General features: G+C 42.2%; 2 protein-coding genes across 2 annotated transcripts; both read left to right on the top strand.

Moving 5' to 3' along the window:
* The first annotated feature begins 27,784 nt into the window (after nt 1-27,784).
* On the top strand, nt 27,785-93,372 carry LOC135873845 (collagen alpha-2(I) chain-like). Its single transcript, XM_065398457.1, has 15 exons — nt 27,785-27,889; nt 78,552-78,587; nt 80,444-80,527; nt 82,180-82,236; nt 84,902-84,946; nt 85,056-85,109; nt 85,421-85,474; nt 85,857-85,910; nt 86,524-86,577; nt 86,878-86,931; nt 88,817-88,861; nt 89,174-89,227; nt 89,344-89,388; nt 91,592-91,645; nt 93,259-93,372. The coding sequence occupies exons 1-15, from the start codon at nt 27,785-27,787 to the stop codon at nt 93,370-93,372; spliced, it is 909 nt and encodes a 302-aa protein (XP_065254529.1).
* A 93-nt stretch (nt 93,373-93,465) lies between these two features.
* COL1A2 (collagen type I alpha 2 chain) lies at nt 93,466-123,400 on the top strand. Its single transcript, XM_065398456.1, has 37 exons — nt 93,466-93,533; nt 93,843-93,941; nt 94,044-94,088; nt 94,194-94,292; nt 94,893-94,929; nt 95,045-95,152; nt 96,107-96,160; nt 96,293-96,391; nt 97,810-97,863; nt 98,634-98,732; nt 99,562-99,615; nt 100,331-100,384; nt 100,525-100,578; nt 101,077-101,130; nt 101,875-101,919; nt 103,270-103,368; nt 104,412-104,519; nt 106,307-106,360; nt 108,298-108,351; nt 109,041-109,094; nt 109,205-109,258; nt 109,364-109,471; nt 110,942-110,995; nt 111,107-111,160; nt 112,287-112,448; nt 114,223-114,330; nt 115,470-115,577; nt 117,594-117,647; nt 117,754-117,861; nt 118,032-118,085; nt 118,455-118,562; nt 119,261-119,314; nt 119,461-119,568; nt 120,507-120,753; nt 121,376-121,566; nt 122,217-122,459; nt 123,254-123,400. Exons 1-37 carry the CDS (start codon nt 93,466-93,468, stop codon nt 123,398-123,400), a joined length of 3,354 nt encoding a protein of 1,117 aa, XP_065254528.1.
* Nucleotides 123,401-144,179: the final 20,779 nt, after the last annotated feature.

Here is a 144,179-nt window from a genome sequence, read left to right as displayed (position 1 = left end):
AAGGGGTAGGCTGGGTCTCCAAGAATAACTATTGGCATTTCAACATCCCCAACGGTCATTTTCTGGTCCAGGAAGTAAGTCCCTTGCTGCAGCCCTTTAAACAGAGTAGTGTTCCTGAAGACGCGAGCATCATGAACCCTTCCCGGCCAGCCCGCGTTGATGTTGGTGAAATGTCCCTTGTGATCCACAAGTGCTTGCAGCACCATTGAAAAGTACCCCTTGCGGTTTATGTACTGGGTACCCTGGTGCTCCTGTGCCAAGATAGGGATGTGGGTTCCATCTATCGCCCCACCACAGTTAGGGAATCCCATTGCAGCAAAGCCATCCACTATGACCTGCACATCTCCCAGAGTCACTAGCTTTGGTAGCAGCAGCTCAGTGATTGCTTTGGCTACTTGCATCACAGCAGCCCCCACAGTAGATTTGCCCACTCCAAATTGATTCCCGACTGACCGGTAGCTGTCTGGCGTTGCAAGCTTCCACAGGGCTATTGCCACTCGCTTCTCAACTGTGAGGGCTGCTCTCATCCTGGTATTCTGGCGCTTCAGGGCAGGGGAAAGCAAGTCACAAAGTTCCATGAAAGTGCCCTTATGCATGCGAAAGTTCCGCAGCCACTGGGAATCGTCCCACACCTGCAACACTATGCGGTCCCACCAGTCTGTGCTTGTTTCCCGGGCCCAGAATCAGCGTTCCATGCCTATAACCTGCCCCATTAACAGCATGATCTCCAAAGCACCGGGTCCCGTGGTTCGATAGAATTCCATGTCTATATCCTCATCACTCTCGTCGCCACGCTGCTGTAGCCTGCTCCTCGCCGCCTGGTTTTCCAGGTTCTTGTTCAGCATAAACTGCACGATAAGGCGCGAGGTATTAACAATGTTCATGACTGCTGTCTTGAGCTGAGCGGGCTCCATGCTTGCCATGGTATGGCGTCTGCACTGTTCACCCCGGAAAAAGGCGCGAAACGGTTGTCTGCCATTGCTTCCTGGAGAGGGGGGAGGATATACCCAGAACCACCCGCGACAATGTTTTTGGCCCCATCAGGCATTGGGATCTCAACCCAGAATTCCAATGGGCGGAGGAGACTGCGGGAACTATGGGATAGGTATGGGATAGCTACCCACAGTGCAACGCTCCAGAAATCGACGCTAGCCCCGGTACATGGACGCACACCGCCGAATTAATGTGCTTAGTGTGGCCGCATACAATCGAATTTATACAATCTGTTTCCCAAATTCGAATTATATAAATTCGGATTAATCCCGTAGTGTAGACATACCCTATCACTACATCTATTTACCTGAGGTACTCTGGTTCCTAAAAGGGTTACTTCCCTCACCTTTTTCTAATTTCAGCCCTAAGGGAGTTTAGTGCTTCGAGGTTACTTGGACGATCAGTGATGTCAGTGACAAAAAACAGAAATCCCAAACTACAGAACGTGTGTACACAATGGTAGTAAGGCTCATTTTTTTCAACCTTCATTGTGATCCCATGATCGTTATATCCCAGTGTACTCTTCCATAAATTAATTCCTCCTGTAGATGGTGTGGGTCCTGGTTACTGTAAGCTAGTGCAGCATTGCCTGCAACATTTCGTCCCATCTTGAACCTTTCACAAAGCTCACAGATTCACAACGGCATATAACCCACTTTTTTAATACAATAGTCACACAATGGGGCTTTCTACATATCTAAATTGCCTGAAAATCTGGCCCATGCTTATTCATATTAAACTAAGAATAAGCCACAAGCTCCATTGTGTGACTTTTGTAGCCAAAATGTTCTCCTCATTGGTAGATTAACCTGAGTAAGGACCAACTGCTGTATGCTGTGCTCACATTAATGGTAGGATTCCCTCTGAGTACTTTTCCACTTGGCTTATCCAGAACACCTTGTCCAGTTCTGGGAAAACACTTTATTCAGTTCTCTGGGATCCAAAAGAACTCAGTGTGACTCCAGATTTTGTCACTCAGGTGCCTTTATTTGACATACAGCAAAATTACACTGAGCTGATCAGGCTCAAGCATAGCGGGGTGGGTATAGGGTGTACCACACATCCAAAGTTACACAGAAGACCTCTTCCTTTATATACATTTACACATTACATTGCATTTACTATACGTTGCATCACATGTTTTAGAATTAGCTTGGATAATTTTCAGGAACCAATCCCTGTGCAGTATGTTATGCCCATGCATATGCTTGACCTACTCTTGACCTACTCTTTACCTCATCTCTATATTCCTAATTTATCTTGTCCATTGTTAGTAAATGGTTCCCTGGCTGTTCTCCCTCTTATCTTAGCTGGCTCAGACATTCTGTCTTTTTAGCCTACTGACCTCTTCACTTACCTTATTTAGCACAAGTATTCTGTTTTCTACCTAATGATCTGTTTACCTCCCTAGTTCTATCATCCAAGAGATGAGACCTCCTTCCAGGTGTTAATTATTCATGTCAGGCCAGGCCTCAGCTACATTTAATAGCTCTATTGATTTCAATGAGACTATGCACAGAGTCATAGAAGTGTAGGTCTGGAAGGGACCTTGAGAGGTCATCTAGTCCAGTCCCCTGCACTCAAGGCATATCAGCAGGGAGTACAGTAGTTGGCCATGTGTAAAGACGCCAGGATCTGGCTCAACATTATCTGTGTTAGTTTTCTTACACATGCTTTCAAGATTCTTACCATATTTTTCATGTGTCGCTCTCATTTTGGATCTTTGACCCACTTTGCATTCCACATTAGCACATTCCACATTATGAGCTACGTAGCAGAGGCAGAATCTTGTAAACTTCTTTCCTATTGCTGTCATAGATTTGTGATTATATTTTTATTAATCCTGTTGCTGCACCTGGCCTCAGGCAAACTCTCTCCGGTCCTGGACGGCCAATTTTTAAGGGTGTGTAGGAAGGAAGTAGTGGCTTGACAGCTGATCTAATAACCCTGTCATCATTATAAATGAGTAAAGCTGAGAAATGCCAAACACAGAACTGAGAAAACATCAGGGGAGAAAAGTGAGGCTAAGCAACCCCAAAATTGCATTAAAAGAATAGCGAGTGGACTGTCTAGATCATACAGGTGAAAAGACATTGTGGAGCATCATAGATTTAAAAAAAAGTAATCTCTGAAACAGCCCAGGTTGGGGACCCAAAAGCCAAATTAATATGTGGTCTAAATTCTGGTTAGTGTTACTAGAGTGGCCTGGGTTGGGGAAGAAGTATCGGGATTACTTAGACTGTGAGCTCTTTGGGACAGGGACTGTCTTTTTGTTCTGTGTTTGTACAGCACCTAGCACAATGGGAGCCTGGTCCATGACTGGGGCGCCTAGACACTAAGACAATAAATAATAACAGGAAGTCTCTCTCTCTTCACACAATCAGGGAGGATCACACAGAATCTATTTATATAACTGTCTAATGAGCCCATTACTGTGGTATCAAAGTTACCACTAATGCTCTTCGAGGGGGACCAGCAGAGAGCAGGTGCAACCAGAAGGATGCCAGAGCTCCGGGATCAGCTGAGTTAAGGCATATCTAGCATGGAGAGATTGAAGGAGACCCACATTAGAAATCTCTCCTATTGAAGTTTTTTTCATAGACTCTAGGACTGGAAGGGACCTCGAGAGATCATCGAGTCCAGTCCCCTGCCCTCATGGTTGTTCCACTTTAATTAAGTAATTAAATATTAACTGGGCCAGAGCAAGAGTTAGAATGACCCTATGGTGAGCACACTCTGCTGAGCAGTGGCAGAGCCCTGTTCATATCCCTTCTCCTCATCAGAAAGAGCAGGGAATTGAACGAGGGTCTCCCCCATCCCAGCCCAGTACCCTAACCACTAGGCTAAAGATTATATGAGAAGTCACTCACCTCTTCTCACCCATCCCTGACTGTTTTATGTGGCATTAGGGGGGCCTCTGATTAGGCCCTGCACACAACTTAGGCAACTAAATGCCTATCACCCTCCTGTTTGTGAATCACATGCAGAGATAGGCACTGAACTCCGAGGCCAGGTTTTAGCACAAACCCCTTTCATTGGCATCTCGCCTGGGCTAGCTTAAACGGCTCCCCGCCTAGCATACTGGCATTATGGATCACATTCTAAGGCTCCTGTCTCTCCCCATTCGTCGTAGGGAGTCTAGGTATCTAACTCAGCCTTTGTGGATCCCAAGTGTTGGTTCTGTGATTTTCTAGGCACCTAAAAGTTAAGCATTGTGATGCTCAGCAACACAATGCCTAAATCTCTTTTGTGAATCAGGGCCCAAGTGACTTGCCCAAATCAACATCACAAGTCAGTGATAGTGGCAGGAATAGAACTCAGTTGTTTCTTGCACCACTCTACTAATAAATCATAACAACTTGCATTTATGTAGTGCTTTTCATGTAGTGCTCAAGGTCCTTTGTAATAGTGGGTAAAGAGCATTATCCCTATTTTACAGATGGAAAAACTGAAGCACAGAGGTCTAGCACTGAATTTCTGAACAGTGGAACTGGATGTAAGCATAGGAGTCCGAAGAGAGCCGTTACTGCTGTCTCCCTTCAAACCTTGTGTGTTTTGCAGGTAGGGGAAGAATGGTTGGTGAGTTAGTTAGTTATCAGCCTGTTATGTTAAGCAACTTTAAGAATGCCTAGTGTGTGTGACTGGGATGAGGTGAAGTCGCCTGGGTAACTACATATATCATTTATTAACAATTTCAGTTTGGAAGGCTTGTAATTGTGTTCTGCACTATATCTGATTCTGACCGTGTGGCAGAGTAGATTTTTCTTTGTAGACATTTTGAAAAGGATTTAAATTAGTTTGGTCCTCAGCAGAGTAATAAAGGATCAAGTTTCCAAGTCTCAGCATCATCAGACATGCTATGCAGAAGGAGGACATAGGAGAGGGTTGGAGGTAGTCAGAAAATCAGAGGAAAGTGGGAGTACCCCCGCATCATGTAGCTGGCTATTACCACTGCACTCGAGGCATAAATTGGCAGGCACTATTGGAAGGACACTGCAGCACTCTACCCCTCTACTGTTGGCTGCAGTGGGAAAGCAGTGTATCCACAGGGAAACTAATCTGAAGATTGAATAGAATCCAAAAGATTAGCATTCATTTGTAACCCAACTCTTGTAGTTACTGTCTCTTTTTAATGCTAAATTATAGCACTGTATCTTACTGTACAATGTAATCGCTAGCAAATGTTCTAGCTGTTGCTCTTTGAAGTTAGAGAGGAGCTAGAATTTTCCAGCTGTTACTGTGGAAAAATAACAGAGCAAAATAAAAGAAATTTGAACTCACAAAATATGGGGCAAGAGAGCTGGGGCTTCTTTTCAGATGCGGTGGATGGGGGGCAGGGAAGAGATATTTCAGAAGAGATAGTTGGAATTGCCTTTGGGAGGTAAAGGGGTGGAATTATTTTCTTGCTTGCATATTCATAAGACCAACTCCAGTTTAGAAAAGCAGCATTTGATTGGCTTAGATATTGTAAAAAAAAAATAAAGCAGAAATTCCATCCTGCTTTAATCATTGTCCACTGCAAGTTTCTTTAATGACTTCCAGCTGCATTCTTTTTATGCTATTGTTTCAGCACAGCTTCCAGACAAAATTTGGATCTGTTAACATACAAAAAAGAATCCTTACTCTGCCCTCCACTCTCTTCTAATAGAAAACAGGTTTCACTTTGGTTATATAAATATGTGATGAGCTGGAGAAATAAAATGTCCGCCGCTGACTTTCTTCAGTCTCCATGAAGCCTTTCGTTAGGGAGCAAAGGAAAATAAGAAAAACAAAGAGAGGCACATGAATCTCTATGCTGGAAAAGTGGGGTTTTTTTTCTCTATTTAAATTGAAATGTATTTCTAGGTACAACAGTACAGTAAAATTGAGTTTAAAAAAACCCTCTCACTCTATGTAACTGCAACATGCCTTTGAATAATAAATACATTGATTTATGATGGGAAGCACTGGACTGGGACTCAAGCCTCAGTTCTATTCCTGTCTCTGACACTGGATTTCTAGGTGACCTTGGGCAGGTCACTTCACTGTGCCTCAGTTTCCCCATCTGTCACAATATTTTGAAAAACACTTTTTTCCCACTTAAAAGTCATTTTTCACAGCTGAACTGGTTAGTGGGGCAGCAGGTTATATAAAACTAGTATATAAAATAGCCATGCCAGGCTGCTACATAGTCTAAACCAGGAGTCGGCAACGTTTGGCACGCGGCTCGCCAGGGTAAGCACCCTAGCGGGCCAGGCCAGTTTATTTACCTGCTGACGCGGCAGGTTCGGCCGATCGCGGCCCCCACTGGCCGCAGTTCGCCGTCCCGGGCCAATGGGGGCGGCGGGAAGCCGCGGCCAGCATCCCTCGCCCGTGCCGCTTCCCGCCGCCCCCATTGGCCCGGGACGGCGAACCGCGGCCAGTGGGGGCCGCGATCGGCTGAACCTGCCACGTCAGCAGGTAAATAAACTGGCCCGGCCCGCTAGGGTGCTTACCCTGGCGAGCCGCGTGCCGAACGTTGCCGACCCCTGGTCTAAACCCATGGTATATGTAAGGTACCATGATTCCATTTAAGCATTAACTCTTTAAGAGAAAAAGCAGTTTGTCTTGGGGGGAGGGCTGACTCTGATGCACAATTCCTCCTGGGGCTACTCTTTGCATGATTCAGTTTATGCCCTGCCCCTCTGGGATCCTATTGCTGTGTAAATGTCTTTGTAGTTCACTAAATATCTATTCCATCATTTATCGCTGAACAAAAATATAAGTAATGTTATTGAGCTGTAACATGGGCTCAATCATGTACCCATTCCGAGTTTTGCCATTAACTTCAAGGGGGCACATTAACCTCAATGTAAATTCAAACAGAAAAAGAGGAAAATTCTAATTTTGCGTACTGAAGTGACTTGAAGGGCCTAATTTCTAAAAAGTGAGACCCATTTCAAAGTATGAAAAGCAAAACTGGTTCCAAAGGACAGGATGGCTTAAAAAAATATGTATTGTAAATGTAGGCTACTCTCATATCAAAGGCTGGTTCACTTATAACTGATCTGATTTCTAGGTAAACACAACACATTCCTTCTTGGGGACATATCAGGCCAGGTCTACAGGATAAATTTAAATTGGTATCACTATGTCACTCAGGGGCATGAAAAATCCACACTCCTGAGCGACACAGTTACACCGACCTAACCCTGATGTAGACAGCGCTATGTCGATGGAAGAACTTCTTTGAAAATCTCAAACTAATAAATGGAGTGTTTATAATTATACGCATTTGTTAACTTCATATATACCTGTGACCATCAGAAAATGAGAGTATGTACTTAAATAAACATACAGAAGTAGCTGTATTCAAAGCAGACTCCCATCTTTAAACATTTTATTTTCTGTCAAATTATAATTATGAGTGCTGTATTCACACAGTTCAGTCATATCTGCTAGTGATTGTCCAAATAAATTATAGGTCAGTGCTCTGTAATCATATTCTAGATTAGGGATTAACAATTTTTCTCTATAGAGGGCCCCCTCTTTCCAGTTTTAAATCCTGAAATTAATGTTATATAAAACACAAAGTCAGAATATATATTGGGGCAAGGAGGAAATTCTCTTACAATGATGACGATGAATACATGGAGAGGGAGAGCAGGAAAGGACGCTGCCTCTGAAGATTACAGTGTGCTCCAATAGGGCTGGGCTGAGCTGAGTGGCTCCACAGCCAGCTGCTATACCTGCAGAAGAAGCATTTATTAGAATGAGGCCAAGAGTCTTTTTTCAGTACCTATCCTGGGGATTCCCTTTTGGGTAGCCTCATCTGGGTGATGTACAACATAGAGAATCTACTTTTTGTCTCGATCGTTCATTCATTTTCACCATGTGGCATGATGAGGAAGTACTATGCTAATGAAGCACAGTGAGTGATTGGCAGCAGAGCAATACAATCAGTGATAAGGAAGCTTCTGCTGCTTGGCTTTTCTCCTCAGCCATTTCACTAGCCCATATAGTACTGATGAAGAAATGGTATGCCAGGTCTTATTAATTAAATAAATCCTGTAGTAATAAAAGCAAAACTAACATCACCTGCATATTGCTAATATGAGGGTTTCTAGACTGCTATAGTGAACCTCACAAATTCTAATCAGGAAGAAATAGGGAAGAAAGAAAGGCACCCTTCCCTTTGGTGAAGTTCCTTGTAATTGTCTGGGACTTAAATTTAATTCCAGATGATAGGCATAGATGCTCCCCTAGCCTAGAGCATGGCTTAATGATTACTTGAACCTCAGGTACAAAAAAAATTCATACTCTGAAATTGTATGATCCTGAAGCTATGTAGGACTCTGCTACAATCTTTTCAACTAATCCTATACAGTGAACATGTTCTTTTTGCCATTATTTGAAATAATGGCGCAGAATAGACAGGGATGTTAGAGCCTTGCTTGTGCCCTAAGCAGTGTTTGGGAGTGCAGGATTCAGATGTCTACTGGTTAGAGCAGAGGACTGCATCAGGAGATGTGGATTCTATTCCTAAGATTGTTTTAAAATGGTTAATAATTTTGGATGTCTCAATTTTTTGGGGAGGACCAATTTGAAACACCTTACAGGGATCTGATTTTAATAGGGTAGATGCTCAGCATTCTCTGAAAATCAAGTCACTTTAGGTGTCTCAAGTTGGATACCCAAAATCTGGGGCACCAAAAATCACTGGTTAATTCTTCAGCTAACATTTTCAAAAATGTCCACTAATTTTGGGAGCCTCAGGTGTTAACTTGGTTTGCAATTTCAAAGTTCCTGGGCACCCGTAGCTTTTATTGATGTCAGTTGGAGTGGTGAGTATTCAGCAAAATATCCAAGTTTTCTCAAATTTGGCACACGTTTAGTGGACACTTGAAAAAAGTGGACACATTGCAAAGTGCTTTGATATGCTTGAGTGAATGTGGCTATGTAAGGCTTACCTGTTCCTTTTTGTATCAGAGACAGCCATGTTGCACACAGAGCAGAATCACACGGGTCTTATAAAAATTCTGAGGCAAATAAGCTTTTTAAAGCAAATGTAATTATCCCAGTAATTCCTACAAATGTTCCCTTAGAGTACGAATATCTGAAGTCTCTGGAAGTGAGTGGAGGAGGTATTGATCATGAACATATCATTTATGTTCAACTTCTTAGACTAAGTAGTATAAATAATACTAACAAAGGGGCCCATTTCATTTTAAATGAAAAAGAGACTCGATGGCTCAATAGACTGTTCAAGGTCTATATGGCCTTTTCACCTCAGAGTTGCCAATTTAAATCCAGCACTGGTCTAATTTCTAGAATTTATCACCAACTGGTACCTGTTTAAAATCATGATAATATTAATTGTTTTAAGTCCAATTCCTGCTGAACAGGAGTCTCCCCCCACGTCCCACGAACCTATGAGCACTACTTTCAATGGCAACCCCTGTCCAATGCAGAACTCAGCACCATGTGGATCCCCTGCATAGCATTTACACAGGGGATGAGGCTAAACGATCGAGGGCTAGATTCACAAAGGGACATGGGTGTTGTGATGCCTAACTGCTAGGCACCCAGCTGCCTGCCAGGATCTTCAGCCCTGGGTTAGGTGCCCAGACTCCTCACGCAATGCATGGGGAGAGTTAGCCACCTAAAGAAAGGGACCTTCAGAAGCCAGCAAGTTGACGAGGAACCACCTAAGCTACTCAAGTCAGCCCTTTCTTATGATCCCCGCCCCCACACACCATTATAACCAATTGCCCTAACTACTGAGTTTACTGCAGAAGACCAGTATTCAAATATCTGCACTGCGAATATCTGCACTGCCTGATTTGAGGAGAAACTTGAACCCAGGTTGCCCAAGAAAGCGCCTAACCACTAGGTTACTGGGCATTCTGGTGTGTATCTGGCTCAATCTCTCCTGTTGTAGATGGTCCACTTTGATCCAGTTAATATTTAATCATTATATACGGGGTTTGAACCTGAATCACCCTTATCCTAGCTGAGTGCTCTAACCACTGGCCTATTTGGCATTCTGGATACATAAATGCACACGAGACTGAAAAATTCTCAACCTGCTCACTCCCAGCTGCCTTTTGTGTGAGCCCCAATTTGGTAGGTGTGCTTTGAGAACGCCTACTAGATTGTGTCCTGCTGGGGTGATAAACAGGGGGAACCCCAAATCTGAGAATCCCTCTGGGTCTTATGAATGAGCTAGACCTCTGAGCAGCTTGCTAGCTGTGGGGTGGCATCAGGATTTAAGCGGCTTTGTGCATGCCAACCGGGGGAAACGTAGGGGTCTACAAGATTAGGCAGCAGCTGAGTCATGGTTTTAAGAAAGTCAGTGACACCTAAATGTTGGACTTAGGTGCCTAAATACCTTTGTGGATCTAGCCCGTGTTGCCTCACTGGTTCTTTTCTCCTGTGCCCTCCCCTCACATAAGGGCCCTAGAGAATCTGCTCCAGCCATTGTTTTTCAATACATTCTCCAAAGCGGCTCTTCAGCCACATTGTGGGCTGGATGGAGGATTCCTCTGCACATCCTGACTCCCTGCTCATTTGCTCAGCCCCCAGCCTGGCTACTTGGGAGGGGCATGAGCAATGAGTTTCGATGCAATTGGAAACCTCAACAGAAAGGCCAAGAAAGCAATAGGCTTTCTCTCTCACTCCAGATCAGGACACTTCAGAGGGCAGTGTGAGGAAACTTTATCCATAGCTGCCTGTGCTGTAGGGCATTTCAGTCTCTAGGCCTGCCAGATTTGTACCATTCATTGACACTGGTCAAATTTTTTCACATAAAAAGCTGCTTAATAAAAAAAGGTCTTATTTTGAAAATGGAAATTTTTACAAAAAATTGTCAGTTTTATTGCAACTCTGTGTCTTGCAAAGTTTTCCATTATATTTTTGCAAACATTTTACTAAAATCCTTTAAAATCATTATAAATATGTTTCATTTACCAAAATCACATTTTCTTACTAAAAACCATACTTCTGAGAAATGAAAAATTTCAAAACCCTTTTTGGTTTAAAAAAATCAAGGAAAATTTAGCAAAATAAAATGGAAAATGGGTCTGATCCAAACCTTGCAAACAGAAACAAATTTGAAAATTTGAATTTTTTGGTGACATATCATTTTCCAGGTTTTTGAGCAGCTCTACTGATAGCAAATCCATTTTTTTAATTCCTCTTTTACTTTAAAGACTTCTAATTATTCAAACTGGTACATAACTGTAGCATATCTGAACAGCTCAAGTACAAGGGGATATTTAACAAAGGCTATCTCTGGATTTCATCCAGTCTTGAGCCATAGCAAGACCCCAATATACAGTATGATTTGTATCTTCTTGACACGTCACAAAATAAAACAAGCAGTTTTCTCTTGGCCAAGTTCCTACATGAGATTCCTTTTATCTTAGTCTGCACAGTGCGTCCAAGTCCCTGACTCTATCCTGGCTAAATCTGCATGTGTTTTCCAGATGAAAATTTTAACTGCACAGCAAAGTGAACCAAGCTCAGATTTTAAGTTAAAAAAAAAAAACTGCCACATATAGTGTTTGTATTGTGGCAAAGAGCAGGGAAACTTTTTTTTCCTGCTTTAAAAAAGCCAAACATTTGCTATTCATTAAAACTGCTCTTCCCAATCCTGCTTTAGAGACTATTGCTCATGCTTATGTACCTTTTCTTCTTGGGGAAAAATGCAGTTTTTCTCTAGCTGCAAAGCAGTGGTGCTAAATAAAAGTTTCTTTTTCAACCAAAACCATACAACTGAGCAAATATCCTTTCCTGTAGTTTTGTGTTATTTCCTTGTGAATGTTTAAAAAAACACTATATCAAGTGTAGTTGTAGCCCTGTCAGTCCCAGGATGTTAGAGAGACATGGTGGAAGAAGTAACTGAAACAACACTATAATCCAGGGGCAGTCAATTATTTTTTGTCAAGGTCCAAATTTATTAGTCAAGGTATAGTCAAGATCCAGACTCCAGAGAAAATGATAAAAAAAATGATGATGATAATAATAAGTAAATAAAAATATTTTTCAGTCCATTCAAAAACGTCTGGTGGTGTGGATTTGGCCCACAGTCCGCTTATTGACTTCCCCTGCTATCCTAGGTGCCTTATCTAACTTTGACCCCTGCATATCAATACATTTGCTTTTGTAAAGAGCTGAACACCTTGGAAATATTATAACTGATAAGGAATGAAAACCCTTTTGCAACTTGAGCTAAACTGAACAAATGCATGAAAAGGAATGTACAAATCTCCTGTTCCATTATGAAAAAGAAAAGAGAACTATCTTTGGGCTCCAGACCAAATAATAGGAAAGAGAAATGCACTTGGAAAGAATGTTGGCAAAACATGCCTATGTGCTAAAGTTGCAAACGTTTTAACAGAGTGCAAGAAAACCTGCAGGTTGAAAGGCTAAGGATTTTTCCCCCCCCTCCTGAATCTCCATAACACCATTCCAGGGATTTGAGAGCTGCAGGATGACGTGGAGCAGGGGGCCATAAAATCCTGTTAGAAGAAAAGTGTTCCATAGCCTGGATTTACTCAGAGCAGGTCTAGGCACTTAAAATTAAAAGTCCCAGGGAGTGAGTCATTTTGCCTTGTAGACTTCCACCACTCTCCCTGAAAAAAGGAGCAGGCAGAACCTACGAAAAGGGAGTCAAAGATTTCCCTCCCTTGCAAATTTTGGGCCTGATCTTGCCATCTTTATTCAGGAGCAGCAACAACAATGGATTTGAGGGGGGCGAGGCAATAAATAACATAGTTTGTCAATCCTGAAGTCTAGCAATTCTAAGCATTCATAGGACAGACCTTACCATTTAGCAAAATCTGAAGAAATCTTGGTGATACATATTCTGTCTCTCTTTTTACACTGCTTTTAATTTGAATTGCTGAATCCCTTGGTGTTGTGTTTGTCACAAAAGACTTACAGCATGAATACTGTATAACTGGGAAGTGGTTCAGTCAGTTGCCACGTCTGTAGAGACCCAGGGCACAAAAGGGGAGGCGGAGGTAACAGAAATACCTTCTATTTGACAAACGAAAAAGAACTAACTAGGGCAGCTTGGAATTCCCAGTGCCACATCAGCAAGAGTGGAATCTTTGCAGCCCAGAGTTCTTAAAACAATACAGAATGTGGCATATACAGAATAAAGATTAGTCACAGCATAAAGCTGTCATTTTTGTCTCCAAAATCCTGTGCATTGTGCTTCTCTGCCCACACCTTCCAACCAAAAATGTATAAGTAAAATTTCAAACTTCAAGCCTGAAAGCCTAAAAATAAGTCACCTAAACCCATACATGAATATCTTAGGTACACATATGGTCCCCATTATGAGAGTATCTGAGCACCTCACAATCTTTAATGTATTTTCCTCACAACACTCCTGTAAATTGGGAAGAACTGAGACATAGAGACTGGGTGACCTGTCCAATGTCACACCGTAAGTCTGTGGCAAAGCAGTCAATTGAACCTGGGTTCCAGGTGAGCCCTAACCCTGGATCATCCTTCCTCTCTTTTATTTAGGAACATAAATGAAAGTGGTCTGATTTTCAGCTGTGCTGAGCCTCAACTAAAGTCAGTGGGAGCTGTGGATACTTATCACATCTGTAAATCAGGCCACTTTTATTTAGATACTTACATATGGGTTTACGTGCCTACGTTTTGGCAACCAGATGTGAAAAATGTGGTCATTATATATATGTGAATTTTTTTAGGCTCTGGTTCCTATCTTCAGGCTGCTTCCTGCCCCCCACCCCGCACCCCCTGACTTAGTAAGCAAAATAAAAATTAGAAATGGATATTTCGGAATCATTTTTGATGAGAGAATAGATGTGCATTTCCTTTAAAATATTTGTATATACCTTCTTATGGTAGATGTTATAATACTATATTACTTATAAAATTTTACTATACTTTACCTCTTTTACATTTTACAGTGTTTTGATTTTTTAAAAATATTATTTAGTATTTGTACTGCAGTAGCATCCAAAATGTGCAGGATGCTTTCCAAAGTCCCTGCCGCACAGAGCATACAATCTAAATATACAGAAAGCCTAATTAGGACTTGTCTACACACAGTTTTTGCACCAATTTAACAATAGAGGTTTAGAAACTGTTAATAAATCAATGCAATTCCCTAGTGTGGATGCATTTATGCCTTCATTAAGGTGTTTGTTATAGGGAGCAAAGTTAGCACTGCCTAAAGTTAAGGTTGCCCAGCACTTTCCACTATAAGGCCCTGTGTTTAGTTGTTTATAACTTTGCTAAACTTTAAATACTAGGGCTGAAATTTTCCATGACTCAGGCTTAATTTTTCTGGAACGTTTCAGTTAAAATGGTTGAGTTGTTTCTGAAAAAAAGATTAGGGAAAAATACATTGTTTTGCCCATGTTAACAAACTGGTTGTAAGACTTTTTTTAGATAATATATAATATGTGATCATGTAATTAAAAACTATATCATAATGAATACGCCCAAGGGAGTGAATTAAGGTTACACAGGCAACCTTAAGTCCAGCATTTCCTAACTTTTGAGTGCTTGATTTAGCAACTTAACATTCCTTTAACATTGTTTTTTGGATGTAATATCAGTATTACTTGTTTCAGTAAATTTTCTAAACCAATACAAGTAAATCAGTGCAAAAACTATGTGTAGACGAGGGCAATGGTTTGAGGAAATTATATAGAACAGGTGAGCAAAGTGATCAGGGCAGTGAAGAACACTCATCTTGTTAGTTACATGCTGTTGAGTTTAGGCATGCTAAATTCCCATCCTTGTATCATTCAAACCCTCTTCTTCCCCCCTCATACCACAGTAATCTCCAGCCACAACTGTAGTATCTTTATGCCTCTCCCTCCCAACATTCATCCCTTTCCCTCTACATAAATGAGCAGTACACTCAGAAGATAATTAACTAATTAGATGAATTAGGCAGCTAATTTCTTGTACACATTGCAGAAGCAGTGTGTCACCTGGAATGATGGTAACTGAGGAGAGGGTTTGAGGATCATCTTGTGAAGGACAGTGTGGGAGAATGCACTGAGAAGGCTGTAGGGAAAGCAGATGTCATACATGGAAGAGAGGGAAAGAAGAGTAACTTGATATGAGACAAAGTCAGATTAGTAGGGAGGAGCAAAGTTAAGTAGGCACTTGAAAGCAATCACAAGAAGAAGGGGTGGAGAGATTCAAAGGGAGGAATGACATGGACAAGGACAATTGTTTAGTGGTTACATTTTGTATGGATTGGAGCTGATTAGTTTGGAAGGTCATTGTGCATTGTTGCTTGTTTGGAAGGTCATTGTGCAGGAAGTTAAAATGCTACTGGTTGAATTATTCAAAAATATTGACAAATGTGGTAGTGCTTTCAGTTATTTGATGTTTTCTGGCATAGTCTATGTCTATATGTTGGTTATTTAGGAAACAGAAGTAAATATAAGCAAAATATATACTTCCCCTAGCTAGTAAACGATGATGTCATTCACCATGCTTCCCTCAGTCTTGCTAGTTTGGACAAGAAGATATTACCCGCAAATTAACTGTCCTCTACTGAATCACTCATGGTGTGAGCAAAGGTGGCAAGGATTGGAGTGGTCAAATGGGACAAATCTGCCTCAAAACAGAGAGAGAGCAATAGTTTTCTCGTTATTTATCACCTTGTTGGTTTAATACAATGGTCTTTTTCAGTGTGATGGGGTGCGTTTTCCTCCCCAGCTCTGAAAGGGATAATGTGGGCCTGGCGGGTAGGCCAGCCATAATTAAAGATGAAGCCCAGAGGGGAAAGGAGCTTAGAGATGACTATAAAAGCAGGAAGTCTGGAGCAGCAGAGAGATGCAAAGAGAGAGGAAAGAACTCTGCACCCACCAGCTGGGATTAAAGAGTGGAGAGTCTGGTAGGGTCAAGGAGGAAGCCCAGGGAGAAAATAAACCCTGGGACCCTCTCTGAAGTAGGGAAGTCTGGGAAGAGGCCAGGAGTGACATGCAACAGCTACTGGGGTGGAGTAGGCTCTAGTAGTGATCCCTGATAAAAGGGGCAGGATCTGGACATCGAGGGAGTTCACCTGAGGAAGTGTGTAAAGAAAACTTAAGAAGGATGACAGGTCAAGTCTGAGGAGGGCAGAAGTTGGGTTAAATTACACTTCTAGTCTGAGATTTATTGGGGGCATCTAGGGGAGCGCTCTGTGAGTCCCAGCCCTGTGAGAAGGGTGAACTTGGAGAGGCCAGCTGACAGACTATGGCAGGGAGGCAGCATCAAGGAATCTGAAGGAGCAGACCTTGGCTGCTGGTTATAGGTCCCTGGACTGGAACCCAGTTTGGGAGAGTGGGCCTTCCTTCAGCAAAGAAAGCTTCAGTGTATTTCAGCTCCATCTTTTTTCACTTCTTTAGATCAATGACCAACCTCACTATTCTCATACATATACGGTCAATTTTTTTTCAGTAAATAGCACCTCGGGGTCCTTGGTTAAACACGTGAGTCCCCTTTTGCACGTCATTTCCATGATTGTGTGTGAACTGGAAAATTGTGCATGTGCATGGCCATTTAGATGTTTGAAAGCTGTTTACACACAAAAGTACTGATTTGTGTGTGCAGTTGCATGCTGAACTCTGGCAATTATATTTAAAAATATAGCCCCAATTTCCATTATATTTTATTTTACTTTATTGTAAAAAGAAGCTTGAGGTGGTGTGGTATCCTACTGTATTGTGTCAATACCACTCCTCATTTCTGGATGGGAATTGCAGGACTTAGATGCCATGTTAAAGGACTTTTTTTTTTCTCTTGGGGTATGTCTACACTACGGGATTAATCCGAATTTATATAATTCGAATTTAGGAAACCGATTTTATAAATTCAAATGTATTCGGCCACACTAGGCACCATTAATTCGGTGGTGTGCGTCCAAGCTACCGTAGTAGCATCGATTTCCAGAGCGTTGCATTGTGGGTAGCCAATAACATTGAATTGCCAATAACATCGAATTGCGGCCACACTAACCTTAATTCGGATTAACAATACCGATTTTGACGCTACTCCTCTCGTCGAGGAGGAGTACAGAAATCGAATTAAAGGGCTCTTTAATTCGAATTAAATGGCTTCGTTGTGTGGACGGGTCAAGCGTTAATTCGAATTAAAGCAGCTAAATCCGAATTAAAGTCGTAGTGTAGACCAGGCATCAACAGCTGGCTCCTTGCTGAGCTCTACAGGAGTTAGTTTCAGTGGTTTCTTGAACTCTTATGTGGTTAGAGTTCTGTATGGCTACTTTAAACTGACTCAGTCAGCCTGGCACTGTTTTCTTTGGACTTATTGATGCCATGGGATTTGTGTACCTTCATGATTTTAAGGTCTCACTGAAACCACGCCTGAAGTGTGTACTTAAAGCCAGCTACCATTAAAGAGAAAAAAGTTGATTGATTTATTTTCTTAATCTACATGCTTTTTTTAACATGGGGCGGCCACCATCTGATTAGCTTCAGTTTGTCATTTGTATAGGCATTTTTGTTCTTAATAATCTATACTGCACACAAAAAAACATGCTAAAACAGCATTAAGTTTGTAAAGTCAAGCACTCAAATGTTAGCAAATGCCAGAATTAAGGTTACGTGTGCAACCTTCATTCAGCCTGTTTGCGTATATGCATTATGATACGGTCTTTAATTACGTGATCACATACTTTTTTCCCATAGGACCCCTTCCCCATTCAGTGCACAGATTGAACCTGCTCTGAAGGTGAATCAGGGTTATAGTGAAGCAGACTTTTGTCAGAAGGATCCCTGCCTTTTTTGCAGAAGTTGGAAGGGGTGCAGCGAATGAGGCAAGGGATTGCAGCAAGAGAAAGGACAATCTCTTAGTTAAGGCATTTGAAGGCTGCTCTGGAGAACTGGATTCTATCCCTGCCTATGACACAGAGTTCCTGTGTGATGCTAGACAAGTCCCTTAAACCAAACTTTTCACAGGTGGTCACTAAGGGTATGTCTACGCTGCAGCTGGGAATGTGCCTCCCAGCCCGGGTAAACAGACACATGCTATCTCTGCTCAAGCTATCCTGCTAAACATAGCAGTGTGGACATTGTGGCATGGGTGGCAGCACGGCCTAGCCTCTGGAGTACAAGCCCATCCAACCCCTTGGGTCTGTACTTGGGTGACTAGCCCATGCTGCTATGTCCACCCTGCTATTTTTAGCACATTGGCTGAAGCAGAGCTAATACATGTCTGTCTACCCTTGCTGGAAGGCATGCTCCCAGCTGCAATGTACACATACCCTAATTGTGTGCTCCTCATTTTCGGGGTGCCTGATGTGAACCCTGGGATCTGATTTGCAGAAGCTGCAAACTGAAGTCAATGGGAGCTGTCCTTTGAACATAGGAAGTGTTATACAGTGCTAAGTACTCTAAAAAATCAGGCCCTAGATGTCTCAAATTGGGCATCCAAAATTTGTGATTCCATTGACCATAATCTCTCTCTGTGCCTGAACTCCTCATCTGTAAAATGGGGATAATACCACCCCCTGTCCTCACAGGGGTGTCGTGACGATAAGTGTATTAATGTTTGCAAAGCACTCGGATATTATAGTGCCGAGTGCCAGGGAAAAACCCAGAAGGAAACAATTTTCAGAGCCAGGTTTGTGTAGAATGCAGTAACTAAGCCATGGGGCCACGTGTTGAGCAACGAGGATAAAACATGCTGTTGAATAGTTGCTCTTTAATTGAGCACCTTTGAGTCTGTGTACTGAATGAGGCAGGGATCTTCGGGAAAAAATAATATGCTAGTAGTTTATTTGACCAAAAATGCATTTTGAGTCAACCCAAAACTATTTGTGAATTTGAGTCTTTGTGTAACACTGTTGCAAAAAAGCAAACATCATTCTGGGATGTATTAGCAGGCATGTTGTAAGCAAGACACAAGAAGTAATTCTGCTCTACTCCGTGCTGATTAGGCCTCAGCTGGAGTATTGTGTCCAGTTCTGGACACCACATTTTAGGAAAGATGTGCACAAATTGGAGAAAGTCCAGAGAAGAGCAAAAAGGATTAAAGGTCTAGAAAACATGACCTGTGAGGGAAGATTGGAAAAACTGCATTTGTTTAGTCTGGAGAAGAGAAGACTGAAAGGGGACATGATAACAGTTTTCAAGTACATAAAAGGTTGTTACAAGGTAGAGGGGGGAAATTGTTCTTCTTAATCTCTGAGGATAGGACAAGAAGCAATGGGCTTCAATTGCAGTTTAGTTTGGACATTAGGAAAAACTTCCTAATTGTCAGGGTAGTTAAGCACTGGAATAAATTGCCTAGGGAGGTTGTGGAATCTCCATCATTGGAGATTTTTAAGAGCAGGTTAGACAAACACCTGTCAGGGATAGTCTGGATAATACTTAGTCCTGCCATGAAGACAGGAGACTGGACTAGATGACCTCTCGAGGTCCCTCCAGTCCTATGATTCTATGAAAATAAAAATATAAGCTGAGTATGGGTGGTATATGGGCCTATTAGAAGAAGCATGTACTTAAATTCCTCATATTAATGAGGATCACATTTATCTCCTATTTACCTTTTCTCCTTCAGGAGTAATTTGGCATTCAGACCACACAGCAGCACTCCCTCTTATAGAGGGTCAGTTTAATCTGCACTCCCTGCCCTGCTCATCATGTTTTACCTTGCATTTCAGTGTGCCAGGGACCTACTAGATAAACAAGGTAGGATCCTAAACAGGGAATGATTTTTTTTCTTTTAAATGCAGTCTTCAGTAGGCTATGACTGGGCTATGATCTGTGCATATGGACAGAAACTTGGTACAAATTTCAAGTTAAGCAGCAAAATCCCTCTTGGAGGAAGGTGGGCAGGTTCAGGATCATTTAAAGTTTTATTACCTGGAGCAAATGAAAGAACCCAAGCAGCAGAGTTTCTGACTACATTCACTTTAACAATCTGTAAACTACAAACAGTATAAATTCAAAACAATATCAACAGGCCATCTTTTATATCTATAGAGCTCCCTATCTTGAGTTCTGCTGCACAAATGCTTATCAGTCCTTTCCTAAAAGAAACACAGCCCTTGTTAAAGCTCTGAGTTTAACGGGCTCAGAGGTAGCTGAATATCACAGGTGCAGGTAGGAAGCTGGGATTTGATTCCAAATTCTTCACATCAGTGCCTAGTTTGGGAGGAAATTCTACTAGGGGAACTACTGTGACAGGTGCATCATGGCTACAAGTCCTAGTCTGGTAAGCACTACAAGGGTTTATTTTATGCCCTATCATGCTAGTCAATAAGATTTAGCCCTTGTATAATTTTTCCACAAGGGAGGAAGGACTGGCAGTGGTTAGGAAACACAATGATTGGGAAATAATGAGGGAAATACAGGAAATGTTTAGACCTAAGCAGAACTGATGGGGTTTTTTTAACATGTGGAGTTTTTTTGCTCAGATTTACGTATAGCTCTAAACAAAAGGATTACCTCAGACTTGCTGCATTTCTTTGCATCACACCTAAACTCTTTCTTCATTCACACAAACACAAAATACCCCTCAGACTTTTTTTCTTTCATAGCATGTAACAGCCCTTTATTATCAATGTGTCACTTCAGACTTCCTGACTTTTTTGATCTCACACTTGAAAATTGCCAGGTATAAAAAACCTGACCTCATACTTAGTGATTTCTTTCTCTGGATCTGCTTCTTGCCTGCTAGGTGGGAAAATAAGAGGCATCAGTAATTACACTGAGAAGTGGGAAGGGAGAAGAAACAAAGGGCCAGTCCTGGCTCCTTCTCTGGCTCCAGTTTTCAAGGACACCTGCAGCACAAAATGGCTACGAAGTCATCTTAGCCAACTTGTCAAGGATTTTGCTGACATAGGCAAATCCTTGGGAGGCATAAAAGTGAAGCCTCTAGGCTAGGCCTTCTTAGTCTCCCAGGGACAATGTCAATTTGCAACCCAGTCACTTACTAGAAAAAATAAAACATTCAAAATGGCAGTAGGTACTTACTATACCCTGGCAATTTTTGTAATGTTACAAGCAGTTTCCTATTTAAAAAAAATGTTGTTCTCTCCCTTTGCTGCAGCGTAACAAGGCTCACGCAAACAAGAAGGGAAACCACGTGGGCGCAAGGATCAGGGTTTTATTTATTTGAAGTCCCTTTGTAGGATGGGGGGGCCTCACAGACTACACAGAACCCTGTCAAATATACAATGTAAACCAACTGAGGCCTCATTTAAACAACAAGCTACTTACAGGCAGATCCTGGTACCCAGGTAGAGCTCATTGTAGATTGGACCCTGAAAAGGAAAACAATTTTTTTCTCTAATCTCTCTCAAATCTAAGAATCTTGGCTATTACAAATAGCAATAGTAAATTAAATGTTTTCAGAACAATATATAAGTAAGTTGTCTCTGTCCCATAAAGGAAAAATTTTCAGTTTTTGCTAGTTTGTTACAATGTTAATATCTGTAATTTGAATTATTTAGACACTGGGTTCTATGGTATATTCTCCATTTTCCCTCTGCTTGGCCATTATCTGTTTTTGGATCATATCCTTTTAATTAAAAAGCAAGCTGTGCTCTTTGCTTTGTTGCACAATCACCACTCGTTTTTACTGATTATGGTCAAAAAGCAACATTCTAACACTGTAATGGCCTGTCACTTCTTTCACCCCCACCCAAAAAGAGAGATTCACACCTATGATGGGTGAGCTACTGCTGATAAAATAAGAACTAATAATTTTTGCCCGTTTCTCAAGCCCAAGCCAAACACAAGCTGATGTTTTTGAGGGTTCTAGAAAGTTTAATAAAAACAAACAAACAAACAGTGTGAGCATCTAATGACAGCCCCCACAGGATTCAGATCACTCCCATTGAAGTAACAGGATATGATGCCTTTCTGGTAAAACACGAGGGGGCTAAGAGTGATGAAATATTTAAACCTTGGTCACTTCACTGTGTCTCCTCTAGTTCCCCAGCACCCTCTGCAAAATGCTGCTTCTAAAAACCGTCTTCCTGTTCCATCTCTTTGGCCATTTCACTGCCTTTTTCAAATCCCATCACTGAATTTTCTCTCTCCTTTCACTTAAAATTCAAGCTTCTGGATTTCAAAGTTATGCCCCACTTTAGTCCCTCCCCACATCTCTGTTGTAATTTCCTTCTACTCCAAGTCTCACTCCCTTTATTCTAAGCTTTCTTTTCCTTCCACTCAGGGTTTGTACCTTCGGCCCAGGACACTCTCCTTGTCCTTGCCAATAAACTTCCTTCTCTTTATTCAAACGTCTCCTTTATAACATTTCTTCTGTGGAGCCTTTCAATGATAATCTGCCAAATATAGATAAATAAGCTATTCAAACTGCTCCTAAACTGTACTTTCATTCATGTATTATGCATGTGAACTGCATTATCTGTGTCTGATTAAGATTGTAAATTCTTTAGGACAGAAATTATTGTTGCCTTCCATATTTTCATATTATCAAGCACAAAGTGCTTAATAAATTATACATAATAATAAAGGCTCCAATCTGGCCTCAGTCTGTAGTGACTGAGGATGAAATCCCATTGATTTCAATGGGACCAGGACTTCACCCTAAAAGTACTACCATCTGATCATATGGACCATCTGATGGTCTTGTCACTTATAGGCAGACTCAGCAACAAGGCCAGGCTTGACTGAAGACTCATCTCTATGGGGCAGGGTTGAAGGATATTGGTGGGCAGTGCAGGGAAATTCAAACTGTGGCTTCCCATGTTATCCCAGTTCTGAAGGTAGCGAGAAGACTTCAGCATCCTGGTCTCTAACTTGCAGCATATGAATACGGTAATTCCTTTTAAAATACTTTAGTCTCTTTTAATCAATGCTTGCTGCCAAGTCTGCCACCAAGTCGAAAGGCTCAACTTCAAACTGTACTATTTAATATATATCACTTCAGCAACCATCTGGCATTAGCAGGAGCACACTCAGCTGGGGAACTTCTTTTGCACAGTGCTATGAAGCCAGACTGTCTATTATGACATGATGGAAGCTGCTTCTCAGTTCACATTCATGATGTAATGTGTACCTAACAGGCTGGAACATGCACTGCTACCATCTGTGATCAAAAGCAGGTGTTTCCTTAGAGTCTTATCTGAAATAAACTCTGAAGTATGCATTTGGTCAAATTCTTAGTGAACCTACATGGTTATTCACCTGCATACATTTTATTATGAATATGACTGTATGCAAACCACACGCTTGAACAGTTACACTGATCAGTCACTTAGAAATAAAGATACACATGTATAAGTAAAAACAACAAGGAGTCCTTGTGGCACCTTAGAGACTAACATTTATTTGGGCATAAGCTTTCGTGGGCTAGAATGTCAATAGAGTTGTAAGTGTTTTTCCTGGTCTCACATGTATTAAAGAACATGGCTTACCATGTTTCATACAGTTTAATAGATATGCAGTGATGGGGTAGAATTTGGGTCTGTTTCCTGAAAATAAAAGTAATTAAAACATTTTTGGTGAACACCAGGTTCACACACAATATTCTAAAAGTTCACATGGTAAAATATATGTTAACTTAAATATGCATCTATTACACAATACTGAAAGTATCCTTGTGTTGTCAGGATTTTGATATTTTCTGTAACTTTGGTCAAAATTCTCTCTTCTGGTTTGTACTGTACAGCACTATAGGGGTTCTTTTACCACCTTCATCACTATGGTATCTGAGCACTTTCCAATAGTGCATTAAACTATGTGACTAACATCTGTCACATGTTCATGTACAGGTATTGAGGGATAAAATATTCTCTTGCTGCGTTTCTATCTCCAAAAGTCTACTACCCCCTCCTCCCCCTACCTGTTCACATTGAGCATACTCCAGACTGGGGCTGCAGTGGTAGTGCTGAGCTGCTGCAAGCTGTTCCGGGGCCAAACACCAGCACTGAGATCAGGGAGGCTGCTGCTCCTGTGCTCTCAATGACCTCCCTGTTGGCGAAAGCTGCCTGATATAAATGCAAAGGAGACAAGAGCTGGAGCAGAGGATGAGGCGGCAAGGGGAGTAGATTGGGACAAGGAGCCTGGGGGCAACACACAACTGGGACTGGGGGCTGGTGGAGGAATGAGGGAGGGAGGGAGGGAAACTGTGACTGAGTTGGCATGGGTGGGGGAAACTGTGACTGAGAGCTCAATGTGGGGAAGAGGCAAAGAGGAGTGGGTAGGAGCCAGAGGGTGGGTTAAAGGGAGGAGCTGGTAGGGGAGACTGGGGACAGAAAGCTAGAGGGGTCAGGAAGAACTGCGAATAGCTGTGTAAGGACACCAGGAAACACAGTGAGATTGTGGAGGGGAAGGGGCAAGAAGGGGCAAGCTTGAGGGGAATGGGCAGAAGAGTCTATGCCCACTAGAAAAAATTCCTCTCCACTGCCTAGACTAGAACTGATGATTTCTATGTCTCTCCATTCCTCTGTTGTCAGTAAATATCTGTGAAACCCACTGGCAAAGTGTATCATAACCCTCTAGTGCTGGTCCCACGTAGAGGAAGACAACCTACTACTGCTGTCAGTTTGAGCATTAGCTCAAAGTGTCACAGGTCTGTATGGTGGATCTAAAGATTCCAGTGCTGCTGATGACCCACGTTGGTGTCTATATGAATTCACATAATAGAATTTTTGTTTGTTTTTTCAGTTTGCTTTTTTGAAAAACTTAGGAAATTACACACCCAGAAATTAAATTAAAATAACATTATTAAGGTTGCAAAGTCAAGCACTTAACAATTAAAAAATGCCAGAATTAAGTTTTCTGGTGCTTTTGAGTGCTTGACTTTGCAACCTTAAGGTCCTTTTAATGTAATTTTTTGTATGTAATTAATACATATAAAGCCAGTGGAAATGACGGTTCTGAAATAAATACATAGGAATTTAATGCTTTTGTTCCTATTATACACTAGACAGTTGTCTAAACAAAAATGTTTTCACTGACTCTATGACAACAGAAAAATGTATGATCTCAAGACAGACTCCAGCTCAACAGTAGATATGAATTATCAGGCTAGAATTTGCCTCAGCCTTTACAGCTACTTGTCTGAGCGGCCTTTGACTACCCAAAGGTACACCACTTCTAGCCATCATCTCTCTCAAACCATCAAAGAATGTGAGGAAAAACAGAGTTTAGTTTTCACAGCTTTATCAGACTGAAGGACAAAACTGCAGGTTAGAGATAAGGAAGAATTTCTAATTATTTTACAGCTCATTCATATAAAACAAAGTTGCAGTAACACATTTACCATGTAAACTTGCAGAGGCATTTGGAGTCCACCCTGAGAGAGGTATTATAAATGTAGAATATGACAGAGAAGCTTATAGTAGGATATTAGACCGGCCCGTCTAGTGGCAGCACAACTCCCACATCTGAATTTGGATCTCAAGCTTTATTATTAATTATTTATATTGCATAAGTGCCCGAAGGGCCTCACTGTCCTAAGTACTCTACAAACACACAGATAGACGTGGTCTCTTCTCTGAAGATCCTACAGACCAGGGCCCCAATCCTGGAAACCACTCCATAGAGGTGTAGGGTTTTGCCTACACAAAGCAACTTCCAGGGCCGGGGGGTCTAGTTAAAGACAAAACACAACAAACAATAGAGAAGTAGGGAGAGAGGACAAAGAGAACCTATAGCTATACCCCCTTGTCCTCCCTTTGCTGGTCCCCTACCCCCAAAGAAAGTGGCCCTGGGTTTATTGCCTATAAATTTAAACAATACTATTGTTTTGGGATAACGTGATTTTAGTCAATAGGTCAATAACGTGCCATCGCTGGTAATTAGTAACAATAATCAACGATGGGATATTAAAAGTTACTACAGAGAACTTTTTTCCGGAGGGTCTGGCTGGAGAATCTTGCTCGCATGCTCGGGGTTCAGCTGATCGCCATATTTGGGGTCGGGAAGGAATTTTCCTCCAGGGTAGATTGGCAGAGGCCCTGGAGGTTTTTCGCCTTCCTCCGCAGCATGGGGCAGGGGTCGCTTGCTGGAGGATTCTCTGCGACTTGAAGTCTTTAAATCATGATTTGGGGACTTCAACAGCTGAGTCAAGGGAGAGAATTATTCCAAGAGAGGGTGGTTCAGCTTTTGTGGCCTGCATCATGCAGGAGGTCAGACTAGATGATCATAATGGTCTCTTCTGACCTTAAAGTCTATGAGTCTATTGTGTTTCATCTTTCTCTGTAGACTATCCCTCCCAGTGTATATTGTTAAACAGGAATTAGTAATGCTATCTGCACACCTCCTTCAGAAGCTCCCTATGGGAGGATCCTTCTCCATGTGGAGCTGAAGACTTCTGAGCACTCCAAGATTCTCCCATTCTCTGTGCAGCTGTCTATGGGATGGGTGCACAAGAGGAATCATGGTGAGAGAGACCCAGGATAACGGTGGAGAAAGCTTATTGCCAGGCTGTTCTTCATGCTTGAGAGGAGCTCCCTGTAAACAGCACCAAAGCTACCTCATCATTCTCCTTTGAATCCCTTCTCAAATCTATCCTTTGCCATGATGACTACAATTAGGCTGTTGGTACGCTGAGACGACTGTCTCTCATGCTGACCAATATTGTCTCATTTTTTTCCTGGTACTCCCCCTGTCTGTCTGTATTGTTGTGTTGTGTCTTGGTTTATACTTAGATTGCAAACTCTTTGGGGAAGGGGACCATCTTCTTGTTCTGTGTTTGTGCAGTGCCTAGCACAATGGTTCCTGGAGCATGACTTGGGCTGCTGGGCACTATGGTAATACAAATATTAAATAATTCATCTGATAATACCACAAAGACCTTGATGCGCTGCAGAGGGATATAAAACACTGAGAAATACTATGCTAATGCTGAATGCCTCTGCAAGCTTAGAAAGAATCAAAAGGCCAGGGTAGCATTGCAGAATGGAGAGCATCAAGAACAGTAGATAACATTATTATGTATTTGCATTGCAGCAAATTTATTGCAATAGTATCCCTAGGCTCCTATTGGGCTCAGAGCTCTATTGTGCTAGGAATTGTCAAAATGCATAGCTATAAACCAGTGTGATTCCATTGACTTCAGTGTAAAAGTCATTCCTGACTTTCAATGTGGAAAATAAGAGAATCATGCCCAAGATTTTTTTTTCTTAACGCTCCTATAGTATTTGTGAGTGACAAAAGCTGCACACATATATATTCAACAATTCATGAGGTTTCCATGGATGCATGTCATTAGTGAGTCAAAAATAAAAGTTCTCTGAAGGAAAAATAATAGTGTAGATGTGATCTGAAAGGCGCTGATAATCCAGTACATTATGGGCTAAATTGTGCTCAGCCTGCTTTGGTACCTGGAGAGGGAAGAGCAAGGACCCTATTCCCTCCTCCCCTCTTTGTGGTTGCACAGTCCCGGCCCTTGGATTCAGTGAGCATGCATTCTGCTCCTAACTCGCACCTCCTGTTGCACTAGCCTTTCCAAAGGAGGCAAGGAGGAATGAAGAGAGAACAGACCAATGGCCCCCCACAAGATGGTGAGTATCTTGTGCCCTTTCAAAAGGTGTAGCAGCAGCTGTCGTCCCCAGCACTCCACAATGCCTCCACAAGTTGCTGCTGGGGTGGTATGCTTCCACGCCATTCCTTCAAGCCACAGTTTAGTTGTATGCACCAGATTTTCAAGAGATCACTCCAGTGGAATTAACACTTTAAAAAAAAAATCTGTCCCCACATGCATAGTGCTGTTCATGGGTCACTTCTGCAATCCCAAGAGACAAAGTATAAATACCCCTCCTTGTCTGATTTAATCGTATCTGGAAATAGTTGGACCTTTGTCCGGGTAAAGTTTATAATCTCCCTGCAGACTGTAAGGCGTAATGCAGATACCTGAGTCTCGACTGGGATCAAAAATTCAGAACCATTATACTAGAACTAATGAAATCCTACTCTTTGGCTCTAATGGACAAAGGCTAGTATATAAGGTACGTGGACTTTTCTGTGCAATTTGACTTAAGATGGTGGAAAACATCCCACCAAAAAAAACCAAAAAAACCCCAAAGAATCCATAAATACATATTTCCCTTCCATCCAACACACTTGTGCTGCAATTTGCCTTCATGGAAAGAAGGCAGCACATTCCAAAAAAGGACTGGGGTTGGGTTAAAAAGTTCTCTATGCTTAGTCTATTCTTTTTAAAAAGAAAAAAAAAGGCAGATTTAAGTGTGCAACTCAAAGCTGCCTGGAGGTTTTTCTAGCCTGCGTGCTTGCTGTTTTAGTTTAAATGTGGAGATTTGCCATGGAAACAGCTGTGTTACGTCCCACCCATGCAAAGACATATAGCAAAATCTTAAGATATTCACGTAGCAGCAGTCAACCAAACCCTGAGGCCCCCACTTTGCTTTTATTCAGTTCTTACTCAGGCCAAACTCTTTTCTTTGCCTGAGTAAAATCCAAGGATTTGGCTATTTGTAAGTGTAAAATCTGCTTCAGTTGTTGTTATTGGTTGGCTTCTGACCAGCCCCAGTTACAGTGCACAGAGTTGGGAGAACAATCTTCCCCACCATGTGCCCTATGCAGGGGCCAGGTCATAACCTAGCTTTTGTGGGCTCTGAAGAGGAGGACTACTGGAGTCCAGCACCACTGCTGGGGCCAGACTCCCCTGAGGGGTAAAAATAGGGTCACTCATGACCCTGTGCTTCTTGCATCAGCCACTGGAGCTGGCTCCACACTGGGCAGAGCACACACTGCACTAGGATCGGGTGGTGATAGGCTTTTACTGCTGTCCTGGAAGCATTGTGCAGGATCAGGCACATATGCCTGCCTGAAGCACCACGCCTCCAGAAGCTGCTGCCAGATGCTGTCCCTGTCCCTTACCACAAGTTGTGGATTACTTCCATAATTCATCCGGCAGCGTCACTGACATTCCTTTACTGAAAAAAAGCAAAAAAGCAGCAACTTGGGCTTTTTTTTTTTTTTTTTAACAGAGAAAATGGCTGGGTGAAGACTTTCAAAAGGAGAAAATGAAGCAGACCTTTTAGCTGCAAGGGGAAAACTAGCCTAAGACTGACTGTGATGTGGTCATTGTTTCCATACCGTTTTGTTTATAACTTCAGACTTTTCTCTCAGACCACAGCATTCAGCTGGCAGCTATTTCTAGGTTATTGAGAAAGGTCTTACACAAATTCCAATTCTGCCATGTGACCAGAACTTACATGGATAAGAAATGGAGGGGAGGGCGTACTCGTGTTGATATTTACATTTCTCAGCCAGAGACTGTACAAGACAATTAATTATACAGCTGGGCTACAGGTCACTGGAGAACCAGGCACACCATTGTATATCAATTTTTTTTCCTTATGAAGGGAAATTCATCTAGAGTTCGCTTAGAGATGCAGAAAATGTCGTCACTAGGGATTCCTGCTCTTTTAGCTCCAAAGCTGGGGTCTCCTTGAGATTGTTCAGGGTCAGGGTGCCCTCACTTTGGGCCAGATACTTAAATGATGTAGGTCAATGTAGCTACAATGGTTTACACCCCCTCAAGGTCTGGCCCTTTAATACTAATGTTGCCTGATTAATAACTTTGCCCATTTCCTTCTGTCAGCTTGCAGCACTGCTCAGAAGTGCCGTAGGCTGGCAAAGAAAATGAATCTGCCCAATTTCCATTTTCTCAGATTTATTTTTTTATGTCAGGTTTAGGACACACTTTAAGCCATCAAGAATCTAAATAATCACCTCCCCTGCCACAAAAGGAAACTGTTTTAATAATAATAAAAAATCATTCTCTTCATTTTTATGCCTTTTTTTCCCTCCAAGCCTCTCAAAGCACTTTAATAATTAGCAAGTTACTAATTAAGCCTAGCAACACCGCTGTGAAGCATTTAGATACACAGGGCTTTCTGCACATATAACTGAAAGGGAATGTAGAAACTAACGCTACACAACACTTTAGGCCATATACAACTGTGACTTACAGCAGCTGGGGGTGGGGGTGAGGGCGATTGTACAATCAGCTGAAACTACAGAGAAATGTAAGTAGGCAGAATTCAATTAGGTGATTTTGGGATTCCACCAGAAGGCGAAGGGGGGTATCCCTCCAGTTACACAAAGTGCTATGGGATCTTTAATGAACACAAGTGGTCAAAACGTCAGTTTTATATCTCATCCAAAAGGTGGTACCTCAGTAACGCAGATTTCCCCTCCCCTAAAACTCTACTGGGCATTGAGACCTATTAAACCAATCTTATTCTGGAACTGTCCATTAAATCCAGTTGAGGGATGGAATCCTCCATAGTAACCAACTCAAAAAGTAAAATACTTTAAGAGGTCACCATCTGGGATGGAACCCTCTTTTAATAGTGTATTTGCTCTTAAAGGTGACCTGTAAAGGAAAAGAAAATTTGAGTTTCATCCCTCCTTGCTGCTCTAGGGTTTCCACCTCCTCCCTAGAAATTCCAAACTTGTCTACTCTACTTTTCCTGAAAGACACTATGGGTGACTGGAGAACTTGTAAGTGGATGACATTAGATACCATTAAACCTATATGCAGCTTAATTGGGAAATAAAGTGATGATTTTTAAACACGTATTAAGATCAAAAGACTGGGGAACACGTGGGACAAAAGATATCTTTGTTTAAAAATTGATCCAGACCCTTAACCTGTCTTGTTTTAAAGACTGGGGAAAGTTGCAGGCCATAACTAAGATCTCCATTGATTCCTCCAATAAAACTAGAGCAAACCATACTGATTTTTCTACGGTAAAAGAGAAACTGGAGCTTTTATTTAATCCTGCCAGGCCACTTATGCGCATCATAAAGCAGCCCCCCAAAAAATGACACAACCTTTTTCTTTTCCAGATCACCTTACATACCCCTTCGGGTATATGATATTTTAGAAAGATCCTATCTGAATAGGATCAATTGTTTCAGATAATCAGATAATTGTAATGTATTGGAAGATTTTATTATTGAAGTGCAGGAGGGCTTTTTGTTGATGCTTACCAAGATGAGGTATTCACAAGTAAATAAGCACCACAAACTCCCTAACTTACTGGCCCTTGCTGGCCTTAGTGATGGTGTCTTGTGTGGTCCAACAAGAATCTGAAGGAAAGAAGTAGCCCTGCCTTTCCACAGCAAGTATCTTCATCCCATCTCTGCAGCCTGGTCCAATCTTCAGCTTACTTTCTACTTTCCTGTTCTCACAGCAAACACAGAGGGGCATTTTCTTTTCATTTGCAGTAAAACTTTAGGGTTGAGCTCTCCTTTCTGATACAAAACCAATCTCCCGGGATTCAACAGTTCTGTAAGGGTGAAATTCACCCCTGTGCAGTGAGCCAGCATGAGGCTTTGTACCACATATGTCCCATTTCGGGGGAACAAATGGGGTTTAAGCTGCATATAGGCATAGTTGCTGGAACTAGGAGTGCTGGCTTGCCGTAATAATAACCCAAATACATGGTTTCTGCCTTCAGCACCCCCACTGTAAAAATAGTTCCAGCACCACTGCATATAGGCCTTATGCTGGTCCTCTGCACCAGAGTGAATTTCCTTAAAAAAAAAAAAAAAAAACAATAGGGAACTCTAGCCCAAGAAGGTCCAAAAACAGAGTTTAGACAGCTTGATCTCGGGAAGATCTGTTTAGCAACAGTAAGGAGCAATCCTCCCTAATGTGACTAATGAACAGGTTAATATAAATGTCTCTTGAGGTTTTGGTGTTAAAGTAAGGGTGTGGAGAGTAGACTGTGAAGACTTCACCAAGCTGAGAAACAGTGATGAAAACGTTTGCAGTGGGAATGCTGGGATCTGTTTCTCCACCTTCCTCTCAGATCATGCAAACATATCTCAGTGAACAAGGAGGTTCTTCCAAATTCCCGCAACCACTTTTCTTCTTCCCGTAACTTGAAGGGAAAATGTAATTACTGCTAGAACAAGGTCCATGCTTTTGAAAATACATAAAGACTCTGATACCACCTTGATATACAGGCTGAACACCCAAAAAGACAATAGCTGAGATAAGGGAAAGCACAGAGAATATAGTGATTTAGCCTTAGTTTTTAACTTAAAGGCTTAAGTCCCATACAAAGGCATACAATTACATCTGCTTTGGGATATCCTGTTTTCTGCACAAGCAATGAAACTCCAGCAATCTGTTTATGCCTGTTTTTTTCCCCTTTAATCTCAAAACGAAGTTCCCTCTGTAGGAGGTTAGAAAAGAAAATATGGTCTCTTGCTACAAACTGTTAACAGACTCTCGGTTTGCTTTGCTCACTTTAAGTATTTTGCTTAGTTTGGCCTCTCGCTCTGTTTTTGCTGGAAACCTCATTTTTCTCTTGGTCCGCTTTCCAAAACCACAGTGCACTGAAAATGAATTCCTACTCCAGGGTGTCGCTGCTTTAAGGACTTCTTGCTTTATACATTCATTTTATCATATACCTGCGCTCTAGATTTTAACAGCTATATTTGTACCAATGCAGGATACTTGTACCATTTTGTTCTTAAAATTTTAAATGCATACTGTGAAAGTATTAGCTAGTTACAAAGGAGGATCCAGCTGGCATCTTTAATGGAAATGATTACAGAAACATTTGCAATCACTTAAGAGTGGGCTCCCATAATGCTTAGCAGAAAAGGCTGAAAACAATTCAAAGTCAATGCACTGTAATCTAAACGGGGAAGACGAAAATGAAAGACAATTTGTGGCAAGCAAAGGAGAAGACTTCCTCAACATTTAGGGCCTGCTAGATGCAAGATTCTTAAATATGTTTCATCTGCCCTACTACATATGCATAAGACATAAACATGTATGAAACACAAATATTTTGCAGCTTGGCTACAGACATTGACATCTGTTTCTGCTTTAAGTTATACCTCACTTTGGCATGCATTCAAAGCTCAGCAGTACTCTGCAATGCAGTGGAAGTTTAAAAATGAGTATATGGGCCATATACTCAAGTGGTGTAAATTTGTGTAGCTCCCTTGAAGACAATGCAATCTTTCCACATACTCTCTGTCTGTTTTTGCTTTTGCTCTACAGAAAGGTATGATGGACAAAGTCCACACTAGAGCTCCAGTCTTAAGAACATAACATAAGAACATAAGAGCGATCATACTGGGTCAGACCAATGGTCCATCCAGCCCAGTATCCTGTCTTCCGACAGTGGCCAATGCCAGGTACCCCAGAGGGAATGAACAGAACAGGTAATCAACAAGTGATCCATCCCCTGTTGTCCATTCTCATTTTCTGGCAGACAGAGGCTAAGGACACTTTAGACTAGAGCATGGTTTTGTATTCCTGCCCATCCTGGCTAATAACCATTGATGGACCTATCCTCCATGAACTTACCTAGTTCTTTTTTTGAACCCTGTTATACTCTTGGCCTTCACAACATCCTCTAACAGAAAGTTCCACAGATTGACTGTGCATTGTGAAGAAATACTTCCTTTTGTTTGTTTTAAACCTGCTGCCTATTAATTTAATTTCATGATCCCTATTAGAAGGAGTAAATAACACTTCCTTATTTACTTTCTCCACACCAGTCATGATTTTATAGACCTCCATCATATCCCCCTTAGTTGTTTCTTTTCCAAGCTGAAAAGTCCCAGTTTTATTAATCGCTCCTCATATGGAAGCTGTTCTATACCCCTAATCATTTTTGTTTCCCTTTTCTGTATCTTTTCCAATTCCAATATATCTTTTTTGAGATGGGGCAACCAGATCTGCACACAATATTCAAGATGTGGGGGTACCATGGATTTATATAGAGGCAATATACTATTTTCTGTCTTATTATCTATCCCTTTCCTAATGATTCCCAACATTCTGTTAGCTTTTTTGACTGCCACTGCACATTGAGTGGATGTTTTTAGAGAACTATCCACAATGACTCCAAGATCTCTTTCTTGAGTGGTAACAACTAATTTAGACCCCATTGTTTTATATGTACAGTTGGGATTATGTTTTCCAATGTGCATTATACCTCTACCTCGATATAACGCTGTCCTCGGGAGCCAAAAAATCTTATCGCATTATAGGTGAAACTGCGTTATATCGAACTTGCTTTGATCCACCGGAGTGCGCAGCCCTGCCCCCCCAGAGCACTGCTTTACTGCGTTATATCCTAATGCGTGTTATATCGGGTCACGTTATATCAGGGTAGAGGTGTACTTTGTATTTATCAACACTGAATTTCATCTGCCATTTTGTTGCCCAGTCACCCAGTTTTGTGAGATCCCTTTGTAACTCTTTGCAGTCTGCTTTGGACTTCACTAATTTGAGTAGTTTTGTATCATCTGCAAATTTTGCCACCTCACTGTTTACCCCTTTTTCCAGATCATTTATGAATATGTTGAACAGCACTAGTCCCAGTACGGACCCCTGTGGGACACCACAATTTACCTCTCTCCATTCTGAAAACTGACCATTTATTCCTACCCTTTCTTTCCTATCTTTTGACCTTTCCTCTTATCCCATGACAGCTTACTTTGCTTAAGAGCCTTTGGTGAGGGACCTTGTCAAAGGCTTTCTGAAAATCTAAGTACACTATATCCACTGGATCCCCCTTGTCCACATGGTTGTTGACCCCCCTGAAAGAATTCTAGTCTTGTTACAGTTGTATGCAAACTACTGTGTAATGTTTTGCTGGGAATCATTGGAGTTAAGATTGTTGTGCCCCAAAAAATACCAGATAGTCCTAGCCATCAGAATCATTCTTGTGTTGGCCTTTAGAATGAAGAGTTTATCTATATTAGAGGTATAAATGGCTGAAAAGCATCAATGCTAAAATAATGACTCAGTGTGCAAAGAACATTCCTCTCTCTCTCTCTCCCCCGCCCCCATTAAATGGGTCATTTCACATGCTAGGGAATTAAGAAATTAAAATTGGGGGAAATCCTGGATTATATCTATCCAGGGCTCTAAGGTTCATGTAATGAACTTGCTGCTCGTTCTCACCCCCCTCCTTGCATTTCAGGGTGTGTTCTCCCTCTGTTGTGTACATAGAGCAGTGTTGCCAACTCCCATGATTTTAACGTGAGTGTTACCATATATACTGTTTTACTTAAATCCCCAGCTCTTGGAGACAAGTGATTTATGTAAGAATCTTACCTTTCGTTTAAAAAAAATTGTGAAGAAAAGCCTGGAAATGTGATCAAAGTGCACCCTGAAGTTTCAAAAACCAGAAGACAAATGAAAAAGCCCAGTTTTTAAAAATTATCTTATGATTTGGAGGGGGTGGACTTATGATTTCTGAACATTTTGGGGTTACCAATTACAACATGGAGTGTAATATAGCTTTGGAGTCATTAGGCCAGAGAGAGTGATAAGGACTCTATAGCTTGGTGATTGTAGCACACAGCAGGGAGGTGGGAGATCCAGGGTCTAGTGTTCCTGTTCCAATGACTCTTTAATTACTTATACACAGTGGAATAGGTTCAACGGGAGTGAATGAGGGGTCCCCACATCAGATTATCCCATAGCTCAGTGCAGAGGCAGATTAAGATTTATTGGGACCCTGGGCACAAAGAACTTTTGGGCCGCCCACACCACCCACCTGCCATGGGGCACTGCCCCCTGCTCCTCTCCTTCCCCCCCATAGCCCCGCCTTCTCACCTGGCCTAGGGTGACCAGACAGCAAGTCTGAAAAATCAGGACGGGGGGGAGGGGTAATAGGCGCCTATATAAGACAAAGCCCCAAATATCAGGTCTGTCCCTATAAAATTGGGACATCTGGTCACCCTAACCTGGCCAGAAGCTGGGCCGTGGTAAGAGCTGTCCAGGGAGCCCAGGCCGCTGTGGGGAGCCCTGGGCCCTCCACCTGCCCTGGGACGTGTGCCCTGGGGGGCAGGGACACAGGTCAGGGGCTGCTTTTGGGCACCCTGGCTCCCCACCCAGGGCAGGTGAAGGGTCTGCGGCTTCCCACAGCTACATGTGCTCCCTGTGCAGCTCTTACTACAGCCTAGGGTGACCATACATCCCATTTTGGCTAGGACTGTCCCCTTATTAAGCCCTGCCACAGACATCCTGACTTTTTGGCAAAACTGGGCAATTGTCAGTTGGCAAGAGCAAATAGGATAAATGCCCAGTGTGACGGGTTGGATCACAGAAACCCCCCTGGGAGCTGCCAACCGATGTGCCAAGACTACCCCTGTTCCTGTTTTCCCTGCCAGCTCAGGACTCCAGCACCCTGTCTTGCTGAGCCAGACACTCCCGTCTGCTCCAACAAAGACCCAGGGTCTGAATTACTTGCCCCAAAGCTGCAGGTTTACCTGAAAACAGCTCACAGAAGTGTGCTTGTCTTTAGCAGTCAGATGCCCAACTCCCAATGGGGTCTAAACCCAAATAAATCCGTTTTACCCTATATAAAGCTTATGCAGAGTAAACTCATAAATTGTTCGCCCTCTATAACACTGATAGAGAGATATGCACAGTTGCTTGCTCCCCCAGGTATTAATACATACTCTGAGTTAATTAATAAGTAAAAAGTGATTTTATTAAATACAGAAAGTAGGATTTAAGTGGTTCCAAGCAGTAACAGACAGAACAAAGTAAGTTACCAAGCAAAATAAAATAAAATGCGCAAATCTATGTCTAATCAAACTAAATACAGATAATCTCACCCTTAGAGATGCTTCAGTAAGTTTTTTCCTCAGACTGGACACCTTCCAGGCCTGGGCACAATTCTTTCCCCTGGTACAGCTCTTGTTCCAGCTTAGGTGAGAGCTAGGGGATTCTTCATGATGGCTTCTCTCTCTCCACCTTTGTTCTGTTCCACCCCCTTATATATCTTTTGCATAAGGCAGGAACCCTTTGTCCCTCAGGGTTTCCACCCCTCCTCACTGGAAAAGCACCAGGTTAAAGATGGATTCCAGTTCAGGTGACATGATCACATGTCACTTCAAGACTTCATTACCCACTTGCCAGCACACACATATACAGGAAGACTCACAGGTAAAACACAGCCATCTGCAGACAATGGTCCTGGTTAGTGGGAATCATCAAGATTCCAAACCACCATTAATGGCCCACACTTTGCATAATTACAATAGGCCCTCAGAGTTATATTTTATATTTCTAGTTTTAGATACAAGAGTGGTACATTTATACAAATAGGATGATCACACTCAGTAGATTATAAGCTTTGTAATGATACCTTACAAGAGACCTTTTGCATGAAGCATATTCCAGTTACATTATATTCACTTATCATGTTTTTATAAAACCATATAGACTGCACAACGTCACACCCAGTTTTGCCAAAAAGAGGCTCAGGAGGTGGGGGTGTGAGTTGCAGGGCGAGTATGGGGGGAGAGGCTCAGGCCAGGTCTGCATTGGGGGAGGGGGTAGAAGAGAGGGGCTCGGGCTAGGTCCGCATGGGGGGGAGGGAGAGTCTGCACGGGGGGAGAGTGGCAGGGAAGAGGGGCTTGGGCCAGGTCCATGCAGGACTGGGGGGAGCAGGGGAGAGGGGCTTAAGACAGGCCCGCACGGGGGGGGGGAGAGGCTCAGGCAAGGGGCTCAGTCAGCTCTGTGAGGGGGAGCGGGAATATGCTCACCCTATTACTGCTGGGCTCTGGCTTCTGGCCGGGCTAGAGGGTGGGGCCTCAGGGGGAAGAGGAGGAGCAGGAGGCAGGGCCAGAGTTTCAGAGCTCCTCTGGGGGCCTCCGAATTGGCTGGGGCCATGGGCACAGGCCCCATGGGCCTGTGTGGTAATCCACCACTGGCTCAGTGGTTAGAGCACTTTCCTGAGAGATGGGAGACTCCTGTTCAAATCCTTTCTCCCATGGGGGTGGGGAGATTAAACCTGTGTCTCCCATATCCTGAGCAAGTGCCCTAACCTCTGGGATATAAGTTGGTCACCATCACCACTGCTGCCTCCTCCTTCAGACAAATTTTGAATGAGCCCAAACTGGTGGGCAGCCTCTGAGCCCACCTATCAGATCAGACCCTGCAAGCAGGATAGGCATTCACCTGCCTATCTTTCCCCAGGTTGTGGATCGCTCTGGGGCTTAGGGTGATAGGTCCCGGTATCTAGAGTGAGGCCACAGAACATAAGCTCAGAGTCAGAAACTTAGCCACTGAGAGAACTTTTACTCTGAAAACTGTGGCGCAGAGTGAATTTAGAAGTCTATAGGGTTAAGCAGCAGCAGACTGAGGGTTTTGTGGATCACAGTACAGCCTAAAACTGGGGCTTAGATGCGTAAGTCTGGGGTTTAGGTGCCTAGGTACCTTTGTGCATCTGGGCCTAAGTGACGTGCCCAAGGTCACATGGGAAGTCTGTGGTGGAGTAGGCAATTGACTAGTGCCCCAACTACTGGGCCATCCTTTCTCTTGAAACAGGGCCTTGGAGTCTCATAGTAAAAGTCTGATCCTCTACTGACTGAGCTGTCGAGGCTCATAGGTTATCTCATGGACACCTCTGATCCTGTCCTCAGTCATGTGGACTATCTCTCCTTCCATTCGTGATCTTAACGTCCCTGTGTCAACTACAGCAGCATGTTAGGAAGTATTTAATATATTTTAGCTGTCTTTTAATGTGATTTGCATCTGGAAACAAGGGGGAAATCCAGCACCAGCCAGCTCAGTGGACTGCCAATATGTCAGCTCTGCGGACCACAGTTTCAGAATCATTACTATGGCATTTACAAAAGTCAAGAAACAGCAAGGTGTTGCCTGCCTGACATCCATCTATCTATCTATCTATCTATCTATCTATCTATCTATCTATCTATCTATCTATCTATCTATCTATCTATCTATCTATCTATCTAAATGCCCTCTCAAAAGCGTATGGAAGGTTTTAGTCCAAATTTAATTCTAATCAGAGTATAGGAATTGCCCAACCGGTAATCTTTTCTGGTATACCATCTCCAACAGTCATCAATACCAGCTGCTTCAAAGGAGGGTGTAAAACCCCCGGTAACAGGATGGTAAACTCTAAGGCACTGCATATGGATGAATCCTGCTGAGATGTGCTTGAAGCCTGCATAAAGATGAGTGTAATTACTGCTGATTCCTAGTGATTCATCCTGTTATCTCCAACCTAGACATAAGAGGGAAAGGAGTGTGTCTCTTGGCAACAGTAGGAACTGCAGATTGGGCTAAAGGAGGCCCTGCACAGAAATCCTAGGAATGGCTAGTCTTGGGCAGAAAGTTCTTATTCTGAGGTTTATCTATACCTCTATCTTCTATGTTTACATTACGACAGTATCTGAGCACCTCACCATCTGTAATGTACTTATCCTCACAACACCCCTGCAATGGAGGTAAATAATTTAATCCCCATTTTACAGATGGAGACCTGAGGCACTGAGAGACTAGTGACTTGTCTAAGGACACAGTCTGTAGCAAAACAGGGAATTGACCCCTAGGTCTCCCAAGTCCCAGAGTAGTGCCTTAACTGCAGGGCCTCCAGGCTGCTCTTTGTTATTTAAGTCACTAATACAGCCAAACAGAGGAAGGGGGGTTGTTTGGATAACGTACATTCTGTATATTTTCTGTTAAGAACAGAGCGGGATCTCTGCTTGCTTACACTGCTATAATAAACAACTATGCAAAAACATACTTATGAGGGGACTTTCTCAAACCCAGTCAGTTAGTGTGTCTCTTATATCCTGAAGTAAGTAACTGGTATCCTGTATAAAAACAACAAGGAGTCTGGTGGCACCTTAAAGACTAACAGATTTATTTATGCCCAAATAAATCTGTTAGTTTTTAAGGTGCCACCAGATTCCTTGTTGTTTTTGTAGATACAGACTAACACGGCTACCCCCTGATACTTGATATCCTGTATATATTTTTACAAATCCCATCTAGTGTAATTTTGGGTAATATAAATGACTAACTTTTTGTTTCCTATTAAGCTCTTTCCTTCAATAACACCATGTGGCAGTAAATTCAACAGTTCAATTATACACTGTGTTTAAGGGGGGGGAAATCTTTCTTTCATTTTAAAGTCCTTGGATGTTTACTAGTTTTTGAATTATGAGAGAGGGTAAACAAGAGTGCCCGGCTGATTTTCACTGTACTCTTCATTATAGTATATACCTCTGCCGTGTCACTTCCTTACTTGTCTCTTCCCTACATTAAATAGCCCTAGCCTTTTCAATTGCTCACCAAACTGAAGTCTTTCCATGCCTCTAGTAGCTTCCATTTCTCCCTTTTTATTTCTGCTATCTTGTTTCTGAAATTGGGTGACCAGAACTGAACACACAGTGAAAGGTGGTGGTATATTATTTGGGAAAAAATACTCCTAGTAGATGGAAATGAAAATTCCTCCCTATTGTAGCAAGCAGAAAAGAACAGCAAGTGAATACCTGGAATGGGATATTTTGTTCAGAATGTGTAAGGTTCTAAAGTGTTTAATGAAATAACACACCAATAAATTGAAGAGTAATGAAAATATATGGAGCTTTATTTCATCTGCTTAGTCTGAGGACTTTCTGGAACTACCTCCTTGAATCCCTAGTCACAGTGGCACTATGTGTGGTCTCAAGATGTTGTCCAGACTGTACAATGTCTCTATGAGAATGGACTAAGGGAGAGAATGTATGTATTACAGATGAGATGGGTATTGGTTATGTTCCACGCCTGTGATATGGGTGCTGTTCAATATTCACACACTCCGTTATTTTACTATCCTATAACAATGTCCCAGTGAACCAAATAGTGAATGAACGGGCTGCTGTAAACATGAGGCACAATGGGAGAGCAATGTCAAGTCCCTAAGCATTATAGCACAAATCATTATAGGGGCCTCAATTTAACTCTAATTTTGTGTTTGTAATTTTACACTGTCAGTCAACAATAATGACTGTGCAAATGATGGAATTTAGACCAGGAACCACCATGGCATCTCTCATTTTGAGCCCAAATGAGCTGATAGTTTTTTGCTGCTTGATTTTTGAGGGAAGAGGTGGAGGGAAAATCCCCAATAACAAGAATTTCAGATGGACCAGAAAGCAGGATGGGGAGATGTTACAAAAGGGAAAACTAATAGGAAAAGAAAATGTGTTAGTAATATTAGATTTTTTTCTTAGAAGAGATGGCTTATGGGAATTCAGTTATGTTTTACATTTATATAGTGGTATGTCTTTGATAAAAGCAAAATTTGGAGAATGTTAGAGTGATACCACTAGTAAAGGGAGAAGAAGATGACTTTGGCAGCATCATTTTGGACACACTGAAAAAGTGGGGAAAGCCAGTGAGGAGATTACAGCAGTTAAGGTGAGAAATCACCAGAATATGATCTAGCATTTTGGCAATAGGATTTATGCAAGTACAAATTAGGCAACCTATTAAATATGCAGCTTCTGGTCCTCAAGATATTAATCTCACATTAAAATTAACCACATTTCAACTACTCATCCCTCCTAAAATGTGCACTATAGGATATCATTGGTCTGAAACATGACTAAACTCACATAAAAAGTAACTAGCCACACCAGGATGTGCAGAAGCATAAAGGTAGAGTGGAGGGGAGGAAGGGTTCTTGTTTTATCTCAGAGGTTTTTGATTTATCAGAGCTAGTTCACACATCACCAGATCAGTGATACCCAAGAGAAGATCGGATGTTTCATTAAGAGCAGTAAATTACTTATTGACACTTAACCAGATTATGGGCATTCAGAGGTGAAAGTATTAGCACAATAGGTTAAGTAATACTGTTGTTCATTTGTAAACCAAAATCAGCATCGTGGAAAGACCACAAGATTTTTTTTAGCTGAACTGAGCAAGCTCTAAAACTTTGTTTGGAACTCTGTTTAAATAACTGGGGCACTGCTGTCTGGCAAGAGTGGTGTTTTTAGATTACTTTAGAAAGGTTACTGGCATGTAAGAGTGGATAAATACAGACTATCTGTCACTCCACTTAAAAGCTATCTGGTTATTAATCAATTAACTTTGAAGTATGCATTGAGGGGAACAAGCAGGTTTGGTTTTTAAGGCAGCCTTACTAATAGCAGGAATTCCAGGAAATATATTTGTCTTCTGTTGTTGTTTTTCAAACAAAACTCTTAGGAGTGGATGATTAGGAATCTGAATGTGTCATTGCTATACGCCAAAGAAGCTCCTACTCAATGTTACTCTTTTTTTTCAAAATGTGATAACTCAAAGGTTAGTTATTTAAATATTTGAATGTTTTTCAAGCTCCCCATAGATAAACAATAAACCTTTGTATGTTTATTTCTTATTCTAACATTTCTGATGTTAATTTTGTCTCGCATTTTACAAACTTTCAAAAGATGGCTCTATTTGTGTTCATGAAATTCTGCAGGCTATTGGCTACCCTGAGGTGGGTCTCTCTCAATATCTCTTGCTGGAGCTATTCTACTTTGTATGAATAATTAAATATTCATTGGACTAGAGCAGTGGTCTCCAAATTTTTTTGATCACGCACCCCTATGGGTAAAAAATGTTTGAGCATGCACCCCCTGCCGCGCCGGCTCTACCATTTTTGCTGAAGAAAAAAAAAAAAAGTCGCTCGGACACCCGCCCGAACTGACGAAGCAAAAAAAAAAAAGAAGCGCTCCTCCTGCTGCGCACTCCCAAGGATCCTCTTGCGCACCCCACTTTGGAGACCACTGGACTAGAGAGTGATACTGACTGCATAGGCTGGTAGTTATGGCACTCACTGTGGCTGTGGGAGACACAGGTTCAAGTTCCTACTCTGAATGGGGCAAGAAGGGGAGTTGAATCTGGGTCTTCCACATCCTATGGGAGTGCCATAATCACTGGGCTATTGGTTATCTTGAGGTGGGACTTTCTTCCTTGCGCTGAGCAGAAATTCCATCCTGGACCTGAGAAAGTTTTTTGTCAAAACTTTGATATGGTACTGAGACTTTCCATAAAAAGTGTATTGGTTTCAACTAATAGCATTTCCCATTGAAAAGCCGTTTCATCACAAAATTCCTGACTGGCTCTACTAGACTGTGTGATTTATACACAGCGCCATGTAGGGGAAGGTATGGAGCAGAAGGTGTCTTAGAGGCACTGGAGTTCCCGGGGAATTGTTCGTTCTCTCTCTCTCTGGAGCTGATCCTGACAGATGCAGGGGTGCTGGATCTAGGGGTACAGAGGATGGGGCAGCATCCCCTGGCTTGAAGTGCTTTCCATCATATACAGGGTTTCAGTTTTGTTCAATGGCTTTCCACACCACCACTATAAAAAATGTTGCAGTGCCACTGGACAGATGTTGACTTCAGTGGGAGTGGAGTCATTCACAACACCTCATGGGATCGGACCAGGGGGTGAGGAGGGAGGGGTTGTACATTGCTCGACTGAACCTTAAATTTTAAAGTCACAGCTATGAAAGTTAAACGATGCTTAATTGCAGCAGAATTAATAGATGAGCTCATCTTGTATTTGAAAGGGCCAATCCTGTCTTCATTGGAAGATTGGACCAAAAGTATATCATTGTTTCTTTCTCTCATAATCATAATCTTCATAAGTTAATTGGTGAGTTACATACCTCCTGCTTAGGAAATCCACCCAGCATGTGCGAGAGAAATGTATTTCTATGGAGGCACTTGGATTGCTCTTTGTTTAATTAATTTGCCAGCCTCCCACCTGCTTCATTGGGACCATGCGCCTGCTGCAAATATTCATATTCAAACCTTGAGGGGGAGAGAATCCCTTTCATTTTTTTTTCTTTTCTTTTGAGCTCATGAATATGAATAGCATATCCTGAGAGCTGAGCACTCCTGGGAGCTTAAGGGGATGGATGTAACAATAGAAGAAGCCTATTGCAGTGATAGGAGCCATGCCACATAGCTGACTAGCTGGCACGAAGCCAAGCCATAGCTCTTCAGACCTCTCCATAAACTACAAGCAAACGTGGCTCAGCAGTAAATTCTCCAAACCCGAGCGCATGCTCCCAAATGAAGGAATTTCAAGGAGACTTTGCCACGCTCTCCTTAGGTCTGGCATACTTGCTTTTGAACTCATTTCCTATCCTCCATTTCTCCCGCTTCTGTATCCTTCCAAATCCACTTTTTAGCACCTCTTGCCAAAACAGACTGATCATGTTGGTGAGAGCCAGTTCAGTCTTTTCCAGACTTGTCTCTCTTAAAACCCTGCACAGCGAGCTACACAGTCTCTAAACAGGTATTTTTGAGCATTAGCAAGCACAGTGTCAGGTTTAGTCATTAGAAAGAGAAAAAGTAGAATGTTGCATGGTATTCAGGGTGTCCAATGGCAATTACAGCTTAATTGTATTTTTGCATAGCCTCCTCCAGACAGGAAATGCCAGCAGACACTTCAATCTGAAGCATATGCAGCCACCATAGTTACAGTGAGTAATGAAGAGTAAGACAGCAATTCCACTTTTGACACAAAATACAGCAAAGGGGCTAATAAGAGGTCTCCCTGAGTCAGGTGATGACATGAGCATCTCAGCTTTCATTTAAGAAAACAAATCTCGCCTTCATGGTTGAAGAGAGAACTTTGAAAATGTAACCCAAGTGTGCCCTTAAACACTCAGATCCGAGGAGAAACAAGAACCCCAAATGTGTTTCTCTTTTGTAATATATCATGAGTTTGGGGGGGTCTGACTCATGATTTTTGCACTTTTGGAGATGGCAATACTGACATCTAGACCACACCCCCTGATCACATCACCAGGCCCTTGTCCACCCACCTCAGGGAGAATCCTGTCATCAGGGGGTCTGTGGACTGTCTTTTTCCACATATTTTAAGAGAGCAGGAATTGGGGTAGCAAACATCAGCCCTATGCTCCCTCTCCAGTTGTGGGTTTTCTGGCATGTGCCTGTACCTACATGGCACTGTGATTTTGACCTTCAGTGGCATGTTTTCACTTAGCTTAGAAATGGATAGATCATATTGTCCAAGACATACAGTGAATACAATGCAATTACTGTGAATGAATCACCATTAAACTCTAAAATGGGAGCTTTGTTGATCATTCTTCTTTAAATAAAAGAGTACTGCTAAATGCCCTTGCCAGATGGAGACCATAGTTCCAACCTACCCTTCCCAATTGCCATTCGTATCTTAGAGTAATGTATATATTTAGTTCTTTAATGTGTCTGGTTTAAAAAACCATGAGTCATGTGGATTTGGTTGCAAGCTAAATAGCTATTATACTGACCAAAGGGTGTGCCCTTCCATGGGCTTTTCATTTTTGGGGACCATATTTATATGCAGCAAGCTCAGTGTCTGTGAAACACGGCACAGCACTGATTAGGGGGAATCAGGACAATAGAAAGTTTTATTATCTAAAACAGGTTCTAACAAAGCAGCTAAGTAGTGGTTGTATATTTTGAACTCCTATGGATATGCCACAATTTTTGTATACATATATAACAACCCCTCTTTCCCCCTAAAAAACATAGCTCAGCTGTTTTCTGGGTCTAACACTCCTCCTTTTCCCCGAAACACTATATTAAAGAAATAACACTCTAATTTAGAGAATTTGCAGCCATCCAGCTTTCTCTTTAAACATTGCTGTAACTACCAGGTTTTTTTCTTACTGATCTTTTTTCCCGCTTTCTATACTTTAAAGTCAGAAGCATAATCTAAATGAACTTTCTTTGTTTAAACAGTGAAATCAAAAAGGAATTGAAAACGTTTTTTAAAAACTGGAAGAGGGGGGGAAATGGCTGCATCTCTAAAGTGAATTTGGAGTTTTAGAGAGATACTGTACTTCCCAGCCAGCTGCAATGCATCAAGGCAGACCACGAAATGGCTTTGTAGCAGTTCCCCAGAGCACACTGGAAAGCAAGCCAGACGAGACTGTTTTGACTTTTTTGTTCAATGGTAGTGGAGGCAGAGAAAAACAATTGTGCTGTTCGCCCCTGCAACAGGCTGATTTAAATATATATTTAATAACAAATAATATCGAAAACATTACATCTTTGGTTTTACTTATATATTCAATATATCTTAGATTCAATGCTACCAGGATGCTATACTGTTAATAAATAAGAATGCCTAAAAATATGACTAGTTTTGGTCAGATACTGCTCTTATATATATTGGTGTAAGTCTGGAATCATTTCATTGAGTTAACTTCAGATTTACATTAATGTAACCAACAGCAGCTATTTTTTTTCTCAGAAAACAAAAGCCATTCCTCTGATGTTGACTAGGCTGTGTTTTTACTTTCTTTCTCTTATATGTAGAGAAAATGCAGCCCTCGTTGCTGTAGAAGGGGAGGTGAATTGCCTGGCTGCAGTACTGTCAGTGTCTATCCGACATAAAAGTTGCAATAATCACAGGGCTAAGGAAAGACAGTTTCCTCCCCAGGATTTGAAAAAGTTAAGCTGAAATCGCAAGAATGTCTGAGCTGAGTCCTGTCTAACTCCCTGCCCCCATCCTCCAGACTGCATTTAATTTCAATAAACTATTTGGGATGGAAACCATTCCAGAGGTCTAGTGTGACTCATGCTATCCTCTCTGCTTTACAATCTTTAAAACACAAGTCAGGCTTTATAAAAAGTTCTATCTTATCTGATGAAAAATAATATATGCAAGCAACTTCTCAGTCCCTTAAACATATTGAGCTTGATCCAGCCATCCTTTACTTCAGTGCCACTTCTCACGTGAGTAAGGATTACAGGCTCCTGCCTCTTTTTCCTAAAAGAAAGTATCAGATTTTTTGGGAGTTTTACTTGCACAAGATGATGATGTGGATATTTTTCATTCCCAACTCCCATGCTATGGGTGAAATCATAGCCCCACTGAAGTCAAAGAAAAAACTCCCATTGATGTCAGTGGAGCCAGGATTTCACACTATAACTTATTCATTCCAAACTTAATTTAGGGACCAGTTCAACAAAATAGGAAACTTTCTCTATACCAGAGACATCTGCCCAGAAGTGCCCAGAACTAATAGCTATTGATACTTCAATAAGGCCCCAGTCCTACTAATACTTACCCTAATACTTACTACTAATACATGGGAGTAGTCTCACTGAAGTCAGATTTAGATTCTCCCCCTCATCTGCACACAAAAACTCAATGCACCTATCCAGTTATGCAATTTTATACAAAACTGTGATGAAAAACTTGTGAATAACTGCAGCTGGTGACCAATTTATATTGTGAAATGTGATGCCTGATAGCCCTGTGTAATTGTGATCCAAGTTAGCATAACCGTATCTGCTATTCAAAGTAATATTTCTGAATCTTGCTAAGATTTATATAGACCATTTCATCCTGGAGCATTTTACAAACAAGAAACTAATACACATTTAGGGCTTCTGGGGTTTTGGAGCTTATTAATTTCTTTTTTCAGGCTTTATTTTGAACAATTTTTGAATTTTATGTAGATGTCCAAAATCAGGGTTTTCTCTTTGTGTATACTGTAATGAGTAATGTATGTTATTATGTGTTATATATTATAATGAGTAATCTCTTTGTAATGTTGCCTAGTGAACTTTAACATACTACTGTTTCAAACAGCACTATGGTAAAGCTCACTAAGGAACCTGGGTGCTAACCAGTAGGGTCTACACAGACCAATTAATGTGCAACACGTTAGTGCACTTCAGCAATCACACACACCCTGTAGTGCATATTACCACTCCCTGTAGACAAGCCCTTAAATACAAGTAACCATTTCTGATGGTTTTCCAATGTTTATCCAACTGATTTCTTTCTTTTGTTTGTGTGTCTATTGGGGGTGTTTTATCAATGTTAATCGGTGAAAATCAGAAGCCCTATACACATTTCATGCTGTACACGGCACACTTCCTCCACCACTGAAATGCAATTACCTCTGGGCTGAAACAAATCTACTGTTTAACAATACACAGTAACATTACACAAGAGTTTTTAGGAAAGAAAGTGAAAACTATTATGTAAAGAGAGGACCAGATCAGTCCAATGAACACCCAGAAACCCTAAAATATTGGGTAGCTTTAAATTAGTCACCATTTGGACCCAACATCGCTAGAGTGGTTCAACAAGAATATCTCAGAAACCAAAGCACTGGTGAGTGCCACCTCGCTGCAGTGTTAAGTCAGCTCCCCTTTTCTGCCTCTGCAGAAATCCCAGATCCCCTGCTTTGCTCTTTCTTCTCTCCTCCCTGCCATTCTTACCAGTGAGCCTGCTGCTCTGTGCACAGTGAGCAGTCAGCACGGCTGCAGCTGTTAAGTGCCAGCTAGACAGCCAGCTACTTCTCAAAGACCTCTGCCCACCGGGCTTCCTATTCAGCCGGTGTTCCCCTCCCTACCCACATGTCTGAAAACCTCTCCAAAATGGCACTGCCAATATCACTGCATCCACACAGCACAGCCATTCTGGGCTCATGCGCTATTACAGGCCTGAGTTCAGGTAGGAAGAATGTAAGTATCCAAAATGAAATTTGACTAGGATGCCTGGGTTATCAACTTAAGAATTACCACCCCCTTCCCCCACCCCCCCCCACCCCAAAAATTGTTTTGGGATATTTAATCTCTACGGACCACAGGACCACAGCTGGTTAGATCCTCAGTTTCATGTCAAAGATGGCAATTCTAGCAGTACAGTGCCCCTTAGAGCCCTAAGGACAAGTAGATGCATATTTAGAATTCTATGGTGGGGGAAAGGTGTTGAAATAAGCCAGCTGTTGTCACTCACCTCCTCTAACTTCCCCCTCTGCTCCAGGCCCATCCCTGTCTCTACTTTGTCTCCCTCGCCGTACTTGAAATCCACAATGTACGGTAACACAGTGACATACATGTCTATTTTGTGAACAAACTACCTGACCCGCCTGCAAGAATCCCTGATTTGCAAGGCTATTCAGCTACAGCTACATAGTTGCCTATTAAGCCCTCTGTGAGTGCACATCAGAGATTTGCATGTGTATATCTTGTTTAAAGTAGGCCTAGAGGACCAGATTCCCTCGTCTGTTCTGGCCCCTTCATGTCACTTTAGTAGCTCACAGGGTCAGCTGAGGAGCCCACAAGTGTGTACAGCCAGCATAGCAGGCTCTGGGCCACCCTCCCTAACAGCCCCCCCGGTGTAGCAAGTAGAGGTGGTTGGGAATTTTTTGACAAAACATATTTTTGTGACTCACTTTGGATGTAGGGTGACAAGAGGTCCCTATTTTATAGGGACAGTCCCGATATTTGGGGCTTTTTCTTCTATAGGCGCCTATTACCCCCCTCCCCCTGTCCCGATTTTTCACACTTGCTGTCTGGTCACCCTACTTTGGATGTGAGAGACCTAAGTTCAAATTCCTGCTCTCAGTCAGTCTCTCTGGTGCAAAGATGACTTATTTATACAAAGTGGAATAGCTGCAACAGGAGAGCGTGAGGCAGGATGAGAGACTGCTCTGTGTCTTGGTGTTTAGGGCCCTTGCCCGCTCCCTGGCAGAACCAAGTTCAAGTCCCTGCCTGGAATCAGGTGGAGAAGGCACTTGAAATTGGGTTCCCACATCCTGTGTGAATGCCCTGGAGCACTGGGCTATTGCCTACTCTAGAGTGGGGTATGCATGCTCGCTCTCTCTTTTACTTTCGTGAAAAATCTCCAGCACTCTCAATTTCATTCCAATGCAAAATGAAAACAAATTCTTATGTGTGGCTGTTGGACCACATCTTGAAATCCCCTCCCGCCCACATCACGGATGTAGTGCAAGCTAGGGTGTGGGGGTAGTCAAGCTGGGTAGGGATCAATGGGAGCGTCTAGTCCTAACTTCAGAGATCCTCGCTCACTCTCACACAGCCACGGCAATGCTGTTAGCTTTCTGCCACGCTGCTGTTGGCTGGCAGACAATGCCTGCACTGCAGCCACTCGGGTGCAAATCTTAGAGTGCATGTACCACCGACAGATGCTGGTTATCAGGATTGAACCTGGGACCTCTGGAGCTTAGGGCATGAGTTTCTATTGCATGAGATAAAAGCCCTATGGCTCTTAGTTAAGGCTGTAGAGCAGACTCATAATCTCTCTCTCTCTTTCTCTCTCTCTCGGTGCCACTAGATGGGACAAAACACCACACTCAGGAGGTGCGTGGGTTACATGCACAAGATTAATGCTGATTTAGGAAGCATTAACTGATCTGAACTTTAGTATAATATGAAAGGGAACATGCAGTTTAGAGGGGCTGGTTTCTCGGCCAACATGTCTGTCTGCGGACTGCTCAGAGAGGATACCAAGGGCTATGTGCTGGAAGGGAAACATTCTGCATAGCCCTCATTCCCATCCATATAACTTGTCTGTGGTTAAGCTTCCCTCCACATCATGCTGATAGGGAGATAATGAAGGCCTATGATCCTATATCTTATGATGCTGGTTCTTGCTTAGCAATTATACCATGAAAGAGTCAATTCTACCTACTTCTATAATGTGTTTCTGGGATAAGATAGTGTTTATAGATTACTCACTGCTAATCTCTTTGCAGATGTACCTCACTTAAGTTTTTGCTCAGGCTTCGTGTTGTGACAGATCTGATATGTGTCAGTGAATACATGCCTGCTTTCCTTTCTACAGACAGGCAGCGAGTCCTAGAAGACATTTGACTCCGTGTTTATTCTGATCTTTTTAAAAATTTGAAGTGTGATTTCAGCTATTTATAAAATAGCATCAAAAGCACAATAGTTAAAAAATATTCCGGATAAATGTTCTGTTCTATTTTAAAATTACATGGGTTTAGGAGTGGTGCTTAAAATCATTTCAACCAGCGATAGAAGAAAATTAATTAGGTTAATTTTGCCCATCCTGACTTCCATGCAGGATTATTCTCTATGGTATAGTCTCAAGTACTTTGTCTGGTCCAGTCTTGGATGAGGCAAACAATGGGATTTCCACCATTGTTAAGAATTTTTTCTGATATTCACCCTGAACATTTTTATTGAGTTCCATCCTATCACTCCTAATTAAAATGTATCCCCTTGGACCACCCTCAACAGTTCCTGTCCCTCCTGGGGCTCAATTATAGCCTTGGCTAGAAGACTCCCCTTGAATTACATGAGAGATTCAGACTCCCAGGAGGGAGAGGAATCCAATAATTTTTTTCCACCCTTAATTTCTATGTGTGCTTCAAGCAGTGCTGCTCTGTACTCTAGACAAAACTTAGCATTGCAGAAAATTCCACAGTCTAGTCCTATGATTCTAACCACCTCACTTTTACCCCATGACATGAAAAGTGCAATAGAACATTTATTCTAAATATCTTTAACTACTGTGCCTTTGACAGTGTTTTATAAACAGCTGAAAACCTATTGCATATTTTACAAAAGAGCAGAACAAACAGTGACTCAAATGTTTACTAGAAATTCTACAGCCTTCAGATACTTGCCATTTTTAATAATCTCACCCTACTATAAATTCTCAGTAGTAGCTGGAGGCAGAATATACTCCTAAAGGAGAAAACAATCAAATAGCTCCTACAGTAGATGAGCAGGATGATGTTTCAGACACCAGAAAATAGATTAAAAATCTATTTCCCAGTCCAAACCTTACATACATAATTCACTACATAAATATGAAGAAATAGCCTAAAATTTGTGGTTTTTTAATTGTAAATTACTTCTTATTCAATTCAGCTGCTGAATTCTGCATTCCCTCAGCCAAAGAGTGAGGGAATGAAACTTTACACCATTTACTAGCTGATTCACAAATCTGAATCAGAAGAACCTCACTGAGGACAAATTAGCCTTTGTTACCAGCCAGCAACTACATTAAAAATTGCCCCGTCAAGAGTTCTTCTACAGTAGTTATGCCAGAATGGGGGAACAGGGGAGTACTGCTTTTCTATATCAGTTTTATTCATTATTCATTATCAATGAAATCCACATTAGCAAGTCAGAAAATGTCTTTAATCTGACAGGCAAGATTACATGTACAAACTTGCATCTTCCAGAAGGAGACTACTACTGCTAGTCAGTCAATCAGGCATTGATCCTGTCTCCACTGAATACAATGAGAAAACTCTCATTGATTTCAATGGGACCAAGCTCAGGCCTTCACTGTTACCATTTAACAAAATCCCACAGTGCTAGATACATCTTGACAAAACTCAGAGTTCACAAATATAATCTCAACAGTTGGAGTTGCATAAGCATCAAGAGGTGTAATTCCTTTAATCTCTAACTCATTTTACTACATGCATAGCCCACCATGATGGTGTGTTTCATTACACCTAGTGCTCTTTCTTGCATTTGGGGTAGCAGTCTGATTTTTGCTTCCAGCAACTTGGAAGGAACCGAGAAATCTGAGAGTCTGGAAACTTTGCCAACAAAAGTTCAGCTGGGCCAATGCAGTCTAAAAATCATCTGGAATGTGACACCCTCAAGTGCTTTCCAGAGTAAGTTAAGGATTTGGAAGCAGCTGCGGAAAATGTAATTTACCCTTACTCAGAGCAAAGAAAAAAGTGAACTTCCTTACAAGCTAAGACATGCATGCCCTCCTCTAGTTCACTTTTCTCTTCACTACATCCCAGACTCTTCTGACATCCTGCATATCAAGTGTTTGTGTACTATAGCTGGAGTTCAGAAATGCTGTGTGATTAATCTTGCCCTAAATTTTTCAAGTTTAAACAAACAGTAAAGCCCAAATTTTTAGATGTGAGTTTGTCTAAAGTGAGTATGCAAAATGCACACATGCAAATTGAGGCTGCATGTTTTCTTGCACAAATCCTTGAGTTACATGAGCACATCAGGTATTTCAGGTACACAACTAGGGTGTGTGCAAAAAATATGGACATACTTCTGTGTAGTCACTTTTAAAAAATTTAGACCTGGCTGTTTACTGCAAAAATATTAACTAAGGATATGACTGTCTCATATATTCCACCAAGTGCAAAATAATAGCTTCAAGTAATATTTCACAAGAAAGCTTAAATTTTGAGTTGAATTTTATAAACTTGTGTTTAAAAGAGCACTCACAAAAATTAGAATATGACCAGGTACCCCCTAAACTATAGAGCAATGCGTAGCAGAGCTGAAAGTCTTTTATATTTGGCTTCTCTCCAGTTTCATGGAAAGGGTAAAAGGAGGGAGCCAACTTTCATTTGCAGCCAGTGTATTTTTTTTTAGATGTAAGCAGTGCATCATCATGATGAATTCAGTGAGGGAGTTCAACTCCAGTTGGCTGCATCACCCAACGTCCATTTCCCATTAACTTAGAGGGCAGAAAACACGGGCAGTCACACTCGCCTTCATGAATGGTGAGCTTTTCACAGGAAAGTGATAGAGAGAAATTGAAAAGAAAAAAAAAACCTAAATCCCCCAAAGTCACTGTAATGATGTTGCTTTAACCAATGGTCATGGTGCTAGCCATTAGATTATTAATCCATTTCAGACCTAGTCCTGCAACCTTGATTCTCATAAATATGAATTGCAGGATCAGATCATTTAGTTCAGCCTAGTTTAATACTTCACTGAAGTTCACTTTACTTTCAGTTATGACTAAAAGAAGCACAAATAAAATAAATAAAAGCTTCATTTTTATAGGGAGTCCAATAACTGGCATTTTTAAAGGTCTAGAACTGGCATGATTAAAGATCTAGAAAACATGACCTATGAGGGAAGACTGAAAAAATTGGGTTGTTTAGTCTGGAGAAGAGAAGACTGAGAGGGGACATGATAACAGTTTTCAAGTACATAAAAGGTTGTTACAAGGAGGAGGGAGAAAAATTGTTCTTCTTAACCTCTGAGGATAGGACAAGAAGCAATAGGCTTAAATTGCAGCAAGGGCAGTTTAGGTTGGACATTAAGAAAAACTTCCTAACTGTCAGAGTGGTTAAGCACTGGAATAAATTGCCTAGGGAGGTTGTGGAATCTCCATCATTGGGGATTTTTAAGAGCAGGTTGGACAAACACCTGTCAGGAATGGGCTACATAATACTTAGTCCTGCCTTGAGTGCAGGGGACTGAACTAGGTGACCTCTCAAGATCCCTTCCAGTTCTATGATTCTATGATTTCACAACACCTAAAGTGACAGCTACCAACAGTGGGCCAGATCCTAGTCCAGTCTAGTCCCCGTTATGCCATCATAGCAATACAAATAAGACCTAAATGTGCCCTACATAAGAACCCTAAGATTCCCTTGGCTTGGGAGGGTGGGTGACCAGCAATTCCTGCTTGTATATTGGCCCCTAGGAGGCCGTAACAAGTTAGCACAATTTAGAACAGGCCACTAGTTATGGCCCCAGGATCTGGGTGTGGAAAGCTGTCTTTGATGCCTTGGTACCGCTCAGATGTTCCAAGCACCGGCTTGGGACACATGCATAGAGCTGACTGAAATGTTTTGAATTCTGAAAATTCAAATTAAAAAAACAGGCGAAATATGAATAATTTTCCCTTTTCTGCTAGCTCGACTAATGAGGATTCAGCCCATGGTTGTTAGTTACACCTTAGGGAGGGGGATAAGCTTCACTTCTTGTTAGAGATGTTCTAAAACAAGAATCTTATCCTAAACTACCTCTGTCCCCTTCCAAAAATGGATAGTTTAGATAAAATGGTACCTGGGCTGAATCACCCTTGATTTTGAGTTTGCTTTTGGAAAACTAAAACCTAATCAATTAGATCAGTGGTGGGCAACCTGTGGCCCCCTTCCCGCAGCTCCCCTTGGCCGGGAACGGCGAACCGCGGCCACTGGGAGCTGCAGGCGGCCATGCAAATGTAAACAAACGGTCTGATGGCCTGCCAGCAGATTACCCTGACAGGCCGCTTGCAGCCCATGGGCCACAGGTTGCCCACCACTGAATTAGATGTTGCAAAGCAACAATGCGGCCTCCTCAGCACATCTTTACTAATGACGTGTATTTTACTTTTTCTCAGAAAACTTAATTTTAGCTTTTATGGCTGGCACACTAGGACACTACTAAAAAGTAGTTTAGACCTAATCATATATATTTTGTAAATAAACAACATTCTGTTCAAAACCTAATATGATTAGAAATATTTTCATGAAATTCTTTGGTGTTTCAATATTCCCCAGAAGTGTTGGGAACCCAAACCCAAATATTATAATAATATATGAGAACCAGAAAGTGAAACAGATCATTATATGATGTGCAGATAGACACAATTAGAGTAAACGTTGCAATGCATTTGCATTTGTATCCTGAATGTTCAGATGTTCATAACTTCTTGGAAAAAATATTGCCTGTTCAGCTGGAATTTTCTATTCTTAGCCTCAGGTCATTGATGGATTTTTCTGACAACTTCAACTACATTTAAGTTAGGGAACTGAAGAAAAAAACTGTACTTTTCTCACTGAGCTAACATAAAGATGGACAAGGTATATATATTCTGTGTGCAACTCATGCATTCTATCACATACAATTTAAAATGTTACAGAAAACAAATAAATAGTGGAAGTTAGTAGCCAGGTATACATCCCACTTAACTGTCAAATTCTTTGGATGGGGAGTGTGATCTTTTTTACGAGATTCTATCTAATACATGTACCTAATAATCAACTGCTCAGCCACTCTAGTGTGCTATTCAAGATCACTCTTATGCTAGTCACTCATTTTTAAATTTTTATTTTTCATAGCCTTTAGGCAGAGAGGGTCAGCTACTTAAATATCTCTAAACCTGTTATTGAAAAAACCTCTCAGCCCTATCACAGCGCATCAATGGCCACAACGTTTCTTGGCATAGAATAGCCAGTAGTTTGCCCTGCACAAAACTTGAATAATTACATTGCTAATGAAAAACCTGTTATGAGAACACTAACGTCTAATACCGGGGTGCACAAACTGGGGGGGTACAAGAGATTCTCTCAGGTGGAGGGAGCTAAGAAACTCCAGCCTTTCACCCTTTTAAAAAACAAACATACAAAGAAAAGCACAGGCTGGCTTATTTTCAACAATTTGATAAGTTTCATCATTACAGAAGGCTTACTTAGTTTTGATTCTCATTAATTTTAAAACTCATTTAATGATTAATAAGTGATATTAAGACATAAACTGGCAACATATATAATAATAGATGAGAGCCTAGGACCTCTTGAGTGAGTCAGATGCTCTAACACTAAACCGAATGAATGAATAGTCTCATCTCAGTGTTTCCCCTCCACCTTCCAGCCTGAAAAACAGTTTCAGATTACAAGTAATGCACAAAACCCCAGTTTCACATTACAAGTAAGGGAGGGAGGGGCACAACAAATCCTGTGAATGGTAAGGGGGAGCACAATTGGAAAAGTTCTAATAGAAACTGCTTATTATTTCACACACTTGCCTGCCTTCTAAAGGACAGTTTGGGCCAGAATCTTATATGGATATTCAGTGCAGGGGAGAGTGGAAAGAGCCTTCACTTTGTGAGTGAAAGGGCCAGGCTAGCAGGAACAATTACAGTTCCTGTGTGCAAGGGCACATAAGCACTAGTTTTACGGTACTCCTACAGGCCCCCAGGGGCCCAAAGGGGTGGAGAGGAGATGTGTTCATGGCCCACACCAGTGCATAGAGCAGGATCAGTGCATAGGGAGAGTCTGCTGTATGCTGCAAAGGGACTCTCCCAGTGAATGCTGGAGTCTACATCCTGCTTTTGAGCTGGATTAATTCCTGGCGCTCCTCTGCGGGTAGGGTAGCTCTGCACCAACCACATCACAAAAGGCACATCTGCGCCTTAAATGGGAGTGATCTCCATTTCAGTAATCTGCTTATTGAAAGTGTTCACCAAGCAGACTGCACCAAAACAGACTGTAATATTAGAGACTTGTCAGTGCATTTAGCATTCAGCACTCATCATTACTGTGTGTCTTCTCACTATCTTCATAAGTATAAAAGCGAGTACGCTCATCAGGATTGTTTGTGAGATGCAGTACACTACCTTCTTTCCTTCATAAAAGCACCTATATAAAACTTCAGTAGTAAAGGTGTAAAGCATTTTAAAAGAGCCATTGCCAACCTACTAAATGAAATCTGAAGAAGCATATTCTTCCCTGGTGTAACTCTGTTGGCGTCTGACTTGCTATCATTTAACCTGGTTTTTCGACCAATTGTTTTTATTGTGGTTGTTTTGTTTTGTTTTGTTTTTTGAAGTTGAGGATCCTTTTAAAAGTATCAGAGGGGTAGCCGTGTTAGTCTGAATCTGTAAAAAGCAACAGAGGGTCCTGTGGCACCTTTAAGACTAACAGAAGTATTGGGAGCATAAGCTTTCGTGGGTAAGAACCTCACTTCTTCAGATGCAAGTAATGGAAATCTCCAGAGGCAGGTATAAATCAGTATGGAGATAACGAGGTTAGTTCAATCAGGGAGGGTGAGGTGCTCTGCTAGCAGTTGAGGTGTGAACACCAAGGGAGGAGAAACTGCTTCTGTAGTTGGATAGCCATTCACAGTCTTTGTTTAATCCTGATCTGATGGTGTCAAATTTGCAAATGAACTGGAGCTCAGCAGTTTCTCTTTGGAGTCTGGTCCTGAAGTTTTTTTGCTGTAATATGGCTACCTTTACATCTGCTATTGTGTGGCCAGGGAGGTTGAAGTGTTCTCCTACAGGTTTTTGTATATTGCCATTCCTGATATCTGACTTGTGTCCATTGATCCTCTTGCGTAGTGACTGTCCAGTTTGGCCAATGTACATAGCAGAGGGGCATTGCTGGCATATGATGGCATATATAACATTGGTGGACATGCAGGTGAATGAGCCGGTGATGTTGTAGCTGATCTGGTTAGGTCCTGTGATGGTGTTGCTGGTGTAGATATGTGGGCAGAGTTGGCATCGAGGTTTGTTGCATGGGTTGGTTCCTGAGTTAGAGTTGTTATGGTGCGGTGCGTGGTTGCTGGTGAGAATATGCTTAAGGTTGGCGGGTTGTCTGTGGGCGAGGACTGGCCTGCCTCCCAAGGTCTGTGAAAGTGAGGGATCATTGTCCAGGATGGGTTGTAGATCACTGATGATGCGTTGGAGAGGTTTAAGCTGAGGACTGTAGGTGATGGCCAGTGGAGTTCTGTTGGTTTCTTTTTGGGGCCTGTCTTGTAGCAGGAGGCTTCTGGGTACACGTCTGGCTCTGTTGATTTGTTTCTTTATTTCCTTGTGTGGGTATCGTAGTTTTGAGAATGCTTGGTGAAGATCTTGTAGGTGTTGGTCTCTGTCTGAGGGGTTGGAGCAGATGCGATTGTACCTCAGTGCTTGGCTGTAGACGATGGATCGTGTGGTGTGTCTGGGGTGGAAGCTGGAGGCATGAAGGTAGGCATAGCAGTCGGTGGGTTTTCGGTATAGGGTGGTGTTAACATGGCCATCGCTTATTTGTACGGTGGTGTCTAGGAAGTGGACCTCCCATGTAGATTGGTCCAGGCTGAGGTTGATGGTGGGGTGGAAGCTGTTGAAATCATGGTGGAATTCTTCCAGGGTCTCCTTCCCATGGGTCCAGATGATGAAGATGTCATCAATGTAGCGTAGGTAGAGAAGGGGCGTGAGTGGACGAGAGCTGAGGAAGCGTTGTTCCAGGTCAGCCATAAAAATGTTGGCATATTGTGGGGCCATGCGGGTGCCCATAGTGGTGCCACTGGTCTGGAGGTATATATTGTCACCAAATTTGAAATAATTGTGCGTGAGGATAAAGTCACAGAGCTCAGCAATAAGTTGTGCTGTGTCATCATCAGCGATACTGTTCCTGACAGCTTGTATTCCATCTGTGTGTGGGATGTTTGTGTAGAGAGCCTCTACATCCATGGTGGCTAGGATGGTGTTTTCTGGGAGGTCACCAATGCATTGTAGTTTTCTCAGGAAATCTGTGGTGTCACGGAGATAGCTGGGAGTGCTGGTGGCGTAGGGTCTGAGTAGGGAGTCCACATATCCAGACAGTCCTTCAGTGAGAGTGCCAATGCCCGAGATGATGGGGCGTCCAGGATTTCCAGGTTTGTGGATCTTGGGTAGTAGATAGAATAACCCCGGTCGGGGCTCTAAGGGTGTGTTGATTTGTTCCTGTGTTAGTGTAGGGAGTGTCCTGAGTAGATGGTGCAGTTTCTTAGTGTATTCCTCAGTGGGATCTGAGGAAAGTGGCCTGTAGAATTTGGTATTGGAGAGTTGTCTGGCAGCCTCCTTCTGGTAGTCAGACCTGTTCATGATGACAACAGCACCTCCTTTATCAGCCTCTTTGATGATAATGTCAGGGTGGTTTCTGAGGCTGTGGATGGCATTGCGTTCTGCACGACTTAGGTTATGAGGCAAGCGATGTTGTTTTTCCACAATTTCTGCCTGTGCACGTCGGCGGAAGCATTCTATGTATAGGTCCAGACTGTCATTTCGACCCTCAGGAGGAGTCCATGTGGAGTTCTTCTTCCTGTGTTATTGGTGGGAGGGTATCTGTGTATCAGTGCGCTGTTCAGTGTTATCTTGAAAGTATTCTTTGAGTCGGAGGCGGCGAAAGTAGGCTTCCAGATCACCGCAGAACTGTATCATGTTCGTGGGGGTGCTGGGGCAAAAAGAGAGTCCCCGAGATAGGACAGACTCTTCTGCTGGGTTGAGTGTGTAGCTGGATAAATTGACGATATTGCTGGGTGGATTAGGGGTACCCCTGTTGTGGCCCCATGTGGCAGGTAGGATTTTAGACAGCTTACGGTCCTTTTTCCTTTGTAGAGAGGTGAAGTGTGTAATGTAGATCTCCTGTCTTATTATAGTAAAGTCCATTTGTGTGGAGGGTTGGTTATTTATGAAAGTCTCCAGGTTGGAGAGCTCTTTCTTGATGTTTTTCTGTTTGCTGTATAGGATGCTGATCAGGTGGTTCCTCAGTTTCTTTGATAGTGTATGGCATAATCTCTCACTGTGGTCTGTGCAGTATGTAGATAGCAATGGATTTTTCACCTTCAGTCCATTTGGTATGATGTCCATCCATTTGCATTTGGAAAGGAAGATGATATCTGTCTGTATTTGTGCAAGTTTCTTCATGAGGTTGATAGATTTCCATTCCATACGGCTAAATGCAGTGCCTTGCATGGTGTCAAGTATCAGAGGGGTAGCCGTGTTAGTCTGAATCTGTAAAAAGCAACAGAGGGTCCTGTGGCACCTTTAAGACTAACAGAAGTATTGGGAGCATAAGCTTTCGTGGGTAAGAACCTCACTTCTTCAGATGCAAGTAATGGAAATCTCCAGAGGCAGGTATAAATCAGTATGGAGATAACGAGGTTAGTTCAATCAGGGAGGGTGAGGTGCTCTGCTAGCAGTTGAGGTGTGAACACCAAGGGAGGAGAAACTGCTTCTGTAGTTGGATAGCCATTCACAGGGTATGTCTACACTACGAAATTAGGTCGAATTAATAGAAGCCGGTTTTATAGAAATCGGTTGTATACAGCCGATTGTGTGTGTCCCCACATAAAATGCTCTAAGTGCTCTAGTCGGCGGACCGCATCCACAGTACCGAGGCTAGCGTCGACTTCCGGAGCATTGCACTATGGGTAGCTATCCCACAGTTCCTGCAGTCTCCGCCGCCCATTGGAATTCTGGGTTGAGATCCCAATGCCCGAATGATGCAAAACAGTGTCGCGGGGGGTTCTGGGTACATGTCGTCAGGCCCCTCCCCCTCCGTCAGAGCAACGGCAGACAATAGATTCACGCCTTTTTACCTGGGTTACCTGTGCAGACAACATACCACGGCAAGCATGGAGCCCGCTCAGATCAGCTCACCGTCACCATATGTCATCTGGGTGCTGGCAGACGTGGGACTGCATTGCTACACAGCAGCAGCAGCTAACTGCCTTTTGGCGGTAGACGGTGCAGCATGACTGGTAGCCTTCATCGGCGATCTGGGTGCTGGCAGCCGTGGGGCTGGCAGCCGTAGGGCTGCATTGCACCAGCCCTTGCCTTTTGCCTTTTGGCAGTAGATGGTTTATTACGACTGGTAACCGTCCTCGTCGTACAGCAGTGGCTGTCGATCATGGGCACCTGGGCAGACATGTTCAGTCCAGCAGTGGCTGGAACTCCGTATGTCCCCCAGTCCCCCATCCCCCCAGTCATATTCTGCTGCCTTCACAATGATGATGATGGCTATCAGTCGTAGTATGCCATTTTCTGCCAAGCGCCCTGTTGGATCATCGCACATTAGCAGAGTCTTCCCTGAGCAGCAGATCGTGCAATAGGCCTGAAGGCTACTGCCAAGCGCCCAGTATTTGCTGCCAAGCACCCAGAAGATGCCGAGGGCTATCAGTCATGCTGCACCGTCGTCTTAAGATGTAAAAAATAGATTTGTTCTGTATTCATTTGCTTCCCCCCTCCCTCCGTCAAATCAACGGCCTGCTAAACCCAGGCTTTTGAGTTCAATCTTTGGGGGGGGCCATTCTGTGTGACAGTTGTTTGTGTTTCTCCCTGATGCACAGCCACCTTTGTTGATTTTAATTCCCTGTACCTGTACGCCATGTCGTCACTCGCCCCTCCCTCCCTCCCTCCCTCCCCTGGTCCGTCAGATACTAGTTTCGCGCCTTTTTTCAGACCAAACGCCATAGCTAGCACTGGGATCATGGAGCCCGCTCAGATCACCGCGGCAATTATGAGCACTATGAACACCACGCGCATTGTCCTGGAGTATATGCAGAGCCAGGACATGCCAAAGCAAAACCAGGACCAGCCGAGGAGGCGATTGCAGCGCGGCGATGAGAGTGATGAGGAAATTGACATGGACATAGACCTCTCACAAGGCACAGGCCCCAGCAATGTGGAAATCATGGTGTTACTGGGGCAGGTTCATGCCGTGGAACGCTGATTCTGGGCCCGGGAAACAAGCACAGACTGGTGGGACCGCATCGTGCTGCAGGTGTGGGACGATTCCCAGTGGCTGCGAAACTTTCGCATGCGTAAGGGCACTTTCATGGAACTTTGTGACTTGCTTTCCCCTGCCCTGAAGCACCAGAATACCAGGATGAGAGCAGCCCTCACAGTTGAGAAGCGAGTGGCGATAGCCCTGTGGAAGCTTGCAACGCCAGACAGCTACCGGTCAGTCGGGAATCAATTTGGAGTGGGCAAATCTACTGTGGGGGCTGCTGTGATCCAAGTTGCCAGGGCAATTAAAGACCTGGTGATATCAATGGTAGTGACTCTGGGAAACATGCAGGCCATAGTGGATGGCTTTGCTGCAATGGGATTCCCAAATTGTGGTGGGGCCATAGACGGAACCCATATCCCTATCTTGGCACCGGAGCACCAAGCCACCAAGTACATAAACCGCAAGGGGTACTTTTCAATGCTGCTGCAAGCCCTGGTGGATCACAAGGGACGTTTCACCAACATCAACGTGGGCTGGCCGGGAAGGGTACATGATGCTCGCGTCTTCAGGCACTCTGCTCTGTTTCGAAAGCTGGAGGAAGGGACTTTCTTCCCGGACCAGAAAATAACCGTTGGGGATGTTGAAATGCCTATCGTGATCCTTGGGGACCCAGCCTACCCCTTAATGCCATGGCTCATGAAGCCGTACACAGGCAGCCTGGACAGTAGTCAGGACCTGTTCAACTACAGGCTGAGCAAGTGCCGAATGGTGGTGGAATGTGCATTTGGGCGTTTAAAAGCGCGCTGGCGCAGCTTACTGACTCACTCAGACCTTAGCGAAAAGAATATCCCCATTGTTATTGCTGCTTGCTGTGCGCTCCACAATATCTGTGAGAGTAAGGGGGAGACATTTATGGTGGGGTGGGAGGTTGAGGCAAATCGCCTGGCTGCTGATTACGCGCAGCCAGATACCAGGGCGGTTAGAGGAGCACAGCATGGTGCGGTGCACATCAGAGAAGCTTTGAAAACAAGTTTTGTGACTGGCCAGGCTACGGTGTGAAACTTCTGTTTGTTTCTCCTTGATGAACCCTCCGCCCCTCCCCCCCCCCACCCGGTTAACTCTACTTCCCTGTAAACCAACCACCCCACCCTCCCCTACCCTCCCCCCTTCGAGCACCACTTGCAGAGGCAATAAAGTCATTGTTACTTCACATTCATGCATTCTTTATTAATTCATCACACAACTAGGGGGATAATTGCAAAGGTAGCCCGGGATGGGTGCGGGAGGAGGGAAGGAAAAGGACACACTGCAGTTTAAAACTTTAACTCTTATTGAAGGCCAGCCTTCTGATGCTAGGGCAATCATCTGGGGTGGAGTGACTGGGTGGCCGGAGGCCCCCCCACCGTGTTCTTGGGCGTCTGGGTGAGGAGGCTATGGAACTTGGGGAGGAGGGCTGTTGGTTACACAGGGGCTGTAGCGGCGGTCTCTGCTCCTGCTGCCTTTCCTGCAGCTCAACCATACGCTGGAGCATATCAGTTTGATGCTCCAGCAGCCGGAGCATCGACTCTTGCCTTCTGTCTGCAAGCTGACGCCACCTATCATCTTCAGCCCGCAACTTGCTCTGTTCATCCCGCGATTCAGCACGCCACCTCTCCTCTCGTTCATATTGGGCTTTTCTATAATCAGTCATTGACTGCCTCCACGCATTCTGCTGTGCTCTGTCAGTGTGGGAGGACATCTGTAGTTCTGTAAACATGTCATCACGTGTCCTTCGCTTTCTCTTTCTAATCTTCACTAGCCTCTGTGAAGGAGAAACATTTGCAGCTGGTGGAGGAGAAGGGAGAGGTGGTTAAAAAAGACACATTTTAGAGAACAATGGGTACACTCTTTCACGTTAAATTTTGCTGTTCACATTACACAGCACATGTGCTTTCGTTACAAGGTCGCATTTTCCCTCTTATACTGAGGGCCTGCCGGTTTGGTGTGAGAGATCACTCACGCAGTGCCAGGCCACAGATTTCAGCTTGCAGGCAGCCATGGTAAGACACAGTCTTTTGGCTTTTTTAACCTTCTTAACATGTGGGAATGGTTTAAAACAGTAGTGCTCTCATTTCCCATACCAAGCACCCATTGGGTTGGCCATTTAAAATGGGTTTGCAATGTAAAAGGAGGGGCTGCGGTTTCAGGGTTAACATGCAGCACAAACCCAACTAATTCCCCTCCCCCACACCCAAATTGTGTGCAAAATGGACACAAATCAGATATCCCAAGTAATCTGGGATGATCACTTCACCCCTCCCCCCACCGCGTGGCTAACAGCGGGGAATATTTCTGTTCAGCAGAGCAGGAACGGGCACCTCTGAATGTCCCCTTAATAAAATTGCCCCATTTCAACCAGGTGAACGTGAATGATATCACTCTCCTGAGGATAACAAAGAGCGATCAGGAATGGATGTTGTCTGCATGCCAGCAAACACCGGGACCATACGCTGCCATGCTTTGTTATGCAATGATTCCAGACTACGTGCTACTGGCCTGGCGTGGTAAAGTGTCCTACCATGGCGGACGGGATAAGGCAGCCCTCCCCAGAAACCTTTTGCAAAGGCTTTGGGAGTACATGAAGGAGAGCTTTCTGGAGATGTCCCTGGAGGATTTCCGCTCCATCCCCATACACGTTAACAGACTTTTCCAGTAGCTGTACTGGCCGCGATTGCCAGGGCAAATTAATCATTATTCATTAAACACGCTTGCTTTTAAACCACATGTAATATTTACAAAGGTACACTCACCAGAGGTCCCCTGTGTGCCCTCAGGGTCTTCGGTGAGTTCGGGGGTTACTGGTTCCAGGTCCAGGGTGACAAACATATCCTGGCTGTTGGGGAAACCGGTTTCTCCGCTTCCTTGCGGCTGTGAGCTATCTACATTTCCTCCATCCTCCTCTTCCGAACCCTCTTCCCTGTGTGTTTCTCCAGTGAGGGAGTCATAGCACACGGTTGGGGTAGTGGTGGCTGCACCCCCTAGAATGGCATGCAGCTCCGCATAGAAGCGGCATGTTTGCGGCTCAGCCCCGGACCTTCCGTTTGCTTCTCTGGCTTTGTGGTAGGCTTGCCTTAGCTCCTTAATTTTCACGCGGCACTGCTGTGCGTCCCTGTTATGGCCTCTTTCCTTCATGGCCTTGGAGACCTTTTCTAATATTTTGCCATTTCGTTTACTGCTTCGGAGTTCGGCCAGCACTGATTCATCTCCCCATATGGCGAGCAGATCCCGTACCTCCCGTTCTGTCCATGCTGGAGCTCTTTTGCGATCCTGGGACTCCATCACGGTTACCTGTGCTGATGAGCTCTGCGTGGTCACCTGTGCTCTCCACGCTGAGCAAACAGGAAATGAAATTCAAACGTTCGCGGGGCTTTTCCTGTCTACCTGGCCAGTGCATCTGAGTTGAGAGTGCTGTCCAGAGCGGTCACAATGAAGCACTGTGGGATAGCTCCCAGAGGCCAATAATGTCGAATTCCGTCCACACTACCCCAATTCCGACCCCCTAAGGCCGATTTTATCGCTAATCCCCTCGTCGGAGGTGGAGTAAAGAAACCGGTTTAAAGGGCCCTTTAAGTCGAAAGAAAGGGCTTCGTCGTGTGAACGTGTCCAGGCTTAATTCGATTTAACGCGGCTAAAGTCAACCTAAACTCGTAGTGTAGACCAGGCCACAGTCTTTGTTTAATCCTGATCTGATGGTGTCAAATTTGCAAATGAACTGGAGCTCAGCAGTTTCTCTTTGGAGTCTGGTCCTGATGTTTTTTTGCTGTAATATGGCTACCTTTACATCTGCTATTGTGTGGCCAGGGAGGTTGAAGTGTTCTCCTACAGGTTTTTGTATATTGCCATTCCTGATATCTGATTTGTGTCCATTTATCCTCTTGCGTAGTGACTGTCCAGTTTGGCCAATGTACATAGCAGAGGGGCATTGCTGGCATATGATGGCATACATAACATTGGTGGACATGCAGGTGAATGAGCCGGTGATGTTGTAGCTGATCTGGTTAGGTCCTGTGATGGTGTTGCTGGTGTAGATATGTGGGCAGAGTTGGCATCGAGGTTTGTTGCATGGGTTGGTTCCTGAGTTAGAGTTGTTATGGTGCGGTGCGTGGTTGCTGGTGAGAATACGCTTAAGGTTGGCGGGTTGTCTGTGGGCGAGGACTGGCCTGCCTCCCAAGGTCTGTGAAAGTGAGGGATCATTGTCCAGGATGGGTTGTAGATCACTGATGATGCGTTGGAGAGGTTTAAGCTGAGGACTGTAGGTGATGGCTAGTGGAGTTCTGTTGGTTTCTTTTTGGGGCCTGTCTTGTAGCAGGAGGCTTCTGGGTACACGTCTGGCTCTGTTAATTTGGTTCTTTATTTCCTTGTGTGGGTATCGTAGTTTTGAGAATGCTTGGTGAAGATCTTGTAGGTGTTGGTCTCTGTCTGTGGGGTTGGAGCAGATGCGATTGTACCTCAGTGCTTGGCTGTAGACGATGGATCGTGTGGTGTGTCTCGGGTGGAAGCTGGAGGCATGAAGGTAGGCGTAGCGGTCGGTGGGTTTTCGGTATAGGGTGGTGTTAACGTGGCCATCGCTTATTTGTACGGTGGTGTCTAGGAAGTGGACCTCCCGTGTCCACCAATGTTATATATGCCATCATTTGCCAGCAATGCCCCTCTGCTATGTACATTGGCCAAACTGGACAGTCACTACGCAAGAGGATAAATGGACACAAATCAGATATCAGGAATGGCAATATACAATAACCTGTAGGAGAACACTTCAACCTCCCTGGCCACACAATAGCAGATGTAAAGGTAGCCATATTACAGCAAAAAAACTTCAGGACCAGACTCCAAAGAGAAACTGCTGAGCTCCAGTTCATTTGCAAATTTGACACCATCAGATCAGGATTAAACAAAGACTGTGAATGGCTATCCAACTACAGAAGCAGTTTCTCCTCCCTTGGTGTTCACACCTCAACTGCTAGCAGAGCACCTCACCCTCCCTGATTGAACTAACCTCGTTATCTCCATACTGATTTATACCTGCCTCTGGAGATTTCCATTACCTTTTAAAAGTACTTTCTTAGGTTTTATGTCCTTTTTGCTTCTACTATAGATCATAATCCTGTCAATACTAAATTTGTCAGCCTGGTAAATAGAAAGGGCGAACAAAACTAACTTTATGTGGTGCTTAAAGTAGACAGAGAAGTAACTCTAAAATTCTGCCATGTGGCTTTTTCAAAAGAACTCTACATCAGCCTGTCTCCGCTACTGTTGAAGTCAATGGGATTTCCCATTCAATTACTTCATTGGGAACCGAGTCAGACCAATGGTGAGAGGTCTTTTTAAAATCCAGTTGATGGTTTACAGCTAGAAAATGGTCTAGAGGTGAGGTGCATAGGGTTCCAAAAACCAGCTTGCTTCCTAATTTGCTGTTAGAAAAGTGAACCTTCAAAAATTGCCACATAAAAATTATCTGTCTCTGTATTAAAGTATGACTGTTGACCTAAACTAGAAACATTGGTTGATAGGGATCTTAAAAGTAGACAGCAGATGCTAGGACTGATGCATCTAGCAAAGGAATGACAAAATGGTTTAGTTAAAATAAGAACCAATCAGAGCCTTCAGTCAGGATTTGAACCAAACCTTGATTTTATTGGCATTCCAGGAAGCCTCTTGGCCCCTACACAATGTATAGCATTTGAAGGATTAAGAGAAGATGGGAAATACTGTACGTACGTTGATTGACTGTCATTGCTAGAATTTGTGTCACATTTGAGTAGGATGGCCAGTTTTAGTGGGGCAGTCCTGAACTATTCCATTGAAACTAAGATTTTGTCCTCGCTTCAGTATAATAATGGGAAGTTCTCCTTTTCGTCTGGTCCTTTTGTCCATACAATAGTCCTTTTCCCTGGGCTATCAGGTTGCAGCTGTCACCAACCTCCCCACTTTGTCATCTGTTCTCACTGGAACCAGCGGTGATACTTGCTCCTCCTGAGTACAAATGAATTCAGCACAATTATTATTTATTTATTTTTAAGTGCCAACAGCCCATGATATTGGAGGGATGGAAGCCTTAAGACAGCAGTGACTGTAGCTCTGTTCTTTGTGCTAGTGGAGAACCTGTTAAGAAGGACCTCATTGGGCAACTTCTCCAAAGAAATTTGGGAGGAGAGAGACTAAGCTCAAAGCAACAACTTCCTAATAAAGGAACATATATATCCATTGTTGTTTCTTATCAAGAACATCAGACTGATTGGCCTTGTGTCCTCTTTTACCACTACCAGTTTTTTTAGAGTTCTCCACAGATTATCTTCCAGGAAGTGAAATAGGATCCAGCAATAAGAGGTGCAAGAAACAGTGCACACAGTTGAGGTGGGAAAAGGAAATAAAGATCACTGAATTCTTTCAATTAAAAAAAAATTCTCACCCTCCTGCACTGCACTTAGTTTTAGTAGCATATGTGCTTTAGTTGAGAAAGGCATAAAACATAGTATAATTTAGGCATTGCCATCCATATTGTGGCAGGAAACAATAAATATAGCAATCCACATTTATACTGGCTAAATTCTGAGGGTTTACTAAACTGTACTTTGCCTTAAAATTAACTATCGAAAAATTTGGCTGCACAGTGAAAAATAACTGCTGATTACTGATAAAGAACCAGCCAGTAATTTCTAAAGTAAAATGGATACTGCCATCTAAATCCTAAATTATTAAAATATTAACAATTGCAGTTTTCCATATCTCTGTACAAAATCCTCTTTGCAAACACAAAACAATTTCTAGTCATAATAAAGAGAAAATAACTGGCTATTTAGAAAAAAATCTGCCCTATGTCATCTAGTGAGCACCTTCCCTTGGATGTGGAGCCTTCATATTTGGATCCTGTTTGGTATGCACATCTACAGTCTAACATAGCCATCTGTACAGGTAAAGACATGTTGCATACTGCACATGTCATCTAAAACAAGACAGAGATTTTTTTTATAGAAAGCAAATTAAAGTGAATTGAGCTTCTGAAGTGACTGAATTCCTGCAGGCAATGGGTAAAATTTTCAGAAGTGCTTAAGTCTCATGTTTAAAAGAGACGTAGGCACTCAAATCTCACCAGTGAGAATTAGGCTCCTACATTACTTTGACACTTCTGAAAATTTTACCCAATGAGAAAGTTCTTTCCTTCTGGGGCTGCTTTAATAAAAATTCCATGGCTACTGAATGAATAAGGCCTTTTCTTGCTCCTCTCTTCACTGTGAAACTAATGGAGGGAGATGTCTCTGTTATTAATATCTTCACTGTTTCAAAGCAGGAGAAATAGAAAGAATTGAGGAAATTAAATTACAAAGTAAAATACATAAAATGATGTAGGGAAGCTGAAATATAGCACCTAGATGAATTGTCAGTGACAATCTCATCATGTAGTGGGCCACGTTGATCTCTGATGTAACTTCATTGAAGTTATACTAAGAATGAATTTGACCTGATCTCCCTTGAGAAATATGCAATGTTTATAAAGGATAAAGTTGTTCATGGATGCCCTTGCATGGATGCACAGTGAGGAGGAAAGACCCTTCATTTTGCATGCCCCATACAAGATCTAGGCAATTGCAGTCCTCACTACTCTCCCCGGGGCAGGGAGGGAGGGACCGGGAAAAGACCAGGCCTTGGCTCTTGCAGCACAATTATTTACAGAATGAGACCAGTGAAGCACAGGAAGTCAGTTGCACCCCACCAAAAGGCTGCAATAGTGGTCCTGCCAACTGTTTCTCCCCCCCAACTCAAGTGCTGGAGATCACGTCCCTACTACTTCCGACACTCTGATATTAAATCCACTGCTGATTAATTAAGCTAGCAACCAATAGCAATCAGTCCCCAGCTAGCTCAGGAAATAAACGTGTTTTTGTATTGATCCTAAAGGACCAATTTTGACTTTTCCATTGCGAATGAGTACTAGAGATGAATTGCCCTCCTCCAAGAAGGTCTTGTTGTCCCCAAATAGCTCAATCCTGGCGACAGACAGCAAGGACCTCCTATTGACTTCAGTGAGCATTCTCCAAGAGCATTCCAACCAGTCATAAAGTCCATCTCTGTATACAGGGGTTGTGGTTTCAGAGATGTAGACTCTTTCTTCTCAGTATATAATAGCTCTGTAATGGTATATTTTCTAGGAACAAAGGATTTGCCATCCTGGATTAAACTACTGGACTGGACAACTATTTCAGATTGAAGTAGAAATTCAGTAATGGCTTGAGGATTAGCTTATAGTTCTTTGAAGAAATAAGTAGGGAAAAATTACTCTTTCCATGAGTGAATCCTCCCACTGGAACTTATTGCAAAGAACTCTATCTTTCTGACCATTTACATGAGCTTTTTTAATAGATATGCTACAGGATAGAAAATTGTAAGAAATAAATCTCATTTGGCTTCCTCTGGAAGCTCCTATCTTTCTAAGATTGCTTTTGTAGCAGAGTTGTCACAGGATATTTTGTATTATTAGCAATTTCAGTTTGAATTTTGCCTAGGGCATTGCTGGCTACAGTGTGTTTAGACAAGATAATTTCTTCAAATGCTGAATAAGATGTAATGCAAAAATGAATCCCAAGAGTGGAATGGCTGATACTATATTTTTCTCTGTTTTCTCTTTTTTTGGTTAGGGCTGGTTGGTCAAGACATTTCTGTTATACTAAAGGCTGCAAGGGATGTCATGTTACTCTTTCCAATGAATTTCAATGTGCCTGTGCTAGCAAAAGTGTTTACAAAATAAGAACTTTGCTATAGCCATTATTTTCTGCCAGAAATGCATATAATTTTCCACTTCACAGTGTGGTTCCAAAATGAGAGAGAATTCACTGAAGACCCAGTGTTCTTCAGAAACACTTTGATCTTTCCAAGCATCCGAGTTGGTCTTAGCATTCTTAAATAGATTTGCTAAGCGACATTGGCCATCTTCTCCTGAGCATACCCAACTGCTGTATGCCATGATCACACCACTATGAATGAGACCAGCCTGAAGATTTTGGGGGAGGAGGATCAGATTCTCCTTTAAGGAGAATAAGAATGATGATTCTTTTGGACACACCCCAAAATGAATGAATTTTGCTTAACTTAGAATGTGTGTGTGGTGGAAGAGAAGAAGAGATTTCTCTAACCCTTCTCCCCTTTCACCAGCCCAAGAAAGAAAAGAGCTGGAGATTCACTTTAGTAAAAAACAGAAAGCTGAGCTTCTCCCTTACATGTCTACCTCCCCCAAATCAGGATGGCCCAAGGCTTCATGGGCGCCAAAGGCCAGCTCTGAGTCATGAAAAATCCCAAAGTCACCAAAGCAAGGGCAGGCTGGTGTAGATGTTTTTTGAATGGTGGTGGAAATGGACAGGCCAACCTTCTCCCACACCATGGAGGAGCCCTACAAATCAGACAATAATTTATGTAAATATAGATTCTGCTTTTTTTTTTTACTCCACAAGATGCTGGCTGATATGGAATTTGGCATTTTAATCCCAGTCCTGCAAGCTGTTCCATGTGACTGGACTTCTGCACCAGCACAGAACCCCATGTTGGATGTGTTCTCCTAGGCCTTTAATACACTAAACTAGACAGGCCACCTTTATCTGAAATTATTCAGTTGGATTAGAAATTACTTTATTTGAACAGATTCAGCCTACCTGTTCGGTGTATAGTGATTTATGCTCCCACTGAAGTCATTTAGAGTCAAAATTATATTTTTAATGCAGCAAAGAGACACTACCAGGGCACAGAGTCAGATAATTGATTTCAGTGGGACTATCCCAAGCATAAAGTACTATTTATTGTGAATAATAGTGTCAGGAATATCCTTATTATTTTCTTTCTTGACATGAGCCTCACTGAATGAGTTTGATACAGCTTAAGAATTTAAATATAATGGAATGAAATATGTTAGCTAGGTTCTCTTTTTTGTCATATTGTATTTCAGTCACTATCACACATGAAATACACAGACTGCAGATAGTATTTAAGGTTTTATGCTAAGTGTCATTGTTTTATTACTGTATTATATTCTGTTTGTCTGGTATAAGTGCTGGAACTAGGAGTGTTGGGGGCCTGAAGTCTATTCCATCATCTAGGGTTTACACTTAAGTTAAATAGCACTCAGCACTTCCTCTGGACTAATTGTTCCAGCACCCCCGCTGTTGTGTGGTAGGGTGTATTTTGTCAAATGAATACATGATTTAAAGCTATCCTTTAGCCAGAATAGGTATAATTAGATGTTTTAGGTAAGAGTATGAAGGTTTGTTTGTGATGCATATTTTTAGCGTCAGTGTTCTTGTTTGTTAGAGCAAGTCCCATGCCATGACTGAGTATTGGTCTGGATATAAACACACTTCCACAGCGATGAGCGAGGGGTCACTAATTTCTCCTTTGACCGGTTCTGGTAACGCTACTGGCATAGAGCATTTCAAATAAAACAACGTGGCATTAGCTGCTGAGTCAATGTGGCGTTCCGTTTAAACTTCCGATGCTGCTGTATCCAGTACAAGTGGATACAGTGAGGTGCTTTCTGCCAATGTCCAGTGGCTGCAGCAGCTCCCATTTTCCCACTACCCAGCAGCACCTGGCCGAACACAGTGGCACTTCAGTATACACCTAAAATCTGACCGGAAACATTTCAGCAAGGGAAGGAAAACAAGAGCTCAAAGAGCAGAGGTGCATCTCCAGTGCGCAGAGTTAGCATCTCCAAAGAACAGCTGCTTTCCTCTGCCATGGGCTCCTCTGAGCCGCCCTGCCCCATGTACACAGCAGCCTTTTGGAAAAGCGGGGACCTGTTGCTGCTAGTTCGTGTGTCTGAGCAGGAATGTCTCTGCCTTGGAACAACAACAACAACAAAAAAGAGGGGAGGGGGAGTTATGAGCAACTGCAGCCCGCAGGCCCCTTTCTCGCCCCTTCCGCTGCTGAGAGCTGGGGCAGGCTTGGATCCCAGCCCCCGGAGGCTAGTTGCCTTTGCAATTAACCGCGTCTGTTCGGCTCTTGGCTCCTTTTAATGAAGCTTCGGGTTTTGAGGAAGGGAAGCATTTACTAGAGGGGGGTTGGGAACTGCTCCGCGGGAGGCAGATCGGGCTGCACCTGAGCTACCTACAGCTGTCTCGGGCCAGGGCAGAGGGGGCAGGCAGACCTGAGCTGTTGGAAACCCAATCTTGGCACTTGGGAATGACCACGTCAGCTTCCCTTTCAGCCACCGCAGATCACAGTGAGCGAGGCCGCCTGCTGCAGGGGAAGAGGCAAGCGAGCCGTGAGATGCTGATGCTAGAGACAGATTTAACCCCAAGTGCCTCTGGCTGAGGCCATGGCATAGAAAATCTGGCACTGTAAGAGACTGGGAAAAGCTCATCTCCTAGCGTCCCGCGCCCTGCTTGTGTTGCACTGGGAGCCAGCCAGAGCCCGAAAGCTGGCAGAGGTGGAAAGGAACGGGGGGGACTAGGAGGTGAGGGAGCAGGGATGTCCGGAACCCAGACTCAGGGCGCTTAATTGTAACGGGACGTAAATATGTGGCATCTTTGATCAGTTGGATTTCTGTTCCAGATGAAAGGGGGCACACGGGGGTGGGGAGGAAGGGGGAGACCAGGTAGCACAGACAGGGATGATGGAGCACTATATATATATATATAATCTGTTAATATCGTTAGCGTCTATATACCTCACTGCAGAAGACGTTAAAAGAGCTGCATTTTGCTGGCTAGGCGCTGCTAACGAACAGCTGGGACCGTTGCTCAGAGTGTGTTTCTTCTTTGGTAACCGCTCACGCTGTGCACCCACACAAACTCCCACTCCTCTCCGTGCTCTCCGTGGGGCTGAGGGTGGCACAGAGATTGTCAGTGGGGTGGGAATTTGGCAGGACCCGTTACTGAACCCCAGCGCCCCTGCCTGTCCCGCTGCAAAACCCATTGCAAAAACCGAGGGAGGAGAACACACTGGAAGCCCGAGTCCTGGCTGGCGTTACCGCCTGGGACAGAAGCAGGCTCATCTGGAAACGAATTCTGCTTTGAACAGATGCAGGCGAGGTGCTGCTGGGGCTGGTTGCCAGCCTGTGCCAGGCGGCGGGAAGCAGGGCACCTACCCCAGTGGTTTATTGGTGGGGGGGCTGGGCTGGCTCCCGGTGGCGGATCAGGGGTCTGAGGTGCAGTAGTGCGGGCACGCATGGGGATCTGGATCTGATGGGGTCGGTAGGAGCGTCCGGCTTGTGCTGCTACAGTGTGGGATCCTGGGGAGCAAACCCACACCAGGCTCCAGGCCGATCCAGCTCTTCCCTGTCGCACTCGCTGCTTCCCCTTCCCCACCCACCGTGAGCCGGGCAGGGCACGAGGTATCGCAGGACCTGGACAGCTCCTGCTTTGAAAGCAGCTTCCCGGCGGCAGCTCGAAAGCTCCCGAGCAGGTTGGCAGCTCCCAGCCCCCCCGCACCCCCCACCCCAACGTGGAAGCCAAACCAGACAGCGAGTCAGATTTTCCTTTTTAAAGCCTCAAAGTGGCCACGTCCTCACGAAGAATGGAACCAATTTGCCCCCCCGCCTCCCCCAGCCCTCTGCCCCGCCCTCGCTCCAGCCCCCCAGCTGCTGCCAAAGCTGCCGGGGCAGGTCGGAGATAAGGAGCACGTGACGGCCTGGGAGCCTCGCGGGGCCCCCAGGGCTGCTGCTCCGCCATTGGCTGCGAGGCGTTCGGGGACCCGCCAGCCCAGGGAACCTCCTGCCGTATAAATACGGCCGAGCGGGGCTTTATTATTTTAGCATCCCGGGCAGCAGGTTTCTGCTAAGTTTGGAGTTACTCGCCACGACTGTATGCCTGCGTCCCATAGGTAATATCTAACCACCGACCAGGGGCTCTGCAACACAAGGAGTCTGCATGTCTAGCAACTAGACATGCTCAGCTTTGTGGATACACGGATTTTGTTGCTGCTCGCAGTAACTTCATACCTAGCAACATGTCAATGTAAGTGCTTTCAGCTTGTTTGCGGTGTGGGGAGGTCTGTTTGGGGGGGGGGTGTCCTAGACTCCCCACTCGCCCTAGACTTCTTGTCCTTTGAGGGTGAGGAGGGGGTCGGGGGTCTGTCAGTGTGGAGCTATACAGCCAGCATCTAATGTCATTGCCACTGAGCCAGTTCGGATTTTAACTTTTTTTAAAAGCCCCCCCCCCAAAAAAACCCGCTCTTTTTCTGTCTGAGGATGGCAGGAGGCCAAGGAGCTCCCCCTTTCTTCCTAAAGAAGATGGGTTGTTTTCCATGGAGAATTGAAAGTCTTCATTTGTGAGCAGATGCTTCAACTCCTAGCAGGGGGATATTTATAGGAGGCAGAGCTATCTTCCTAGCTGCACTATAATTATACTTGTGTAGCACTTCAGACTAACTTTTTAAAAGGTCCATGAGGGGGAGGGATTGGAAAGTAACAGCTTACCCTCTCCTTGCAAGAACAGTAACGTTAGGGCGTTGTACATCTTTGTCTGGGCTGCTGCTGCTGGCGTCTGCCCAAGTGGCGCCCTCTGGAGGGAGGAAACGAGTAGTGCAGGGCACCCCGTCTCAAAGTCTGTGGAGTGGGGATGGATTTACTCTGGAAAAGAATGGAGAATGTCTCGGTTGATTAGATACAGCCCCAAAAGGAGAAGTTATTAAAGTTCAGATCTCTCGGGGGTTGGCTGGTTGTTTTCTATAAAAGTTAAAATCAAACATTTGGAGAGAGAAAGAAAACACTTGTTTGGAAAAAAAAATCTGACAATGTGAAAAAATGTTTCTTGAGCTCTTGTGTAAAAAGTGAACTAATATTCCTAGTATTGCCTTATGGAGACGCTGAGCTCTTCTCTTGCACACTCACTTAGCTCAGGAATAGTGACCCCTTCCGGTAAACTTTCAAACCAGACGTTAGAGGTCTTCACAAGTCTTGTCTCTTAACTGAATGAGAAATTCAAGAGTCCCTTTGCTTTAATGCAACATTTGAAATTCATTTGCACACCTAACACTTGTTTCTTTAAATGACTTTCTATAAAAATGAGCTGCGCATAGAGCCCATGTGGAAGCATCTCTAGACAAATGATCTAGCTGGCTAAATACATCTGTGCCAGCTGTATTCCTTCAAATGGCACATGGGTGCCATAAGTAAGCTTTTGAACACAATATTCCCATAAATTTCCCCTAAAATATCCAATATGTTACACACAAGCAAACTCTGTTCTACAGATGATGCTTTTACTCAGTGACATCCTTTCTGACAGATGGTTGATCTGTCAAGATCATTAAGTCAGCAATGACTTTGCGATGATGACCAGTGTTGAATAACTGATTGTCCAGAGCACAGAAAAGGATCTAAAGATGTAAAAAGTTATCATTGTAGTATCTTTATGACCATACTGGCTTCCTCTCTTCCACTAGCTACTTATTATCAATTTGACCCTCCCAATTCCCTGGTTGAGGCTAAACATAGACATTTTTCTCCCTCTGGTGGTAAGAAGAAATAGTAACACATTTTGCAAATCCAGTAACATTTTAAGAGAGAAAGAGACCTTCCAAAAACAAAGGGGATTCATGGGGGGATCCCGTTATGTCAGTCAACCCTAAACTTAAGAACATATGACCTTTTCCAAAAGGATAATAAGGAGAGAATTTATCTTGAAATAATTATCATTTAACACCCAAAATTTTACATTTTTAGAATTCAGTTTGGTATTTGGGAGCACACCAAACTGATGTTTTAGTAATATGTTTTACATATCAATATTCTGTATATTGGATTATACCAGTCATCTTTCTGTTAAACTGTACCAACCACTGGCATTGGTCTTGATCCTAATAAATTGCCAAACTGAAAATTTAAGAGATGCAAACCCAATTTTTAAACATATCAATTCAGTGCGGTCAAAATATAGTGTAAAGTACAGATTAACATGCTCAATTTTGAGCCAGAATAGACACTTTTTGACTGAATTGCTTGCAGATTGTAAAAATTAAATAAAATGAGAAAAACATAATTTTCTAGATTTTTTTATTTTGGGGATTTAAAGCACTAAAAAGCAGTGAGAACCCTTTGAACAATTTGTTATGTAGTACTAAATATCAAAAGTGTCCATAAAGAGAGTTATTTATCATTTAATGTCTAATCTAATTACTTTCCTATACAATGTATCTGTAGTCATTGTGCTTAGAATTCTCATATCAGAAATATTGGTGAGTTGAAGTAGCCCCCTCCCCCAACTTCATAAAAATGAGCTTGGAGCCATTTACAAGAAAATGGAAAATTATTCCTTTCAATCAAGATCTTTGCATGCATCAGTGTTGCTGGATTTGTCCCTCTGTCTGTCTCTATGTCTCTCTCACACACACAGAGACTTGCTCTCCTCTCCTTCTCCTCCTCTCCCCCTCACCGCCCTCCCCTAGGCCCAATCGTTATTTTGATGGGAGATTTTCCTGAGAAAGCGCTGCAGGATCAGGTCTACATAGTACATCCAAGTCTTACAATATAAAATATAGCTCTGTATTTAATTTCCTTAGTCAATCTGTTTCTCCACATAAAATCTCAATAATTACTACTGTAAACTAACATTTTAATAATATTAATTAAATGTTGAGGTATTTTACAAGCATTGAAATGTAAGCTTTTTAAAGTTATTGTAACCTACAATCGATTTTTTTCTTCTTTTTCCTTCTTTTTCCAGCAAATGAGGTCAGTATAATTTCATTCAATATACGATATTCACCCTTAACTAACTAGCTAGGCACCTTTTTTCTTCAGAATTGGCATTCACTTACCTTAATTCCCAAGATGATCATGGAAAAGCTAGCAATCATTAAGTGCTATAGGGACTGTCTAGAAATGTGCCCACCCCAATTTCCAAATGGGCAGGGCTTTTTTAAGAGACTGCCTTCATAGGTGAAAATAATATAAAGAGGCAATAACATAGCGGTGACATTTGGATATTATACATGGCCCTTGGGTTGGAGATTATTATACTTTAAAGCTTAAGTATCTCTATAAACGTCATTTCATCAAAAGGATTATGAATGAATTCAGGTGTGCTTTTATTTATACCTTGTTTGCATGCTGTGGTAAATATAAACTAGCCAATTTTATATGTAAGTTTTTAACAGATAGCTGTATGCATTAATAATCTAACATAATGTGTACTATATACATAATTCCTCCTAGACTTTAGAGCAATTTCACAAATATAGTCATATATATATATATATATATATATATATATATATATAACTTGATTTAAGAGGCTGAATCTCTGTGTTTGTACATTATAGTAATTTAATAGGATTTGGGATGGAACTGTTATTAATTTCAGTTTTGTTATAATTCATTCCTTTTAGGCAACTACACGGCGGAGGGTAAGCATTGTTATTATTATTTATTAATGTTTGTTTAAGTATTTTGATAACATGACATTTTCACAGGCAAACTAACATTTTGTTGGATATAGGTTGAAAGGAAACATATTTAAGCTGTTTTTCAGACACTTGACCAATTTAGCACTTAAATTATTAGACAGTAAAAAGAAGAAAACAGCAGTTGGGCTATATTTACACCAGTGTAAACATGGATTCTGGATTTACACTGGTTTACCTGAGAGCAGAACTGTGCACACAGAGAACTAAGTTATATTTAGGAAAGCATTCTTGAGAACATTTCAAAAAGCAATTGATGACAAATACACATTTTACACAACAGTGATGCCTATTCAGGTCTATAATGACAGAGAAAATACATGTTGTTTTTAGAAATAAATAACATATTAGTGTTAATTATTCAGTGTGGAGTAAAACAAAAATCAACTTTATATGGATGTGTTTCCACAGACTAGTCTGTGTTTATCTAACTAAAATATTGTTGTAGTCTACTCCTCCTTCTCAATAAGTTATAGTTACTTTGATAGATATAACTGATCTTTTCCCTACAAGTGACATATATAATATAGTAGTTTTGTCACACTTTCACAAATTGATTATTCTAAGCAATACAATTTTTTATATGTGTTCATATATTTTGCTGGAGGACTGCACAGCAAATTACATTGTTTTCTTTTTCTTCCTGCAGGGTCCCAGAGGAGACAAAGGGCCACCAGGAGAAAGGGTAAGGAACCACAATTGTTGTTCAACTATTTTTGTTATAACAATTGTCTTTGGAGGAACAATAGGAAAGAACCAACCACATTAAAGCACAAGTAATGAAATAAATTCACTTCTGAGAGTTTTGTGTACACACTTTTATAAAAAGATATACTACATGGCAGACCAAATTCTGCCCTGGGTGACACTTGTGCAGCCTGGTTAAGGTGCCTGGGGCTGCCCAGGTGTGAGTTCAGAACTTGGCCTAGTACCTCGTCAATAGTCTGAAGAATAATTTCCAACTGTACACAGTGGAGGCAGGTGACATGAAAATGGAGAAGAAAAGCTGACATGGAAAGGTGCAGACTCAGAGCTGGTTCAAAGCATTGGGTAAAGATAAAACTATGTAAAACACTAAGCAGAATAGACAAAGCCTGCCCTGAGAAGCTTTCACTTATTGTAAATCAAATATATATGGCTTGAAAAAACTTTTGTAGGCAAATGTATGCTGTGTATATTCTACTGGTCTACTGAGAAGGAGGTGTTCATTAGTGGATTTTGTTTATGTAACTGTAAATGAAGATAGTTACATATCTAATTACAACTTTCACATATTCATATTATTTACATTCATTTTCTTTTTCTGGTTTACTTTGGTGTCACACAGCAGTTTTTTTGGGAGGCATATTTTTTATCTTCACAAGGTGCAGTAGTGATGGCTGTGATTTTGCATCATTTTATATCATGGAAATGCCATGATATGGTGTATATTTTGTGTAACGATCACTTACAAGCTTTAAAGCCTACACTGTAAACCATCAAGAAGAATACATATACTTGGGGCTGTATATTTGCTTTTCACTGCTTATTTCTACCTAAATCCATTTAAGAATTATTTTCCCTACTGTAACAATATATAGATTGTATGTGTGTGTATGGTGGTCCCAATCTTGCTCCAGCTGAAGTCAATGGGAGTTTTACCGCTGATTTCATTTGGAGAACGATTTGGGCCCAAAATACAGAGTAAGCTAAATGCTGTCCTCAATCACACCTGTGACTGAAGGCACAGTGTAGCGAGGTTGCATGGGTGTAACTGAGGACAGATTTGGCTCACAGTTTGGTTGTGTATATGCAGTTTCAAGCAATTATAGCAAATGAAGAGTATCATCAATTGCAGTAGAGGGACAGAACAGAAAATCTTTATAGCACTCTGTTTTGCTTCTGTTATCAGATTTGTTACTATATTGGGCCAGATCCACAGCTCATGTAAATTGGCCTCATTGCATTGAGTGTAATGAAGCTATGCTGATTTACACCAGTGGAGGGTTCTGCCCAGCAAGCATCTGCTGACTTCCCCCCAGTTTTCAGGGGCAATTTTGTACACTCAGTCATTTGTGTCCACAGTTGTTGCATTCCCAGTTATTTGTACCTGCAGAAGACTTAATTTGTGACATTTGGGCACAAATGATTATGCCAGTATCTGCTGCCCATACTCACTTTGAATATCCCCTTAGTGCTACTTAGTATGAATAAGGATGGCAGAATCTGGCCTCGTGTGTGCAAATTGTGGGTACAAGATTTGACAGTACTTCAAAATTGAACACCCCAATTTAGCAGCCACTTTTGAGAGCATGGATCTAATAAAATCTCCAAAGAGCCTCAATGCTCTAAAACATAGTAAATGTACTGTTAGGGTGAAATAACATGGCAATGGAAGTTCAGACTGTGCTAACTTTTTAGAAGTTAACAGTCAGCTGAAGTTGCATATATGGGAATGTTGGAGCGTATGTCCTAGCTTCTTTCTTACTTATGATTTCACAAGTTCAGAGTCTTCTTCAACTACTCCTAACATTCACTTCATTTTCATCTTTTTGACTCTAGGGTCTACCAGGTGTACCCGGCATAGATGGTGAAGATGGTCCACCAGGGCCACCAGGCCTCCCTGGTCCTCCAGGTCTTGGCGGAGTAAGACATCCAAATTTTCATTACTGAAACTGATCATCCATGCATTGTAGCATCTGATGATTAAATATACATATATCAGAAAATAAAGGCATTTCACTTTAGAATAGGATAAAACATTCTGTTGGGCTTGGAATGGGATGGGATTCTTCATTCCATTTCACTGAAATGTTCTTCAAGGGGTATATTTGGGATGATGAATTTGGGACCCATATAAATGTCAGTTGGGTGCTTAGCACATGCATGAAGGGGAGAATTAACTCCTTGATTCCCTAATGCTATTTTTTTTTCTTGTCTGAACATCTCAGATCTGTGCACCCATAACATATTTTTGTTATTCAGGAATTAACTAAATGAAATCCATACTGATTAAGCTCATGGGCAAACAAGACAGCACTTTTTGCTGTTGGCTTCAGGTGAGGGGAAGTTAGTATTGAAACCAAGTGTAGAAATAATATAAAATATATAAAATATAAATAAAATAAAAATGTAGTAAACATACTGTTATGGTGAAACAACATGGCAATGGAAGTTCAGACTGTGCTAACTTTTTAGATGTTAACAGTCAGTGTTGAAGTTGCGTATATGGGAATGTTGGAGAGTATGTCCTAGCTTCTTTCTTACTTACTAGCAAATAAACTACATCTTTCTTCCCTCTGAATTTTTCAGTATGAACAATATTACTGTCTCAGAGCTTAAATGGATGGTGTCTCCTCTAGCCTTCTTGCAGAAACAATGTGTGCTTCGCTTGTTCTCAGAAGGCCTTGATATGCCTGTTTAACCTTTTGAGTACCCTACATTAACATCATGAGAGGCATAAGGTCTTAGAGATGACGTGTTAATGGGCAGGCACTGTAAATCCCTGGGGCACCAGGGAGATTAACCCACTTTCATCTTCACTGGGAAAAGAAATGGGTTTTTTTGTTTGTTGTTTTTTGTTTTTTCCCTTTTAGCAGACATAAAACTGAAATAAAAAGATTAAGTTAAAATAATAGGAATTTAAAAGGAATCCAAAGCATGAAAGGAATATTTTCTACTTCATCTTGGGTTAAGAGTTGGACAGAGCATTTTCTCTCTAAAGATTTCAGTAAGGAAAACCTCTCCTATAAAAATCTGCAAGGCTCATGTTGATGGAAATGCATAAAGTCCACTATAGTTTTCTTGAGAATGTAGGCACTTCAGATATTCTGAAAAGCTGCAGAGCCCTAGCTCATTGCAGGCTCAAAGGGGTGGAACATTAAGTCCAGCTGGTTGGTGCAAGGATAAATGTACATAGCGTCTCAAATTGAGACTTGTCCAAAATGATTTAGGTGATTTAAGAATATTTACCTCTTCTAAATGGGCGTAAGTTTTATGTGCTGAATTTTCAACTCACATTATCAGTTTCTCTCAGCTACTGTTGAATAAATGTTGCTGAGAGAGTTGTGTGAAATGGCATAATTATTACTAAGGAAAATTTATTTTTTTGAATAAACACAAATGCACTCAGTAAATGTTGCCATTATTATAGATTTTAAGGAAATTAAAGTAAACCATTATCCAGAAAATATAACAAAAATCAGATAATCTGAGCATATAAAATAAATCTAAAAGCCTGATAGTATTAATGAAGTTCTTATGTGTAATATGAATTTCAAACATTTTCTCTCCTACAGAACTTCGCTGCTCAGTATGATCCATCTAAAGCAGCTGATTACGGCCATGGACCCATGGTAGGCAAACATTCTCCTTCATTCAACAACTTACATAGATATGTTTATTAAATGTTTCATTTGGATCCTTACTACATATCTTACATGTATCATAACTGACAACATAGTTTAAAATGTATGTGATGATCATATCAGAGTCTGAGACAATATAAAGATTTTGCTGCCCTTTTGATGTAGGGCAATTGAAAATGTTTGCAGTACATTCTTAGATCTAGACCCTCTGCTGGTGTATCTCAGTGTAGTTCCTTTGACATCAGTGGAGCTATGCTGATATAGACCAGCTGACGATCCAACCCTTATTTTGTCAGGGAAGCTCATGTTCTGATCTTAGGTAATAATTTCGTTTTATTCACTATCCCTTTCCCCATAATGAGACATAAGAAAATTGTGTTTTGGGAATGAAGAAACTTGACAGTGAAATTAATCTCAGTCATACCAAGATGGACCTGGTAAGAGCTACCTCAGCTAATTCATCTCAGCACCATTGATATGATGAACTTGTGGAAGCAAGTTCTGCCCCCATGACTGTACAACTCCGTTGACTTCATTGGGGTTGCATGGGTTTAATAAGGGCATAATTTGGTCCCTGGATTCCGTGTTGAGTCATTTACTCCCAATGCTTATCACATCTAAGAGTAATTAGGCAAAACAGACATATAAAATACGTCTCCCAATACAGAGTGAGTTGAGTAAAGATCAAATTGTATTTGATAAAAAACATATAGGCAAAGCCCATTCTGAGGGAGAGCCTTTTCTACCTACTGCTGTTAAATCTGTAGAAAGGGACGTTTTAGAAGTATATTTGCTTCTCCATTTGGATCATGTTGCCTGTGTATGTGGATAGCAGAATATGGGCTAAATTCTGCCTTCAGTTACATCTGTGTAACCCTATTGTAGTCAGAGGTGTAAATTAAGGTAGAATTTGTCACTTGTCTCCAGGAACAGTGACTACACACAATATCAGTGTTGCCAATGTACCTAAAATGTAATCAGTGAGTTAAATTCTGCCCTATTTTACAGCTGTGCAAGTTACTAGTACTGTATGAGTAAATTCTGTTAGCATGAATGCGAATAATGCACCCATATGGCAAGAAGAATGGACTCCTTAATCATATCCAAAACTTGTGTGATTTCATAGTGAGAAATCTCTTAGATCTTGACTTTTAGCAAAATCTGCTTGTAGGAAATATTTTATTCTTTATTTCTAAATGCCACAGAAAAAAAACATAGGGAAAAATATGGGTGTGGAATTCACCTTCATGCAGAGAGCCAGTGCAAGGCCTATGTATCACTCCAGTCCTACTTAGACCCTATTTGAGGGTTTAAGTGAGACAAGTAGTCCACAGGCCTTGTGCAGGGAGTCCACATAGCGGGAATTTTACTCCAAATCATTACATATTTTGGTAACCATATCATGTATTGTAAAATACAGGTTGCGCAGTCTCACCACCTACTAAGATTTCTCTTGATCCCATAGGGAAATGTCCTTCTTTCAATAGGCATATGTTGCTTTCATTAGTTTTAATGAGGACTGTTCACATTTTTAAGAGACCCTAATGTTACATAATCTAATGTATGTATTTTAGATTATTATAATCTGTTAATACTTAATTATTTCAGTTATGACATAAAGCACTCTAGATCCCATAAAATATGAATTTGTATGATGGAAGTTTAGATAGATGAGTTTGGGGTGGCTTATTTGTTTGTTTCTGTGTTTGCTCTGTAATATATAAAACAATTGTTAACAGATTGTGTGCTTGTCTATTAACAATCCTCTTTAAGGACATAATTTGGGTTCATAATATCCGTTTAGCAAAATAAACTTGTAACACTTTATGGATTGCTCTATGAAGTTCAAAAAAATGCAAAGTGGAGAATTTAAATGAAAATAATTTCTCTAGATCTGGCAAAGTATTACATATGCAATGTATACACAGAGTCACTTTCCAAAGTAGTACACTGACAGGGATTTTGCAGCATATAGTAATAGTAGCATATATAATCATTCATTATCTAGATTTTTTTTCCTCTTATTGCCCTGCCATGATATCAGTTTTCATTTTTCAATATCTCTTCCTTTCCTTTGAAGAGCCACTGACACAGTCGAGAGACCCTAAAATGTAACATTCTTTAACAATGGCTTTTTTGTTGTTTGTTTATGACTGTGGGGATGTGCATAGTTGTGACATCATCCTTTCACACTGCCTGTTTGCTCACAAGAATAGTGCAGGCAAGCCAAGAGGAGGAATGACCGTGTGCAAGGGCACTTGTATCATATCCTCACCTACAAGCCAAAAAGAAAGTAGGAAGTCTAATGACTTGTCAGCATTGGCAGTGTGCCTTTAATAGTTTCATTATATCCCATATATACTGGGGTGAGTTGGTGGTAAGCTAGTAGGCGAAGCAGAGTCAGGGAACTCCTAGGTTCTATTCCCAGCTCTGCCTTTGACTGGCTGTATGCTTGAGACAGATCACTTTAACCTCCTGTGCTTCAACTATTACACAATGGCAGCTATAATCCCTTCCTACCCCTCGGGAATGTTGTCAGACTTAATGAATTAATGTTTGTAACATATTTTGTGCTCCTCAAATGAAAGGTGCTAGATAATGGCCAAGTATTATTATTATTATGCTAACGGGTTTTTTATATATTTTTTTCTAGGGTATAATGGGACCCAGAGGCCCACCTGGAACAAGTGGACCCCCTGTAAGTGTATTCATATTGCAGTCATTGGGGTGGGGAGAAGGAGTATATGCGTATAGAATATGAATGGTGTATTCTATAAGATGATATTAAGAAAACTTATTTCTTCTAGGGTGCTCAAGGTTTCCAAGGACCTGCTGGTGAGCCTGGTGAACCTGGTCAAACAGTAAGTAGATTTTCCCCCCCTTACTGTTAAATTGAAGTGGATCTGAACTCCGAATGTTTTATTTATGGGCATGTCCAGGGATATTTGAATTTGTTGTTTCTGTTTGCTCCTGTCACAGAGATAGGCCTGAGCAGTGAGGCTCAGACTTCCACAAGTCTAAAGTCAACTGGCTTCCACAAAACTTGGGATGGAAGGACTCAGAACCAGGGTCCCATGTCAGGCCCATCTCTAATTCAAATTGAACATCAAAGCAACTGAGCAGTCTCACTTCAATTGTCCAACTTCACATAATCCTTGTGCTTTTTTTATAGGGTCCCGTTGGTTCCCGTGGTCCAGCTGGTCCTCCTGGAAAGGCTGGTGAAGATGTAAGTAGTTATTAAACACCATTCATCTTCATTAGAGTCAGATGTTCCTGATTAAAATCTCTAAATTAAACTAATATTATTTAAATGGCACCCCTAGGTGCTCTGGTGACAATTACTTGAAAGTGTAAAACACACACCAAAAAATAAACCATAACTCCCCAAACCATTGATTTTATAGAAATCATGTTGCATTTTGCAAACATAATGTAAAACAGACAAATTTTAAATCTTTCCATATGTGACTTCAAGCCTCAAAAATACAGGAAACGTGAAATTAAAGCAAATGTAGCATCCATGTACTTAAGATAACCTCCATCAATTTTTAAAAAGTGGTTCCATTTCCTTAGTTACACAACTAGTTTTCTTTTCTGTCACTTTTTAGGGTCACCCTGGAAAACCTGGAAGATCTGGTGAGAGGGGCGTTTCTGGTCCTCAGGTGAGAAATCACCTATCATATTTTAAACAGAATAATTGTCTTGTAGTTGATAAAACCTGGGGACATTTAGGAAAAGGAACATATTAGCAGACTAGTAATACTGGCCTGAATGGGCTACTCTGCTATTCTGCTGCCATTCCATACCCTAAGGGATTCTTCTGTATGTATATTCTTGTGTATGGAGCTAGAGATTCTGTGTATCAGAAACGTTTAGGGGCTCATATTAATTTTTTTTTTGGTGGGGGGAGGATATTGCACAGGAAAAGGAGAGTAGATCCTTTAGTGTAGAAGACTACACTAGTATAGAACATATTTGATGTCCTAACAACAGCTATGATCTACACCCTATGCATCCCACACAAGAACTTGGCAATTGGCTGCTTATTGTTAATAATTTTGCTTAGTAGTTAAGGGCCTGACCCTGTGAAGGATGGAAATTGACAATGCTGAGTATTTCACAGGTTCAGGCTCCCAGCCTATAGCTAAAAGCTTTTTCCTAATTTATTAATCTGGTCAATACATGAGTATATTTTGTGAAAGTTATCGTTTTTCCCTTTAGTTATAATTGCTAATGTGAGAGACAGTCCTTCACTCTCCCTCTGTTTCCTTTAAGGGTGCTCGTGGTTTCCCTGGAACTCCTGGTCTGCCCGGCTTTAAAGGAATTAGGGTGAGCGTATTTCTTACCTATGTGGTCAAGTCTGAAAATATCTCAGGATATTGAAGTCCCCATAAATCTTTCACAGATTAATGTATGTGAGAGACATTGTAAATATATGGACTAGCAAAATGAGTCTTATTAAACCCTTGAGTGTGTCCGTGATATAACAAAATGGAAGAAAAAACAACCATATGATTAGCATTGAGGGATAGTGGAAAGATGGACCTTCCACATGTGAATGACAGTTTGTAGGCATGAATAAAGATTTGCAACAAGATACATTTTAATGATTATTTTTATCCAATATAGGGACACAACGGTCTGGATGGTCAAAGGGGACAAGCTGGTGCTCCAGGTGTCAAGGTAAAAACTAAATCAGAATAATGGCGTTTAAAACATAGGGCACTTACAACTTCTTCCAGCAAAATACACATGCTATTATCTCCAATTCCTCTCCTACATTGTCACCTAAACATTTCTCAGGATGAAATAATTCCAACATCAGTTGACCCATGTAACAGAAACACATGTCATTTCTTAACAAGAGGGATCATGTCTGGGGCCTTGAGCTGTTACTCATGAGAGTAGTTCTACTGAGTAAGAGCTGCAGGATTGGACCCCTAATGATTAGCTTTCCAGCAGTATTAAAACAATCATGATTCTCCTGCCCCTACATCCTAAGTCCCACACAAGAACTTGGCAATTGGCTGCTGTAAGTCCATTACAATGAAAATCTCTCCCCTTCCTGAAAAATTTTGTTGCTTAGCCAGGTATTGTGGTGCTGCCTTCTGTTAGAACATTGACAGTTAGTGAAGTTGCTTTAGTTGAGATTGAGTTGGCCTTTCTGAGCTTTTTTCTTCACAGTGCCACACTTTAGCAACAGATTTAAAGAGCAGAACTGAATTTAAACATGGCAGAGAAATGCAGAATCACATAAACATAGACATTTTTAACAACGTATTAGGTTCCCCATCTAGTCATTCTTTCTTTCCTTCATACTTTTCCTTCCTTTTCATTTCAGTCCTTCATAGCAATGTTGATAGAAACAACCAATTGGGAGCTGGGATGCTTCTGCTTATTTCATACTAGAGGTTGGATTTTGACAGTTATTAAATCAGCAAACCACAAATTTCACACAAAATTCCTTTCTTCACTTTTTTCTGGGAGCCTGGTAATAAATGCTGTTGATTATAGTACAGAATTCTCATATCTCTATGCAGCATGCTATCTGATTGCTGACTTCTTTAATGGCAAGCTATTAGGCTATCAACATTTCTGTTAAATACTTGTAGGTGAAAATGAGACAAAAATAGTGAAATGAATGAGAGAGCAATTATTAACACATAATGACTGGAAATAGATTAAGCCAAATTCACTAATGGTGTATCTGTGCTGATTACAGGGAAGTTACACCAGGGTTAAATCTGGCCTTTTCACTTCTTTGCAGGACCCATGATTCGGGGAGAACAGATATATTCACAGGGACTAATTTACATGAATCCATGACATATAGAGTGCAAATTATAACACTGATTCATAAGGCTAAATGAGCCACTATTTAGGGAATTTTAGCTCTGCTACACATTATACCTATTTATACCTTTTTATTGTCACAAACCAAATACATCATATGGTATCACTGCATACAAATATATGTTACACTGTCAACCAGCAAAATTTATTTGTTCTCAAATTAGATTGCAACAGTTCTTGCAAAACCATATTGTAGCTTCATAATACTTCTACAGAACAAAATATTAGTCCTCTAGCACAGTGATTTATTCACCTATGGGACAGCATCCAGGGCAACATCTAGTGGTCAAAGGACAGAAAAAGGTGTGTTTAGTTGGATGACTCCCATACATATCTCTGATCACTTGCCTCAAGATACAAAGCACTGGGGGAATGACTTACTTCTGGCTATTAGATGGAGTGGGCTGACCCAACATTTGTAATCATGACCTAAGGCAAAAATAAGGGGGGGGGGGGGGGGGGGCAAAAAAAAACCTACTGAAAAATACTGATCAAATCTGGTCTTTTACTCACTGTATGAGTATGTTCTACATGTTAGATATGTAAAGTTAGGGACTTTAGGGGCAGATATACTCTTACTGAGGACAGTGGTATGATTCCCATTGAGATCAGTAAGAGTAAAATCAGGCCCTTAAAATCTCTGTAGGGGCATTGAGCAGTCCATTAGAAATGTAATGTAGGCCTAACTGATGAACAATTTTTTTATTGTTAATAGGGTGAACCTGGTGCCCATGGTGAAAATGGTAGCCCAGGACAAGCTGTGAGTATTTGTTATTGTTCATAATGTAGAAAATTACTAAATCTGTAGGATATTTCTCAGCTAACTCTTCTAATGCTTGCCAATCACTGTGATCAATTTTGTTAAAGTCAGTCATCCTAATATAACAGTGCATGTTTAACTGGAATGACATTCTTTGCCTGATCAGAATTAAAATCTGAAACCTATTCCTCTGAAGGATGTTAATACAGTGATGGAGGCAAAACTTGCTCAGTCAAAACTTGAAGTCATGTCTTGCTCAGTGAATGTTTTGCCACACATGTACAAAATAACTAATTAAATGTATTCTTCCAGGGTGCTCGTGGCCTCCCCGGTGAAAGAGGAAGAGTAGGTTCTCCTGGACCCACTGTAAGTGACTTCATATCTGTATATTTTACTTGCCATAAGTCATATTTACTGTGCCTTTTCAGTAGATATTCTTTAATCCTGTGTCAGAAGTTAATTCTCATATTTTTCTCCTGTAGGGTGCTCGTGGAAGTGATGGCAGCGCTGGCCCCACCGGTCCTGCTGTAAGTTACAACTTTGGTCATTTGGGGCAGAGGGGTGGTGTTATTTTAGGTCTTGTAGCCATCTCCTGAATTATGCAGAATTTTCTGTTTATGATTGTCTGTGAACCAGCAGGGAGTCAGTAAAATATGAAGTATAATGTCATTTTCAGTCACCACTTGCTGAGATTCTCAGACATTAACATTGGTAGAACATACCTGACATTTGAAAGGATCAAATTGTACTCTCATTTACTCATTTATATACCAAATGGACCAGGCAGCTGGGATTTTATTTTACTTTTCAAGGGCAAAACCAGACCATTTTAATTGTTTCAAAGGCAATTTTCTCACACTGAAACAAATTCAGACGAGTTACTACTGATGTAAAATCCTAATTGGTGGCTGACTTAAGTGAAATCACTCTGGATTTACACTGATGTACAATCCAAATCAGACCTCTGTGTGTGCAGAATTACTAACTTTGGCATACCAAATTTCAACGTGTAGGTGATTTAATGTCTGATCCTCCTCGAGACTTACTTTAAAAAAAACCCAAGTGCTTTTCCGCTTCCATTCTCCATGCTTCTCAGAATTAAAAACATTCCAAACATCAAGATGATGGAAGTTCAGCAAATGGCTACTTTTCATGCATATTACTTCTGATATGGATTTTTAGCATACATTTATTGCATACGTATCGTACAGGGTTTTTTTAATGTTAGCAGATACAACCATTGTGGTTATTACCTCTGGGTTAAAAATCATAGAAAAGCAGGATCACGGTGGTTCCTTCAGTTATATAGTACATTGGATAGAAATAATCTACCAAATTCTCCTCTCAGTTACACTGGGAAACCACATTGACTTCATTTGGATCAATGGGGGTAGTTGCTGTTGATGAATTACCCCAGTGTAATTGAGAGAAGGTCTTAGCCCAATAGAAACAGAATGAGATGATGACAGTACCAATAATCGGTGAATCATAGTTATGCTTTCCCTTAATAATTTAAGAAAAAATAACACTTTTTTGTGTCGTTAAGAAGAGCAAAATAAATGAAGGCTATAAATCCACCAAAACAAAGAGATTTAGTGCTATCCCTAACTCATCCTGTTGTGTCTAGGTTCTGTCTGCCAGAATATTTGTCCCATAATAATTCCAAGCATCAAGTCTCACAGCAGCATCTAGATATGACAGGGCCAGTGGAACGGCAGGTTAATGCTGAAATATCTTTGCTTTTTCCATTTTTAAAAACAGAGCCACTTTAGTTGAATAAAGATGTTTATGTTAATATCATCCTGAGAGTCTACGTCACAAATATAATACAGTTTGCCACCCTATGGCCCTATGGCCAGGTCATACCCCAGTTCTGTATTGTACTTAGTGAAGTAGAGATTGAAACAGTTGAATGGCTAAGGTGCTGCATAACTGTTTAAGTAAGGCAACCCACAGTGACTAGTGCTTACTGTGGATTGCCACAGTTACAGAGCATAAGTTGTCTCCTATTCATCACAATGGAAGTGAAGTCGCCTTTTGTCTCATCCACCCACAAATCCTGGTTTCCTTTTGGAGGTAATCATGGTAACTATTGTACAATCCATTCACATCTTAGGGTCAAATCCTGCCCTTTGCTGCCCTATGGCCAGATCCATCACCTATTGAAGTCAATGGAAGGACTCACATTGACTTCAGTGGGAGTTGCTTCAGGCACTAGAGTGCAAGGTAATGCAAAGAGTTGAGGGAACCTTTCCCTCTCCCGTGCAAGCAGCTGGCCAGTTGCCCTACACAACACACATGCCTAGTGCAGTGGGGTGTACAGTTGATAAGCATCAGCAGCAAGGAGTAGCTGGTGCACTGCTCCTGGCCAGAATAACATGCTCCCCCTTTGTTTGTTGTGGTAGTTTGCTGTGAGTCATCCTGCCTGGCACCAGCAGATGGCTGCCTCTGCCCATCCTGTACTTTCCTGCCCTGGTCATGTGTTTTGGTTCTTAGACAGGAGTCTTCCCTCATTTATAAAGTCTTAACCCACAATGCAAATATTATTCAGCATCAATCCTATTTCTAATTGTTTATAGAAAGCTGATCTTGTCACTTCTGAGATTCAGAAGATGTATTGATAAGTAATTGATCAGATACATTCGTATTTTGCCATATATTTATTTCAGCAACTAAGGTGCCTGTGTTTTCAGTAATCTCTCTAAACACTTTGTCTCTTTCATTTTGTAGGGCCCCATTGGTACTGCTGGTCCTCCAGGTTTTCCAGGTGCTCCTGGTGCCAAGGTATGAATATCTTCTTTTAGAGGAAGGTGAAATGTACCATCTAATTCTTATGCACAGCAAAATGTGCACTCACATCTGACACTGCAGTGCTTTCAAACCAAACATTATTGTTACAGATCAGAATGAGGAAAAACCCTTACAATCTTTTGGAAATATTATTACATATATACATAAGTAACAATATTTTGAAATATGGCAGCTTTTCCGCACAGCTAGACTATTTTAATTTATTTTTTCCTAAATAATCACAGGGAATGTTTGCCCCAAATGATCATAGGGAGCATGTGCCCAAAAGGATTACATAAAACATGTTGATTGCATACAGGATTGTAAAGTCCAGCTGAGGGCTCTTTGGTACAAATCTGTTCCATATTCAGCACTCAAACTGATTGCCGCATTGGCATTGATATAAACTGAACTTCTCGGAGCAGAATGAATGCAGAATAATCTTTAGAAGAAATGCCAGTAAGAGACTCATACTCTGGACCTGAGAGCAAGATTTCCTCTATAGTTAATAATAGATTAGATTAAATCTGAATCTAAGAAATGAACAGATAAAGACACTTATGGAGATATAGAGCCTGGTTCATCACTACTTCACACCTTGTGCAGTTATGTATACCTGTGACAAGTGGAGGTGAAACATGCCAGATCAGCATGGTAGCATTTTACACCCACTTGTCACAGGTATCAAAAACTACACAAGGTGCAGGTTGGTGGAGAATCAGGCTCCTTATTTCCTGAGTTCCAAAAATTACTATGAAGAATCTACAATTAAAAATAATTATAGCTTCACTTTAACCCTCAAGTAAATAACTTGTCCCCATTGCAGATTATAGGTTAGATAATCCATTTGCTGTAGGTCAGATCTTGGAGTTCTTATTGAGTTAAAACTCCCATTAAATAAAATGGGATTTTTTGATGGAGAAAGAATGGCAGGGTTTAGGCCAGTGAGTCAAGTTATGCCCCATTTGGGAGCTGTATTGACAACTTGCCAAGAGGCCAAGGGCTACACTGATTTTGAATTAGCTAGAGTAGTTTGCTGGTGCTACCCTCCTCCTTAATACAGATGTGCTTCCCACAAAGATTACATGTGCCAGCAGACAAATCTATCTTGATTCATATTTAGATCAGAATGATGGAGAATTGTTTGCTGGGATCCTTAGTCTTTACAAACTGAAACTCTGTATTGAAGATGAGGACGCATGCAGGCAATAGCTTTAGAAACCAAAGAAAACCTTACCCAGAGTGCATCCAGTAACACCAGAGAGTTTGTGCAGTCAGTTTATGAATACATAAGTAATCAGAACAATTATGGGTCCAAGGGCTGAGTTTTAAAGATTCTGTCTCAGCTAAGATAGCCTCTAATTCTGATGTACCGTTGAAAAAAAAAAAGGTAAGATCCCATAAAAAGGTGTAATTGATACCCTGCCAGTAGCTTATTATAAGTTCAGATGCAAAAAAATTAAATTGGCCATCCCTTGCTTGGAGGCACTTTGAGACCGATTCACGGTTGCCCTGCACCTTGTGTCATTATTTGCAGCCGTGCAGAATGGTTCCATAATTGACTTGCTGTGTGATCTTGGATAATAATATATGGTCTCATTTTTCAGGGGTGCTGGGGACCCACAGCTCCCATGAAAGCCACTGACTTCCATGGGAACTACATAGGCTTCCAAGGCTCAGTGCCTCTGAAAACAGGTAAAAAGGCTATGTCTACACCGTGACCTCGGAGTGTGATTCCCCGGATCGTGTACGTACACTCATGTTAGTTCTCGTTGAGCTAGCACAAGTATAAATAGCAGTGTAGCTGCGGTAGCATGGGTAGAGGCAATGGAGGCACAGCTGAGCAGTACCAAGTGCACACCCACCCACCTAACCCCAGTGGGTATGTATTTTGCACAGCTCAGCCATGCCTCTGCTGTCACTACTCGTGCTACCATGGCTACAGTGCTAGTTATACTCACGGTAGCTTTCATCGAGTACATGTACACGACTTGGGGAATCACACCGCAGCTCATAGTGTAGACATAGCCTCAGTTTCTTCATATCTCACACAGCAATAACAAATGCTGACATTTATTATTAATCTCAGGTTGCAGTGGTATTAATAGTGTATACTGAAAGATACCATGCTGTGGTATATCTACTGCACTGTTCTTGTAAATGAAAGGTCTGATACCATTTTCTCAAATAGGGGGATATTGGAGCTGCTGGTGCTGTCGGTCCCAGTGGTCCTGCTGGTCCAAGAGGTGAGCCTGGACTTCCTGGTGCTTCTGGCCCCGTTGGCCCTGCAGTAAGTTAGCTTCAATCTTGCTATCAGCAAATGTGAATTCTTGGAGCTCGGGGGAGTAAGCAGAAGATTATATTAACCAATACCTTTTGTCTTTCTTATTAGGGCAACCCTGGTGCTAATGGCATTGCTGGTGCTAAAGGTGCAGCTGTAAGTATCTCTAAATTCAAGCTGAGTTGCTTCAGAAAGCATGTTTCAATTAAAGTGACAAAGAAGATAATGAGATTGTTACGTTCTTTCTTTTTTGCTTAACAGGGTCTTCCTGGTGTTGCTGGTGCTCCTGGTTTGCCTGGTCCTCGTGGTATTCCTGGACCTGCTGGCCCAGCTGGTGCAGCTGGTGCTAGAGGACTTGCTGTAAGTGGCATAGTCTATAGTATATCTCTATTTTATAATGGCCAAAGTATCCACACTTGTAAAACCTGCTGGATATATTTTATCTTTAATGACAAACATTTTAGTTTTTCTTTCCAAGGCATTTCAAGTTACACATAGCAGCTCACTTCCATGTTTTGCCACCTCTTGGCTTGTTGTGACTTAAGAATTCATATGTTGCACATCCTTACGGTGTGATGACCATAAAGCTCAGTAGTTCTTGCACACTAATGCTATCCAAACTTGTGTAAGGCAGAAAGATCCAACAACAGTCTTAGTGCCAGGCCCTCGGCTGGTATAAAGCCAACTGAGCAGCAGGCCCTGAATGCTTTAGGTCAATTGAGGTTATTTTAAATGATCTTTTAACATATTGCTTTCTATGAATTGTTCCATGTGTGTTAAACCAAAAACATCCATCAGACGCATACCAGGAATGGCCCCTGATTGTCTATCAAAATAGAACGATGCAGGATACCCCCATTACATTATTGAATAGTTCTTTGCTGCATAGAAAGCTTGCACAGGTGGAAGAAAGTATTTTTTTAGGGTGTTTAATTCTGTGACCTCTTTGCTTGAATCTAGGGTGAGCCTGGCCCTGCTGGATCCAAGGGAGAAACTGGTAACAAGGGTGAACCTGTGAGTATGGTAGCACGTGAAACGTGTTTCAGTGAATGGATTTTACTGTAGCCTGTCGCGTAAGATTCTGATCTTTTTCTCTATTCACATTAAAACAGGGTGCTGCTGGTGCACCGGGTCCCGCTGGTCCAAATGGTGAGGAAGGCAAGAGAGGCTCTACTGGTGAAGCTGGTGCTACCGGCGCTCCTGGTCCAGCAGGTCTAAGAGTAGGTTCTCCTTGCACATTTCAGCCATAAGCAAAAAAGAAGGGAAATGACACAGCAAAGCTAGAACGACAAATACAAATAAAGAAATGAAGAGTCATTAATGCTGCTATCCTTACTATTCCGGCTAAGTCTAGCCCCCTTGGAATGTGCCCATTGAACAGATATTGTATCCAGTGATCTGAGCCATTTCCGCATAGTACATATTAATGCTGCAAATTATGCTTGTCCTCAAAGTATATGTTTATGGTTGGTTTCAATTATTGTTGTTTGTTAAATATTTATTGTTTTTAGAGGCCCATAAATGCACTTAGCCCTTTAAAAACACATTGATACACATAAATGTAATCGAAAGCAAGAGACTCGATCCTGCCAGGCTGGGAGTATCTCTGACAAGGTGCTGATAGCACCTCCAGCTGAAGGGGAGCAAGACCAGCTTCCTGCAGGAGGCACTCAGCCCCTCATAGGATCTGGTGCTCACCCGGAGAGGAAAGAAAAGGGAATGCTAATCCCACATGTGTTTCAGATGAAGATTAGTGATTGGCTATAGACAGAAAGGCCCCGATATTGCAATCTGAGCTGCATGGGCAGTTCCTTGTACTCATGTGGAACGTGCCAGGAGTCAGTAAGGCTCTGCATGGGTGCAAGGGCCCACCTGCATGGATCAGATTAGAGGATCATCCCCAAAATCTGGCCCCAGATCCAGAGTTGAATTTTACCAAACACTGAGGGTGCTCAGACCAAAAGTCCTGGTTCAACCCATTAGAGCTCTGGGAAAACACAAAGTTTGGATCTCTCTTGGGATCCAGATTTCCCCACAATTGAGGGTGCTCAGATTCAGACTCATCTGAGATACCAGCAGTTCTGGTTTGTATTCTGAGCTTTAGCAAACTCTGCCTTAGCAAGTGACTTAATCTCTTTTCCATTCTTAATCTGTTTTGTGTTTGTTATTCGTAGGGCGTTCCTGGGTCTCGTGGTCTCCCTGGATCTGATGGCAGAGCTGGTGGTATGGTGAGTTTTTATACAATTTACTTCTAGTCAAGCAGTGTAATGCAGGATTTCTTTAGTTATATATATGGATGATGGCTAATTATCTCTGCCTCGGTTTTAATTTTTTTTTTTAATTTTTTTTTTTTTTGGTAGGGACCTGCTGGAAGCCGCGGTGCTCCTGGTCCCGCTGGTGCTAGGGGTCCTAGCGGTGATTCTGGTCGCCCTGGTGAGCCTGGCCTCCTCGGTCCAAGAGTAAGTCTGAACTCAGTAGCTTTGCTGGAGAATTGCAAAAAGGGAAATGACTTACATTTTGTGGGAGAAAACTATTCAAAAATGAGAGGATATTTTTGTCCATTATCACAGAGGATAACTGGCAAATTTCCATCAGCCTGTCATTATACAGATCTCTTGGTATTATGAGTGCTTTCTTCAACAAAATGATTAAACAACATCAAAACATTTAATGAAATTAATTATTATTATATAGTGCTATCTTGGTAGCAACTAAGGGCCCCAATCATGGACCAGGACCCCATTGTGCTAGGCACTGTACAAACACAGAACAAAGAGATGGTCCCTGTCCCAAAGGTGATTCCACTGATTATTACTAAGGCTACGTTTATGTCATGGAATACGGAATCTGTGACTTCCAGAGACCTCAGTGACATTTTCTGCTTCAGCCTCTGAGGCCATGGGACTGGAGCTGGCAGCCAGAGTGGCCCCGGCAGGGTTCCAGCAATGGGTGATAGCCTCCTCAGCGTCCCCGACAACCTCTTCAGGGGGCCTTCCTCAGGGTTCCAGTGACAGACGACAGCCTCATACGCATGGGAGGGAGGGAGGGAAGAGAGGGAACCCTGCAGTTCTCAGCCACCATGGTGGCAGGAGACACTATGGAGCTCCAGCAGCAAAAGTCACAGACAGGTCACGGCTTCCGTGAATTTTTGTTTATTGCCCATGACTTATACTGTATGTGATTTATACTAAAAATAACCATGACAAAATCTTAGCCTTAATTATTACTTATACAATGTGGTAATTATGATCATAGTTCAAATTTGTGTGTCTGTTACAGTTTTCTCTAAGCCACATTGGCCCATGTTGTTAGTCATGTTAACTGAAAGAACAATAAATCTTGTCCATAAATTCACATGAGTTGATAGGTTATCTAGAACTCTATACTGCTCTCATTAAAGTCAGTAGCAAAACTCCCATTGAGTTCAGTGGTGCAGGATCTGGCCCTAGTCTGTCACTGCCTTCATGGCACTGGTTTTATTCTCTCTAATTCACCCTCTGTAAAATTTGTCTCCGTCAGCTTTCTAATGAATGTATAAACCATTAGCCCCCAATTCTTCAAACACTTATGCACATACTTACCTTTAAATTTGTGAATGTTTGCAGGATTAGGGCCTAAATGAGTTTAACCAAGTGGCACACATTATAAAATACAGTATACGGAATTAAAATGACTGTTTTCAATCTGTGTGGGAATATATTATTGAGTTCTGCTTTAATGTGTTTTTGGTGCAAACAATAGAAAATAAAGACTTATTTACTGCAACTTATTTAGATAGTATATAGAAAAAGCTGGGGGGGGTTGTTTTTTTGTTTTTTTGGTGTTTTTTTTTTATGATCTGAATGAATTTCATGACAATAAAACCTTTCTGTTTTAGGGTCTTCCAGGTCAACCTGGTAACCCAGGCCCTGCTGGCAAGGAAGGTCCCGTTGTAAGTATTCTTTTCTTTTCATTATATTTTCCAAATATATATTAAAACACCACTAATAGCTATATTTAGGAAGCTGAAATCACATTGCTCAGCTTTAGCACAACTATGTTTAAAGTCAGTGAGATCTATTTTAAAGTATCCATTACAGTTATGTATTTTATTGCTCAAGAGACTGATCCAAAATCCATGGAGGTCAATGGGAGCCTTTCCATGGGCTTTGGATCAGGCCCATAATCCCGAAAAGTGAAGTAACAATAAAAATATGATTACCATTGTCACAGAAAGGAGAAAACATGTACTGAGAGTGACTGTATATTCAGATATGCTCTCCAATTTTTAAAAGTAAACCATATACACTAGGGCTAGGTCTACACTAACGGGGGGGGGGGGTCAATTTAAGATACGCAAATTCAGCTACGCGAATAGCATCGCTGAATTCGGCATATCCTATTCAACTTACCCCACTGTGAGGACGGCGGCCGTGGCTCTCCCGTCAACAGCGCTTACTCCTCCTGATGAGGTGGGAGTAAGCGCGTTGATTCGGGGATCGATTTATCCATCTAGATGAGACGCGATAAATCGATCCCCGAGAGATCGATTTCTACCCGCCAATCTGGGCGGGTAGTGTAGACTAGCCCTAGTGTAGACTAGCCCTAGGTGTTTGCTGTTTCCCCATACAAGTAACTCTTTTCTTTACATCACAGAAAGAAACTGAACCATGGGCCAGCGATTAAAAAATAGGCATTCAAAAGTCTGATTGATTTTTCTAGGGTTTCCCTGGTGCCGATGGTAGAGTTGGCCCAACTGGTCCAGCTGGTGCAAGAGGCGAGCCTGGCAACATTGGATTCCCTGGACCAAAAGGTCCCAATGTAAGTACAATAGAGCAGAGCTTTATATCACTGTGAGCCTACTTCTTGGTAGAGAGTTATCTTCATAATAATTATAGTTAAGCACTTGAATCTGCTTGCATGCCATTTACATTGTTATTTATTGAGCATATTTATTGAGTATAGTATATTTAATGCTATCAGGACATTTTTGTCTCTCTAGTAATTTGTGCAGTAACCCAAAATAGAAACAATATTTTTTCAACAAACCAGTAGAAAATGTTTAAGACTGTTATCAGATTAAGTGCATATTACAATATATGTTCATTTTAGTGCTGATCTCTATATTTAATTGTTCTACAAACATTGGTCCTCTGTATGCATTTCAACTATAGAGGAACTGCAGGGTCTGGCCCTTCAAAAGCTTTCTGAATATGCCTGAATATATACGGTCTGATCTAAAGCCCATTGAAGCCAGCAGAAATACTCCCATTGACTTTAGTGAGTTTTGGATCAATCCCGTAGGTGTGATAGGTAATTTTTACACTCAAACCCCTGGATTTATGGTGTTGTCTAGTGAAAGCCACCATGTACAGCATCTCAGAGAGCAGAACTGAGCCCTGCCAATATAGATGAATGGGGATTTGAAAAAAAGGACAAGGTAATTATTTCTATTGTATAGATGTTTTCTCCTACCTCTTCAGCTATCCAGTTAAAAGGTTTGAAAATATAGGGATAAAGGAACATGATAATAGCTTTGTGGCATGGAAAATAACAATCTTTGATTGGCATTTTAACTGTTTCCAAAATGATGACTTGTTTAATTTGTTTGTGTTTCTCCCTCCCTCCCCGTCCCCTCCATTTACTATAGGGTGAACCTGGCAAACCTGGTGACAGAGGCAATGTTGGTGTTGCTGGCTCACGGGTATGTGTATATTTTATCTGGTAACATATAGATAGGAGGTAGGAGAGCAATAACATATATTCAAGCCCCCCGCAAAGAGAAGATAGCATTAGTTTGTGCAAGTGAACCAAAGAATAACTGATGAAATAAAACACTCTGTAAACATGTGTCTAACCTTCTATCAGTACACATTGGACTAATGTTAAATGTGAATTACTCTGCTTGGTTTGCCCCATACATCAGATCCCTTCCTATATAAATCAATTCTGAAAAGGAAAGCTTATTCATTTCCAATTTATCCCTCAAATCCTGTTTTCTTCATATTATTTATGAGATTTACTAAATCTCCAGTGGAAGGTATTGCTTATCATCCACATCCTGCCATCAAGAACTCTTTTCTTTTTCTAAGGCTGATGGATCAAATTCATTCATATAACTTCATTGAAGGAAGTTTCACCAGGGATGAATTTGACCCCATGATTTCAAGTTAGTTCTAGAACCATAGCCATCCCACAATGCAATTGTGAGCACTTTTGCTCTCTTCTTACAATGCAGCTATTAAACACAAATGGATAGAAATCTGAGCAGGATAAAGACTCTTATTAACTAGACCAGTTGCAGGTACAAAATAAGCTGTTATGGCCCTATACTTTCAGAACAGGTGTGTAATTCAGAAAGACAGGAAAGCTGGGATTTATAAATGAGTCATCAAATCTTTCTCCAATACTGTGTTTAGGGTGCTCCTGGTCCTGATGGCAACAATGGTGCTCAAGGTCCCCCTGGCATTGCTGTAAGTAACAGCTTCTACATCATAAACCTAGTTGCAGAACGCTCTTGGTTTAATGTTAAATTACAGGGCTTCCAATATGAAAAACCTTCTCTTGTATTTCCAGGTCCTAGTTAAGCATTTTTCTTTTTAATTCCTTCTAGGGCAATCCTGGTGCAAAAGGTGAACAAGGTCCAGCTGGCCCCCCTGGCTTCCAAGTAAGTAAATATTCACTTGCCAAATATTATCCCATATATTTTATCATTCATAGTAGCAAACACTATAGTTAATATTTAACTCTCCCGTTCTTTGTAAGCTCACCTTCGCCCATTCAGAACTTTCTTAGTAGATCTCTATATAGCCAGCTGAAATCTCAAATATTTAGACTTCTTCAGTGTAACTGTGTCAAAACACTCAATGTATGAATAAATGTCAAAAATATTTGGGCCCAGATATTTACTCCCATGCAGTAGGACTACATAATTGTTCTTATAGCTTAGGACCTGATCAAAAGCCCACTGAAATCATCTGAAGTCTTTCAGTGGGCTTTAAGTCAGGCCCTGAAAGCAAAACATGTCCCTTGTTCTTTCACGTTCTAAACTTGGCCTCTTACTGCTGCTTTACTGTAAGATGTGTAGGCTCTTCCGTAACAGTCTGAAATGCATTCAGTATTTCAGGTAATAACTTTATTCATATGTGTATTTCTTTTCATTTAGGGTCTCCCAGGCCCCTCAGGCCCTGCTGGTGAAGCTGGTAAACCAGGCGACAGAGTGAGTAACACAAGCAGTAGTTTGCAAGTAGTGGCGGTTGATGTGCTGTGATTAAACTCATACATAAGGTGAAGAAAAACGAAGTCTAGTTTAGATCCTCCATTTACCAAAATGAAAAATGTTCCATATTGTATGCAAAGTTTCTATCTAATTCATTATTAAAGGCGGCAACAAATCAAGAGGCTCACTTAGCAATTGAGGAGTATTTCTTATTTCAGAGTTCTAGTATGAACAAAGCCAAACCCTGCTATGACGTTTCAAGCCTGATCTGATTTACACTATGTATTCCAGGTTGAATATCTTTAAAAATAGACTGACAATAAATGGAAATTATTTGACAGAAAATTTCCATTCCAAAACTTCAGTGTCTGCTGTTCCTCCGGCATTATTCTAGTTTTATGCCAGTGTAATTCCATTAAAATCTACTGAATTACATGGGCATAAAATTGGGGTAACTCAGTGGTGAAGCAGGCCTCCAGAGTCTGCATAAGTTTGAAAGCTAGACCTGCCAGTGCCATGGGATACTGTTTGGCTGCATGTTTGGGGAGGAAAGGGTCTCTGTGCCCTTTCATCCTCACCCACCTTTGTGCACCAAAGACCAGGTGGTGGTGTGCCATATTTGTCATATGTTGTTGCACTGAAAAGTATTTCTAACTAGTATTTAAAAAAACAAATGTAAGACCACAGCAATCATGACAAGCCTGCTTTAGAAATCAGCTTAACCCATGTTTCTCTTTTGTCTAGGGTATTCCAGGTGAATTTGGCCTCCCCGGTCCTGCTGGTGTAAGAGTAAGTTACTCTTCATAGTACATTTTCAAACTCTGTCTTGATAAAGTTTTCTTTATTTATGTACATTTCTAATAAGACTTGATAAACTCAGGAGGAATGAGAATTCTCAGCCCCAGTGCATGCATCAGGGCCTGCTAATCCTCCCATGTAGTGGGAAAATAATGGGGATGGCCTGCTGCTCCCTCCCATGTCATGTTTGACCTCTGCATATGCATAGAAGGTCTGGTCCAAAGCACAGTGAAAACAATAGATTTCTTTGTGCTATGGATTAGGTATGTTGTGCACTAAACTACAAGCCATGACCCCCCCAACACACCTAGTCACTTCCAAACCTACCTTACCTCCAACCCCAGCATGATAGTGTAAAGAGATGCTGCAGAGGCTTCTCTGCATTGCACAAAGTAATGCAGAATCCCCCTGCTCGTGCTCAGAAGTAGACAAAACACTATACTTCTGTGGTGGGCATAGACGGCTGCTCTGGCTTTGGACATTGGCTCTTTAAACACCTGTTTAACTAGTTGCTTTTCAAAATTTGACCATATGGCTACTAGCAGAAGCAAAGAGTTCATGGCAGTTATGTTCTCCTGCCATGCAGGAAAAGCTCTGATTGGGAGACATAATTTACATTTTATTTATGTTGTCCCTAAACTGCTTATCAGAAAACTATCCAGTTGGCTTCAAAACACTTAGAAACTGGGAGATGCCTTTTTTCCTTTTAAAAACTGTATATATAAACACTTAATGTTCTTAGGGCTGATAATGAGCATTACTGAATTAAAACAGACAATAAAGATGCTTGTTTGATAATTGCGATGGCCCTAATCCTGAGAGCTGCTCCATATGGGTGGACCCCCATTAGAATCCTAATCCTGCCCCCAAATTGCCTGTGGGGCATCAGTTCACAATTGTGCACATGGATATTGTTAAGAGAAGTTGTGTGCACCCTGTCCAAAGGCAGAATTTGGTGCTTAGAAAATATTTGTATTTTAACTGGCAATCTCTCTCGATTAAAAGCTTTTGGGGTTTTATATTGGTAGGTATGTGTCAAAAACTATGGACCAGATTCTCTAGTGCCTAGTGAAGTCATTTATACCTGTACAAAGTGGGTGTAAAACTGACATTCTGGTGTGTTTGCATTTTGCACCCAGTTTGCACAGGTATAAGTGACTGCACAAGGTGCAAGGTCTTGGAAAACCAGGCCCTTTAGAAAGGGCACATGGAATATATTTTACACAATGTGAATACCAATGTAATTTTTTTTCACATCAAATAAAGAGTTTGGTGCAATCAACCAACCCTTTAATGGCTCTGGTTTATAAAGGACAACTCAAACCAACCTGTCTCTTTCAGGGTGAACGTGGCGCTCCAGGTGAAAGCGGCGCTGCTGGTCCTGTAGGTTCCATGGGAAGCCGTGGTGCAACTGGCCCACCAGGCCCTGATGGTAACAAGGTAAGCCTTTGCAAACTGCTACTGCTATGACTACTGAAACCTTGATGATCAAGTGCATAACTCCACTTGATGCTGATGACAATTGCCTACATATATCCCTGAGACAATGGGCCAGATCCTCAGGTGGTGTCAAATGGCAAAGCTCCATTGAGGCCTAGTATGTACTAGTTTGTTATGCACATTTTCTCTTCACAGAGGATGGGAGTGAGATTCCAGCTAGTAATCACTGATACAATTTATGTTAGCTAAGTGTTCCATTCGCCTCTTTTGAACTGGATTTATACTGTGCCTGACTCTTTGTGCCAAACTTTCATCAATGCAAACATTAGCACCTACATTTCTATATCTTAATTACTGATATCTGTGGCAACGTGTGAGCCCAATGATGAGCTGACACAAAACTGCCCCCACAAAAACAAAAGCCTGGTTGAAGCCCGGGTGAATCTGGTGCTTAAGTTTCACTTGACCCACAGATCAAGTTGCAAAAACTGGAAGCAAGAGCATCATTTATTGACTGGGGATCACGGCTAAAGTCACAGAGAAACAAGGAAAGCCAGGCATTGTCTTATCTTTGCAAAATCTCATCAGTAAAGTTGAGTTTGGAATCCAACCTCCATTCTGTCAAGACCTCCAGATTCTAAAGAGTCAGGGAAATGGTTCTGATTTGGGCCTTTTCTCTAGTAGAAAATTGGGGTGACGCGGGAGAGGGGGGCAGGTTCCTGGGCAAAATGGAAGATTACTGTTGTTTTGGAAGATCAGGCTGTTCACCTGAAGCAAAATTCAGCCGTGGAGTGAACAAGCACTACTCCACTGCCTTCAGAGAACTCTATTGAAAGCAATGAAGTTGCACCCATTTACCACAGAGATAAATTTTAAAAAATCTTCTAAAATTTGAGGTGGACTATTTGAAGATAAGAATGATTTATTGAGTCAGTCCTTTCAAAAATTAGAAGAAAGATGGGGAATTCAATGTTAAGATAATTTTGCTGAGACCCTTACAGAACAAATCATTCCTTTCTTACATGTTCCCTTGTTACTGCTAGGGTGAACCTGGCAATGCTGGTGCCCCTGGTGGTCCAGGCTCAGCCGGCTCTGGTGGAATCCCAGGTGAGAGGGGTATTGCTGGTGTCCCAGGAGGCAAAGGTGAAAAGGTAAGTCACCAGTTTCAACCAGTTTCATTGCAACTGAAACACATGTGCACAGGTTGCAGGGGAGAGGGGGGGACTGTTTTAAAACAATTGAACATAGAGGTCACCTGAATATAACTTTCACCAAAGCTGAAAAGTTATGTGAAACTGTATTTCAGAGAAACCCACCACTAGCACATGAGTAAATGGGCTATTTTCTCAACAAAGTCATGATCTTGTGTGGTTCTGAAAGCCTCCTCTCTGATGCCGGCACCCTTGACTACCCTTGGGAATCAGTAGGAGTAGTGGTCACTTATCACTTTTCAGGACTGGGCCCCATGAGTTTACTGAGAGATATATTAAACTTGTCTTCAGTGAGTACTAATTACAGTCAGAATGGAGCTATGTAAAAAGGGCTCCGCCTACTTTGCTACAACTCGTTGAGGGCTGAGCACTAGTTACAGGACCTGTAATATTTATGACATGTAGTTAGCAAATGTAGAACGAATACACGTTGGCAGTTTCATACATACGGCACGGTATTTTCCTTCATCTGTCTGATCCATTCACAATTTTATTCTTGGGAAATGGATTAAGAAACTCTGATTTTAATTTTGGAATTAGGAATGCCCTTCAGTTTGCCTGAGCAACTCACCCCATTCCTATTACTACTGTGTATAAAACTCAACGAAGAATTGCAAAATCTAGTATCATTTTGTCAGATACTCCCAATGTGAAGTGCCTAAGTGTTTGAGTAATCTAGGTATCCAAGGGGAATCAGAGAAATATCTCAGCAACCAAAGCCTTTCTCGGGGTGTGAGAGTATGAAATCTAGTGAATGACCTCTAAGCCTGAGGTTGGCAATATTGCTTCATTTGTTTTGACTAAAGGAATCAAAAGGCATTCAGCTAAAGATGCAGTCAAAAAGGGATGAGGCCTGGAATTGCCTGACACTCTTTATAAGATACAGTATCTAGGTAGCTGCCATGTGGATCCATGCAAAGCAATAGTACATATTTGAGAAGAAAATTAGGGCTGAATCGTATTCTGATTCCTTGAGGCTACAGAGATGGCCAATGACTATCCTTCTTGTGACCCTCGTTCACTATGTAACCATTTATATGCTCCCATTGAGCTCTCACAATTATTTTTCCTGCTCTAAGCATAAAGTATAATGCGGATTCCCAGGAGAATTTGTACATACTGCTTTTATGGGCCAAAGGAAAAGGGGGAGGGAGCAGCCTGATTCATATCTCACATTGGTGCAAGCCAGATTGAGATCAGTAGCAAGCCCCTCAACTTTTTCACAGATTGTAATTTGTAATTGAATCCTTAATCCCATTCAAACACGCTGTGACCTGGGAGGAAGGCCTATGGCTATGGAGCAGGATTTCCACATTGGGAGAAGGGGAACTGAGCTTGCAACTCTTTTAACCTTTCTTTTGTGCTTTTTGGGGTGGCCCTATGTCATTCCTCTTCCTCTGCAACTTCACTCCACAACTCACTGCTTAGCACAAGCAATGGCACACTGAGCAATGCATTTGCTATTAAACTCTCATTCAGGAGAGTCAGATTTCAGTCTGCATGTTAAAAAGAGAATGTGCCACAAAATGAAGATTTCCTTCTGCACTCAAGATACACATACAATAACTGCACATGGAGAAGGAAGGAATTATGTCTCCATGTATGAATAAGAATTGAATGGGCACCATGATGATGCAGTTAGAATAGAGAGTTTAGATCTCTTTTTGTCTCTGGCCTTCATTAACAATATAACGTGGTGGGGTTTGTTTGTTTTTTCCTGTTTCCAGGGTTTACCAGGCCTCAGAGGCGAAGCTGGGGCAACAGGAAGAGATGGCTCTCGGGTGAGTATATCAAGTCATTCTATTGTCACTGAATTTAGCTCCGAACACTTCAGAAATGCTTCTGTTGAAGGGGAATGAACAAGATTTACAGGAGCATGTTCAAGCCTTTCCCGGAGTCTAAGATCTGTTCAGGTCTTTTGCACAGTCAACAACAGGGCCGGCTCCAGGCACCAGCTAAGGAAGCAGGTGCTTGGGGCGGCCAATACAAAGGGGCGGCACTCCGTCCGCTGTTGGGGCAGCCTGTCCGGGTCTTCGGCGGGAATTCGGCGACGGGTCCCTCAGTCCCTCTCTTTCTGTTTGAGCTGCCGCCGAAGTGCCGCCAAAGAGTAAGAGAGGGAGTGAAGGATCCGTCACCGAACTGCCACTGAAGAATGGAGCGGCGCGATTGAGCTACCGCCGAAGTGCTGCCGATCGGCTTTTTTTTTTTTTTTTCCGCCGCTTGGGGCGGCAGAAAACCTGGAGCCAGCCCTGGTCAACTACAAAATGGTGTTTAGAGTTCATCTCTCCATATTTTAAAGAAAAGCTTTAAAATACACCAGCAAAGTAAAATAATAACTTTATTGAGTAGTACTAAGAAGGATTAATCCGGAGTCCCAGCTTTCTCTAGTGGAAGGGAACCAGAGATGTCTCAAGACACTAAATGTTTTGCATTAATGAACTCGAGGATCTCACACTTCATTGCTTCCATAGGCTGAGCTCCTTGAACACCCCAGGGACTCCTTGCATCCCTCCATTCCAAACTCCCACAAGCTCCCTGTGTGCCACCCTCCCATCCCCCTCTATTTCAAGACTCCCTGCAATTCTACCACTCCTTTCCCCCATGCCTGGGATCTGTGTGCCCTCCCATTCTTCCCTTCCCCCCCATACCAGGGTTCCCCATTTCCCCCCCATGCCTGGGCTCTGTGTGCCCCCCATTCCTCCCTTCCCCCATCACCAGCACCATTAGTATTTCTTTTCTTTCTGCCTGGTGATAAGTCATTCAGGGTGTTTAAACTGAAGATGGACAGGGCTGAGACGGTGTTGGAAAGTGTTGATGGCTGCCATCAACTGGTTTTTTGTTGTTGTTTTTTTATTGATCTATAGACAATTACAGACCTGACTGAAGCGGATGGTTCTGTTAACCAGATACCAGGGGCTTTGTGTGCCCCCCCATCCGCTTTTCTGATTTTCACAAAAATCAATAGCGTTCTGCCCACTGATGTCTAGAACACTCCCTAAACTTTCAAAATTGATTGGCTGCTGTGTTTTTGAGTTATCCCGTTGCATACAGACAAATGCCATCGAGCTGAGTATAGGGCCTTGCTTTACTCAGAGTTATGCAATGTGATATTACCCTTTAGTTACAAATATTCACACTATATGGGCCCGAAACTGCAAACCCATGAATCACAGGAGTAAAACTCATGTGAGCCAAGTAAGTCTTTCATTGAAGTCAATGGGTCTACTCAAGTAAGGTTCCAGGATCAGATCCTATATATCTTTTATACATTAGATGAAGTGGGAAAGGGGTATACAAATTAAGGGGCCAGCCCTGCAATTGTTCAGTGTGTGGACTCCAACAAAAGTCAATGAGAGTTATGAGTGTAGATCAATGGCAGAAACAGTGAGGTAACAGTGAGCTCGTTTTTCATTTGTTCTAATTGAAGATCTCTTGTACCGCAAAGGCACATTAGTTTTTTAAAGAAGGCACTCATTTTAATGTGAATGCTCAAAGAGGCTTTGGGAACTTGTACTCTGGGAGGAAGGGAGTAATGAAACATTTTTTTCCTCCCAATTTTGCATCATATAAATTCAAGCTAATAAACTAACATTGTCACACTGCTGTCTCCAGAAGGAAGAACAGAAAGGAAAGGCAGTGGAGCAGAGAGAATGGCCACTCTTGCTTGAGGGAATGTATGTAACCAGAAATCATGCCATGTTTCTGTCTTGCTCTTTAGGGTATTCCTGGTGCTGTTGGATCCCCTGGCCCTGCTGGTGGCCCTGGTGATCGGGTATGTCTCCGTTTGCTTTTTTGTTACCAATGTAACTTTTGCATGAACATTTAAAGGTTGCAGGGGAAAACATAACCAGTCTCTGTTTAGAATAAAAAGAAATTCCATTCTAGCTAGCGTTGTAAATAGACGTTCTAAATCTTTCATATACTGCCCATATTGGGAGAGCTACCAGAGGCTATAAAACCTCCTTGGCAAGTGAAGAAGGATTGCCACAGCACTGCTCTGTCCTAGGCAAACGGGTCGGGGTGGGAAGAGTTGTAGGAGTATAGTGGGCCCAAACATAAAGAAGGTTCTGGATTGGGCCCTGCCTTTCTGATTGCACACTTAGCATTCTGGTGGGGTGGGGAGGGGAGAAGGCAGGGGTGATGGAGGAACACATATCAGCTCATCATTGTTTTGAAATACACCGGCATTTAATCCTTGGTGATAATTTCAGGAAATGTCCAAAAAACATGCGAAAAATGCAACTCAGTAGCATTAAATAGGTGAAAACTGGAGTATTTCTGATGAAGAGTAATATGTAGTGGTGATCTCTTCTCACTTGCAGGCATAGGGGAGATGAGTACATAATTCCCCCATTAATCAAAGAGAAGGCCATATTATCTAAAGTACATCCCCATTCTGATTATAGTCAGTGTGATTGCCAATGGCACATCATAGTGAAAATGTTCTTTGGTATATTTTAGGGTGAATCTGGTCCTGCTGGTTCTGCTGGCCCTGCTGGTGCTCGTGGTGCTCCTGTAAGTAGCAACTTAGAGAACATTTCCAGATGCAAAAATGATACATTCAGAAAACAACTACTCTTGAGTGCTGACAGCTTTATTCCTGGGTATTTCTTATCTCACTCTAGGGTGAACGTGGTGAGAGTGGTCCTGCTGGCCCTAACGGATTTGCTGGACCTCCGGTAAGTACCAAGTGTATGATTCACTGTCAAACGCTGCAACATTCTGTTGTTGTGTTCCTTTAAAATATATTTTAAACATTTTTTTATTCCTCTCTGTGTTTTTAGGGTGCCGCTGGCCAAACTGGTGCTAAAGGCGAGCGGGGTCAGAAAGGACCTAAGGGTGAACTTGGTCCACAGGGTGCTATTGGCCCAGCTGGCAATAGTGGACCAGCAGTAAGTAAACTGAATTTACTATTAAAATACACTGACCCTTGATTAAACTATGCAGCCAGTACAGCTGGCAAGTAGGCTTTGAACTTTAAACAGTTTTGTTTTGTTTGTTTCTCTCCAAGTTTCAAAACTAAAGTTTTAAGCTGTGAGAAAGGTGGCGATTTTGGTTTGCAAGGGTTTGTGAGAACTTTGTCATCAGTTTATTTGGGAAACTCAAATGAATTCCCTTGCCTCCAATGACTCTGATCTTGATTCAAAACACTGAAACTTTGAGTTAAAAGCAAAACCATAAATGTGTCCAGGTTACTAAGAAGACCTGAGATCATCAATACACCTGCAGTCAAGTTTCTTGTTAACAAATTTTAATAATTGTGATAAAGGTTTTTATTCATTTCTCTTAACAAAAACTGTTATAATTTACACAGTCTGTTTATTTCCCGTTTATAAAAATGCACCTAGCCAAGACTGTAGGCTCAAGTGTACAATTTAATTTTTTAGAAGTACATAGAACAAATTCAGGTTCAGACGGGATCAGTATTAAATTCCTCCTAACACAAGAACCAAAAATCCCCTTCACTTTGTTCATGTCCACTCAACTGACTCCTTCAGACAGAGGTTAGGAAAATAAATAAGTTTTGCAACATGCTATGAAGGTCAATATATTGAGGCTGTGTTGAGCCAAACAAAGAGATGTCTGTAGGTAAATTCCAAAGTTGAGGATCCCTCACTAATGGCATCCTATCAAAGATAAATATGTTCCTTAGGGACTGGACTTTCAGACACATACTCCTCTTGTACATGTGCACCTACACATGTGGTTTTGATGGAACTGTCGTCACATCTAAGTGACGTAATGTAAGACGTGGGAACTATGTTGAAAAGATGCTGAAAGTCAGGACCTAGATCTTTAACTATTCCCATTTTGAAAATTTACAAGAGGAAATTTCTTTACGGGATTGTTTAGGGCTTTTACCCTTCTCCATATGCTTCCAGCTAGAGCAGTATCCTGCCTTGCCCTTATTCAATCTATATAGAGTTGTTGTAATATCCATACCACACATATGTAAGTGGTTTCTTCATGCCCTTTGCCAACTAAGCCATTGCTATTTTGTTTTGTTTCTGAGTTTGTGGGTGTGCATGTAACATTTGGAAGCCAGTTTAAATTGAAAAATCTTTCACTTAAAGCCTGAAGCCCTTGCTCAGTTTGTACCAAGTCCTTGGTATGCTGACTTCCATGAGTTCACCTGCATAAGGTTTGAGTGAAAGCTAAGCAAAGGAACTCATGATTTGTTCCCAGTATTCGAATATGTACTCTGATATTGGAGGGGGTGGAGCAATCCTGCTTCCATTAAAGTTGATGGCAAAACTCCCATTAACTTTAGTCAAAGTAGGATTGGGACCTTTTTCTATATCTGGAACTTTGGAAGTTTTTTGTTTGGTTCATCGTTTTCCCTTTCTCCTCCTCGCATGTAGGGTCCCGTTGGTGCTGCAGGTCCCGCTGGTGGTCGCGGTGATGGTGGTCCTCCTGTAAGTCTTTAAGCTTCTTACACATCCATTTTCTCTTGACTTTGAATCATCGTTCAATGATTCACCTTCCAATGATTCAGCCCTCACCTTCCCCTTGATTTTTATTTGTAGGGCATCACTGGTTTCCCTGGAGCAGCTGGCAGAACTGGTCCTCCCGGCCCTGCAGTAAGTAATTGGTGAAAGTAGTTTGTCAGATGACAGACAGGCTGAGCCACATTATGGACAAATCCCAATCTCAGTTCCATCTATATAAATCATTGACGTGAGAGGAGTTAATCCTGAATTACACAGGTGTAACTAAGATCAGAGACAGGCCCTTAATTACTTAGCACCAGGTGTTTAAACGTGCTCACGTTCATAGAGTTGCAGATGGGTGCCTAGTGGGAATTTCAAAACCTCCCCCATTGGGAGTTAGGTGCCTAGGCACTTTTGAAAATCCCACTAGGCATCTGTCTGCATTTCTAGGTGCCTAAATACCTTTGTAAATTGTGTCTTTTGTGCTAGTTTCTGCCACCTGTCTTCACACTGAGTAGCAACTTACTCTGGGAGCAGTTCCATTAACTTCAGTGGGAGTGTTCCTAGGGTAAGGCAGTCCTCAGCTTGGGAAAGAGTGGCAGAAAGTCACTTCTTGCCCACATTTTCAAAACTGAAATTCTGCCCTCTTTAAAGTGCCCTAAATTGAGCACCCAAAATGAAGGGACCCAAAATCACTAGTTCCTTTTGAAAATGTGGACCCTTAAGCTTTGGGTGGGAAAAAAAATTCTTTAAGATCCAGTATGTAATCTAATGACACATGCAAAGGCTGGCACATTCACCATGAAGGTGCTTCCATTCATTTGAAAAAGACCTTTTTTTTCCTTATCTGACATTCCTGTATTTAATTATGTTGGATATCACCGCATGTCTGACAGAGCTAAAAGAGGCCATAAAGGGTCCAGCCAGACTGGAAGAAGAAAATACCCTGTTATAAAATTGATTACAATAATGTTAATAATTACAGCCAGTAGGCACAGAACCAAGACTATAGTTTATTCTGGGCCAAATTGTACCACTCTTATTCACACTGCTCCTTGGGTAGTTCCATTGATTTCAGATATACATGGTGAGTAAGGGAGGGAGAGGTTGGAACTTCTAACTTTCTAATGGAAGTTAGACCCCACTAAATACCTTTGAGGATCTGGGCCTAAATCTCTAATAAACTGTTGCTGAGTGCCTTTTTTGTTTCATTGAGAAATGATGAATAATCTCTGTCTCTGCAGGATAGTGAACTAATGCTTATATTTAATCCTAGGGTATCACTGGTCCCCCTGGTCCTCCTGGCCAATCTGGCAAAGACGGTCCTAGAGGCCCACGTGGTGATACTGGTCCAGTTGGTCGTCCTGGTGAACAAGGTACCGTTGGCCCAGCTGGCTTCACTGGTGAGAAAGGTCCATCTGGAGAGCCTGGTGCAGCTGTAAGTCATACAACATCTCTTCTCATTCCTAAATGTTGCTTTTAATGTAAATATTACAAATTCCAGTACAGGTCTTGTGCTTCGGCAGTTTTCTCTTTTAGCCCCATCTGGCAAAGTATGTAAACTCATGCTTCCCTCTGAGTATGTCCCTAAATCCCACTGAAGTCAATGAGACTTAAGCACATGCTTGAAGTGAAGTACATGCTTAAGTGCTCAGTTGAATTGGGGCTGTGAAGGGCAAAGTGTGTTGTAAGCTCTCTGAGTCACCTTCTGCTGCCTTTACTCCTGCTGAGTAGCATATTAGTCTGAGAACACCCTTCTGAGACCAGTGGGGCTATTTGCAGAGGAACATACTATTCGGTCTGAGTAAGGGTGGCAGAATTTGGCTTTCTGCCATTAAACTGTGGGGCAAGCATGCTGCTTTTCCACACAATAAAAGACCAAATATGATGCTAAGGAAGGAATTTGTAATTGTATGTTTTAGACAATTTCAGGTCACTTTTGCATCAGAATCCCTAATAAGTGGATGGAGGGCTAAGTGATCTAAACTGTAGGTTTAAAATTGTGCAACAACAACAAAATTGATCAGCGCTCTTCAACTTGCACTCTCAGAATTACTAGCCCTGCTAAGGCCAAAATGATATTTTGAGGTCCTAGAGTATAGGCTACCTTGGGTTATCACTGTCTACTTCTCTATCAGTTATTCTTTCCATGATCTATTTTATTTACAGCAAACAGTTAATTCTGTTGTGCCACACATATGATTTGTGCATGCAACTGACAATAATGCTAATGAAAGCTGTGTAGTTAAATCTTTATGCATCACACTTAAAAATTTCCCCCTAATATCCAGTGTAAATCTTTGTAGAACATTTCTGAACAAGAAAATCTAATTCTGTATTGGAAATATTGGATAATGGAGTTAATAGGCCTGATTCCCCACTACTTTACACCCAGCATAGTCATTTGCACCTGACTTAATAACATTTTACACTCACATTGCATAGGCATAAATGAATATGGACCCTAGCTGGCTATTCTTGGACCAAACTAGCTCACTCCTTCACAATTTCAGCAAAATAGAAGAGTACAGCAGAGGACCCTCAACAGCAGAGTGTATGTTCACATTCAGAGGGGTAGCCGTGTTAGTCTGAATCTGTAAAAAGCAACAGAGGGTCCTGTGGCACCTTTAAGACTAACAGAAGTATTGGGAACGAAAGCTTATGCTCCCAATACTTCTGTTAGTCTTAAAGGTGCCACAGGACCCTCTGTTGCTATGTTCACATTGGTATCTTTAAATCCTTCCAAAGATTAGAGGATCTGTACTATAGCATCTCATTAAATAGGATAAAACTATCACTGTACTGAAAAATACCACATTCTTTATGCACAGCCCTCCCTCTATGGCATGCCAAAGGCATGGGATATTACAAGGGCTCAGCAGAACATGGAGAAAAATAAATTTTTCACCAACAAACCTTTTCATTGGAAAATATTTTTGTTGGAAGAGTTTTGAGCAACTATATTTATTAGAGACTTTAACTTTGAAATGTAATGCAAAATACAGAATGTCTAACGTCTCTTGTATGGGAATTATTGCTGAAAACTATGTAGTGAGATTCCTCTGAAAGCACTTGGTGCAATTATGGGATCAAATCAAATTGCAAAAATTTAGTGTTGGTAAAAATCCATTCAGATTTGCAATGCCACTGCAAAGCTCCTTTTTCTATTCACGAGGACCATAACATTCGATGTTCTCTTCCTCCTTCCTCAGGGTCCTCCTGGTACCTCAGGACCTCAGGGTATTCTTGGTGCTCCTGGTATCCTTGGTCTGCCTGGCTCTCGGGGAGAACGTGGTCTTCCTGGCATTTCTGGAGGAAATGTGAGTCCATGACATCCATTATATTACTTTTATCAGCCAACTTCAGAGATAAAATTGACATTTTCTTTAACATTTAATCTAGGATATATAGAACCAGATTCTGATCAGTGGAGTCAGAACAATTTAAAATTGGTGTGAGATCAAAGAGTGGCTCACTATATTTAATGCTTGCTTCAAAGACACAGTAAGACTGCTTCTGAGATTTGGGATTTAAAGTATAGTAGAACCTCACTAATTCTGACTAATATGCTAATCTGTACATCCCATCCCTTAATTTGCACCCCCAAAAAAATCCCTTCTTACATTTTGGTATGCCTTATCCCCTGTTCTTTTTAATTTTGTGTGTTTACTTTCCCACTAATTGCAATGCACAGTAATTGGTAATGGAGCTCTCCGCCATTAATGTCAGTTAATGAGGTTCTCTTTTACTTTGTATCCCATGGGCTAAATCAAGTCAGTTATACACTTATGAATTAAAATGTTCTTTAGATGACACACAGATGCTCATGTCACAAATTTGCCTTCATCGAGATCTTAGAGAGACAAGGTGGGTGAGGTAATATCTTTTATTGGACCAGCTTCTGTTTGGGGGAGAGACAGGTTTTCAAGCATATGCCAAGATTTTCCAAATGGCAGCAGTCTAGGACTGCATGCAAAAATCCAGTTGCAACTTTGTGTCTAACTCGCATGTCAAATTACCACAATCACACACACACACTCACGGATATTGTGCATGTCCTGTTGGACATTTCAACAGCCATTTTCAACTGTAACCACCTTATTTGTGTCTGGAAATGAGGACATCGATTAGGCATGCATTTATAGCTAACCCTCAGCACTTCCCCTTTTGAAAACCTGTTCTAGGATGTGTAATATTAATCTTTCACTATAAAGCTTTTGTTTCCCACATTGGCTGGAGGAGGGAGAAGGCACAAAGCACCAAGTAAAGAAGATTGCTTTTTTGTAATCAGATGCATATGTTAGTTTCTCCAAATTCTGTTTTACTTCTGGAACTCCTTAAAGAGATATTTCTTCTATGGGTGCAGTTCATGGGCAGAAATAAATATTCAGAAAAGTGTTGCTCGATAAAGCCAGTATGTGAAATGCAATACGATGTCCTACTCTTTTTCCCTTGCTAGGGTGAGACAGGACCTGCTGGTATTGCTGGTCCTCCCGGTTCACGTGGTCCCTCTGGACCCTCGGGTGCTCCTGGTATGAACGGTTCCCCTGGTGAAGCTGGCCGTGATGTAAGCTACATTTTATATCGTTTTGGGGAAGGGAGGTAGTTGAGAATAATGGGAAACATATGTGAAAAAACAGGACATTGCTGGAGAAAGTTCTGCTAGCAAAATTACATCCTACAGAGTTTTAGGGGAAGATTAAAGCAGGATCCTTGGGAATCCAGGCCCCACATCAGTGGGGTGCTAGATGGAGCAGTGAGTCCAAGTCATAGTGGGAAGGCAGTCAGCTTCCCTCACTTCCTATGCTGCAAGCTCTTCCGGGCAGGAATGGTGTCAGAATAGGGCCTCGAACGTGATTGGGGCTTCTGGGCACTATGGCAATATAAGTCAAATCAAGGACTCAGGAGTGGGAGGAAGATAAGAGTTCATTAGAGGAGCTGAGAAAGATAATCTATCCTGGGGGTAGAGGACTGGGCTAGAAGGAAGAATTTATCTGGGAGGCTGGTTATCCCATAATTTTTAAAGTACTCAAAGCCAAACATCATTTAGACATAATTCACCTCTGCAGCGTTTGTATCTCTTGTAGTGAGTTAGTGAAATGTAAAAATAACATTGAATGAGGAATGCAATACACATAATCCTAAAAACAAAGTCTTACCTTTGAATTCAAAGCCAATGTTAAGGGACAGAAATTAAGCACATACCTCGAGCCTTCAGAATGTAAGCTGTTAATGATCGCACAACACCTAGCATATTTTAAGCACTACCAGAGAAACAATGGGAGTTAACTGCATAATATCTCCCTGTGTGCTTGAATTGATGTGAAAGAGCCCAGAAAAGGTAAGGGTTTCAAAATCTGAAAAGACATATGCAGTCTAAAAACATTAAGGAGCAGATTATGGCTTTTAAGCCACACTTCTATGCAGTGGATAACATGAAGCCATCTGTCCAGGAGGAGCACCAGAGAGGCACAATCAGTGCTGAAGCTGCTTCTTGTGCACTAGAAAGAGTGCGGGGGAGCCATCTGCTCCCCCTGATGTACTGGCCTTGCTCTGCAAGCTGGAAGGGAGGGCTATTGTTCCACCTCCTCTCTGCCCTCTTCCCCTTCCCTGGGGGGGAAACGAATACTTGAGAGAGGAAACCCTTTGCCCAACCATGCTGTGAGGAAGGCATCTTGCCCGGCCATACAGCAGCCATGCATAATCTAATCCTCTGGGGAGTAAAAATAAAGTATAAATAAGTTATTCTTCCCCCTATAACTGTAGAATAATCCCCTCGATTGGTACACATTGGTTAAACTTAATTGATAAATTTAAGCGATGCCTCAGATTATTAGATGCTCACAGGATCACAGTATGATCAGAGAACATTCACTTTATTTCATGAATTTCTTAAAACATAAATAACTTCCATGCTCTGTGATGTTCACATCAAGAGAACACTAGTTAAACGTCCATAACATCAGGGAAGCAGCTGAAATCAACCAAATGGTCACAGAGGAAGAAATTTATGCTTTCTAACATGAGTTGGCACTAATGAAGTACCACAAATAGAGTAATTGGGCCATGAATCTACTGTTTGAAGTCTGTGTAATGCATTACATTGATTTCACCACTCCCTTGCCAGCCCCCACCATTGGCACTTTTTTCAAGTAAGCAGAGTGCCCTTTGCTAGGATGCCTGTTAAGTGAAGGCTACTGCTGTATTGATATAAAGATCATTTTAAAGGATGGAGGTGAAAAACAATTTTCTTCTTCTACTGAATCTGGCCCCTGCCTTCTAAAATATTTGAATTCCATCCGGTCTTCTATACGACTTGAACAGATTTGAAATGTTTGAGGATGGCCTTTATACGGCACATAAAATTGTACAACCTGTCAGTATCCATCCAGAAAGTAGGTAGCAAATATAATATGTGAAGTTTGGCTTTGGTTGGTTGATTGGTTGTTTTTGTTTGTCAAGATTTGTGCTGTCTTTTTTTTTTTTAAATGTCTGATAAGTTTCATATTCACAAGGAACTGCAATGGGATGCACAGCTCTCTGTTGATATTAGGGTGACTGGTTTCTTATGCTGTTTTAACAGGGCAATCCCGGTAATGATGGTCCTCCAGGCCGTGATGGCGCTCCTGGTTTCAAGGTAAGCTTTCTCCTTTGTTTCATACTTGTGACAGATATGTGTCGATCCTTATAAGAAGCCAGTCTTGATACACTGTCTGCTTCCTCTCACCTTCCCTTGTCTTTAGGGTGAGCGTGGTTATCCTGGCAGCAATGGTCCTGCTGGTGCCGCTGGTGCTCCTGGTCCTCATGGTTCAGTTGGTCCTTCTGGAAAGCCTGGAAATCGTGGTGAACATGTAAGATAAGACTTTAATTTCTCATATTACTTAAAAAACTTGCTAGTCCATAAAACAGATCTTAACCATGGAACACTTACTGCTCACATGTCCTTGTAGATACACAGGGCACTGAGCTTTTCCATTAATATGATGTTATAGCTTACATGTATTTTATGTGCGTGTTTCAGGGTCCCGTTGGTGTTACTGGTCCTGTTGGTCCTGCTGGTGCAAGAGGTCTTGCTGTATGTAATTTTTTTTTAATCTCTCAGCAAAAATGTTTAAGTAAGAAATGAAAATGTATGCTTCATTGCTCATTAAGGACCCAATCTTTGGCGATAGAGTCCTGAGAGGAGTATTAGGATTTGAAAATATTTATATACCTAGAATTGTTCAAATCTAGATCTGTATCTCCCTCCCCTGGGACTGATCCACACTCCCTTGAGCAGATTCCATGTGTTAACAGAATCTGTGTGCAAGTTTCACAACGAGAATATGACATACTGTAGAATACTCATGATTCATTTTCATGTTGGCTAACTATGTCTAGAAAATGTTTCAAAACATTTCATTTTATGTTTCTTTTTTTCTTTTGATGTGTTTTTCTTCTCCAGGGCCCACAAGGCCCACGTGGTGAGAAAGGTGTACCAGGTGATAAAGGACCTAGAGGCATGCCTGGTTTTAAGGGACACAATGGATTGCAGGGTCTGCCCGGTCTTGCTGTGAGTAAACATTTGTAATCATTTAGAATGGGGAGCACAACGGAAATAAATAAAATTACCACAGTGTATAAAGATTCATATGTGCAACTCTGTAGGCTGACACCACCCCGCAAATCTTTCAAAGGCTGTGAAATATGCCTAGATAGTTTAGTGTTTGTTGCCATCCACATAAAATATCAATTTTTTAAAAGGCCTCTAAAACTATTTGTATGAATGTCATACGGCCCACTTGAAACATAGAGACACTATTTTAGAGATTGGTTTTGAAATGTGGCCATTATATTTAAAACCATATTCATTTATTATAATACAATATTTTCCCATTTCTGTTATAATGTTGTAATACTTTAGCACAGAAAAATGCAAGATCCTCGTATAGATTGTATTCTCTTTAAAAATGTGACATTCTTTTTAAAAATTTTGACCTTTAAATAAAAACCTCTTTTATTTATATAGAGGAATGTTATTGTCTTAAAACATCTTCCTTAGATTCCAGTTGATTGTATGGTGCCTTTCCCTCCCCATGCCCCCAAGAACAGCTACTTTAACTCTGACTGTACTTCACCAAGGAGGCAGGGTCAACACCAGCTTCCCATTCTCAGAGCTCCAAGCCTTGGGGCATGGCTGACCAGTATCATATTAATATAACTGTGTATCAATGTTTTTAATCCTGGTGTGATTTTTCTTTTTTCCAATAGGGCCACCACGGAGATCAAGGTGCTCCTGGTTCCACTGGCCCTGCTGGTCCAAGGGTATGGGAATTTAAGTGAATACTCTCTATTCATTTGGAATATGGAAAGGGCAAGTAACCCTTTCCAATGCCTCTGACTTTTGAAAAATATATTCCTATTTCTCTTGTATTGTTTACGTTCATTAAGAAGTTGTTGTTCTGTTGTAGGGTCCTGCTGGTCCTACTGGTCCTCATGGTAAAGATGGTCGCAATGGACATCCTGGTGCTATTGGACCTGCTGGTGTGCGTGGTTCTCAGGGTAGCCAAGGTCCTAGTGTAAGTTTGATTTTTTTTTATGATAAATTAAGGGCACAAGCTGAAACCATCACTTAATAGCCCCAGTGGTTGGGGGGGGGGGGCAGTGGGAGTTAAGAAGAGGAAATGGAAGCGATTTCTATGTTACTTTTTTCTCAAACAGGAGCAGACTTTTTATTTCACATTCTAACATGTTTCCCTACAAAATTAAGATTTGTTGCAGGATAGCATTAAAGACAGCTACAGTACAACTACTTATGGGGGCCTATGGATGAAAGCACAGAACTAGGATTCCGGAGAGCTGAGTCCTAGTCTTGTTCTGCCATTGACATGTTTTGTGACTTTGGGCAAGTCACTTAATCTTTTTGTGCCTCAGTTTCCCCAGCTGTAAAATAGGGATAACTATATTGGTCTTAATTTGGAAAGCACTTTGAAACCCTCAGATTAAGAGCACTGTATACATGAAAAGTGATATCACGATTATTATTATTATTATTCCTATTCCATAGTCTGACTATATGACTGATCCTGGCCCTAACATTTCTGGTGTGCCATTCAAACATTTAAAGTAAATACGCATGTAAATTAAATATGGGCCTAAGATGAGAAGACTGAACCAGCTGTTCATTTAAGTTCTCTCTCTTTATACAAGAATACCAACCTTAGACCTAATTGCAGAGTCCTTATTCAAGTTGATGAGCGCTTACTGCTTGTAGCCAGTGAGTACATACACAAAGAAGGTGCAATGGCCCTAAATCTTGCATCTGTTACCCTTTTACCCAGCAATACCCATCACAAAGCAGCTCCCTACCAGCTATTTGAGACTAGAGCTGAGGATCCTGTGCCTTAGAGTAGGGCTATTCATGCAAGTAAGTAATTGGGTGTAGTGTGCATATCAATGCAGTGCCCAGACTTATATAATGAGATAGTCTTTGTCTTCTGACATTGAACCTCTTTAGGGTCCACCCGGTCCACCTGGTCACCCTGGCCCACCTGGCCCCAATGGTGGTGGATATGAGTTTGGCTATGAAGCTGAATACTACCGAGCTGATCAGCCATCTCTCAGACCTAAGGACTATGAAGTTGATGCCACTCTGAAATCATTGAACAACCAAATTGAGACCCTCCTGACCCCAGAAGGCTCCAGGAAGAACCCAGCCCGCACCTGTCGTGACTTAAGACTCAGCCACCCAGAATGGACCAGTGGTAGGTTAATGCTAGATGGATGCCTCTTCTGGTTCGCTGGTTGTATTCAGCTTAGTAGCATTCTTTCAGTGTGGTTTCCTGATTGACTATGGCCTGATGTCAGCAGTTTTATTCTTTAAGGGTGAAATTTACCCCTGTGCTGAGAGCCAGCACAAGGCATATACACTTTAAGTCTTCTTAAGCCCAATTAGTGGTATTGAAGTGGTGTATAGTACTTGTGCTGGCCATTGGCCAGAGGGTAAATTTAACTCTTAACATTCTGGACAGGCAGTAGATATTATTAAACTAATAAATCACCAATGAAACAATAACTCCTACCTCTACTGACAGCACAATTACACAAGCTCACCCTGAAGAGTTTCCCTTCATTTTCACTGTGGTGCAATCCTCACCACAAAATCAATATGATAATGATGTATGCTCAGCATTCGAAAGTAATGCAGTGGCACACATTAGCAATATTCAAATACAGATTTCTTGCGGTTTGCAGGTTGCCACTGTAGTATCTATGTTATCCCTCTGGGTATTTATGCCATGTCCATTACCATAATAGCTGAGTGCCTGCATGAGGCTGAATGCATTATTAGTGACCAGTTTTTTTGGTTTTGTTTTTTTATGACAGGTTTCTACTGGATTGATCCCAACCAGGGGTGCATCATGGATGCCATCAGAGTGTACTGTGACTTCTCCACTGGTGAGACTTGCATCAATGCTAATCCAGAAACCATCCCCACTAAGAACTGGTATGTCAACAAGAACCCCAGGGACAAGAAGCATGTGTGGTTTGGCGAAACTATCAATGGTGGTACACAGGTGAGTGGCCAAACAGTGCAAACTCAAGTGAATTTGTTTCCTACAGAGCTGTCTAAAGGGTTGCCTGCACAGTAACCCTTTGCAAAAGCACAGACTAATGAAAACTCTCTCCTAGTGGAGGGACAGGAGGGAATGCAACTAGCCTTTCATCTTTGGAGAGCAGAATTCAAAGTTTGGTTTTGGTCACAATTGCAAAATGGGTTTGTTGGAATCATCCTAGTTTCCCTTTGAGAACATTATAGAATCACAACACAGTTTATCACAACTTAACATGTTTACTAGTCACTACTCAAAGGAAGCCTGGGATTGCCATAATTAAAAGAAGAGAGATGCCCACCAGCGTGTGGATGTTTACATTTGTAATTTCCAGTAATATAATGGAAAAAAACAGACACACAACCCCCAACTGTAAATAATTCCATTTGTTCAGTTACATAGATCTAATTAGGTTATTTTTTTAACTGAGTAGTTTTGGTCTTGTGGTGAAATCACAAAGTGCTCAAGATCACAACCCCCTGAATTCCATGATTTTCACATTCATGTAGCATCTCCGTTCACTTCAGACACACGCACACACATCTTGTGAGCATATTATATCCCATTACAGTTCAACAAATATTTGATTTAGAGTTCTTCCCTCCTGTTTTTAGTTTGAATACAACGAGGAAGGCGTGACCTCCAAAGACATGGCCACCCAACTTGCCTTCATGCGTCTGCTGGCCAACCATGCCTCCCAGAACATCACCTACCACTGCAAGAACAGCATTGCATACATGGATGAGGAAACTGGCAACCTTAAGAAGGCTGTTATACTGCAGGGATCCAATGATGTTGAACTACGAGCTGAAGGCAACAGCAGGTTCACTTTCAGTGTTCTTGAGGATGGCTGCTCTGTAAGTACTACTGGAAGCATGGTTTCCTGTTTACTGTAGTGGTAGAGTTGGATATTGATATAGAGCTAGATTACCAATCTCCTCTGCAGGACATTAGTCATTAAAGTTCATATTGTGTCAAAGATAGTTAGTCTCTAGTGTTGAATCCTACCGCCCTCTCAATAGGTGTGCACAGGCCAAAACACCAAAATATCCCACTTTCACCGTACAGGGGAGCTGGAAGGTGGAGAGCACATTATAGGCATTTCACTCCTCTACATACCAAAGAGAAAGCTGCATGCAGCTCTCTAACCGAGAGAACAGAGGGAATGATGTGCAAACGGGAGAAGTGGTAAAAGTCCACACATGCAGCATATCCAGTAGTCCAAAATCCTACACCTGCTACTCCTCCATATCCTGCCTAGCCACTGGAAAGCATCTCCATACTATCTGCTTCAGGCAGAAGCTGAGAATCCTGTTCTTCAGCCTGCATTCAGTTCTTGGAGCTCAATGACCAACGACTGTGGCAGTGTCCTCTCTCTGAGGATTTGATCTCTAGTGCATATATTACTATATTAAAGACAGAACACAGAATCTGCTACTCTGGGTGATCAGATAGCTGATACATTAAGTTAAAAGATTAAAATAAATATGTTTCTTTATATGAAAGATCTGTAGTTCGGCATCTAACTGATGACCTGTGCTAGCAAAATTAGTTGTAACAGATTTCAGAAGAGATTAAATTCACTGGAAGAAATGTTGGTACCATAAACAGCACAATAACTCTTCTAACTATCACTATTATTATCTTACAGAGAAAGACCAATGAATGGGGCAAAACAATCATTGAATACAGAACGAATAAGCCATCTCGCTTGCCCATCCTTGACATTGCACCTTTGGACATTGGTGGCGCTGACCAAGAATTCGGTTTGGACATTGGCCCAGTCTGTTTCAAATGAATGAACTCAAACTAACTTAAAACCAAAAAAAAAAAAAATCTCTCTTTGCCATTTCTTTTTTTATACTGAAAGCTGACTCCTTCCATTTCTTCTGTTCATCTACTTGCTTAAACTCTGGGCAAAAGAGAAGGAGAAGGATTGATTGGAGCGTTGTGCAATGCAATTTAATACAGCCCCAAAAGGACTCAGAAGTCTTTCAAGATTTTAACACCTTGTTTTGGGAAATGTCAGCCTTTGTAAAAAAACAAAATAAAAAATCATGAAAGTTTGCACCACTTGTGGCCTTTGAATATCTTCCACAGAGGAAGTTTAAAACCACAACTTCCAAAGGTTTAAACTACCTCATACACTTAAAGCCAAGTGTGATCCACATCCACAGTAGGTACTTCTCCATATGATCTGAGGTGCTTTTAGTCCCATTCGTAATACAAAGGTGCTAATTTCAGTATGATAGAGGATCTTTCCAATACTTGAACTTTGATGGTGCTAGCAGCATTTGAAATACCACTTTTCTGTATTAAGTTGTATTGTTTCTTTGAAATCTGTCTCAAAATTTTAGTCAGAATGTCCCATCTCACCCCCAGATTAAGCATGTGGATCATTTCTCTCCCCCTGCCCCATCTTCATCCTCTCCTCCAAATTCAGGTGCTCATGCTTTTAAATCTCATATTCATCCTCTACGATGGGTAAAAAGAAAGCATCATTTCTCAAAAAAAATTGTACCTATTTTGTATATGTGAGATGTTTAAATAAGTTGTGAAAAAATTGAAATAAAGCATGTCCAGTGTTCCAAAAGAAAACATTGAATGAGTAAAGTTCCTTGCTTAAGTGCATCAATAGATATTTGTACCCAGTATATGCATTGTTAATTACCTGGCTTCTTAAAGCAAAAAAATAAAAATTAAAAAAAAATAGCAAGATACAGCACTTCTGCTAAAATATCTGGCTACATCCAGCCCCATATTTGGTTCTGAATTATCTGTTTGCTAAATACACTAAAACATTCATTGAAAGCCTGCTTGAGTACAGTTAATGGTGTAGCAATAACACAATGTAATGCATTAAGCGTCAATTAATGCTCACCTTTTTCTATAAACTATAAATGTGATATAACCCAGGGTCTGTCCTTCTTTGCTAATTCTTGGATTAAATTAGTTATACAAGAATGGGAATATGCAATCAGATCCAACATTAGATCTAGAAAAAAAAATCATATTTTCTTTACTCCAGATAGCAAAATACGTAATTGTTTGATCATGCATACCCCACCCAACTGTGAAATGAAATGGCATTTTAAATTATCTTATTTTATCTCTGCGCGCGCACACACACACACACACACACACACACGGTCTTTTCTGCTCTTTCTGGCACACACACACACACACACAAAGTCTTTTCTGCTCTTTCTGGCATTTAGTCTAAGCAGTGAAGAAGTTGTCTTTCTCTTTCTGAACTAAGCATGCAATACATTTGCATAGTTTCATTTGTCTGTCTTTGCCTGTTTGTTGCAATGAGATATTTATTTGCTGTATTCCAAGACCATAGGGAAATAGCTTATTGATATGTTTGCCTATTCAACTCTTCAGTTCAACATCTCTGTTTTGTAAAGTCTACAGACAATTCGGCAGCACTAGGCATCCTGGTGTGACACTATTGATAACAAGCAATAATCGATTGTTGCTTTTAGTTAAAATATTAAAGCGATTCATGGCCAAATGCCACCTGGGGTAGAGTGGGTGCACAAAGTAGGGAGGGAGCACAAGGATCTGCATCTTGCCCACTCTCTGTATCCAACAGCAGCAACAAGATAGGATTCTTGCTTAGCACTGATGAAGGAAAAAGACAGAGGACCCAGTTTCCCTGGTTTCAAAGGGCCATTGTTTCCTGGCTGGTGACAAGCTGTTGAATCTGTTATTGGTAGGAGCTTTGACTTTCTTGAATACATATGCAGAAGTCAAACCAGGGAACTATTTAAAAAAATGTTCTCTAGATTATTAGGAGGAGGATGTTTTGGTAAGCACTAACAGTACCCTCAGCACCATACAAGACACAGGAGATGCTACAGTCCCTACTAGGGTGACCAGACAGCAAATGCGAAAAATCGGGACGGGGGTGGAGGGTAATAGGAGCCTATATAAGAAAAAGACTCAAAAATTGGGACTGTCCCTATAAAATCAGGACATCTGGTCACCCTAGTCCCTACCCCAAGGAATTTACTGTCTTTGGTGGATGGCGGTACTTTCCTGACATAGCTGGACTGAAATTCTGATTGGATTAGCATTTCTGGGTGTCTGAGATTAGGACGGAGTTTCAGAGACAGACAGCAGAATAGAACACATAAGGACAACCAGAGGAGACAAAGCAAGAGATGGGCTTTGCTAACAGATACTGTGTGAAGGTAGATTTGCAGAAAGTTTACAGAACAAAGCTCTCTGTAACCAGAGTGGAAGTACTATTGGAGAGGTGAGACCTCTCTGAACAATGTGGAATCCAAAGAGAGAGATCAAACTAGAGTAGGGTGAGGAGGGAGAAGGGTGGAGGGGTGTAACCCCACAGTCTGATACCAAAAAAAGGAACCCCTTTCCAGCCTTGTTTCTGGAAAGCTGAATAAGACTAAAGGCCCAAGTTTCAAAATGTGTTCTTTATTTGTCCATATGGACCTTTTACATGTCAACAAATGGAGTCCAAGTTCAGGCTGCTGAAATTATGGCCCTTTGAGTCTAAGGATCTGAATAAACTGACTAAAGGGTCATTGCCAGCTTAAACGCTAATCAGTTTTAAAAATAAGTGAGAAGTAGTTTCAGGTACTAATCCCGCCCCACAACCCACCAACCATTTTTTTATTTTAGTTCTACAATCATATTTTCCTATTTTAAAAAATATCCCCCTCCCCCCCCCCCCCCCCCGCTGCTGTATGAAATACAGTGTTTAAAACTGCAAATGTTTTGGTGCTCACCTGGATCAGCTAGAGGCCAGTTAGTTTCTACAAAGCTAGACGTGAAAGGATCTCAATAGGGTATAAAAATTTCCCCATGTTCGAGTGCCCCTAGGTGCATCTAAGTACCTCTAGCATATCTGCAGACTTTAGGATGGCTGCAAAGGTGTCTGGTAGAATTTGGCACTGGCCCTATTCATCTCATTAGTGTTTTGGGGAAGAGACAGACACTAGCTCAGCGATCATTTATGTGCTTAAAATATAAGTGATTAAGGCTTGGATTTTCAAAGTGGCCTAAGGGAGTTGGGCACCCAATTCATATCTGTGAAATTATATTCTAGGCATACAATTGTTGAGCTGGTTCAGGACGGGATTAGTTTCTTGCTACTCCCCAGACATTAAGGAGCTGGATCGCATTAGTGCCTACCCCTACCAGGGGTCCTTGCAGACTCCCTAAAGTGGAGTTTCTAAAACCTAATCTAGTTATTTCTTAGCTACTCAGACAGCGCCTGTAGTGTGGGTGAGAGCGCCTCACCCACATCCATGTTCCTGTAGTCTTATAAAGTAAAACCTTGAATGCACCCATAATGCAACCCTTTAGCACCTTTGCACTTCTCCTTGTCACGGACTTTTGCAGAAGTGAAATGTGACATTGGCAGGGGATTCTGCCGCAGATAACCTCAGACAAAAAAAAATTAGAAAACTAAAGGAAGAGGGAAATGGTGACCCCTATATATTTAAGACTCCGGATTGGGGCCATGAGTGGGGGAGTAGTCTTATAGGGGAGTTGGACAGGGTTGAGGCAAGAATCAGGATGAGGGTGGGCTGAAGAGGGTTGGTAGGGAGTCTGGGTTATTCCTGGGTTGAGGAAGTGTTGTGACTAGGTGTAGGCTGGAAACAGGAAGTGTAAAGGAAAGTCTCAGGCCCTGGGCAGATTGGGGAAGGTTTGCATGAGTTGGTGCCATGAGGTTGGTGAGAGATGATTAGAGATCATGGGAGGGAATCTTAGGTGCAATCCAGGGTAGGGGAGAGGCAGGACAATGGAGGCATCCAGGAGCAAGAAGACAGTGCTTAGCCCTGTTTAAGATAAGGAACTGAAGATACCACCAGAGGCTGAGAGAGCTAATGGTTAGAGTGACTGGATACCCCTCTTCTCCTCCCATGGAGCTCAATGCTCCGTAGGAGAAAGCTGGAAAAGGAAGATGTGTTTAGTTTTCTTCATCTGGCTTTTCTGGCTTATATAACCCAGTACTTTTATGTTGATTAGGTGGAGACCTCAACTTCCTCCCCTCCTCCCCAAAAGAGAATTTAAAGCCCTTCTTCATTCCAGGCTCAGCGAACCCAAACATTTCATGCAGATGACAGAAGAAGAGAAAAGAAGGCCCTTTTCCCCTTTACTTCTGTTTGAAATAGCTCACATAACTTGCAGAGTAGGAAAGAAACTACAAAAGACAGCTGCTACCCACTCAGCTGCCTTCTGGCTTCTCGCCTATTCCAAGTAACCTATCACATTGCACCCTCTGCTGCTTGTATGCTAGAACACATAAAACTTTCATTTAGCCCATCCTGTGATGCACCAATGGTAACCTCTAAACTAAAAACTTATTTTGAGATTGTGTGCATTACACATGGAAATAGCGTTAGGGAACATATTTACAAAACAGACTCTATGAGGTATAGCCCCATCCCCTTCCCTGAGGCCCCGCCCCTGCCCTGGCCACTTCCTTGAGGCCACATCCCCATTCTCTCCATCCCCCCTCCCTCCGTCGCTCGCTCTCCCCCACCCTCACTCACTTTCACCGGGCTGGGGCAGGGGATTGGGGTGCAGGAGGGGGTGCGGGCTCTGGGAGGGAGTTTGGGTGTGGGTGGGGGTGCAGAGGGATGTGCTGGCAGCTTCTGGGAACTGCGCGGACCCAGGGTCCCCGCTCCTCCCCTTCCCTCCCAGTGCCTCCTTCATGCCGGGGAATAGCTGTTCCCCAGCATGAAGGAGGCACTGGGAGGGATGGGTGAGGAGTTGATCAGTGGGGCCTGCAGACCCCCTGGACTACTCTTGGAGATCCCCAGGGGTCTGCGGACCCCAGTTTGAGAAACACTGAGTTAGGGGATCAAATTCTGCTATTGTTACCAAGCATGGCATCCAAGTTATTGGCCCAATGGCAGGGGCCTTTCAAAGGTGCTGTGAAGTGTAGGCCCCATCAATTATGAGGTATGACATCCCGAGAAGAGAAAGGGCACCCAAATCTACCATGACAACTAAAGTCCTGGTGTGACAGGGAAGCCTTCCTGATCACTCCTCTTGCCACCAACTCTGAACTAGGACCCGAGATTTCGACGGCACAGATGGATAACACTGCCAAGTTGAGGGAGATGTTTGGGGTTGAACAAAAGGCCTGGATGGAGCAGCTGATACAAATGTTTCCTCAAATATTCTCCCATCCTTCCTGGGCATACATACGTAACATACCCCACATTGAGACCAACCCTGGGCAGATGGTGAAAGAGAGCCCTTGGCCCCTACCCAAGAAGATGTTGAACACTGTCAGGACCGAACTAAGCCATGATGGACCTGGATGTGGTGGTGGAGTCCCACGGTGAATGGCAAAGCCTCATCCCAAAGCACAATGGCACAACGAGGTTTTGCAATGACTTCCTCAAGGTCAATGAGATCTCCAAGTTTGATGCATACCCCACACCACAGGTGGACAAGCTACTGTAACGGCTTGGGACAGCCAGTACCCGTCTACAATTGACCTTACAAAAGGGTATTGGCAGATCCCCTCAAGTCCAGAAACCAAGGGAAAGACCACATTTTCCACACCCTTTAGACTGTACCATTTTCTAACAATGCCATCTGTGCTGCATGTGGGGAATGGCAACCTTTCAATGGATTGGGTGCGCCTTCCACATGGACACTATGCCACGGCTTATTTGTATGATATAGTCATATATAGCCCAGACTGGGGCAGTCACATCACCATGATGCTACAGTCAATTGCTGAAGCCGGGCTGACTGCCAACCCAGCCAAGTTTAGATCTGGAAATATTGAAACCATGTACCTAGGATATAGGGTGGGAGGTGGGCGTATACGCCCACTTGTGAACAAACTATAAGCCCTGACCAACTACCCCTGGCCAAAAAAAAGTGAGACAATTTTGGGAGCTGGCTGGATACTACAGATGCTTCGTGCCTAACTTCATCATCCTTGCAGCCCCCCTTACGAACTTGACAAGAGATGAGAAACCTCGGAAAGTTCAGTGGTCGGATGAGTATGATGCGGTCTTTAAAATGCTGAAAGTGCCGTAACCCGGTGCTCTTCAACCTAGAATTCTCAAAGGTGTTTGTACTTCAGACAGATGCATCAGACATGGGAGGTGGGGCAGGGCTCTCCCAGACCTTTAAGGGAGAGGAACACCTCATACAGTACTTAAGTTGACAGTTATTCCTGCATGCAAGAGCCTAATCCATAATAGAAAAAAAAAGCCATGGCTGTGAAATGGACCATAGACGCCTTGTACTACCTGCTAGGGAGCCCCTTTTCTCTCATTACTGACCAGGCATCCCTCAGATGGCTACACACATGAAGGACATGAGCGTAAGGATCATGCGTTGGTACCTGGCCCTCCAGCCATACCAATTCCAGGTGCTTCTTTGGGCGGGCCAGGCTCATGCTAATGCCGATTTCTTTTCTCAGAGTACGGACGCTATAACGGATGAAAAGAACAGGCACACCTTGGATAAATGAGCAGCAACTATACTATGCTTCTTGTATGGAATCATTTCTTCTAAAACTAAGTAGTTGGATCTTATTATATTAGACAGCCATAGATAATCCACAAAACAGGCCACATCTCCCAAACAGATACAATTTACAATTATGATAAACATTTAATAAAATAATGCTTATGTATATGAGGTCTTACATCGGAAGCCTCCAATTTAAGACATCATATAACTAAGCACTACAGTAATTCATTAGTTAAAATGCATTGCACCTTTCTGAAGTAGGAAAGAAATGTGTTTCCTCATTTTATAAATAAGGAAACTAAGTCACAGAGAAGTTAATGCAATGCCTAAAGATAGGCAGGCATCCAAATTCATATTGAGGCAAATAAGTGAGGTGCAGAGGTGAAAGTAAGAGCCGGTGCACCGTAATAGGACGGCCCAGCTTCCCCAGGTGGCAATTTAAAGGGCCTGGGGCTCCCAGCAGCGGCTGGAGCCCCAGGCCCTTTAAATTGCCGCTAGAGCCCCGCTGCTGGAGCCCTGGGGTAGCGGCAGCGGGGCTCCGGGGGTTATTTAAAGGGCCCAGGACTCCCCTGCTTCTTCCACCCTGGGCCCTTTAAATAGCCGCTGGAGCCCCGCCGCCACTACCCCAGGGCTCTGGGGGCTATTTAAAGGGCCAGGGCGGTAGAAGCAGGGGAGTCCTGGGCCCTTTAAATAGCCCCCGGAGCCCAGGGGTAGCAGCGGCAGCTGGGGGCTCTGGCAGCGGTTTAAAGGGCCCGGGGCGGTAGCGGCAGCCGAGCCCTGGGCCCTTTAAACTGCTGCCGGAGCCCCAGGCTGCTGCTGCTACCCCGGTGGGGGAGGGCACTTACAGTACAGGGCGGGCCGGGGCTGGCTCTGACCCCCCCCATCCCTGCCCCTTCCGGGGGCCAGAGCCGGCCCCAACCCAGCCCCATACCAGTAAGTCGCTATTTCTACTTTCACCCCTGGTGAGGTGGCTTTCATAAGTGGTGATTACCCATCCAAGCTGTGGGTACTCAGTATCTCTCAAGTCAGGCCATTTACCTACTGTAGGTGGCTACGCATGGATTTATGTGCTTGATTTTATTTTTAGGTACCAAAGTTTGATACTTTTGGCTCTAATTACATGAGCTGTTCTTGTATAAAGATACATGCTGTGAAAGTACTAAGACATCTCCGATCTTAAGGACTTATATGGGAAACTATAAATAGGTAAGTCGTAGAGCTGGTTGGAACATATTTAACGAAGCTGAAATTTTTTCATGGAAACATGTCAGTTCAGATGAAAAATTGTGCTTGATTCAGAGTGACCTGGGATGAAAAGCTCTGAGAACAAGGACTAAACCTGGATCTCCTCCACTCCAGGTGAGGACCTTAACTATTGGGTGGGTCAGGAGGGGGGAAGAACGGACAGACTGACACATGTGTGCACACACACACACAAACACAACCCTCCATCTCTCCCTGATTCAAAAACAGAAACAGACATTTTGACATAATTCTGTTTTTGTGAAAATGTTCTAAGAGTTTTGTTTTCACTCCAGTGTGGAAAAACTACAAATATAAAAACCTCGGAAGTTGCCGCAAAATGGAATTACCATCTTCTAGTGAAAAGTAAGTCACAATCCCCTCACAATTACTTTAAATGTATGTAATTGTCCATTTAAAAACAAACTTTCAGAGACCATTGATTGGCAAATTTTCCTTTCATTCAAATAGTGGAGAAAGCAACAGTCCTGGCAATACAAACACACTTCCACATAGTGCACTGAAAAGTACTATTATTATTTTTAAATTTTGCTTTGCTGTAGAGCTTAGCCGTCAGGATCCTATAGAAGTCATTTTTCATAGCAGCTATCTAATCCAATTTACATTATTAAGGGCTGACATTTGAAATGAAATTGTAAGGACTGTATACAGAATTAGGACAATGAAATAGAAATAAATATCCTCTTAATATTGAATAAACTAGTTCCCTTGGAAATGTTTAATGATCAAAAGTGAGCCATAAGTCACATCTTGAATATTAATAGAAACATAGAATTCATTTTGAACTTAGATGACTGATACTTGTGCCAGCAAATGACCATAGATTTTATGTAATATTCCTTCATAAATCACAAATACAATCTATGTTGCAATCTCATGCAGAAAAATCCTCCACAGAAACAGGATTAAGTAAACTTTGTATAGGGTTGTCATAAATTACTCCTGTTGCTAGGAAATTGCTAATTTTAGGCAATCAGTCACTATAGTTGCAATACAAAAAAAAAAAAAAAAATCCTGTACACTACTCCTGGTTTCAAACTCTACAATTAAATTCTTAATAAGATAGATCTTATTAGCCAACACACAATCACAGAAATGCAACAATATAACAAATGTTAACATCTAAATTCACTTCCAGATACAAGGGTTTGCATTCCCACAATTACTCTAGGGTCCTTTGTTAACTTTTAAACATATATGTTACTCATCCCACCACACCTCCTGTTATTTTTCAGGCTATAGAAATTGTTTTCTTGGCTTGAAATGAAACATATAAATCTTGTATATAGCTTATTTTGCATAATTAGTAAAACAGAGGGGCTTTATTACATCACTGTAGATCAGTGGCTCTCAACCTGCAGCCCAATTAGCACAGAGCTGTGGCCCAGCTGCGTGCTAAAAAAAAAATAGAGTTTTGCCAGGATACTGCAGCACACCCAGGTTTTAGATAGAGCTCCACTCCTGGGGTCAGGTCCGGCTGCCCGGCCCCACATGGTGGGGTCCAGGTCCGGCTGCCTGGCTCTGCGCAGCTGGGTCCCGGGGTCCAGCATCTAGCCCCACACTGCAGGGTCCAGGATCCGGCCGCCCGGATCTGCACGGGGGAGTTTGGGGTCCAGCATCTGGCCCTGCTGCAGCGTCAGGATCCCGGCTGCCCGGCCCAGCACCCAGGGCTCTGCTCCTGGCCCCCTTGTGGGCAAGGACGCTGGGCATAGGGGACTGTGGGGGGTTTTCGGGGGGCACTGGTCCTCAACCTGCAGCCCAATGTAACACATTGTGCGCTACCGCCCTGTACGGGGCCAGGTGGTTGGACCCTGGACCGTGCAGCACAGGACCAGGCAGCCGGCAGCTAGACCCCGGGACCTCACCGTGTGGGGCTGGGCAGCCGGACCCCGGGACCCCGCCATGTGGGGCCGGGCAGCCAGACCCGACCCTAGCAGCAGAGCCCCACTTAAAATCAGGGGGTGCTGCAGCACCATGGCAAAACTCTAGTTCCCAGTGCCCTCCACTCCCTCACTGCCCAGAGCTAATGCTAATTGGGCCACAGGCTGAGAACCACTGCTGCAGATGAATAGCTACAGTGCACCACCTATTGGCTTAAAAAGTAATTACTGGGCGTTGGAGATTATGTAGCTTTGCTTGAATTCAGATGAACCATTTTTCACGGTCATGACTACTAGATGCCTGACTGTATCCTCAGCCTTCTGAGTTACTTGTGGCCAAGAATACCACAAATACTAATTCTGCAGTAGGTCAGCTCTTTTAGAAGAAATGGTTTGCTGCAGGTACTGTAAACATCTATTCAGCTAACATGTAGGATGCTGCTATGCAACAACCCCCATCTTATTTTAAGTTGACAACACATGCTGTAATCAGTGTTGTGGAGCAGGTAACAGCACAAGTATTAGAAACTCTCTTCAAACTAGAGTTATGGCAAACGGGTGTTTTTTATTTACAAACATTCAAGCAAATCATTTTGAGTCTGATCCAGCAAACCCTGATATGTATAACGAGGGGGTACCTGTTAACAGTCTTCAGATATCTGAAGAGCTGTTATAAAGAGAACAGTGATCAATTGTTCCCCGTGTCCACTCAAGGTAGGATGAGAAGCAACTGGCTCAATCTGCAGCAAGGGAGATTTAGGTTAGTGTGATGGGGCATGCAAACACCACGCTGGAAGACAAGGAGTTAAGGAGCAGCTCTGGGCTCTACCAGCCACACCTGCAAAACCTGCACAAGCTGTAGACAGTTTAAAAAGGGAAGCAGAGCTGCTTAGCGGAAGGGGGGAAGTAGGCCTCTGTTCTGGGAAAGTGCTGCGTAAGTGCTCTTGTTGCCCGAGACTTGTCAACACAGATAAAGCCTGCAAAGGAGAGACTGGTGACTGATTGTGATGGTCAGAAACTTTATTTGTGGTTCTTTAATTTACCCCATGGGAGAAAAAGGGGACTTAGATAGGAAGTGATCCAGGGAGGCAGTTGCTTACCACCCCGAAATGCAGGACTTAGCTGCCCACTATTGGGCTCTGGATTGGAGCCTGGAGCTAGGCTCCCCTGCCAACTCCAGAAGGTGTGATAACAATGGGAGCCTTTGCTGGGGAAGACCCAGAGTGTATGTCTATGCAGCAAAGAAAAACCCATGGCTGGCCCCTGCCAGCTGACTCGGGCTCAGGCTGTGGGGCTGTTTCAGTGCTGTGTAGACTTCTGGGCTCTAGGACCTTATGAGGTGGGAGGGTCCTAGAGCCTGGACTCCAGCGCAAGGCTGAGCCCCATGAACCCAAGTTTGGGTTTTCCTTTGCTGCGTAGATATACCCTGAATGTTCAAGGACCCAGACCAAAGTCCCCTAACTTAAGGTGAAAGCCCTGAAGCCCTTGGAGGTGCTGAAAGACTTCTATGTGATAGTACCAAGTTAGCAAGGGACTTCAGCCAACCAAGTTTTTCCCTACTAGACATGGCTTTATTTACTTCCTGTTCTAAACTGTTGTGTAGAGTTGGTATATGCCACAAGGGGTGGACTGGAACATTTGTCCTGGCTGGAGGGCTGAGTCACAAAAGAAGGGACCAGAATTGTAACTGATAAGGGGGGATGTTAGGGAGGGAGACAACCTGCTGCACCCCTGTTCACTAGGTAGCATTGGTGGTGTGTTCCCTTTTACAGTTAGATATTAAAAAACCCTTTCTGACTATAAAGATAGTTAAACCCTAGAATAGCTTATAAGGGAGGTTGTGGGATCTCTATCTTTGGAGGTTTAAGTTTAGGTATACTTGGTCCTGCCTCAGCACAGAGGGCTGAACTCAGTGATCTCATGAGGACCATTCCAGCCTTGCATTTCTATGATTCTATATGAATCTCCCATTGATGTTAATGGCAGTTCCAAGCACAGTAACAGTGGGCTTCCAGGCTCAGGCCTTTTCTCTATTTCACATCTTATGGATTCCCAGACCTTGTGATTCACTTGAAGTTCCAGGTATGAACAAATTCAAACTCTGCTGAAACCACTATATTTTACCCAATTTTTGGTGAACCCCACAGATTTCTCATGTTTACCATGCTAACATATATGCTCCACTGAGGTCTATTCTCAAACCTCTGTGAACCTTTCCATGACCCTGGCCTGATTTGGTAACAACTCAGTTAAAAACTGACCAATTAAAAATTTCTCTCTCCACCAGGGGGTGGCAGCTTTTACAGGTGCTTGCTGACTTTTTATCAAACTCAGCTGAGTTGGATATTTGTGTTGAAAGTAGTCCAGATCCTGGCTTTCTGGGCCCATTTGGAAAAGTCCTATACAATACTTTATGAAACTATAGATTCTAATGATATCCCAGCTATAGAAGTCTATAGCCTGGCTAAATCAACCCTCTAAAAAGACTAATCTATATTAAATGTTGTGAGGCAGAGCCTTGGCCCTACTAGGATACACAAATGAGCTGCAAAGCTAACTTCACTGGCTACGTGGGGTTTCTTTTGTGTAAGGGGAATCCCAAAGTGAAAAAGAGCGGCTCTCTAATAACCCCATCCAAGTCTAATAACCCCAACTGTTAGGAGCCATAGTGGGAAGTAAGCTGTATGGACAAAGCATCCCTATGCTCCAGTAGTCTTCATTCATCAAAATGGTCATCTGGGAGTCACAGAACAGCCCTAAACTGCATTGGCCTCAAGACTGGAGAGCCCTAAAAGTAGCAGAGGATTCAGGGGGCCTGGGGCAAAGCAATTTCGGGGGCCCCTTCCATAAAAAAAAAGTTGCAATACTATAATAACATGTATTTGGAAATGTAAAAAATAACCAGTGAAATACATTCAAAAATTAATTTTTAATAATTTGAAAATACATGAAATACATTATTTAAAAACATTAAATGCTTTAATGGTATGCATACATTTGCAATTACATAATGAGCTGTCGCTGGGTGATGGTGATGGTTGGTGCCAATGGGCTGTCGCTGCCTGGGGGTGGCGATACTGTTGCCCAGGGCTGGGTGGGGAGCTGGGCTTTGGGTCAGGGGGTGCCCGGCTCAGAGGGGGTGGGCTCGGAGATGGGGGTCAGGGCTGGGGGAGGGATGGGGTTGGGGGGTGTCCGGCTCAGAGGGGCTGGGCTCACAGCTAGGAGTCAGGGCTGTGGGGGGATGGGGTCGTGGGGGTGTCTGGTTCAGAGGGGCTGGGCTCACAGCTAGGGGTCAGGGCTGTGGGGGGATGGGGTCGTGGGGGTGTCTGGTTCAGAGGGGCTGGGCTTGGAGCTGGGGGTCAGGGCTGGGGGGGGGGATGGATTCGGGGGGGTGTCCGGTTCAGAGGGGCTGGGCTCAGAGCTGGGGGTCAGGACGGCGGGGGATGGGGTCGGGGGGGTGTCCAGTTCAGAGGGGCTGGGCTCGGAGCTGGGGGTCAGGGCTGTGGGGGGATGGGGTCGGGGTGTGTGTGACATTGTGCAGTCTATATGGTTTTATAAAAACATGATAATAAGTGAATATAATGTAACTGGGATAGTTTTATAAAAATTTGATAATAAGTGACTATAATGCAAATGGGATATGCTTCGTGCAAAAGGTCTCTTGTAAGGTATCATTACAAAGCTCATAATCTACTGAGTGTGATCATCCTATTTGTAGAAATGTACCACTCTTGTATCTAAAACTAGAAATATAAAACATAACTCTGAGGGCCTATTGTAATTATGTAAAGTGTGGGCCATTAATGATGGTTTGGAATCTTGATGACTCCCATTAACAGGACCATTATCCGCAGATGACTGTGTTTACCTGTGAGTCTTCCTGTATATGTATGTGCTGGCAAGTGAGTAATGAAGTCTTGCAGTGACATGTGATCATGTCACCTGAACTGGAATCCATCTTTAACCTGGTGCTTTTCCAGTGAGGGGGGGTGAAAACCCAGAGGGACAAAGGGTTCCTGCCTTATGCAAAAGATATATAAAGGGGTGGAAGAGAACAGAGGAGGAGAGGAGCCATCATGAAGAATCCCCTAGCTACCACCTGAGCTGGAACAAGAGCTGTACCAGGGGAAAGAATTGTGCCCAGGCCTGGAAGGTGTCCAGTCTGAGAAAAACTTACTGAAGCATCTCTGAGGGTGAGATTATCTGTATTTAGCTTCATTAGACATAGATTTGCGCGTTTTATTTTATTTTACTTGGTGACTTACTTTGTTCTGTCTGTTACTACTTTGAACCACTTAAATCCTACTGTCTGTATTTAATAAAATCACTTTTTATTTAGTAATTTACTCAGAGTATGTATTAATACCTGAGGGAGCAAACAACTGTGCATATCTCTCTATCAGTGTTATAGAGGGCGAACAATTTGAGTTTGCCCTGCATAAGCTTTATGCAGGGTAAAACGGATTTATCTGGGTTTAGACCCCATTGGGAGTTGGGCATCTGAGTGCTAAAGACAAGCACACTACTGTGAGCTGTTTTCAGGTAAACTTGCAGCCTTGGGACAAGTGATTCAGACCCTGGGTCTGTGTTGGAGCCAGACAGGAGTGGCTGGCTCAGCAAGACAGGGTGCTGGAGTCCTGAGCTGGCAGAGAAAACAGAAGCAGGGGTAGTCTTTGCACATCGGGTGGCAGCTCCCAAAGGGGTTTCTGTGATCCAACCCGTCACAGGGTGTCCGGCTCAGAAGGGCTGGGCTCGGAGCTGGGGGTCGGGGGGTGCCCGGCTCAGAGGGGCTTACCATGCTGCTTACCCCCGCCTCTCCCAGACCTCAGCGAGCCGCGTCTAGGAGCTCCTGCCGCTTGGCCCGCCGGAGCTCACAGCCCCACCCCCTTACCATGCGGCTCCGAGCGGGAAGACCTCAGGCCCCGCCTCAGCCATGCCCCTGCAGCGCTGTCCAGGGCTGCTCCTGGACGCGGCACGCTGAGGCGCCGGGGGATGGGGGAAGGCGAAGGCGGGGGGGAGCCTATGACATTCTTGGGGGGGCCCCTGTGGGGCCCAGGGCCTGGGGCAAATTGCCCCACTTGCCCCCCCCCCGGGCGGCCGTGGCAAAGCCACCTTTGCTCCCATCCTCTCCTCTTCCCCCACAAAAGTCATTCAGATTCAAGTATCCAACCCAAAAGGATTTGATTAATTTTTGTAGAATCCCTTTGCTTTCATCCTATTAGAGGACTTTTCCATAAAGAACTAGGAACATAATATGGACACTTGGATCCATAAAATAAAGATGTGAATTGTTGTGCCAAACTACATTTGAATGTTATTTATCAGATATCTAAACAGTAAATGAAGTTATTCTGATATGCAAACAAAAAAAAGTTAGGTTAGCTCTAACTAAACAAGAAGCAGCTATTTTACAGAGCTGCACAAAGCTTATATGTTTTACCTACTAGGCCTGTAGTACATTGATTCTGTTTCTTAAAATTCCACAAACTCAAGAGCTTCATGTGTTGTGCAGCCAGTGTTGCCAACTACCATGTCTTACCATGTTTGGTGGTTTTTGTTAATGATCCAGCTCCTGGAGTCATGTGATTATATTAAAATCTCACTTTTCATTTAAAAAAGAAGTATCTAGCCCTGAAATGAAAAAGTGAACCCTTAAAGCTCAAAAAACCAGAAAAATAAAAAGAACCCCCAATTTATTATTTTTTAAAAATGTCAGGATTTAAGTCGATCTCATGATTTTTGAGAGCCTGAGTCCTCTTTTTGTTGTTGTTGTTGTTGAATGCTTGGGATTGGCAATACTGAGTCAAAGTGTCCACTCTAATAACAATATTAATAAAAGCATAGATATTACAGTGGCATTATCTTACAAAGGATGAGACCCACTTACTGTTCCATTAAAACATGTATTTAAAATGTACAATATGTAGCAGATTGAGTGATGGAAAACAACAATAACCACTGCCCTGCAAACTCCACTTACCATGTTTTTTAACAAATCTAGGCAAATCCATAGCTGTACAACCATCCATGAATGCGAGAGTGACAGATCTTGGCAAGGCTTGAGAGATGCTTGAAAGGCCTAAAATCTTTTTAAAAGATCATCACAAGGCCTAGCTTCATCAGCACTTACAGCAATCCAAAGCAGTACCACATTGTCACAGTGACAGATCAATATCAACCCTAGTGATTGATGTCTGAATACTAAATGAAATGACTACAAGTCTAATCTATAATAATTGATGCGAAGAAATATTTTGGATTATTATTCACTGATGGTGTTGGAGGAGAATAATGCTTAAATGAGTTTGTGGTTAACATGCCATGATACAAGACTCCTTATATAAACAAGAAAAAAAGTTCAATAACTCCAACTTTATCCTAAAGAACAAAGCTTTCTATCAAGCAGCCCCATCCCTTATAGCAGTTCTGTAGTGAGTGCTAACTCTCTGGTATCCATACCTGTGGTCTTGCACCAAGTATTATGGAGTATCTTTCCTGCATTGTATCCTACCTAATTCTCTATTTTAGTAACAAAATATAAATTACACTTTGTATTTAATGTGCCGTAGTGCTTTCTACATAAGAAAGTGCAAATAAAACAAAGTTATGAATGCTCCATCAATAATCTTGTACTTTATATAGCACCTTTCATACTGAAGGATGCCAAAGCACTTTAGAAAAGGATATACATATTGCACACAGAAATCTCTTCACGCGCTGCTGCAATGCATATGCCTATAGGATTAAATGCAGTAGCTGTTCAGCAGTATGCAGCAACTCAACACAAAAATTTAGAACAGGAAATAAATAAAGCCATCTTTAGTAGGGAAAAACTTGGTTGGCTGAAGTCCCTTGCTAATTTGGTACTATCTCTGTAAAGGCCTCGTCCTGCACCTTTGGAGTCAATGGGTGTTTTCCTACTGACTTCAATAAGAGTTCAGAACCAAGCCCTAAATGAGTTAAACAAGGAAGAGTTAGTTCTAACCTAGGGTGACCAGATGTCCCGATTTTATAGGGACAGTCCCGATTTTTGGGTCTTTTTCTTATATAGGTTCCTATTACCCCCCACCCCCGTCCTGATTTTTCACATTTGCTGTCTGGTCACCCTATTCTAACCTGCCCTACCTCACCAGATTCCAAAGCTCATATAAAGTTCCAGGAAGTTGGCCATAACTCTAAATTGACCCTCTGTAGATAGCATATCTTTATAATGTTGACTTCTTCCACTTCTGACTTGGCTATGTTTTTCTACATGTTTTAATTAGATATAATTATACAATGAATCATAAGTCCAAGTGCATAAACATCACTTGGGCGGAAAAATCTGTGATGACAAGAAATTTTATAAAGATATGTGTGCCTTCAGTCATAAATAAACCATCTTATAATTCTTTTTGTTTTTTCCATTCTGGTTTTTGTCCCATATGTTTGCCCTGCTTTGTCATTTTGATCTTTATGTTTGAATGACAAGTTCTGCATTGAATAGGAGTCAGTTTTACAAGAGCACAATTTCACTGCCTGAAATATTGTCAAAACAAATCAGTAGCATTTGAGGATGGCAAAGGAAAAGATTGTAAATAGAATACTGCTAGAAAGCTGCAATGCGAAACTGGAGTGTTCTGAGCTGCCAGTCCAGGCACTTTTATATGCCGTTTTCCCCTGCAGTATTTGTGGTGTTTCTAAAGCATTAAAATGTATACAAATGGGAAGATTCAACTGAAATTAAAAAACCTGTGATCAGTGTTGGCCTTAAACTCTCGTTGAAAATTCTATCTGGTGGTCATCTGCAGTAGAAGTTGCCACTTGAATCAACAGTGCCCTCAAGAGTGCTGCTAGGCAAGTGTCATTTGTGACATTGTGACAGGGTTCTGGGCACGAACTGCTGCGCCAGCCCTCTGTCACACCAGCTCCAATTAAGGGAGGCAGACAGAAAGGGGGAAACCAGAGAGTGGAAGGAGAGTGGGAGCTCTTTTTTCTCCTGGCTGCAGAGGCTGGGAAGTCCTTCAAACTGAACCCCCCATTCTGTATATGGTGAGGTGGTGGTGGAATTGCACCCTGTAAATAAACTGAACCAGTGATTGCTGAACCTGAAGGTCTCTGAGTGGTTTTTGGAGCAGAGCAGAGGCAGGACCAAGGGGGGCCCTGCTATGCCCTGTGACAGACTTTGAAGCTTGTTTGCATAAAGAAAAAATAATTGGAGGGAAAATGGTTTTTGAGGCCAGTGATGCAGATTGTGCATGAATAAGTTCTGGCTGAAAACCTCAGAGCATTGCCTCTCTTCTTGTGGAATGCTGCGGTAGCTAAAATCAACAAAGTTTATGGAGCTAATAACCAATCACTTTAAAAGGGAGGGTTCTGGGTGCTAGACAACTCACTACCCCCTTGGTATAACAGCCTGAAGATGTTGGTCTTTAGGGTATATCTCAAGGCAGGTTCTATTCTCAGGGTTTTTTAAGGTTGGAAGCAGAATAGGTGTGTGTGCAGTGGGTTGTGGAGAAAGGCAGTTCAGATCTAGTGCATTCAGAGGGTTGACATAGATTCTGATAAATCTGTCTATTTATAAAAATGAAACTGGTACAGGTGCATGCTACATTTTTATAAACTGAATGAAAACAGAAAATATTAATAAATAAAAACTGTTATTTTGGGGAAGTGCTACGGCCTGTTATTCGGGAGGTCAGATTAGATGATCACAGTGAACCCTTCTGGCCTTGGAATCTATGAATCTATGTGCTCATTACCGACTGACTGCTGTATTATATTTATACACTGTGAGAAATACTACTATCAAATTCTAGAATAATATTTTTGGCTTTTACCATCAAAGACCACAGATGCTCCAACAGGCTTTTCTGAAAATGAGTTCAGTTAAGTAAAAGTTATTCTTTTTTCTTTTTAAAATAGAAATGAGAAGCTGTATTTTTAGGGTTACATTCTTATTCATAGTCACTGTAATAGAAACTAATTTGTAGTGCACTTTTTTTATACCAATTTTACTAACATTTACCAGCTGTGACACTATATTTATGTTAAGTCTCCCCAAAACTAATTGCAGCTTCATGAAAGCACATAATCCCACAGACAAGAGGGCAAACAATCTTGGCTGGGATTTCCAAAGGGGCCTAAAAGGAATCAAGTACTCAACCCCCATTCCCTTAAGGTCCTCTGAAAATCCAAGCCCTTATGCACATGACTCAAGATAAAGATATTCAACATTCCAGCCTGATATCAACTAGTATGTCTTTAAATGGTTTCATTTTTTTAAGATTCCTAGAGAGACTATAGCAAGAAAGTTTTCTGTGGGGTGTTGCAGAACCTGAAAAGAGGTTCTCACAGTCTTTCCAAAGCAACACGGGACTACTATGAATCATTCCTTTTGCTGAGCAACCATCTCAGATGGCTGATTTAAAGCTGGGCACCAATGGCACCAAATGCAAGGTGTGTTCTTACTGGGAGTGAGTTTGAGGAAGAGCTGGAATGGCCTGAAGAGCTTTAGGAAAAGTTGAAGTTTTAATCAATACATCACCTTCCTAAAACTACTTGTCAACAACAAAAAAGTGAGCTTTGTGGTTTCCCTAACATCATCCAAGCAGACACCCAAACAATATGAGAGACCGTGTTAAAGTTTTTTTTTTATAGAAACATGTTCAGCTCAGGACCATTACACACCTTTTGTATATGAGCTCTTTTAAAATGACTTTCCTGTATGTAAATATTTTTCCTTTTGTTAAAAAACACCAAGTACTGTATAGTTCTACTCCTATTTAATTACTCCCTAGTGGTCTTTTTAATTGTCTAATCTTGTTAAGTATTAGAAATAAGAATAAATGTCTTCTAAATTCTCTAATTTGACTGCTGTTTATAAATTTAGGTCTTGTTTGCATGAGCAAGTTGCACCAGTTTAACTAGAGGCTTGATTTTAAACCAGTGGAGTTAAATTGATTCAAACCCTTGTGGAGAAATTCTTAGTTCAGTTTAACAGTGATTATTTCAGTTGTCTAAATTCAATTAAGAATAGACTTAAACTAAATAGAAATGAGCCACATCTTCTCTGAAATAAGAGTGTCTAAAGAAGAATCTTATTGTTTTCACTAAATAAGTTTTAAAATTATTTAAGTTAAACTGGTGCAACTTTCTCATATAGGCAAAACTTGAGGAACAGGAAAATGTGGACTGAAGGAGCCAACATGAATATCCACCTACGCTGAGGGTTCAAAGTACACATCACATAGCCCAAAATAAGGAGGGTTTTCTAGTATTGTGCACAAAATCAAATGTGTCCTTTAAAAGAAACCACCTATACTTGAAATCAAAGGAAATCTTGTTATAGACTTAATTGGGGGGCGAGATCAGGCCCTCAAGGAATAGGAGGAGCTAGCTGTGACATAGGACATAGGTGCTGAGGAATCCAAGGTGCATGCTAAAATAGTGACATATCTGTCTAATCTAGCATGTATTTTATCCATTTTGAAGAAAATTAATCATACTGTCTCTCTTTGCTCTGCCATTCATTCTGATCTTGTCCATTCCCCTGTTTATCTTTCTGCTACCTGGTGACTTTCTCTTATTGTACATATTTTACTGACGCTGAGTTCTCTTCTTCCTTGCTGCCCTTGATGTGCCACCTGATTCCCTTCTGCCTGCGATGTTCCTCTCCTATTGACAACTCCTAATAGTGCCTCCTGTTCAATGAGATTGCTCCTCCTCCTCCTCCCTTTTTTGTGTGTGTGTGTGTGTGTGTGTGTTAGTATTAATTTAATATGGAGGCAGGGAGACTGTTTTATCTGTCTTGTTTCCAGATCCTTTTATAAGTTTTCGGCTCTTCTTTGAAAGCCTGGTGTCTGTAGAAACAGGTGGAGACAAGAGGGAGGAGCCAGAATTACATAACTTAGCTCTGTACTGACCACCAAAAAGTGCTTCATGGCCCACACTTTGGCAACTGCTTATCTAAAA

Source organism: Emys orbicularis, chromosome 2 (assembly GCF_028017835.1).
Source record: "Emys orbicularis isolate rEmyOrb1 chromosome 2, rEmyOrb1.hap1, whole genome shotgun sequence".
In the NCBI taxonomy this organism is placed as follows: domain Eukaryota; kingdom Metazoa; phylum Chordata; order Testudines; family Emydidae; genus Emys; species Emys orbicularis.
The sequence above is the reverse complement of the archived record's forward strand: the minus strand, read 5'-3'. Positions and strand labels throughout refer to the sequence as shown.

Coding starts and splice junctions, on each gene's coding strand:
- LOC135873845 (XM_065398457.1), top strand. CDS start 27,785: ATGCAGATACCTGAGTCTCGACTGGGATCAAAAATTCAGAACCATTAT. Junction 82,237..84,901: donor ATTACGGCCATGGACCCATG/GTAGGCAAACAT, acceptor ATTTTTTTCTAG/GGTATAATGGGACCCAGAGG. Junction 85,110..85,420: donor CTGGTGAACCTGGTCAAACA/GTAAGTAGATTT, acceptor CTTTTTTTATAG/GGTCCCGTTGGTTCCCGTGG.
- COL1A2 (XM_065398456.1), top strand. CDS start 93,466: ATGGGTAGAGGCAATGGAGGCACAGCTGAGCAGTACCAAGTGCACACC. Junction 101,920..103,269: donor CCGGTCCTGCTGGTGTAAGA/GTAAGTTACTCT, acceptor TGTCTCTTTCAG/GGTGAACGTGGCGCTCCAGG. Junction 117,862..118,031: donor CTGGAAATCGTGGTGAACAT/GTAAGATAAGAC, acceptor TGCGTGTTTCAG/GGTCCCGTTGGTGTTACTGG.